Source organism: Oncorhynchus clarkii, chromosome 2 (assembly GCF_045791955.1).
Source record: "Oncorhynchus clarkii lewisi isolate Uvic-CL-2024 chromosome 2, UVic_Ocla_1.0, whole genome shotgun sequence".
Classification (NCBI taxonomy): Eukaryota; Metazoa; Chordata; class Actinopteri; order Salmoniformes; family Salmonidae; genus Oncorhynchus; species Oncorhynchus clarkii.
Window position 1 is genome coordinate 7,196,876 of NC_092148.1, and position 126,226 is coordinate 7,323,101.

The following is a 126,226-nucleotide window of genomic DNA, read 5'->3' on the forward strand; positions in this document are numbered from 1 at the left end:
GGAGAACTAGGTGGAGATATTACTAACACCTAGCTAGGCCGTTAACATCATGTATCACTGGAGCTACATTTTAAGTGTTGCTATGGAGGAGGTCTATGAGAGGTCAACAACACTGATTCATGGTGGATGCTCATTGCTCATGTCATTTATTTTGCCCGTCCCGTGTACCCACTAGGAGATGCCAACCACCAGATGTCCACCCTGGCGGAGGAGCTGGCGAGGAAGACGGACGACGGGTCTCGCCAGCAGGAGGAGATCACACACCTCCTGTCCCAGATCGTAGACCTGCAGAAGAAGTCCAAGTCTGTGAGTGGCCAGGCCAGTAATGACCCAGACTGCCTGCCACGGTCCAGGCCAATGGACACGTTCCAGGTCGCCTTTCTTACAGTCCCGCTCTGCAGATTCTTCTGATGTCACAACGCCTGGAGAAGTAGAACCATATTCATAATATAGACATCTTCAGAAAGGCACAGCTGCAAAGACGCCGACCTGGAACACAACTAGTCTGTTATAGCTGTTGTCAGTGTGTCGATGATGATGTGTGTGAGCTTATAGCCCTAAGGGACTAACAGTCACGTCTGTTCCACAGTATGCAGTGGAAAACCAAGAGCTCACCCAGCATCTAGGGGCTGCCAAAGATGCCCAGCGCCAGCTCACTGCTGAGGTACAGTAAGGCCTCATTAATCAATTACCAAGAGGACAATAAGCACTGCCTAACGAGACCCAATTACCACGCTAGGGATGTTTTCCATTATGCCAGGGGTGTCAAACTCATTCCATGGAGGGCCTAGTGTCTGCTGGTTTTTAGTGTTTCCTTTCAATTCAGACCTAGACAACCAGGTGAGGGGAGTTCCTTACTAATTACTGACCCTAATTCATCAATCAAGTACAAGGGAGGAGTGAAAACATGCAGCCACTCGGCCCTCCATGGAATGAGTCTAGTGGAAGTTGGGTTATATAATTCAATACAATACAATCTCTAACCATATTTAAATAGAATCGTGTTTGGTGTCCCCCTGATGCTTCAACACCATATGATTATCATTTACATTATTTACAACAATTGTGATATTGTCCATATAGTTTTCTGATAATCTCCTTGCTCGTCTTCTCTTGCGCTTTCTTTTCCCTCTCCTCTCCTCTCCTCTCTCTCCCCTCTCTCTCCCCTCTCTCTCTACTCTACTCTACTCTACTCTCACCTCTCTCTCCCCTCGTCTAGCTGAGGGAGTTGGAGGATAAGTATGCAGAGTGTATGGAGATGCTCCATGAGGCCCAGGAAGAGCTGAAGAACCTCCGGAATAAATCACTACCTCTCAGTACACCCCGACGCTTCCACTCCCTGGGCCTGTTCCCTATGGTGAGACACACATACACAGGGGTCAGAGTAATAAATCACTACCTCTCAGTACACCTCAACCCTTCCTGTTCTCTATGGACAGACTAGAGGGAGGGAGCATGAGAGAGGAGGGAGGGAGGGAGCATGAGGAGGGAAGGAGGGAGCATGAGAGAGGAGGGAGGGAGGGAGCATGGGGAGGGAGCATGAGAGAGGAGAGAGGGATAGAGAATGAGAGAGGAGGGGGGGGCATGAGGAGGGAGCATGAGAGAGGAGAGAGGGATAGAGTATGAGAGAGGAGGGGGGGGAGCATGAGGAGGGAGCATGAGAGAGGAGAGAGGGATAGAGTATGAGAGAGGAGGGGGGAGGGAGCATGAGGAGGGAAGGAGTGAGCATGAGGAGGGAAGAACAGATTGAAGCAGAGTGGAATGGAGAGAGGGCTGTAACTGGTATAGAGGGGAAATGGATTTCCTTTCATCAGGTTTTGTTTTCAACCCCATTCCTCAGGTGTCAGATGTTAACAGCATTGTTTATGCCGAGGGGGTGAGTGGACAACTTGTCTATTGCATCTCTGACTGCTTGATGTGTTGCCACTCACCACCAGTGAGGAGCAGGGAGGTAACCCTAATGCCCTGGCCACGACGTAACTCCCCAGCCCCAGAACTGTGATGTAAATGTAATGTAGAGAGAGGTAGACACCTTATCTGTATTAGCATCTAGCTGTAGTGAATGTGGTCTGTGGGGAGAAGGAGATGGCTGGTATTGACCCTGTAGAGAGAAGTAATGTTTTGAGGTGTTTACAGTAGGATTAACAGGCTGGGTTAGTTCCCATGTAACCCTGTTACTTCCGTGTGATGGATCCTGTCTTGTTTTGTTTGTCCAGAATCCATTGGCTGATTTTTGGGGCCCAGAAGATTCTCTAACAAATTAACCCAATTCAGTCACATAGTCTCTCTAGAACATGGGTCTCCAACTCTGTTCCTGGAGAGATACCCTCCTGTAGGTTTTCACTCCAACCCTGTTCCTGGAGAGATACCCTCCTGTAGGTTTTCACTCCAACCCTGTTCCTGGAGAGATACCCTCCAGTAGGTTTTCACTCCAACCCTGTTCCTGGAGAGATACCCTCCTGTAGGTTTTCACTCCAACCCTGTTCCTGGAGAGATACCCTCCTGTAGGTTTTCACTCCAACCCTGTTCCTGGAGAGCTACCCTCCTGTAGGTTTTCACTCCAACCCTGTTCCTGGAGAGATACCCTCCTGTAGGTTTAACTCCGTCAATTTGGCATTAGGGTTTACAATGTCAGTTTGGCATTAGGGTTTACAATGTCAGTTTGGCCTTAGGGTTTACAATGTCAGTTTGGCATTAGGGTTTACAACGTCACTCTGGCATTAGGGTTTACAATGTCAGTTTGGCCTTAGGGTTTACAATGTCAGTTTGGCATTAGGGTTTACAATGTCAGTTTGGCATTAGGGTTTACAACGTTAGTTTGGCATTAGGGTTTACAATGTCAGTTTGGCCTTAGGGTTTACAATGTCAGTTTGGCCTTAGGGTTTACAATGTCAGTTTGGCCTTAGGGTTTACAATGTCACTTTGGCATTAGGGTTTACAATGTCAGTTTGGCCTTAGGGTTTACAATGTCAGTTTGGCATTAGGGTTTATGTCACTTTGGCACAATGTCACTTTGGCATTAGGGTTTATTTACCATGTCACTTTGGCATTAGGGTTTATTTACCATGTCACTTTGGCATTAGGGTTTATTTACCATGTCACTTTGGCATTAGGGTTTATTTATTCACTTTGGCATTAGGGTTTATTTACAATGTCACTTTGGCATTAGGGTTTATTTACAATGTCACTTTGGCATTAGGGTTTATTTACAATGTCACTTTGGCATTAGGGTTTATTTACAACGTCACTTTGGCATTAGGGTTTATTTACAACGTCACTGCCTTATCAGCGTGTTGTCCTAGCGTGTCGTCCTAGCGTGTTGTCCTAGCTTAAACATCTCCCGGACACAAAAAAGTAGCTAGAAATATGGTGATCAGAGGTTATTTTTAATGAGTGCATTACGTGAGTGTTTAGTTTGCATCAACTACCTTCACTTAAACTACTGCAAAGGTTTTGCCTGCCAACTTTTGTTTTGAATCGTGACATTCTGGCATGTCTGCCTTGTGATTTGTTGGGAGAGTTGTCTGTCTGAAGAGGACACCCCCCTTTTCAACGTTACCAAGAGAATCTTTATTAATCACAGTCCCTAGGTCTGGGACTTCAGAGACTAGTCACATAGTACTCATCATCATTACTATTATTATTATTGTCTGTCCTCCCAGGACTCTCTAGCTGCTGAGATTGAGGGCACCATGAGGAAGGGGCTGGCTATGGATGACCCGGAAGTGGAAGAGCAGAAGTAGGCCCTCATTCAATACCAATATCTACTGAAGTACATCTAACCCCATTTTAGAGCTATGCTGATATTGTGTGTGTGTGTGTGTGTCTATGGTATGTGTGTGTAGGTTGCACCCCAAGCGTGTGTTTGAGACTGTGAAAAACATTAACCTGATGCGTCAGCGCTCCTCTCTGGCCCCGTCTCCCATGAACATCCCCGGCTCCAACCGGTCGTCCTGTCTGAACTCTGGCCGCTCCAGCTGCCTGTCCACGCCCCGCTCCAGCCTGTACGGAGGAGATATGGGGAGCATCCTCATAGACAACCACACCAACAGCTTCATACTGGAGACGCCTGACCACAGGTGCTGGAACTGGGACTGAGACATGACTCTACTCGCTGGCTGGCTCTCTTTCACTTTGAATATGAAATATATATATATATTTCATACTCCCGCTCGCTCGCTCTCTCGCTCGCTCTCTCTCTCTCTCTCTCTCTCTCTCTCTCTCTCTCGCGTGTCAACTCTGGAACAACAGGTCAGAGGTCGTCCCATCCATGTAGTTGTCCAGTAAAGTCTATCAGAGTGTAAACAGAGTGTTAAACCAGACGGTTCCCATGGTTTCCTGAATGCATATCTGCTATCATTGTAATTTGAATAGATCAGGGTTAGGGTTACTAAGCACTTTGCTGACTCTACAACAACACCACTGACAGCAATATCCATGGCTTTGCTGTGTAAACCAAGAGGGAAAGGAAGAAGTTTGTCTTTACTAGTTCCCATAGCAACCACGGTACAATAAAGCCAAACAGTAGTTTCTCTTGTAACAACTGATTATGTTGTGGCCCTGCACATAATGCTAGGAAAGTCAAAACGTCTTGTGTTGATGTCAAATGACCATTGGTGATTTTTGTTATTAGTTTTGACAACCGCAAATAACTGACTCTTTTTGTTGATGTCATCAGCCAGTCTTGTTGCTATTCACGTTGTTATGTACAGGACCAGTGTCTCATTGAGTACAGAAAACCAGTTATAGGACCTCTTGTTAGACTTGAATAGGACTAGATTGAATAAATAAATACAATGTACACAGTTTCTCCTGTCCTCAGCAAATGCAGGTTGATGGCCATGACTCATGTTGTCTTCTGCTCTATTCTCTCTCCCCCCCAGTATGGATGACTCCAACAAGAAACCAGGGACCCCTGGAACGCCGGGCTCTCAGGATCTGGAAGCAGCCCTGCGACGTCTCTCCCTGCGGCGGGACAACTACCTGAGCGAGCGGCGGTTCTTCGAGGAGGAGAGGGATCGGAAGCTCCAGGGGCTGGTGGAGAAGGGAGAGGTGGACAACGGCAGTATGACCCCCACAGAGAGCATCATGTCCCTGGGAGGAACCCACCCCTCTTCCATCTGGTCTGGGTACTCCTTCAGCTCCCGCTCCTACCTGCCGGAGAAGCTGCAGATCGTCAAGCCACTGGAAGGTGACTCCTCCCCCACGACCTCTCACCCTGCTGCTGGTTGACACACTGTGGGATTTAATTCACCATGATGAGTGCAGCCTCTCCACACAGTACTCCTTCTACTTCTGACTCACCCAGCCCCCGCTGCTGGTTCCACATCTACAGTTAGAGTTGAGGCTCACACAGTTCACACCGAATGTGGATCTAGCCGATCGTTCAGCATGCTGTGTTTTAGGGACCACCCACTGTCGATGTCTGACTGCCAAAACTCTAAGTGATTCTACATAATAAATATGTTTGCAAACTACGTTCAGAGGTGCCAAGTTCCAGAAACCGTTATTGGTGTGTCTGAGCTTTTACTTCGAGTTAGACCGGCCCACCACTAGCCCTGCCAAACACATTAGTTTAACCTGGTTTAGTTATCATCATGCACAGCAAATCCAGACCTGTTGCTGGTCTTTTTCACAGCATCGTTGAGGCCCTGTGCCTCTCATCCTATGTTTCATCAAGGAGAGATTACATTAAACAGCCATACAGCCTGTTACTCTAATGTCCATGTCAAATCATCTCCAAACATATCAGGCATCCTCAAAAAGCTGTCGAGAGATTTGCTACATATTTGTGTTATCTCCTGAAAGAACCTGAATGCAACTGTTTGAAATACAAGTTGGATACTGTGTTTGAGTCGATAGATGCAGTTATAGATCAGGTATGAAGCACACGTTTAACCAAATAAAATAAGTTCTTCACATTTTTATCTACGTTTTTCTTACATATTTCCCCACGTTAAAATGCGAAATATATTCATTTTCCAAATGTTGTTTTCAACAAGTTTTTCAGCTTTTTTTTTGTCAGATTAAATGGTTGATTGAAAAATCAGCAGAGATCAGAGGGCACTATATAGGGATGTAGGGTGGCATTTGGGATGTAGTCACTGTCAGGTTATACTGTAGTAGGAAACATCTAGTAGAGTATCTAATCTGGGTCTCTAGTGCCGCCTGGTGACAACACCATTAACATGCACAATGAATCAACACTTGTGAGTTCATTACATTATTACACTGCTATTACATTATCATTACACTATAATATACACTACCATTTATTACATTATTACACTATAATAATATACACAGATTAATTGCATTATCATTACACTATAATATACACTATGATTTATTACATTATCATTACACTGGGATTAATTACATTATCATTACACTATAGTATACACTAACATGTATTGCATTATCATTACACTATAATAATATATACTCATATTTATTACATTATCATTACACTATAATAATATATACTCATATTTATTACATTATCATTACACTATAATAATATATACTCATATTTATTACATTATCATTACACTATAATAATATATACTCATATTTATTACATTATCATTACACTATAGTATACACTAACATGTATTGCATTATCATTACACTATAATAATATATACTCATATTTATTACTATCATTACACTATAATAATATATACTCATATTTATTACATTATCATTACACTTTAATAATATATGCGTGTCTAACGTTTGATATTCTCCCTCCCAGGCTCGGCCACCCTGCACCAGTGGCAGCAGCTGGCTCAGCCCAACCTGGGTGGGATCCTGGACACGCGGCCTGGTGTGGTCACTAAGGGCTTCCGTCCTCTGGAACTAGACCTGGAGCACATGTACCTGTTCACTGACTTTGAGGAGGAGGACTTTGAGGTAGTGGAGGAGTCTGACCACCTGTCTGTCTCAGGCTCTACCCCCGGCTGTAGTGGCATCTCCATCCTCAGCCGGCAGGGCCTCCGTACCCGCTCCTCCTCCTGCTCCTCCTCCTGCAGCGGCAGATCCATCAACAACAACCTTCCAGAGGGAGAAGCCAGGGAAGAGGGCGAGACAGGCCCAGGCAGCACATCACTGTCGTCCCCTGCACCTCCAGACAGCGAGAACCAGGGGAACCAGGATCAGGCTGCAGCTGCTGACGGGGTGTCCGGTGAGGGAGCCTGCTAAATGGGTCACACAGGCACCGGACGTCCCAAGCCCTCCCTTCTACCTCAGGATATTGGGGCATTCATTGGCCATAGCCATCCCCTCCTCGCCTGCCCGTCGGTCCCCGATCCCTCCACGCTCATGCACACATCTCCAGACATACCCACCTCGTCCAGACGTGTCCAGACATACCCACCTCGTCCAGACACACGCACCTCGTCCAGACGTGTCCAGACATACCCACCTCGTCCAGACACACCCACCTCATCCAGACGTGTCCAGACATACCCACCTCGTCCAGACACACCCACCTCATCCAGACGTGTCCAGACACACCCACCTCGTCCAGACACACCCACCTCATCCAGACGTGTCCAGACATACCCACCTCGTCCAGACATACCCACCTCGTCCAGACACACCCACCTCATCCAGACGTGTCCAGACATACCCACCTCGTCCAGACATACCCACCTCGTCCAGACACACCCACCTCATCCAGACGTGTCCAGACATACCCACCTCGTCCAGACACACCCACCTCATCCAGACGTGTCCAGACACACCCACCTCGTCCAGACACACCCACCTCATCTAGACGTGTGCTACTATCATACCCCTTTTGAGTATATTGAGTTGAATTTATTTCAGTATTGTGTTTAATCTCCACCTCATATTCACACTGTTCCTAAAATCTCAAGATCCTTCCTTACAAATTCAGATTCATTTGAATCCTCCAGTTCTGATCACCACTTCCATCCACTCAAGTCATTTGTGTCCTATCTGGTGTCAAATCATGTTGTCGTGATTTTGTTCTCATCTTCCATCACAACATTCTTCATCTCAAAGGCATGAAGAACACTCAAAAAGCCAATTATCAGAGATGTCCTATGTTAGTGTAAACCTACATAGTGATGTAGTATATACGTATTACACACACACACACACACACTCCAGATTGAATATGTACAACCTATGGCCAGTGTCCAGGTCTCTGTGGTTTGGTTGTCGTGGTATCATATGACGTGATCTGTTAACAACGTGCTCTCACAGCTGTCCAGTAACTCACATGACACTACTGTCATCCCAAATGGCCCCAATTCCCTATACAATGCACTATTTCAACCATGGCCCATAGTGCTCTGGTTAAAAGTAGTATACTATATAGAGAGTAGGGGATCATTTGGGAAACATGTTCAGTCCATGACCCTGTTTCCTAGGAATTATTATGGAGTGGTGTGAATGTCACCTCATCTCCTGCCTTTGACATTGAGCTGCAGAGTCCACACACGGCTCCAAACAGTCAACACTGCAGAGTCCACACACGGCTCCAAACAGTCAACACTGCAGAGTCCACACACGGCTCCAAACAGTCAACACTGCAGAGTCCACACACGGCTCCAAACAGTCAACACTGCAGAGTCCACACACGGCTCCAAACAGTCAACACACCACTTCTCTCTAGTGCTTTTAGTTCAACCTGCATTGTGTTCCCTATGGAGAATCCCTATGTTCGAGTGGAACACTAATTCATGCCTGGGATATTAGGAATCTTCTGAAATCATTGTCATTCCTTTATCTGCCTATCTAATTGTTTTCAGTGGTTTAAAACGGCTTCTTCAGGCAAAAATACAGCGGTTTCATCTTTGCAATTGATGCAGCTTTAAATCATCCACTCTGTCTTTGAGTGTTTGATTTTAAGTTTTATGTTTAAAAGAATGTTGGTTCCTCTGCCCAGTACTAACCCTCTACTCTCTCCCTCTCTCTCCCTCTCTCTCCCTCTCTCTCCCCCTCTCCCTCTCTCTCCCTCTCTCTCCCTCTCTCTCCCTCTCTCTCCCCCTCTCTCTCTCCCTCCCTCTCCCCCTCCCTCTCCCCCTCCCTCTCCCCCTCCCTCTCCCCCTCCCTCTCTCCCTCTCTCCCTCTCTCTCCCTCTCTCTCCCTCTCTCTCCCTCTCTCTCTCTCCCTCTCTTTCCCTCTCTCTCCCTCTCTCTCCCTCTCTTCCTGTCTACAGCCCACTACCCTGGTAAATGCATGTCCAACACCAGCTCCACCTATACCTTCACCACCTGTCGGATCATGCACCCCTCAGACGAGCTGACCAGAGTCACCCCCAGGTTAGACAACCCTCTTACCCCACACTGGTGGAGTCCCAAATGGCTTCCCTATCCACTGTGGGACCTGGACCAACGTAGTGCACTACAGCATATAGGGAAAAGAGTGCCATTGGAGATGCATGCTGACACTGCAGTGTACCCCTGTAGCCACTAGGTGGCAGTGTCTGTCTGAATCGCTACCACTGCAGACAGTGGAAACCTCCTTGGCTTTCAGCATTGGGCTGAGAATGATAATACAGAGAGGATCATAATAAACCCATATTGCTGAAGGAAATAGTGACTCAGATTAATAATATTAATTAATGTAAAAACTAAGTTAGTCATGATTTCGTTCACTAGTACGTTTTCCTTAGCCCTGGCTGAGCCATGGTGTGTTTAACACATACCCACTGTCTGACAGCTATAATTGCCCCTCCTGAATAAAGATGATTGTATTGAATTGCCCCCATCCCTTCAAGGTCATGTGATGAGGAAGAGGAAGCCGCTCTCTATCATGTTGTTCTGAAGGCTGATTTAGAGCAGCAGGCCCACTGAGCCACGCCCCCTCCCGCCCTGTGGGTGAGACCTGTCGCATGTCACATGACTAGTAGCGTGGCCTCATTGTAGGGGATTTGGGGTCTGACTCCGTAGTGTTGGGGTTGTTCCGGGGAATAACAAAGCCTGCCTCGCTGTCCCCTTCTAACTATTCTGCTTCCTTTGGTCTCTAAACCCTCTAACCCCCCTCCTGTCAACTGTCAATCAAACAAATCTAGAACAGCTCCGCCCCAACGGGCTGAGACTCTCTAATCAATGACGATCAGATGAAAATGTCCTCCATAATATAATGATGGGGCCCTGGCCTTGATTCATACAATACAACTTGATTGTGGTCTGATGATTGATGCTAAAAGCTTGTGGGTGTTCATTGCTTACAGAACTATGTTTGGAACGGTGTTCATAACACTGGTTTGTATAATTACCGGTGTGTTAGCACTGTGTCTCTGATTTCCTTTGGGGGTTTTCCAGGAAATGTTATCTGGGGTTGAAATAGCATGTGTTTGGGGTAACATCCAGATAACCTTGTCAAAGAGTCCCATTGATTTGTCTGTTGGTTTCTGAATGAAATAGTCAGTGAGGTGTTAATATTGTTTTCTATTTGATCTGATATTGATATGGGCAGTGATTGGTTAGTTCATTTACTTTGTACCAGGAAGCTCCATTATATTGTACTAGTCTGCATCAGTGTGTGTGCTAAAAACGGAAACTAACATTGATGATCAATGATGGTCAGACTAAAATCAACCTATTGAATAGCTATTGAGTGGTCTAGGCTCTAGAAGGATCTATTGAGTGGTCTAGGCTTTAGAAGGATCTATTGTGTGGTCTAGGCTCTGGCTGTGTCTGTCATAGCTGAGGAGCATAGCTGACTGTATGGCAGCATGGCTGATGTGTAGCTGACTGTGTGGCGGAATGTATAGCAGTATAGCTGACTGTAAAGCTGACTGTGTAACAGTATAGCTGACTATAAAGCTGACTGTATAACAGTAAAGCTGACTGTAAAGCTGACTGTATAACAGTATAGCTGACTGTATAACAGTATAGCTGACTGTATAACAGTATAGCTGACTATAAAGCTGACTGTATAACAGTATAGCTGACTGTATAACAGTATAGCTGACTGTAAAGCTGACTGTATAACAGTATAGCTGACTGTATAACAGTATAGCTGACTGTAAAGCTGACTATATAAAAGTATAGCTGACTGTAAAGCTGACTGTATGACTGTGTGGCTGACTGTATAGCGCTATGGCTTGCTGTATAGCTGACTGTATAACAGTATAGCTGACTGTGTGGCTGACTGTACAGCAGTGTGGCTGACTGTACAGCAGTGTGGCTGACTGTACAGCAGTGTGGCTGACTGTACAGCAGTATAGCTGACTGTATAGCAGTATAGCTGACTGTGTGGCTGACTATACAGCAGTGTGGCTGACTGTATAGCAGTATAGCTGACTGTATAACAGTATAGCTGACTGTGTGGCTGACTGTATAGCGCTATGGCTGACTGTGTAGCAGTATGGCTGACAGTATAGCGGTATGGCTGACTGCATAGCGGTATGGCTGACTGTGTGTGACGGTCTGTATGTGTCCCTCTCATCTCCCTCTTTCAGCCTTATGTCGGGCCCTACTGCCTCCTGCGTCATGACCAGCAGCAGCAGCGTCAGATCTACCCCCTGCTCAACCCCTTGCACCCCGCGCCGCCTCAGCCTGGCAGCCGAGTCCTTCACCAACCTGAGAGACTCCACCAAGACCATGAGCACTAGTGGAGGTCTGGTGCGGCTCCTCCAGGAGCGAGGCATCTCTGCAGCAGTCTACAACCCTCAGAGCTGGGACCGGGCAGACTGTAGCACCTCCATCCCCACTGGGGGAGTACCGTCGCTTCTACCGCCGCGGCCCCCCGACACCCTACCCTCCACGCCGCCCAACTCCCCAACCCACCGCTCCCTCTGTGCCAAACCCAGCAGCCCCGTGGGCCCCTTCGAACTCAGTCCCAGCGCCCCGCCCTATGACAACTTCCTGGCATCGAAGCCGGCCAGCTCCATCCTGAAGGAGGTGAGGGCAGAGGCCCAGAGCAGTGAGTCAGCAGACAGCGAGTGTCAGACTGACGTCAGCGTCCACAATCTGAAGCTGGTGGACAAGCTGAAGCGCTTCAGCGTGGCTGGGGCCGGCCCCTCTTTATCAGGGGCCACGGGGCCCACCATGCTGGGGCCCCTCAGCGGCCTCCACCGCCCTTCCCACTTCTGCCCTTCTGTGGTGACCAGTCCCATAGGGGGCCTCGGCCCCGCTCTGAACGCGGGCATCCGCCGTAACCGCAGCTACCCGGCCATGGTAGGAGCCGGCATGACTATGAAGGGCCCGGGGCCCCACAGCCCCACAGACATGCTCCTGGCTTCTTCCTCCAAACTCCCCAGACAGACTAGTCTCAATGATGGGTGAATGAATGTTGACTTTTCTCTTCTGTCTGTCACCTGTCAGATGAGTTGGATGTATATATAGCTCCCTGGTCTGTGACAAATCAACTCTGTGCCTGAAAGAGATGCCCTTTCTTTTTACAGTGCATTTTGTATCAATGCTAATTATTGACTTCCTTTCTTTCTCTATTCTGTCTCGTTCTCCTGTCCTCTTTCTCTATTCTGTCTCTCCTCTCCTGTCCTCTTTCTCTATTCTCTCTCCTGTCCTCTTTCTCTATTCTCTCTCCTGTCCTCTCCTGTCCTCTCTTTCTCTATTATGTCTCCCTCTCCTGTCCTCTCGCTCTATTCTGTCTCCCTCTCCTGTCCTCTTTCTCTATTCTGTCTCCCTCTCCTGTCCTCTCGCTCTATTCTCTCTCCTGTCCTCTCTTTCTCTATTCTGTCTCCCTCTCCTGTCCTCTCGCTCTATTCTCTCTCCTGTCCTCTTTCTCTATTGTCTCTCTCTCCTCTCCTGTCCTCTCTTTCTCTATTCTGTCTCCCTCTCCTGTCCTCTCGCTCTATTCTGTCTCTCTCGCCTTTCCTCTCCTCTCCTCTCTTTCTCTGTCCTCTTTTCTCTCTGCTTACAAGCCTCAGTAAATAGTACCATGATGTGTTATTGTTTTATTGTTGATTGGCCCTGCAGATCGGTAGGCTGAAGAAGATGTACTGTAGCACCTGTTATCTGTTTAGGAAACGGAGCGCTTCCAAGCCCAGGTAAACTCATATTAAAAATCTATTTATTTTATTCCCAGGTCTAAACGTATACATGTGGAGATAAAACACTCTCTTCCTGTTAATTAGCTAATGAGTGGCAAGCAGTACCAACGAACGCACCTTAAGTGGTATTTAAGGGTGTTCAGTGGCATCATGACAATATGCACATAACTAAGACCTTTATTGAGGAAATGAAATGTTGGAGGTACAGTATTCATACTACTAGCTAGCACAATACTGGGCAACAACACATGTTATTCACCTCAAAGTTGATCCAAATAAAGAGTGGGAAGGAGCCACACTTGAAGCTAAGAGGGGTGCATGGATGTTTGCCGTGAATGAATAGGCTATGGTTTGAACTTGGATACATTGTAACAGACCAACATGATTTATAGACATTGTGTGCAGTGCGAGTATGTGAGTGTGTGTGTGTGTGTGTGTGTGTATAAAGTTGTTGAAAGATTTACTTATAGGCCTAGATAGTCTAAGAAAGGCTTGAGTCATTTGGTTAAGGTGATAATCAGATATACAGGACATTTCAACCAGAGCCCACTAACTGCTGTCTCCCAATACAAAAGGTGTGTAGAAGAGTTCTCTGGGAGGGACGCGGTTGACTTTTATGAGAGAAACATTATACAAGTTAGATTTTTCTTCTGACTTTCATCTTTCTGGTAACAAGCTTTGGTGACTGAACTGTTAGCTTTAAACTAAAGCCCCTGTACTGTAAATGAAGTTGAGGAACGGAGAGATGGAGGGAATACGTCCTAGTGCCTCATACTTTACATAGTTCCATTGTTGTTGGACTGACTGATATGTCTGCTTCCTCCCTGGTATGAGCAGACAACTGCTTTGTGTTCTGAGGATATCCTCCTGGTACGAGTTTTAACTTGAACTGCAGAGAAGATGAGCTCTCATTACATCTTGGATAGATGCAGTAAATGTGTTGAAATAAAGAAGAAACGCCTATTATTTATCATTAACTTCTGACAAAAGTAGAGAATCGTCCTTGCTGACATTGTGTGTAACTTGAATAGCCTTTGAATGTATTGATTAACAGCAGAAAATATGATGTCCATATGTGTCTGTTGATTTAAATGATGGTTTTACTGCATTTCAACCACAAAGGGAATTATTATTATACTACTTGTACATTGTAAATGGTATGTAATGCAATGAATTTAGCCATGTTAACTATTTTTTAATAAACTAGAATATATATATATATATAAGGGACAAAAATGTTGTTCAGGCCATGAAGTGGTCAGAACACTGGTTTAAAAACAAGGGTTTTGTGTTCCGGAATTTCAAGAGCACCAATTTGCAAAAAAAGGCTATTATCAATAAAACAATTGATATGACCTGCTTGCTTTGATGTCTTTTATTTATCCGTCTATGTAGTGTTGGTTGGAGTTCACTACAGACAAAATAATAACATCATGGTTGGAGCACAAATCACCAGAAATCCTCATGATAATGAAGCGTTTATGAAGACATGTACTTGACAACTGTTGTTTCATGGTGTTTCACCAGACTGGTGCCCACACAGCTTTATGAGGACAATATGGACCGAGCTACAACACGTGTTCACAAGGGAAAGATCTTGGCCTCCGTTTCATGCAATTAGATGACTATTTGAGAATTTCGGTGTTGTTGGAACCAAGTGCATTGTGTTGAGGGTCCATTACTACAGACAGCAGCAGAAATAAACCCACTACTCATTCAGCTGTTCCCCTAAGTGCTCTTTCAGTGCCCTTTTCTCCATGTTCAAGGAAGTCCTCTCTTTTGTTTGTAATTAGTGGGAACATCTGGTATGATCACACATCCACTTGAACAACAAGTTTGATATTCACAGATGGATAAAACGTAGCAGGTAGCCTCATGGTTAAGGCATTGGGTCAGTAACTGAAAGATTGCTGGTTTGAATACCGGAGCCGACAAGGTGAAATAAATCATCTGTCACTGTGCCCTTGAGCAAGGCACTTAACCCTAATTGCTCCAGGGTACAATGGTGATAATGGCCATGATTCCACTCCCTTCAGGTGTTTTATGGAGAGTTGGAATATGCAATTATTTATGTTGATTTTTTTTTGCATTATTATAAGGTTGTTCAATGAAATATGCTGGAGATCTTGTTCTATTCAACATATTCACATTTTCTTAGTGATATTTTTAGTGTCTTACAAACCAATTGATGATCAAATTGACGTTTGATTTGCATTATCATAGACTTCAAAGGAGGTTGTTGATGCCCCAAAAAAATACTCAAGGAACTGAAATGATTCATCCTTTTTGGGATCTGCACAAGTTTTCCGAAATGTTTAGTGGTCCTACATAATCCCCCCTACCTGCCATCTCTCTCTAGGTCTGTCAAATCACTGTCTCCCTGTGGGGTCTCACCATCCCCAGTCCCAACCTTCTAGCATCTCATTGAGCCTAATGTGGACCCAGCAGTTAGCCACTGTCTGTTGTAAATGGGCACCAATACATGTAATTGCCCCAGCAGCAGCAGCCCCAGCCCCAGCAGCAGCAGCAGCAGCCCCAGCCCCAGCAGCCCTAGCAGCAGCAGCAGCCCCAGCCCCAGCAGCAGCAGCCCCAGCAGCAGCCGCAGCCCCAGCAGCAGCAGCCCCAGCCCCAGCCCCAGCCCCCAGCAGCCCCAGCCCCAGCAGCCCCAGCCCCAGCAGCAGCAGCAGCAGCAGCCCCAGCAGCAGCAGCCCCAGCCCCAGCAGCAGCAGCCCCATTCCCAGCAGCCCCAGCCCCAGCAGCCCCAGCCCCAGCCCCAGCCCCAGCAGCAGCAGCCCCAGCAGCAGCAGCCCCAGCCCCAGCAGCAGCAGCCCCAGCCCCAGCAGCCCCAGCCCCAGCAGCAGCAGCCCCAGCAGCAGCCCTAGCAGCAGCAGATGTTTCATGTTTTTCTGTATTTTATTGCCATGCTTTATTATGCAACAGATCCCTCCCTACTCCCACCTCATCCTCCCCTTCTCCTCATCCTCTTCTCCTCCACCTCCCCTCATCCTCCTCTTCTCCTCCACCTCCCCTCATCCTCCTCTTCTACTCCTTCTCCCCTCCTCATCCTCCCATTCTCCTCATCCTCTTCTCCACTTCCCCTCATCCTCCTCCCCTCCTCTGCCTCCCCTCATCCTCCCCTCCTCCACCTCTCCTCATCCTCCCCTTCTCCCCTCCTCTGCCTCCCCTCAGCCCCCCTGATTCTCCCCTTCTCCTCACCCTCCCATTCTCCTCTCCACCTCTGCTCATCCTCCCCTTCTCCCCTCCTCACCCTCCCCTTCTCCCCTCCTCTGCTTCCCCTCATCCTCCTCATCCTCCCCTCCTCCGCCTCCCCTCCTCTGCCTCCTGCCTCCCATCCCACAACGAAAACCTGTCGCAAATAATTAAATCAGCTCATTGAGGGACACCTGTGCTAGCATTAGTGCAGCGCTAGCCAAGCTTTATGCTCACAACAGTGCAATCCAAGCCAAGCCATTGTCTCTCCAATGCACCCAAGTGGTACTCCATCCAATATTTGTTAAGCTGCGTGCTTTGTCTAATGTAAAAACCCAGGCTCTATTTGTCTCCTCTGTGTTCCAGTTTATCTATTTAGTGACTGAGATGTGATATTGCCTCTGTTATTGCCGCTACAATCACACTCTAAGGCTGTGTGTCTGAAAAAGTAGATTTGGAGGACGGCTCGTTAACAAAAACGCTCTTGCTCTTTAATTCAGTCCGAGTGATGTGCTGGGCTGCTGTAGGTACAGTGGGTCCATAAGAAGACAAGTTGCTCAGGGAGGTATCACTTTCAGACCTAAATTCTGTGTGCTGCTAATACACCCACTGTAGTCTCTGACGGTCTAACCTCCCTGTACCTTCTGCATTAAGAGGAGGATCTTGCTGTATGTTGCTGCATCTCTGTGGCTCAGTGATGACTAGAGCTGTGAACAATGTGTGGCAACTGTGGTCCAGCATAATAGGGGAGCAAATATGAGTCAGATGAGCAGTTGTGTAACATTATTTGTAAATGACAAATAGAGCAAGCCATGAGCCCACTAAACACACTAGACTGCATGGCACTTAGGAATACAATGAGCCCAAGGCCTTAGTGTTTGGAAACACTATGGAGAAGGATGTTATATTATGCAGACTTGGTTGATTCTACTACAAAATCTGTCTGGTTAGGTATCTGTGTTTTAAGGACATCGGACTGTGTATAGGGTACATGTAAGAAAAGCATCACACTTTTTTGTTTTCTTCAAAAATCTGTATACGTACTGTATATATATATGTATATATATATATTGCTTCATATCAGTTTTACAAACACATTTACATCAAATACATCATAATAAATATAGCTTTTGGGGACAATGATTTTTTTGTTTTCTGATAATCGAGATGGATTTAGTGGTGGTGCGTCTGTTTCTATGAGGAGTACTCCTCGTACTCCTCTGCACTGCGGCGTCCGAAGTCCATCCAGCCCAGGTAGTCTCTGTCCTTTATCTTGTGGCTGGGACCCGGACCGCTGGCTCTGCTGCTCAGGGACGAGCTCCTCTGCAATGATCCTGGAACCAGGGAATTTGAGGGGTTACTTTTCTCCAGCACAATCCTTCAGCTTTTTACCAAAGAAAGGGTGCTTGTGCATTGTTTGAATCCCAGATTGCCCTTTTAAATACTACATTATATTCTAATGCATATGGATATAAAATATCTGTCTCTGTCTGGCACAGAGACAGATATCATCTATACTGTAACAGGCACTGGAGTCTCCTGTTGGTATAACCTTATTCATTTGATTGTATCATTAGATGAAAGAACATAATATAATTATTCCTAGAAAGCATCCTGTCCTTATGACTGTTTGGGATCAGGGTAACACCACTCCTTCATGTTGGATCATAACATGTTTCTTAACCACTTTCTGTTCCAGGGATCAGGGAAGACCTATTGGATTAAAACAAATGAACACTTGTTAATGACTAAATCAGTGTTGGCTAGCTATCTGATGGAACCATTCAGCAACATCTGCTCAGCATCATCCGCTCAGCATCATCCCAGGGACTGGTGCCGGTCCGTCATTATGAATCCACTGGAGACACTGACTGTTTCATTCTTTGGCATGTACTTCTGTGTGTAAAAGTTAATTATTATGTGTGTAGATGTTCTGGCCCTCTTCAGAGGAGTTAAGGATATCTACAAACTGCACTAACCTACACAATGTTCTGTCCCTCTTCAGAGGAGTTAAGGATATCTACAAACCGCACTAATCTACACAACGTTTGTGGAGTTCCTTTTAAAATGGCAAAATATAGCCATTTATTTGATTGTTTATAAAAGTCAAAAAGTCCAGTTTGAGCAGGGCCAGATGACAGCAGCATGACACAGCCATGACTGGATTGTGACACCCAGAGAGATGAATGATGACAGAGGAGAGAGAGGAAGGATGGAGGGAGGCTTTCTTTCTCTAACAATCTCATATTTCTTCATCTCTCTGTTACGTGATGAAAACCACTGGAGGGAAGGCCTCCTCTGTCTGGATAATTCCCACTATCAACTTTCTCCTCCATCTTGTACTGTGGGACTTCAAATCAAATCAAATTTACTTATATAGCCCTTCGTACATCAGCTGATATCTCAAAGTGCTGTACAGAAACCCAGCCTAAAACCCCAAACAGCAAGCAATGCAGGTGTAGAAGCACGGTGGCTAGGAAAAACTCCCTAGAAAGGCCAAAGCCGGTTTGGAGACTTCTCTTCCTTCTCAGAGGAAAATTGCTTTAACTATAGAGATGGGAAAGCTATCAGAGTGGAGATGTTGCCAATCCAAAACTCATACAAGGTCACTGTCCCAAATGGTACCCTATTCCCTAAATAGTACACTACTTTTGATCAGAGCGCTATGTGCCCTGGTCAAAGTATTGCACTTCATAGAGAATACGGTGACTTAATACATGACTTAATATAATTTGTGACTTAGTTCATGAGTGAGGGATACTAGGATTGTGATAACATACAACCCTAGAATATGATATTTATGAAGAAACCTTTAACATTGGTCTATTTTACTTTAACAAACATTTAACAGATGCCATGGCTTACCTTTCCTGGATATCAATCTTGCCAGTAGTTCACGCAGACTGGTGTGGGGGTCCTCTGCCTCGTCCTCTGCCGGTTTGGAGAAGGGGATGAGCTGGCCACTGGAGGGTGCTGAGCGGGTGTGGCGTGTGTGTTGGGGAGACATAACGCTGCCGAGCTGGGGGGGCTCAGGCTTGTCCTCATCCTGCGAGTCCGACGGGCGCCCCAAACTGCTGCCAGAGAACGCAGCCAGCAGTACACATACACAGATGCCTGCATTCATTGCTGACGGAGGGGGCACAGAGAGAGGGAGGGGGCACAGAGGGAGGGAGGGGGCACAGAGAGAGAGGGAGTAGGCACAGAGAGAGGGAGGGGGCAGAGAGAGAGAGGGAGGTGGCACAGAGAGAGGGAGCGGGCACAGAGAGAGAGATGGACAGAACATCAGAAAAGATTAGCATCAAAAGAGAACATGAATTAACATCTCTGCATAGATCTGTATTACATTTGAGTATTTAAAAAAATACGTTTTACAAGGAATACCATGATATTTTTTCTCGTGACACAACTGAAACCTTTTTGTTGCATTATGCAGCACAGGGGTAGAAGGCAATTAGCAAAAACAATACATTTTGTTAAAACAAAATTAAAGTGCCCTTTCCCACCCAATATGAATTGACCAGTCATATAGACATATATATAGTCATAAGTTGTAGGGAAGTAATACTGATGGATGAGTCTTTCTTGTTGAAATATAATCCTGGAGGAAAGAACCAACACAATTAGGCAGCGATCCATGTTATCGGCTTCTTCAGCTTCCAGTCAGGAGAATTTACTTTTCTACCATAAGAGGCAGAAAAAACAGACTCTTCTCTGTTTAAAGAGCCATTGAAAAGTACTCTCCCGGGTGAAGATGTCTTCATACCACCAATGGACTAGTGAATAATTCATGTAGATTCAACAAACAAGAACTGTCTGGGTTGTATAGAATTAAAACAAATATAGAAGGACAGCATTCCAAAGGAAGGTTTATTCAGGCACAATAATACATCAGATATTGAACAGGAGTCAGGACACACCATCATTTCTCAAACTAGCTACAGTGAATGAATGTCGATACATTAATTCCAGACAGATTTCATATGAAAAACACAATTACGTCCTCACATAATTGACTGGAACCCAGTTGGATTATTGACCTGAACTTAAACCCTGTACTTCAATTGTAGAGAACCCATTGTGCAAGGAATTAGTCCCATGCTCCAAGTGTTCATTAAGCTTCTTTACTGATAACCACAGCGACCTCACAGCAGAAAAATTAGAAAAATAAATAGCCACACAAAGTTCAATTACCTTCAGTCAGTCCACACAGGCTGGGCTCAACAGTCTGATAACAGTAGAGGAGAGGAGTGTACAGTAGAGGGAGTACAGCTGGAACAGACAGCGGGACACTTCTCCTGAAGGTGCAGGACTGACCCTTATATACCCGGAGTGGGAGGGCCGGTCCCTGGAGCGGAGCGTTTGCATCCTGTCGTGTATTTGCTCATCGCTGACGCAGTAACGGGATAGACGCACTCTCCGCCTCCTTCAGAGAGGGACAGGGCACCACCCTGGACCCACTACACTCCCCACGCTCCTCTCTCCTCTCCTCTGATGCTGACGCACTAGGGAACAAGAGGGGGAGAGGGTCAAAGATCATAACAACCACTCCCCACACCCCCCTCCCCCAAAAACAAGGTCGTATTCATTAGGACACTTTTTTTTATATTGGGTGTGTTCAGGTATAATCACTCATAGTTTCAGTCCATTTTCTTCCATTTGGTTCCTAATGAATATGACCCAGAAGTAAGCCCCTCTCCTAGACCCCAGTCAGGAGCCTCGCCACCCCCCACCCCATCAGCCTCCGTCTCCAGACAGTGATAGGCTAATCCTTCTCCCTCATTAGAGAGACTGCTGCCTGATTAATATGGGGATGCACATCTGGCTGTGTGCCTGGGAATGAAACACAAGGCACGATCTCTTAAAGGTCTTTTCAAGTTGTCTAACTGAACGACATGGAGATTATGTTTTTTCAGGATTACGTTCATACCACAGGAGGTTGGTAGCACCTTAATTGGGGAGGAAGTGGTAATGGTTGGAGTGGAATAAGTGGAATGTTTTCAAATACATCAGACACATGATCTCCATGTATTTAATACCGCTGTTCTGGACATTATTATGAGCCACCCTCCCCTCAGCAGCCTCCTGTGATTCATACACTGTATCGTTAGAGAATTAAACATTCTTCTCCCCTCAGCAGCCTCCTGTGATTCATACACTGTATCGTTAGAGAATTAAACAGTCTTCTCCCCTCATCAGCCTCCTGTGATTCATACACTGTATCGTTAGAGAATTAAACAGCCTTCCTTTTGGTTCTCCTCCTGACCCGATACTTGCATCTCAAATATCTATAAACTGAATTACTGTCTTTGTTCAATCAAATCCTTTGTCCAGCTTCTACGATTAGTGGAGGAAACATGCTTCCTGTACTTTGAATTAATATACAGTATTCAGAGTATCTAATATTCCGAGTATCTTTCATTTGACCCAGTGAACACTATTTTATAGGAATGTAGTTTTGTCTTAAACAGTTCTCCCCTCAGCAGCCTCATACATCCAGATAGTGGTTTTAAATATAGGTTCCTTTAATATTTGTATAACTAACACATTACTCATTACTGTTGTAACATTATTTAATTCATTGTTCTTAAGCCCAGTTGACTTTTCTAACGAGGGACATTAGAATTCCACTGTACACCAATTAGCTGTCCCACGGGGATGTGGGATTCAATCTCAGATGAACAGGAATAGTGGTGTATCTACACTCTCTCCTGTGTATTTTAAGCATGGTCCTCTATGTAAATGGGCTATCATTAGCGATCCGTTGCTCTTCAGAATGTCATCGGCAGGTGGTTGTCCTCTTGGAGTGATATGGCTGTTACATGGAACAAGCTGCCACTCAGCTCTGCACGCACAGAGACCGAGAGAGAACAGACCCTTGTTGTTATAACAACAACAACATTAATAAGGAGAAAGACAGCATCTAGAAGAACATCAGTAACATCACCTACACAACTTAAAGAGCTGATATTGTTTTTGTCCCAAATAGCACCCTATTTCCTATATAGTGCACTACTTTTGATCGGGGCCCATAGGAGTCTGGTCAAAAGCAGTGCACTACAGGGCAGGGGTGTTCAACTCTTACCCTACGAGATCTGGAGCCTGCTGGTTTTCTGGTCTACCTGATAATTAATTGCACCCACCTGGTGTCTCAGGTCTATATCAGTCCCTGATTAGAGGGGAACAATGAAAGAGAAAACACAGTGGAACTAGTTTGTGGTCCAGAGTTGAGTTTGAAGGCTTCAGGGAATAGAATGAGATGCACCCAGACTTTCTGATGTGAATCTTTGAAGGCAGGGGGGCCAGGTGGGCTATCACTGGCCAGCAGGGCGTCCCCATACACCCTATCAGATCAGCCTGACAGAGCTAAGCAGGTCACCATGCACCCTATCAGATCAGCCTGACAGAGCTAAGCAGGTCACCATGCACCCTATCAGATCAGCCTGACAGAGCTAAGCAGGTCACCATATACCCTATCAGATCAGCCTGACAGAGCTAAGCAGGTCCCCATATACCCTATCAGATCAGCCTGACAGAGCTAAGCAGGTCACCATATACCCTATCAGATCAGCCTGACAGAGCTAAGCAGGTCCCCATATACCCTATCAGATCAGCCTGACAGAGCTAAGCAGGTCACCATGCACCCTCAGATCAGCCTGACAGAGCTAAGCCAGGGTTGGCTTTATCTGTGCACTAACATCCAATAAAGAGAGGTCTCTCTCTCAATCCAGAGCTTCCAGCCAAACGCCTGGATGGATTAGAGAGAGATACATCTGATCTGATTCCCTTTCAGCAGTGGTGATGGAAACATAGCAGATAGGCAGAGCTCGTGTCCCAACTGACACCCCATATGGCTCTGGTCAAAAGTACTATGTAGGAAATAGGGTGCCACGTGACGCAGCCACAAAAATGTCTTGTCCATGATGACTCCATCCCCTCCTCTCAACACATTCCCTTCATCTCTCCATCCCCTCCTCTCAACACATTCCCTTCATCTCTCCATCCCCTCCTCTCAACACATTCCCTTCATCTCTCATCCTCTCCTCTCAACACATTCCCTTCATCTCTCCATCCCCTCCTCTCAACACATTCCCTTCATCTCTCCATCCCCTCCTCTCAACACATTCCCTTCATCTCTCCATCCTCTCAACACAGTCCCTTCATCTCTCCATCCCCTCCTCTCAACACAGTCCCTTCATCTCTCCATCCCCTCCTCTCAACACATTCCCTTCATCTCTCCATCCCCTCCTCTCAACACATTCCCTTCATCTCTCCATCCTCTCAACACATTCCCTTCATCTCTCCATCCTCTCAACACAGTCCCTTCATCTCTCCATCCTCTCCTCTCAACACATTCCCTTCATCTCTCCATCCACTCCTCTCAACACATTCCCTTCATCTCTCCATCCCCTCCTCTCAACACAGTCCCTTCATCTCTCCATCCTCTCCTCTCAACACATTCCCTTCATCTCTCCATCCTCTCCTCTCAACACAGTCCCTTCATCTCTCCATCCCCTCCTCTCAACACAGTCCCTTCATCTCTCCATCCTCTCCTCTCAACACATTCCCTTCATCTCTCCATCCACTCAACACAGTCCCTTCATCTCTCCATCCCCTCCTCTCAACACAGTCCCTTCATCTCTCCATCCCCTCCTCTCAACACAGTCCCTTCATCTCTCCATCCCCTCCTCTCAACACATTCCCTTCATCTCTCCATCCTCTCCTCTCAACACATTCCCTTCATCTCTCCATCCACTCCTCTCAACACAGTCCCTTCATCTCTCCATCCTCTCCTCTCAACACATTCCCTTCATCTCTCCATCCCCTCCTCTCAACACATTCCCTTCATCTCTCCATCCCCTCCTCTCAACACAGTCCCTTCATCTCTCCATCCTCTCCTCTCAACACATTCCCTTCATCTCTCCATCCACTCCTCTCAACACAGTCCCTTCATCTCTCCATCCTCTCCTCTCAACACAGTCCCTTCATCTCTCCATCCTCTCCTCTCAACACATTCCCTTCATCTCTCCATCCTCTCCTCTCAACACATTCCCTTCATCTCTCCATCCACTCCTCTCAACACATTCCCTTCATCTCTCCATCCTCTCCTCTCAACACATTCCCTTCATCTCTCCATCCACTCCTCTCAACACAGTCCCTTCATCTCTCCATCCTCTCCTCTCAACACAGTCCCTTCATCTCTCCATCCTCTCCTCTCAACACATTCCCTTCATCTCTCCATCCTCTCCTCTCAACACATTCCCTTCATCTCTCCATCCTCTCCTCTCAACACATTCCCTTCATCTCTCCATCCCCTCCTCTCAACACATTCCCTTCATCTCTCCATCCCCTCCTCTCAACACAGTCCCTTCATCTCTCCATCCCCTCCTCTCAACACAGTCCCTTCATCTCTCCATCCCCTCCTCTCAACACATTCCCTTCATCTCTCCATCCTCTCCTCTCAACACATTCCCTTCATCTCTCCATCCCCTCCTCTCAACACAGTCCCTTCATCTCTCCATCCCCTCCTCTCAACACATTCCCTTCATCTCTCCATCCCCTCCTCTCAACACATTCCCTTCATCTCTCCATCCTCTCCTCTCAACACAGTCCCTTCATCTCTCCATCCCCTCCTCTCAACACATTCCCTTCATCTCTCCATCCCCTCCTCTCAACACAGTCCCTTCATCTCTCCATCCTCTCAACACAGTCCCTTCATCTTTCCATCCTCTCCTCTCAACACAGTCCCTTCATCTCTCCATCCCCTCCTCTCAACACATTCCCTTCATCTCTCCATCCCCTCCTCTCAACACATTCCCTTCATCTCTCCATCCCCTCCTCTCAACACATTCCCTTCATCTCTCCATCCTCTCTACACAGTCCCTTCATCTCTCCATCCCCTCCTCTCAACACATTCCCTTCATCTCTCCATCCTCTCCTCTCAACACATTCCCTTCATCTCTCCATCCCCTCCTCTCAACACATTCCCTTCATCTCTCCATCCTCTCAACACATTCCCTTCATCTCTCCATCCTCTCAACACATTCCCTTCATCTCTCCATCCCCTCCTCTCAACACATTCCCTTCATCTCTCCATCCTCTCTACACAGTCCCTTCATCTCTCCATCCCCTCCTCTCAACACATTCCCTTCATCTCTCCATCCTCTCAACACATTCCCTTCATCTCTCCATCCTCTCCTCTCAACACAGTCCCTTCATCTCTCCATCCCCTCCTCTCAACACATTCCCTTCATCTCTCCATCCCCTCCTCTCAACACATTCCCTTCATCTCTCCATCCCCTCCTCTCAACACATTCCCTTCATCTCTCCATCCTCTCCTCTCAACACATTCCCTTCATCTCTCCATCCCCTCCTCTCAACACATTCCCTTCATCTCTCCATCCTCTCAACACAGTCCCTTCATCTCTCCATCCCCTCCTCTCAACACAGTCCCTTCATCTCTCCATCCTCTCAACACAGTCCCTTCATCTCTCCATCCCCTCCTCTCAACACAGTCCCTTCATCTCTCCATCCCCTCCTCTCAACACATTCCCTTCATCTCTCCATCCTCTCCTCCCAACACAGTCCCTTCATCTCTCCATCCTCCCCTCTCAACACATTCCCTTCATCTCTCCATCCCCTCCTCTCAACACATTCCCTTCATCTCTCCATCCCCTCCTCTCAACACATTCCCTTCATCTCTCCATCCTCTCCTCTCAACACAGTCCCTTCATCTCTCCATCCTCTCCTCTCAACACATTCCCTTCATCTCTCCATCCTCTCCTCTCAACACATTCCCTTCATCTCTCCATCCCCTCCTCTCAACACATTCCCTTCATCTCTCCATCCTCTCAACACATTCCCTTCATCTCTCCATCCTCTCCTCTTAACACATTCCCTTCATCTCTCCATCCCCTCCTCTCAACACAGTCCCTTCATCTCTCCATCCTCTCCTCTCAACACATTCCCTTCATCTCTCCATCCCCTCCTCTCAACACAGTCCCTTCATCTCTCCATCCCCTCCTCTCAACACATTCCCTTCATCTCTCCATCCTCTCAACACAGTCCCTTCATCTCTCCACCCCCTCCTCTCAACACATTCCCTTCATCTCTCCATCCCCTCCTCTCAACACATTCCCTTTCATCTCTCCATCCCCTCCTCTCAACACATTCCCTTCATCTCTCCATCCTCTCCTCTCAACACATTCCCTTCATCTCTCCATCCCCTCCTCTCAACACAGTCCCTTCATCATTACCACATCCTCTTGTTTCTTTCTTTGGGAGAAGAAACGCTTGACCCTGTAAGCCGCATCACCTCCCCTTTATATACCCATATGATTTGTCTTAAAACGTCAGGCGGATGAATACTGAGATGAAGTGACATCGGGAACTTGCGTCACAGACCGGAGAGTGTGAGCGACTCTGACAAACTGAATGTCATCCTTGTTGTATTAGCTGTATGTTATAAAGCAGGGGAATGCAAATCAGAACCTGGAGATCCCGGGTACGGTTGGTTTTCTGTTCTACCTAATGATTCATTCCATCCACCAGGTGTCCCAGGTCTAAATCAGTCCTTGACTAGCAAGGGCACATTTAAATCAGCTATGGAACTGGCTCTAGGGTCCAGCATTGAGTTAGTCTGCTATGCATGAATGTTAATTCAGAGTAGCCTACTGCAGCTATTCCTTTCTCCTGTAGTACCTACCTATAACTGACCTTCTAGTATCCATACACTCTACAATATTGTGATGAGACCACAGGACAACAATGGAGCTGCTCTTGAAACACAACAGATAAAGATAGCTTAATCATTGATCAACATGGGGGGCAGAAACAGAAGAGGTGTTTTGATTCAAAGCTTTGTTAAAATGACAAAGACCGAAGTACATTTTAGCAATGATAAATAGTTTTTATCTTTGTTGTATTGTTACGGTATTTCTGTAAACAACAGCTGGGTGAGTTTCTATCAAAATGTGGGTAATAACCAAGTCTTCACAGCACTCCCACCTAAATCCCTCAATAGAGAGGTCTACACTCATGCAGCTCGAGCTGAGAACCTCCACTTCAGTGGCTGACCCTTTAAAAACCTGTACACACATACACGTTTGTTTGTGAAAATACTGCAGTTAATGTGTTTTCCACTGAATCGGCCAGTCTTTCTCTTCATATAGTTATGCATGGACAATGTACTGCATAGAACCAAGGCACAATGGGAGGAAAAAATAATCACATTTGTCACATCTTCTTGGTTCACATTATGCAGATACAGATGAAGATTGCTGATTGCAGTCCAACAGACCTCTACTACAGAGAGCAATTAAGGCTTGGATTTGTCTCTCTAAGTATTTCTAGAGCATCAGTACCAGGCAGTTGTCACGACTTCCACCGAAGTCGGTCCCCTCTCCTGGTTCCATTTGTTTTGTCTTGTCTTCCACACACCTGGTTCCAATTCCATCATTACATGTTGTGTATTTAACCCTCTGTTTCCCCATGTCCTTGTCCAGAATTGTTTATTGTAATGCTTGTGCACGTTAAGCTGGTGTGTGAAAGGTTTTATTCATTTAATACTGTACTTTTTACGGTGGTTTTATTTATTAAACCGCGCCGTTGTAAATCAGTTTTTTGCATCGCCTACGCCTTACTTCTCTGCCGCCAGTACACACCCCATACAGCAGTAAATATATCATTACAGCGTCAATACATGAAAATAAAAATACATCTACATCTAAATAAATAAATACCAATATCTTTCATTTTGTTCTTTTCAGAATTCAAATATCAAGCGAGGGCAGCTTTCATTCTGTAACCGCGATTAAAAACCGTCCCCAACGTGGCTATTGAACAAACCCTCATGCCCCACTGCTCAGCAGGCCAGCAACCCCTCTGAAGCCTAACTACAATAACTGTCCCGTCCTGACCTTAGTTCCTTTTTTATGTCTCTGTTTTAGTTTGGTCAGGGCGTGAGTTGGGGTGGGCAATCTATGTGTTCTATGTTTTTGTATTTCTGTGTTTGGCCTGGTATGGTTCCCAATCAGAGGCAGCTGGTTATCATTGTCTCTGATTGGGAACCATACTTAGGCAGCTTGTTTTCCCACTATGATTTGTGGGTAGTTGTTTTCTGTGTCTGTGTTTTCCATACAGAACTGTTTCGGTTATCATTTATTTCTCTTGTTTTTTTGTATTCTGTGTTCAGTTTATTAAATATATTATGGACACCTACCACGCTGCGCATTGGTCCGATCTCTCATACTCCTCGTCAGTTTATTAAATATATTATGGACACCTACCACGCTGCGCATTGGTCCGATCTCTCATACTCCTCGTCAGTTTATTAAATATATTATGGACACTTACCACGCTGCACATTGGTCCGATCTCTCATACTCCTCGTCAGAGGAAGAAGGTCCGATCTCTCATTGGTCCGATCTCTCATACTCCTCGTCAGAGGAAGAAGGTCCGATCTCTCATTGGTCCGATCTCTCATACTCCTCGTCAGAGGAAGAAGGTCCGATCTCTCATTGGTCCGATCTCTCATACTCCTCGTCAGAGGAAGAAGGTCCGATCTCTCATTGGTCCGATCTCTCATACTCCTCGTCAGAGGAAGAAGGTCCGATCTCTCATTGGTCCGATCTCTCATACTCCTCGTCAGAGGAAGAAGGTCCGATCTCTCATTGGTCCGATCTCTCATACTCCTCGTCAGAGGAAGAAGGTCCGATCTCTCATACTCCTCGTCAGAGGAAGAAGGTCCGATCTCTCATTGGTCCGATCTCTCATACTCCTCGTCAGAGGAAGAAGGTCCGATCTCTCATTGGTCCGATCTCTCATACTCCTCGTCAGAGGAAGAAGGTCCGATCTCTCATTGGTCCGATCTCTCATACTCCTCGTCAGAGGAAGAAGGTCCGATCTCTCATTGGTCCGGTCTCTCATACTCCTCGTCAGAGGAAGAAGGTCCGATCTCTCATACTCCTCGTCAGAGGAAGAAGGTCCGATCTCTCATTGGTCCGATCTCTCATACTCCTCGTCAGAGGAAGAAGGTCCGATCTCTCATTGGTCCGATCTCTCATACTCCTCGTCAGAGGAAGAAGGTCCGATCTCTCATTGGTCCGATCTCTCATACTCCTCGTCAGAGGAAGAAGGTCCGATCTCTCATTGGTCCGATCTCTCATACTCCTCGTCAGAGGAAGAAGAAAACCGTTACAATAACACTGCAGTACAGAGACAAGTCCTTAAAAAACACCCAAACGTTCTCGATCAGGGAGGAAAATGGAGATTCATTAAAATCCTGATGCCAGGCAGGGTACATCTTTTTCAAGTGGGTTCAAACCGCTGGAACTTGAACGTAGCCAATTACCTGGAGTGTGTGACTCAGTATAATAATGAACTTCATATTTGGCAGACATCACAGATACATTTAGCACTCTTTACAAGAGTAATTTGTGTAGCAGGAAACTAGGAGAGCAATCAGTCCCCAAGATACTCAAGAGACGAGAGAAAGGGGTAAGAGGTATGGGGAAAAGGAGATGGCGAGATGAGAGCAACAAGAGGATGTATTTTAGGATGTGGACGTAAAATGGGTGAAAAAAGTTGAAGAGTGAAGCGAGTGATCTTGAGAATAGATTGAGTGTCCAGAAAGAAGTTGTTTCCCCAGTCTTCACACCACTGACCAGACTCATCCCTGCTAGTGGAAATTCTCTGTCCATTTTCAAAACAAACATTTGATTTATTTCCTTTATAGAACTACTTTCCATAAATGATATAAAGCTCATCCAGGAGCGACCCCTCACACTAACTAGCCCACCATTAACACAGACTTTAAGGCTAAATTCCCCAGGGAAATGAATTCACTCAAACACACCAGCAGCATGATGCATCATTTACATTATGAATATTGACTAGTGCATTTCAAAGAGGGAGAAATATGCTCTAATAACATCAGACAAATTAGCCGGTGAGGCCCCTGGTAAAACAAAGAAATGGAATATGTGTGGAAGACCAGAATGTGGTCATTAAGAGACATTGATCATGAATAGGGTTGCAAAGGGAAGGAATAACACTGGAAAAGTTGAAAGTTTACCAGTAAACTACCAAATTATCCGACAGGACTTCCCAACTAACACATGACTTTGTCACAATGTCGCAAGTAAGTTGTGAGGAGGTTGGTCATGACATTACCATGTGGCAATGTTGTGACAACCTGTTTGGTTAGTAGCGATTCCAAATGACATCCTATTCCTTGCATAGTGGACTCCACTCTTAGAAGAAAGGTGCTATCTAGAATCAAAAAGGGTTTTTTCGGCTGTCCCCATAGGAGAACCCTTTGAAGACCTCCTTTCAACAGAGGGTTCTACATGGAACCCAAAGGAATTCTGCCTGGTGTCACGGGATTCTTCAGTTGAAGGAGAGGCGGACCAAAATGCAGCGCGGTAGTTGTCCATGGTTTTTAATTAGAAAACTGAACACAACCAAAACAACAACGTGAAAATCCGAAACCAGTCCCGTGTGGCACAGGCACTAACACAGGAAACAATCACCCACAAAACCCAACACCAAACAGGCTACCTAAATATGGTTCCCAATCAGAGACAATGACTAACACCTGCCTCTGATTGAGAACCATATCAGGCCAAACACAGAAACAGACAAACTAGACACACAACATATAATGCCCACTCAGATCACACCCTGACCAAACAAAACATAGAACATACAAAGCAAACTATGGTCAGGGTGTGACACCTGGAACCAAAAAAGGTTCTACCTGGCACCAAGAAGGGTTCTTCTATGTGGACAGCCGCAGAACCCTTTAGGAACACTATTCCCTACATAGTGCACTACTTTTCCCTGTTCAAACGTCTAGTAAATAAGGAATAGGGTGCCATCTGGGACACAGACATAACGACACAACATGAATTTATCTTGGTGAGAACATGGCAGTCAGTCATTCTACCACTCCCATTCTCCTCAGAAAAGACCTGGCTGATTTCCCCTCCGTTCCAGTTTTTAACTTTGACCAGGACGATGACGCTCCCTCCGACTGGAAACTTTCTCATGCACCACTTATTCCTCTAATCCCCCAGGCTCAGAGTCAGAACAGAAACCTTCAATCACCTAACGGTTTTTATTCTTCAAACAAACAGAAATACAAAAGCTCCACAAAGGAAAAGCTGGAGGAAGAGGAGTCTTATTTTATTGGACTATGAGATATTTGAAGCCGTATCATAACATTGTGAGCAATTATTTAAAAAAATAGGGCAAAGCCTATCAATTTTCATAAGGGAACTCTTAAGAGGTATCTGACTGCAGTTGTGATGTAATTAAAGTTTTTCTGAGGGATTCGGAGATTTCAGGGGCTTTTCTCTGTAAGCCCTATATTATTGAAGGTTACATTATTCTGGCAAAACTTTAAAGAAGAGGCTTATTTGAAAGAATGAACGCACAGAGAGGAAAGGATTGTCAATGATTCCATTATGATGAAGTAATTATTAACACTTTACAGTAAGCTACCGTCTACGAGGGGTTAAATGGGTTTACAAACCAGCGCAGGTTATAAACAACGACAAGACAATATTCCTCAATAACATCCTCCAATGGCCAGAAGGGACACATATATTACATGCCATTGGGCATTTTGTCACTTCCCTCAAACAGGAATAGAACGGCTTGCTACTCTGTGCTTGACTGGAGTACATGCCTATTCTACGTTTAAGATAATTTCTGCACAGCGCGCTTGAACACACACAGCATGCACAGGACAGTGTCTTACATCAGTGTCACAGCTCTTAAAGATCAACCTATTCTTAGTGATCCGTCTGGGCAAATACAGACTGAGACCGTTGTTTTCATTGTGTCTTAACACACAAGGCTTGCTTCCTACAGCCAAAGGCTTGTAATGTGCTGATTCTCCCTCAGCCTGTTCTGCTTCAGGACATATGATAGTCTGACACTTCAGGAGATTGATCATAGAAATCATGCAGCCTGCTGACTTGGGCCGGTGATAGGTAGCCTAAGCTGCTATATGATCGACCACCTCTTACAGGTCGACCACACAGCCCTAAGGAGGCATAACAGAAAGCACCAATTAGGAAACAGTAGATCCATACAAGACTAGGGCCTTCAATGATGGAACCCCACAAAAAACTGCCTTTATACAATAATATTGTCTCTGTGTGTGTGTATCCCACCCAACTAGCTATGATAATACAGCTCTATATGCTGGGACACTGAGGACAACTGTATTGTTTGAACAATTATGCCATCAGAATGGAGCTGCTAATTATTCAGCAGCTGTTAAACGCTTGTGATTCATCCAGCGCTTCATTTGAGCCAGATCCTGTCAGAACTGGATCCTATCGGAACTGGATCCTGCCGGAACTGGATCCTATCGGAACTGGATCCTGTCGGAACTGGATCCTATCGGAACTGGATCCTGCCGGAACTGGATCCTGTCGGAACTGGATCCTGTCGGAACTGGATCCTGCCGGAACAGAATCCTGTCGGAACTGGATCCTGTCGGAACTGGATCCTGCCGGAAGAGAATCCTGTCAGAACTGGATCCTGTCGGAACTGGATCCTGTCGGAACTGGATCCTGTCGGAACTGGATCCTGCCGGAACAGAATCCTGTCGGAACTGGATCCTGCTGGAACAGAATCCTGTCGGAAATGGATCCTGCCGGAACAGAATCCTGTCGGAACTGGATCCTGCTGGAACAGAATCCTGTCGGAAATGGATCCTGCCGGAACAGAATCCTGTCGGAACTGGATCCTGCCGGAACAGAATCCAGCACCTCTCAGTTTTGTACCCTTTTATTTCCGGAACCCATTTGCCAGGATCAGGTACCTCTTGTGGCATGAACCATCATGTTCACTGTTTGCAATGTATAAATCCTAATAATTAGCAATCAGAGCAACTAAATTTGGATTCCTCTGTAATTGTCACGCAACTAAAAAAACGTAACGTGAAAACGTGCCTGATTTTCTAAGAATTGATTCCTGTTGGACCGTCCCGTGTTTATGGTTTGTGCAACATTGTAGTCTATGTAGACCAACACGTGGTCATTGCTGTGGTGAAGAGAGACAGAAGCTGTATCTCTCACAGAACTACAATGAGACTCATGTTTTATGATCTCTCTCCCTCTCTGTGCTGTTATGGACATGAGCCTGCAACATCGTCATTTATTTCCTTATACAATAATAGCTGTGGGAAGTGTGCTGAAGGTGCTGCAGCACATGTCTGTCTGTCCAGAAAGAAATGAAATCATTCCCAATACTACACCAGTAGTAAGCCTAGAATTTAGCCACAGAGGATCAATAGCTAATTAAACAAAAAATAGCCTAACTGTGGATTGTGTGTAGCCCAATCACAAGGCATGCCTGCAGTCGGCAACGTGTGGCAAATCTGTCAGGGAACAGCATGCAGCCAAAACTGGCCTTTCGCAATATTTAAAATACAATTGTGGGAAAACACAGGTTGGAAAGCAAATAGATCCTGCTGAGAATAGAAGACTAATCTGTCTGTGTGTTACCAAGCTACTTCCAAACAGGCCTGTTGAGCGAACAACAAAGTAAAGCAAGAGATAGATGGGGCTCCCGAGTGGTGCAGCGGTCTAAGGCACTGCATCTCAGTGCTTGAGGCATCACTACAGACACCCCGGTTTGAATCAAGGCTGTATCACAACTGGCTGTCATTGGGAGTCCTGTAGGGCGGGGCACAATTGGCCCAGCGTCGTCCGGGTTTGGCCGGTGTAGGCCAGCATTGTAAATAACAATTTGATCTTAACTGACTTGCCTAGTTAAATAAATAAAAATAGGTATGCTTTTGGCCAGTGAGTGAGCTGCACGTCCTTGGGTGAGTCGGTGAAACTGGAAAGCTTTTTTAGAACTATAATTTCCTCCTCATATTGAATAATATGTGTTTCTCCACACTCAGAGGCCTAGGCTATTGATGCATTCAAGACAAGGTAGGTTTTATCGATCTCAGATTCTCAGTTTGTCTGTGTCTCAGTAGCCTGTCATTTTGAACATTTGTGAGGTATTAAAAGAGATTCTGCGAAAGTCTCCAGTCATCTAAAATGATGCAGAATTGCATTTATATAAGGCCACATTTCTGCCGGACTCTAGGCTACAAAGATGTACTCCATGTGTACAACTTCTGCAAGCAGCTCCACACCACTGCTCTAAGCCATGATAATGCATGCTTTATTATAAAGGTTGGGTTTTTTCATGCTTTCTGACACCTCAGAGCCCACAGGTCACCCCCCTCACGGGCTCACCTTCTGTTCCGGCACCTCCCAAATGACAAATGAAGCACCTCATGAATCATACTACCTACTGAAAATGACTGTAGGCTACCATCTATCCTGAATATCTTACAATAAAGTCTGCATGTATAAAGACTGACCCGCCAACCAAACAATTATCAATTATGAATCAAAATGTGAAAAGAACAAGTGTTTTTTTGTTGTTTTTTTATGTGTGTGTGTTTTTATTAAGTATTAAAGCACCCTTATGCAATGGGTGTAGTCGAGAGGATTGATGATTGCACATTTTTTGTAATACTTAATTACATTTTTTTTTCAAATCAAAACACAGTTGATACACACTTCTAATACAGAATTGTCAATATCGTCAGAGAGATAGACGAAACCGCGGAACAGCTCAGATACCAGTACCATTTATCATTGCTCCAGTACTGTAGAGATGTACAGATGTAGGATCTTAATTTGATCCGGTCTCCTCCAGCAGGAAAATAATCCTGCAACAACAGGAAATGTGAATTATTATGTGGATTATATAATTAATGGACATTTTTGTAGCAGTTAGTACATTTTCTGTCTGAAATTTCACAAGTGAAAATTACAAACTTTAGAAGCCTTTTTAAACCTCAAATACACTACACGTTTTAAACGTGCTGCGTTGAAGTTCTCCTGCAACAGGGTGATCAAATTAAGATGCTACATCTTTACAGGTAGCTGCAGGTGATCCGTCACAAGTGTGGTGATGAGAGGACAGTATAAGTGCTAATATCATCCCTACAGCCGACCTCTCTATCACTCATCCTCTACAGCCCCTCTGGCAACATGACACCAATAAAGACTGAAGAGGAGAACTCAATTGCAGGTATACTAGTAACAAGAGGTGTTTATGGCCATATTTGACACCAGGGAAACAGTGATAGCACTCTATTGCCTCAGAGGGTTGTAGCATTGTCGTTATAGACATCTACCCTGTCTATCATTTCCTCTGTCTAATGTGCTGTGGAAGGAGCATTAAAAATGATTAAACAAAGCTTATTAAAGGGATGCTTCACCCATATGTCATGTTGTAATTTGGATGAACTATCCCTTTAACTACTTATGAGCCCATTATTTTCTAGATGTAAAGTGTAAATCGTGCTGCATTCATAATAAATCATGGGTGGTGGGTAACCTAGCAGGCCAGTAACTGTTGGGCCAGTAACTGAAAAGCCGCTGGTTCAAATCCCAGAGCCGGGAAGGAGGAATAATTTGCCGTTCTGCCCTTGAGCAAGGCAGTTAACCCTCAACAACAACTCCTCCCCGGGCGCCGTGGGCGTTGACTAAGGCAACCCGTCGCACTTCTCTGATTCAGAGGGTTAAATGAGGAAGACACATTTCAGTTGAATGCATTCAGTGGTGTCCCTTCCCATTGTGTCCTGGCTCTAATTTGGGAGTCTTGGGGCACAGTCAGATGACAGCCAGGTTGATGAGAATGGCATCACATGATATAAAAAAAAATATTTATTTTACTAGGCAAGTCCGTTAAGAACAAATTCTTATTTACAATGACGGCCTAGGAACAGTGGGTTAACTGCCTTGTTCAGGGGCAGAACGACATATTTTTTTATCTTGTCAGCTCAGGGATTCCATCCACCAACCTTCCGGTTACTGGCCCAATGCTCTAACCACTAGGCTACCTGCTGCCCCATGTGATACATGATATCTATTGGTTGAAGCTGGAAACATTAATGATGAAACAACAACAAAGAAGTTACTTCAAACAACTAACACTGTTTTCCCCCTCAGACATCATTGTGTGATAGAAGAGCACAGTCCCCTCACAGCCGATGCTGTGACAGAGGAGACTTTAGACTGATGGATGATGTCATTGTTGCTGCCATTAATGATCCTCAAACACCCACCTCCACATGATCCACTCACAATCGATACACAATAGAGGCTGTTTGCTTTGACAAAGTCCTCAGTCATTATGAGGCCTTACCTTTTACCTGTGAATCACTAATCAAATAGTGGCTGTAACTTCAGACGAGACAGCTGGATTACAGTAGGGCTGCTGAGGGTAGAACGGCTTAGTGGCTGTAATTTCAGACGAGACAGCTGGATTACAGTAGGGCTGCTGAGGGTAGAACGGTTTAATGGCTGTAACTTCAGGCGAGACAGCTGGATTACAGTAGGGCTGCTGAGGGTAGAACGGTTTAGTGGCTGTAACTTCAGACGAGACAGCTGGATTACAGTAGGGCTGCTGAGGGTAGAAGGGCTAAGTGGCTGTAATTTCAGACGAGACAGCTGGATTACAGTAGGGCTGCTGAGGGTAGAACGGTTTAGTGGCTGTAACTTCAGACGAGACAGCTGGATTACAGTAGGGCTGCTGAGGGTAGAACGGTTTAGTGGCTGTAACTTCAGACGAGACAGCTGGATTACAGTAGGGCTGCTGAGGGTAGAACGGTTTAGTGGCTGTAACTTCAGACGAGACAGCTGGATTACAGTAGGGCTGCTGAGGGTAGAATGTCCTTTGTTATTCTCAAGTTGTCTGATAATTATTTTAAAAAAGAGAGTCCCCAGACTCAAAATAAACAGCAAGATACGTTGGTCGGCCGACCAGGATTGTAATTTCAATACAAGCAGATTGTTGACGTTAAACTAGGCTTTGACATTGATTTGATGTCTTTCAAATATTTTTGCTCAGCGACTGAATATGTGTTCATTTATGACCACTTTGATTCAAGGGGTCTATGTAAAGTCCTCACTTGGTAACATGGGGGGACAAGAACGTGGGAGCCATTCCCAAATCCTCAAAACCCAATTAAATGTTTACAGCAATCAGACTGTGGAGTAAAGTGGATTTGAAGTGGTGTTTGCATCACACTCACAATGGACTTGCTATAGTCCTCTCAAACTGGAGAGTTTGCAGAGGTTGGCTACAGCAGGCTTGTCTGTTGGTGACGTGGTCATTGGCTGGCTAATGTACATGATGTCCACAGTATGAGCCCCGAAGTGGTAGGCAGAGGCAATCAAACAACTCAGAGTTTAGATCTCAGCTCTGCACATAATGTCTGTCTGAGTGAGGATGGCTTGTCTGTGCTCGTCTAGAGTGGTCTGAAATGACTGACGGTCGTACAGACTGGCATAGAGACCCAATCTGTTTCCTCCACAACTCTGCCCCAACCTTGTGCCTTTGCCAGCAAGAGTTGTATGTCATAAACAGACATGTAACAAGTCCGGGATGAGCTATTTCTCTGGCTGGAGACTGCTACTGTCTGCCTAATGCGACAGCTATCGTCTGCCGGAAGACTGCTATTGTCTGCCCGAAGACTGCTATCGTCTGCTTAATGCGGCTGCTATCATCTGCCTAATGCAGCTGCTAGTCTGCCAGGAGACTGCTATCATCTGCCAGGAGACTGCTATCGTCTGCCTAATGCGGCTGCTATCGTCTGCCTAATGCGGCTGCTATCGTCTGCCTAATGCGACTGCTATCATCTGCCTAATGTGACTGCTATCGTCTGCCAGGAGACTGCTATCGTCTTCCCGGAGACTGCTATCGTCTGCCTAATGTAGCTGCTATTGTCTGCCCGGAGACTGTTATTTTCTGCCTAATGCAGCTGCTTTCATCTGCCTAATGCTGCTGGAGCAGCAGCCCTATTGGATGGTGCTTAAGAAAGTTTACCTAGAATCGATGTCCACGCCCCCGCAAAAGTATAATTAGCATATTAACAAAATCCCCATTAAAATCTGTCAATTTAAGCTATAGATATCTGGGGGGCTGTTCAATCCACCACATCCGCTGACTTCGCAGTTCCGCATCTGTGGTGAAAGGTGACAGAGCTAGAGTGGTGTTTGAAAATCGGTCTTCACACAAAATCAACTGTAGTCTCCAAATGGTTTGTAGTCTCCAAAAGCATCTTGGGACTCGTTTGAAGTCGGTTACAGCCGATCTGCTAATCTCTGTCTGTAGCGTCCGAACAGTTTGGGCTACACACTAATATGACCCCTCTGTGGAAAGGAGAGGCTCTCACAAATAAGTACATTTTGGTTGTTTTTCTCTAGGACAGGCCTGTCACCGGCTCCTCTCCTTGTTCGGGCAGCGTTCAGCGATCGACGTCACCGGCTTTCTAGCCATCGCCGCTCCATGTCCATTTGTTTTGTCTTGTTCCATACACACCTGGTTTTCATTCCCTAATCACACTGCATGTATTTAGTCCTCTGTTCCTCTCCATGTCTTTGTGTGTAATTGTTTATTGTTATGTGGATATTGTCAGGCGCCATACTTTTGTTATGTTCCGTGTTTTTGGCAAGTTTATGTTTTTATGTGCTGTCGTTTTTGGACCGGAATTAAAGTGCGCCTGTTTGCTACACTCTGCTCTCCTGCACCTGACTTCGCCTCCCGTACACACCCTTAACAAGGCCTCACAAGACGACTGAAGGTCCCCAGGTACTAGTTGAAAAAATGAGTGGAAGTACAGTAAATATGGAAGGGGAGCGTTGCTGCACAGCTATTTTCAGGTCTCTCCAGAGATGTTAGCTCAGGTTCAAGTCCAGGCTCTGGCTAGGCCACTCAAGGACATTCAGAGACTTGTCCCGAAGCCACTCCTGAGTTGTCTTGGCTGTGTGCTCAGGGTCGTTGTCCTGTTGGAAGGTGAACCTTCGCCACAGTCTGAGGTCCTGAACACTCTGGAGCAGGTTTTCATCAAGGATCTCTCTGTACTTTGCTCTGTTCATCTTTACCTTGATCCTGACCAGTCCCTGCCGCTGAAAAACATCCCCACAGCATGATGCTGCCACCACCATACTTCACCGTAGGGATGGTGTCAGGTTTCCTCCAGACGTGACGCGTGGAATTCAGGTCAAAGAGTTCAATCTTGGTTTCATCAGATCAGATAATCTTGTTTCTCATTGTCTACGAGTCTTTAGGTGCCTTTTGGCAAACTCCAATCTGTTTCACCTGTCTTTGTGATTGTCTCCACCCCAATCCAGGTGTGCCCATCTTCCTCATTATCCCCTGTGTATTTTATACCTGTTCTCTGTTTGCCTGTTGCCAGTTCATCTTGTTTGTTCAAGTCAAACAGCGTTTTGTGTCTCAGCTCCTGCTTTTTCCAGTCTCTTTTCTCGCCCTCCTGGTTTTGACCCTTGCCTGTCCTGACTCCAAGCCCGCCTGCCTGAACACTCAGCCTGCCCCTGACACTGAGCCTGCCTGCCGATCTGTACATTTGCAGTGTTCCAGACTCTGGTGAATGACATTCTCCGCTACATGCTGAACCGGTTCGTCTTGATGACATCCTCGTCTTCTCCCGCTTCCCCCAAGAACAAGTGGTTCATGTCCAGCAGGTTCTTCAGCACCTTCTGGAGAACTAGTTGTTCTTTAAGGTGGAAAAGTGCGAGTTCCATTGATCCACCATTCCCTTTCTAGGCTACATCATCTCTTCTGGGAGAGTCAAGATGGATCCCAAGAAGGTGAAAGCGGTGATGGATTGGCCTCAGCCTACGTCCAAGGTGCAGCTGCAACGCTTCCTGGGGTTCGCCAACTTTTATTGCCGCTTTATCCGGTGTGACAACACCCTGGACTCCCCCCTGTCTGCCCTCACCTCTACCAAGGATCCGTTCACATGGTCCATGGCCGTGGACCGGGCATTCGGCACCTTAAAAAAAGCTTCACCGCGGCTCCAATCCTGGTTCATCCGGACCCTTCCTATCAATTTGTGGTGGAGGCCGATGCTTCGGATGTTGGAGTGGGGGCTGTTCTGTCCCAACATTCTGCCCTGGACCATAAGCTGCATCCCTGCACCTTCTTCTCCTTCCACCTCGCCACCACGGAGAGGAATTACGATGTGGGAAATCAGGAGCTGGGCCCGGGGTCCAAGAACGTCAAGCCGGATGCCCTATCTCACCGCTATAACCTCACGGCTACCACCACTGAGCCTGAGACCATTCTTCCCACCTCGTGCCTGGCGATGGCACTCAGCAGGGGTAATGGGAAACAGGTCCGGGAGGCGCAGCGGTCCCAGCCGAACCCTGGGGGGCAGATAACCGTGGGGGCAGATAACCGGATGTTCGTGCCTGACGCTGCCTGCTCCCCGGTCCTGGAGTGGGCTGCCTATGGACATGGTCTCCGACCGTGGCCCTCAGTTCTCGTCCCAGTTCTGGAAGGCGTTCTGCACCATCATTGGGTCGTCGGCCAGCCTGTCCTCCTGGTTCCACCCCCAGTCTAAAGGCCAGTCGGAGCGAGCCAACCAGGACCTCGAGACCACCCTGCACTGCCTGGTTGCCGCCAACCCCACCACCTGGAGCCAGCAACTTGTGTGGGTGGAATACGCCCGCAACACCCTTCCCTTCATCATTTGAGTGTTTACAGGGGTATCAGCCCCCACTCTTCCCTGAACAGGAAGAGGAGGTCGGCATACCTTCTGCCCAGATGTTTGTCCGCCACTGTTGTCGTCCTTGGAAGAGAGGCCGGTCGGCCCTCCTCATGACCACCTCCAGGTATCGACAACAAGCGGATCGCCATCAGACTCCAGCTCCCCAGTATCGTCTTAGGCAGAAGGTATGGCTATCCATCTGGGATCTATCCCTCCGGGTCGAATCCCGCAAACTCCCCCCCCCCCCCCCCAGTTTATCGGCCCGTTCTCCATCTCCAAGATCATTAGCCCCTCTGCTGTTCACCTTCTGTTGCCCGTACCCTTCGTATACATCCCACCTTTCATGTGTCCAGAGTCAAACCCATATCTGACAGCCCTTTGTTTCCCATTTCCAGGCCCACTCCTCTCCCCAGTCTCATCGACAACCAACCGGCTTACACAGTGAGACGTCTCCTGAAGGTTAGACCTCGGGGCAGGAGGTTCCAGTACCTGGTTGACTGGGAGGGTTGTGGCCCAGAGGAGAGGTGCTGGGTCCCCACCAGGGACATCCTGGACCCAGTCCTCATCGCAGATTTTCAGCACCGACACCCCGGTCAACCAGGTATGCTGTTACAGTCACACCCTGATCTGTTTCACCTGTCTTTGTGATTGTCTCCACCCCCTCCAGGTGCAGCACATCTTCCTCATTATCCCCTGTGTATTTATACCTGTGTTCGGTTTGTCTGTTGCCAGTTTGTCTAGTTTGTTCAAGTCAACCAGCGTTTTGTGTCTCAGCTCCTGCTTTTTCCAGTCTCTCTTTTCTCGCCCTCCTGGTTTTGACCCTTGCCTGTCCTGACCCCGAGCCCGCCTGGCTGACCACTCGGCCTGCCCCTGCCCCTGACCCGGAGCCTGTCTGCCGACCTGTACCTTTGCTCCCCTCCGGATTATCGACCTCTGCCTTACCCTGACCCTGAGCCTGCTTGCCGCCCGGTACCGTTGTCCCACCTCTGGTTTACTGACCCCTGCCTACCCTGACCCTGAGCCTGCTTGCCGCCCGGTACCGTTGTCCCACCTCTGGTTTACTGACCCCTGCCTACCCTGACCCGGAGCCTGCCTGCCGCCCGGTACCTTCGCCCCACCTCTGGTTTACTGACCCCTGCCTGCCTTGACCTGTCTATTGCCTGCCCCTGTTGGAATATTAAACTATTGTTTATTCGACGTTGTCTGCATCTGGGTCTTAATTTGGTCCTGATTGGTGGTGTCCCGATTGGTGGAGTGCTGCAGAGATAGTTCTCGTTCTGGAAGATTCTCCACAGAGGAACTCTGGAGCTCTGTTCTTTGTCGCCTCCCTGACCAAGGCCCTTCTCCCCCGAATGCTCAGCTTGGCCGGGTTGCCAGCTCTAGGAAGAGTCTTGGTGGTTCCAAACTTCTTCGATTTAAGAATGATGGCGGCCACTGTGTTCTTGCTGATCTTCAATCCTGCAGACATTTTTTGGTAACTTTCCTCAGATCTGTACCTCAGCACAATCCTGTCTCGGAGCTCTACGGACAATTCCTTTGACCCCATGTCTTGTTTTTTGTATTATTTTTTATTTAACCTTTATTTAACTAGGCAAGCCAGTTAAGAACTAATTTTGCTCTGACATGCATTGTCAACTTTGGGACCTTATACAGACAGGTGTGTGCCTTTCCAAATCATGTCCAATCAATTGAATTTACCACAAGTTGACTCCAATCAAGTTGTAGAAACATCTCAAGGATGATCAATGGAAACAGGAAGCACCTGAGCTCAATGTCGCGTTTCATAGCAAAGGGTCTGAATATTCTTCTTTACAAAGACAGCCTACCCCGGCCAAACCCTAACGACGCTGGGCCAATTTGCGCCGCCCTATGGGACTCCCAATCCTGGCCCGTTGTGCTACAGCCTGGAATCTATCTAGGGTCTGTAGTGATGCTTCTAGCACTGAGATGTGCAATATGTCCTCATGGCATAACGTCTAGACAGATATTTGACATAAAGGTATATCTCTCAGAAATACACTCATCTAATAGGGTGTTAGAACATGCTAAATATTAACATAATGATCAAGCCATAGGTCTCAATGTAGCCTACAGCTACCCCTACAAATCCCCCTTATCCATAGGCCAATTAGGTTGACAAATACTGTACCTCCCTCATATGTACAGCTCCATATCTCCCCTGTGATTGGTGTACAGCTTGGAACCGATTCACTCAATCGCTACGAATCATTGCCTTGGTGAAGTTAAGTACAGACCAGAGCAGACCAGAGCAGCGCAGACCAGAGCAGACCAGAGCACAGGGTGTGAAATGTAAACGTGTGTGTGTGTGTGTGTGTGTGTGTGTGTGTGTGTGTGTGTGTGTGTGTGTGTGTGTGTGTGTGTGTGTGTGTGTGTGTTAATCATCTCCCTGATCAGCGCTGAACAGAGGAGACGTTTGGTTTGTCTTGAAATGCCTGCATGGCTAACAGGGAGAGATTGAGTCTCTGTTTCAATTTCTAGTTTCTAGTCTCAGCCAGTTAACAGACACAGACACAGATGCTTCGTCCATGTGGATTTGGTTGTCCAGAGCCACTGTCAGTGGCAGTGCTGCAGACTAGATGCTGTGTGTGTCAAATGGCACCCGATTCACTTTATAGTACACTACTTCTGATTAGGGCCCCAAGGGAGACTCCTGACTGGGCCCTTCTGGCTCAGATAAGGATTGTACAGTATGTAGGGAATAGGGTGTCATTTGGTATGCACAAGGAGGCTCTGTTGATATGGATGGCCTCTGACTAAACAGACAATGCTCTGTGGATGCAGATGGCCACTGTCAGTGGTGTGGACTTGATAGGCAGAGGCAGGGCATTATTAACAGAGGACGAGAAGTGACATTGTCCTGCCATTGGCCTTCGCTGTCTCTCCTGCTGAGTGTTGTGGACGAGTCTGGCTCAGTCTGCATGAGCCTGGATGAGTGTCAGTCTGCCATGACTTACATAGCACAGGAGGTTGGCGCCACCTTAATTGTGGAGGACAGACTAGTGGTAATGGCTGGAGCGGAATGAGTGGAACGCTATCAAATACACCAACATGTGGTTTCCATGTGTTTGATGCCATTCCATTCACTCTGTTCCAGACATTATTATGAGCCGTCCTCCCCTCAGCAGCCTCCTGTGCTGCATAGTCAACATTGCAACGCTGGCAAAATATTAGAGCCGATACTATTTAAACTTTCTTGCTTTATCAATGTTTTATAAACCCTTTAAATAACTCTACACAAAGGAAATCTGTCTATGAAAGGACCACCTACATGAAATGGTTAGGAGAATGTCTTCTGAGCACACCTGCTCTGCTAAAAGCAGTTGAGTGATTGTGATGACATCACGCTCTGTGACTGAGGCAAGTCAGTTGTGTGATGCACAAAGCACAAACCATCACTGGTTATGTGCAGAAACTGTTTTTGGTTCAAACAGCAGAGGACATCGTTGAACTGCAGAACTCAGTAGGAAATTCAATTAGAAATACATACAATACAATATATTGGTCACTGAAGTTTCATAACACAGAAATGAATGGCGTTTTGAGAGCTTTGCATCTAAACTAATGAAGAAGGCAAACCACTTAGCCTGGAGTCTGAGCGATATTCAGGCAGTGTGAATTCCACGCAACAAAACACTTCAAGTCAATGACTGTTGTCTGACATTATGGTGCAATAACAGTGGCCATTACACAGGACAGCTTAGAAACAACAAACAGCTGGTCATTACACAGGACAACTTAGAAACAACAAACAGCTGGTCATTACACAGGACAGCTTAGAAACAACAAACAGCTGGTCATTACACAGGACAACTTAGAAACAACAAACAGCTGGTCATTACTTGATAAAAGAAAAGAGCATTTACATTTTTACATACAAATTAAACACAGTGTAATAGTGGAATGCAATGTGTGCATGGCTGGTCAAATGTAGCTGGCATTTAAAAATACTGTAATCATGAATATGAACTACAAACAACCATTTATTTTTATTGTTTAGCTGAGAGGACATTCTTATCAACGGTGACCATAATTAATAAATATTGCCATCACGCTAATGATCACACTCACACATTGTATCGATCCAAGCATGAGGGTATTGGCGAAGCTTCCATGTCATTATCATCTTAATTACTTCCTGGAACAATAAATAACTGCATTCTGGTAATATCGGGAGAACAATGTAATCAATCACATTTCCACTGACGTTGAACGTACAGGATCATTCTGTGCTTAAAAAGTCATCATTTTGTCTGATGGTTACCATGTCTACATGATGCTGTCTGTATCTAAGAACAGAAAGATACTGTATGATATGAACCGCATATGAACCGACCCATATAGATGCTTTACAGATGTTCATACTATCAACAAACTGTCTGTTGATAAGCAACTGCTTTGCTAGGGTCAGCGTTAGGGTTAGGGTTAGGGTCAGCGTTAGGGTTAGGGTTAGGGTCAGCGTTAGGGTCAGCGTTAGGGTTAGGGCTAGGGTCAGCGTTAGGGTTAGGGTCAGCGTTAGGGTTAGGGTCAGCGTTAGGGTTAGGGTTAGGGTCAGCGTTAGGGTCAGCGTTAGGGTTAGGGTCAGCGTTAGGGTTAGGGTTAGGGTTAGGGTCAGCGTTAGGGTTAGGGTTAGGGTCAGCGTTAGGGTTAGGGTTAGGGTCAGCGTTAGGGTCAGCGTTAGGGTTAGGGTTAGGGTCAGCGTTAGGGTCAGCGTTACGGTCAGCATTAGGGTCAGCGTTAGGGTCAGCATTAGGGTTAGGGTTAGGTATAGAATAAAGGTTAAGGTTATGGGTTATGGATAGTTAGTTGAAATGTTGTTGACAGTGATTGAACATCTACAAACCATCTACTAGAGACTATCCCAATAAAGTGTTTCCTATGAATGTGCACCTCAGGCCTTGTCCACGTTTTACATCTGTAAGGGTGTTTAACTGGCGACAGAGAAGACAGACGCAGGAGAGAAATAAGTGTTTCCTATGAATGTGCACCTCGGGCCTTGTCCACGTTTTACATCTGTAAGGGTGTTTAACTGGCGACAGAGAAGACAGACGCAGGAGAGAAATAACTGTTTCCAACAGCACAGTTTATTTACAAAAACCCACCGGAAAACATAATAATAAAAATCAATGGGCAACATAACCCGACGCACACCAGTACAGACGTACACATACACTTACAATAAACAATCACCAACAAGGACATGAGGGAAACAGAGGGTTAAATACACAACATGTAATTGATGGGATTGGAACCAGGTGTGATGGAAGACAAGACAAAACCAATGGAAAATGAAAAATGGATCAGCGATGGGTGAGAAGGTCGGTGACGTCGACCACCGAACACCACCCGAACAAGGAGAGGGAACAACTTCGACGGAAGACAACATCCTGTCTAACAACTTCGACGGAAGACAACATCCTGTCTAGCTCAATATGTTGTGTGCTCTCTAAATGAACTGTACATTAATTGTACCTATTATTTAATTCAGGCCATATGAGTGAAATTGTTAAGAAACATGAACAGCTATAATCCTTATCACTGTGATATAATTACTATTAAAGTACAATACAACACACCATACAATACACAATACAGTACACAATACAATACACAATACAGTACACAATACAATACTCAACACAGTACACAATACAATACACAATACAGTACACAATACAATACACAATGCGATACAATACAATACACAATAACGTACTAAATACACACTACAATACTCAATACAATACACAACACATTACGGCAGGTAGCCTAAAGGTTAGAGCGTTGGGTCAGTAACCCAGAGGTTGCTAGATCAAATCCCAGAGCTGACAAGGTAAAAAATCTGTTGTTTTGCCCTTGAACTGTTCCCTGGTAGGCTGTCATTGTAAATAAGAATTTGTTCTTAACTGACTTGCCTAGTTAAATAAAGGTAAAAAGTACAATAGAGACATGTCTTTTTACATACAACACATGTAGTAGGTATTCTTTTCTCACTCTCGTGTCTAAAGCCTTCGTCTCGTGTCAGCTTGAGCAACTAAAGAACACATTTAACCTTACGACACACTGGATTTTATTGTGGATGACACTTTGACATTTGTAAACCACAGTAGAAATGGCGAGCCTGATCCTCAACGACAGATTTTCCACACTTTAGGCTCACACATTATTATTTTATTATTTAACCAGGCAAGTCAGTTAAGAACAAATTCTTATTTACAATGACAGCCTAAGAACAGTGGGTTAACTGCCTTGTTCAGGAGCAGAACGACAGATTTTTACCTTGTCAGCTCAGGGATTTAATCAAGCAACCTTTCGGTTACTAGTCCAAAGCTCTAACCACTGGGCTACCTGCCGCCACGCGTGGCTGGATTACCTCCACTGTTTTTGTTAGAACGTTTGAGTCACTCAGATAGCATAAGAACACGGCATGAGCGATGGAAACATTTGTAGTTTTGCAGAAAATGTGTTTGAAAAGGGCTAAATAACAGCCTGTTAAATAGCATTCTCTTATTGTGAGTGTCACATTTGTTTAGCACTATCTTGCTTGGAAGCTCGGATATACATATTTTAGAGAAAAGTTATCGATGCTTCAGAGCACAAGTCCAGCACTTGTACCTCTAGCTCTATGTAATCTGATGTGTGAAACACTAAAACACTCAGCCAAGAATATAGAGAGGAGAGAGAGAGAGAGAGAGAGGGAGAGGGGGGGAGAGGTGCCTCAGGCCAGGCGTGTGTTGCCTGTAGATTTCTAATGTCTGCTGATGTCACGCATCTCATTATGGCACCCTTGAACTCGAAGAATGGTAAAGTGCCATCCTGCGCCTGTCTGTCTTCATCCGTGTAATGTTTGTAACACAATCGTTCCACTTACATCCTGTATGAATAATACCATTTCAAATTACGGTTCACACGAATGTTATTGTCAATAATAGTGCCAAAACTCATCACACATCACACACTGGCTTCAGGACACAATTAAAGAAGCCCTGGATCCAGCTAATCTTTGTCAGCGGTCAATTAAATCATCATCTCTAGCCAAAAGCTACGTCAAAAACTGACCTCATTCAAGTCACGCAGATGAAAAGGCACAGAATTCAAATGTCACATTTTTGAATGAGTGTTAATCATTGTTGTTGTGTAAATTTGGATCACAAGCTGTCTCGAGCTATCTGGTTGGCTCCCGAGCTGTCTGGTTGGCTCCCGAGCTGTCTGGTTGGCTCCCGAGCTGTCTGGTTGGATCCCGAGCTGTCTGGTTGGATCTCGAGCTATCTGGTTGGCTCCCGAGCTGTCTGGTTGGATCTCGAGCTGTCTGGTTGGCTCCCGAGCTGTCTGGTTGGATCTCGAGCTGTCTGGTTGGATCCCGAGCTGTCTGGTTGGATCCCGAGCTGTCTGGTTGAATCCCGAGCTGTCTGGTTGGATCCCGAGCTGTCTGGTTGGATCTCGAGCTATCTGGTTGGCTCCCGAGCTGTCTGGTTGGATCTCGAGCTATCTGGTTGGCTCCCGAGCTGTCTAGTTGGATCTCGAGCTGTCTGGTTGGATCCCGAGCTGTCTGGTTGGCTCCCGAGATGTCTGGTTGGATCCCGAGCTGTCTGGTTGGATCTCGAGCTGTTTGGTTGGATCCCGAGCTGTCTGGTTTGCTCCCGAGCTGTCTGGTTGGATCCCGAGCTGTCTGGTTGGCTCCCGAGCTGTCTGGTTGGATCCCGAGCTGTCTGGTTGAATCCCGACCTGTCTGGTTGGATCCCGAGCTGTCTGGTTGAATCCCGAGCTGTCTGGTTGGATCCCAAGCTGTCTGGTTGGACCCGAGCTGTCTGGTTGGATCCCAAGCTGTCTGGTTGAATCCCAAGTTGTCTAGTTGAATCCTGAGTTGTCTGGTTGGGTCTCAAGTTGTCTGGTTTAATCCCAAGTTGTCTGCTTGTGTCAGTCATGTAATAGGGAGAAATTAATCCATGAAGATGTTGTGTATCTCAGATCAGTTTGAATTTTCTGGTAGATTTAAGAGACATTGACACATTGTTTTCCGGTTTCTGATACGGCTCCTTCACCGCCCCTGTGTCTCCTCCATTCTATTTGCTTCAGTGACATTCTCATTGGTGATCAAATAGTTATAAAACCATTGCAGGGACAGCTTAGTCATAAACTTGATTTATGAAACTACCTTCAATCATAGATTAGTCAAAATAGAATCATTAATGATTGCCACCTGATTTCTGTCAACAAATCTGTGTTGAATCAAGTATATTTTCCACCACTATGTACATACAGCTTTACGTCCCAAATGGAACCCAATTCCCTACATAGCGCACTATTTTTTTTACTGGGGTTCTGAACAAATGTAGTGCATTATGTAGGGAATAGGGTGCCATTTGGGACGGGTCCCAAGTATATTTCCATAATATTCACCAGAACAGGTGCTCTCTAAGGGTATTTTATCATCAGTATTATAGTTTATTATCAGTGTTATAGTTTATCATCAGTGTTATAGTTTATCATCAGTGTTATAGTTTATCATCAGTGTTATAGTTTATCATCAGTGTTATAGTTTATCATCAGTGTTATAGTTTATCATCAGTGTTATAGTTTATCATCAGTGTTATAGTTTATCATCAGTATTATAGTTTATCATCAGTGTTATAGTTTATCATCAGTGTTATAGTTTATCATCAGTGTTATAGTTTATCATCAGTGTTATAGTTTATCATCAGTGTTATAGTTTATCATCAGTATTATAGTTTATCATCAGTGTTATAGTTTATCATCAGTGTTATAGTTTATCATCAGTGTTATAGTTTATCATCAGTGTTATAGTTTATCATCAGTGTTATAGTTTATCATCAGTGTTATAGTTTATCATCAGTGTTATAGTTTATCATCAGTGTTATAGTTTATCATCAGTGTTATAGTTTATCATCAGTATTATAGTTTATCATCAGTGTTATAGTTTATCATCAGTGTTATAGTTTATCATCAGTGTTATAGTTTATCATCAGTGTTATAGTTTATCATCAGTGTTATAGTTTATCATCAGTGTTATAGTTTATCATCAGTATTATAGTTTATCATCAGTGTTATAGTTTATCATCAGTGTTATAGTTTATCATCAGTGTTATAGTTTATCATCAGTGTTATAGTTTATCATCAGTGTTATAGTTTATCATCAGTGTTATAGTTTATCATCAGTGTTATAGTTTATCATCAGTGTTATAGTTTATCATCAGTGTTATAGTTTATCATCAGTGTTATAGTTTATCATCAGTATTATAGTTTATCATCAGTGTTATAGTTTATCATCAGTGTTATAGTTTATCATCAGTGTTATAGTTTATCATCAGTATTATAGTTTATCATCAGTGTTATAGTTTATCATCAGTGTTATAGTTTATCATCAGTGTTATAGTTTATCATCAGTATTATAGTTTATTATCAGTGTTATAGTTTATCATCAGTGTTATAGTTTATCATCAGTATTATAGTTTATTATCAGTGTTATAGTTTGTCATCAGTGTTATAGTTTGTCATGAGTGTTATAGTTTTATTGTCATGAGTGTTTCAGTTTTGATATAATATTTTGTGAGTAGTGTACGGTTTACTACAATAGTACATAATTTATAAATCCTAACTATGGTTGAAGTATCCCTCAAAAATCAAGCTGTACCTTTTAAATGTTCTCATACATGTCCGTCATTGTCTTTACGTGCCCCCCGTTGCAAAAAATACAACAGGTCCTAACTTAGGTCAAACACCACTTACAGTCATTCATCTCTTTAGACCCAGGTATATATCTTAGTAGCACATGGTGTGTGTCCTGTCTTCTCTAAGATGTAGTAGTGAAACAAACATTCTGAGCCAGAGCTAGAGGTATTTATGTTACAAAAATGCTTGGGTCTCACAGGGTGATCATCTTAAAAAGTAATCTTCTTATAGAACTGGGAAAAGGAGGGTAAATATGATGAATATGAATGAAATAATGAGTATTCAACAACTAAGTTGACCCATTCTAACCCATTCTGCCACAAGATTGCTTAGAGCAGCAGAGAGCAAGGCAGTGAGTGAGTTTTGTTGCTTTGCTTTAAGTCTATGAGGCTATACTGGGGGTGCCAATTAGTATAATATGTGACGGAAAAGTTATTTACAGCTTTTTTATGCCTTGTCCTGAGCAGACATGATCTCTAGCTGATCTCTTTGTTCATATGTCTTTATGTAATTCAGGAAACGGCATAAACATAGCTCATTTTAAAGATGATAATATAGAATTATCTTTAGGCCTCAGTCAAAACACTGACAAAGGTGCATTTGGAATGGTAATTCTTTGTTTACATTTGCTCAAGTTAATATGACAAATCAGAACATATTCTGTGTGGTAAAAATGTTTGTCTCTCAACAAGCAATTATTGTCTAACTGTTAACAAATAATTAGTGTTTGTAGAACAAGCCTTAATTAACCATGTTTAATTATCACCTAAATCCGTCTTATTTTGTGCATATCTTCATTAGGAATATTGCTCATGAAATTGGTTTTGTAATGAATGTAACAATATCTGGAATTATTAGCAGCTTCAGATTCAAAATCAATCTGAATTCTCACGTTGATGAAAACCTGCCTAGAGAGGCAACCTACGGATGAGTCCAACAATTAGAACTGGTCCTTTCCCTGTCTAATTATAACCTGGGTTTACATTCATACCCACACAAACAAGGTGCAGTGATGACAATGTGTAATGTCAGTGCTGTGATGTCAGTGTGTAATGTCAGTACAGCATCTGTATAGTGTCTGGAGCAGGCAACATTCCCTTTGGGCATATTGCTCATTGCATGGCACCACTCTGCAATGCAAACAGAAATGGACTCCTCCACTTCTCCACTTCTGCTGCCTGCTGTGCAGTGTAACTCCCTCATACACTCTCAGTCAGGGTAACAGAATGCAGAGCGATGGGGAGGGGGGATATCAAAGGAACCAGAACATTCAAGGCTCCTCTTTGATGGTTATTCCGAGCGTATACGTCTGTCAATACTCCAGGGGCCCCGTGGCACAGGTTGCTTATTAGTGGCTCTGGGCTCCCAAAGTTCAATAAAACATCAGCTGCTAGGGAGGACCCTACAGGCCCCTACAGATGGTCAGTCCCCTGGCACTGCCTCTGGTCAAAACACACTCATCAGGCATTCATCCTCTCCCCCCTCTCTCTCTCTCTCTCTCTCTCTCTCTTCCTTTTTCATTTTTTTCTCTCTCTTTTTCTCTCTCTCTCCCTCCTGCCTCGAGGCACAGTTGGAAGATGTCAGTGAAATCGGGTGACTGTGGAGTTCAAAGCAATTTGAGGCATTTCTATTCAGTCCTCCGAGGATAAACTCAATCTCTCAGAACAGTGGAGCATCTTCAATGCCTCAAGGGCTTCGCTCCCCCATAAAATGGCACCTTCAATTTTCCCCCTCTCTTTACTTGAGTAATACAGTTGGAGAAGTGGAGAAACACCTTCAACAGCATCAGGTACATCGTAAGTCTACTTTTTAGTCAACTGTCTTGAGTCTTTTGTTGATGTGTGGGATACTTTCCCATTGCTGTCTCTTACCTGTAACATGCAATAGAGCAGAGTGCTTGACTTGGACGGAAATAGGTACCGGTTAAAAAACAAAACCATTTTTTGATTGTTGGAGATAAAAGACTGTGAAAACACCAGGAAATCAGCTCCAAGTAATTTCCCATGGTTGGACATAAAAGACTGTGAAAACACCAGGAAATCAGCTCCAAGTAATTTCCCATGGTTGGAGATAAAAGACTGTGAAAACACCAGGAAATCAGCTCCAAGAAATTTCCCATGGTTGGAGATAAAAGACTGTGAAAACACCAGGAAATCAGCTCCAAGTAATTTCCCATGGTTGGAGATAAAAGACTGTGAAAACACCAGGAAATCAGCTCCAAGTAATTTCCCATGGTTGGAGATAAAAGACTGTGAAAACACCAGGAAATCAGCTCCAAGTAATTTCCCATGGTTGGAGATAAAAGACTGTGAAAACACCAGGAAATCAGCTCCAAGTAATTTCCCATGGTTGGAGATAAAAGACTGTGAAAACACCAGGAAATACATATATATGTTCCATGGTTGGAGATAAAAGACTGTGAAAACACCAGGAAATATATATATATGTTCCATGGTTGGAGATAAAAGACTGTGAAAACACCAGGAAATATATATATATGTTCCATGGTAGGAGATAAAAGACTGTGAAAACACCAGGAAATATATATATATGTTCCATGGTTGGAGATAAAAGACTGTGAAAACACCAGGAAATATATATATATGTTCCATGGTTGGAGATAAAAGACTGTGAAAACACCAGGAAATATATATATATGTTCCATGGTAGGAGATAAAAGACTGTGAAAACACCAGGAAATATATATATATGTTCCATGGTTGGAGATAAAAGACTGTGAAAACACCAGGAAATATATATATATGTTCCATGGTTGGAGATAAAAGACTGTGAAAACACCAGGAAATACATATATATGTTCCATGGTTGGACATAAAAGACTGTGAAAACACCAGGAAATCAGCTCCAAGTAATTTCCCATGGTTGGAGATAAAAGACTGTAAAAACACCAGGAAATATATAAAAATGTTCCATGGTTGGAGATAAAAGACTGTAAAAACACCAGGAAATCAGCTCCAAGTAATTTTCATTTTGACATCTGTTTCCAAGTATTCCCACACATAGTAGAGAGACGTGATTATATACAAATATAAACAAGGTTTTAAATTATGTTTAGTTTAATATTATATCTGTTTGTGCTTCTTACAGTCTACAAATGATTAGTAATTATGTTCCGGCCCCCTGACCATCCGCTCAGCCTGCGGCTGAATCTAGTTGATGATCCCTGCAGTAAAGCAACCTCCCTCAATGTTTTTCCCCATAATGCCCTTTTTCCTTTGCCGTGAACAAAGGTGAGTGGTGACTTTACTTGATGTATTAGCAGGTTGTTTTCCAATTTAAACTCAGACTGGTGGTTATTATATTATTACAAATCCTCAGTGTAGCTCTGTACTCACCTCTACCCCTTGTTGAAGGTGGCAGGGCCCACCTATTGCTGGTAAACAAGCAACTTTATCAAATAATGTACAAAAAACTCTATTTTTCACTCAAAGGAATTATATTCCCTTACAACTTTGGCTATGGTGAATACTTACTATGAAGAACTAGGACACCGTGTGTTTGCAACACCTTATCTCTACAGTATTACCTACTGTATGACCTGTCCTCAAATCTCCACAACCTAATTCAGAACATGAAGAGCTTGTAGAAGAGGAGCCATACGTGCCTATCGCTCAATGAATCCCTGAGAATATTCCTCTGTAGGTTTGTGCTTCTTTCTCTTATTGGCTCAGCAGGTCACTACAGTGTGTGTTGTTAAAGTTGGACAGCCCTGGAAAGTAGATGTGGACACCCTAATGACAATACAGTCAACAGGGCTAAAAACAGCCTCTATCAAACAGCAACTGTCTGTGTCTGCAGGAGAAGCACAGACCGATATGATTGGACAAAGCAGATACATCACTTTCCCTTGTTCTAAGCCGGCATGCGTTTTAATGGAACACTTTATCCTAATGGCCAAGGCTGTGCACAGGTTCTCTCCGGGGTAGGATGTGTGTCTGTGCAGTCCAAAGGGCCTCTGGGTCCAATAAAAGCTTCACCTCCTTTCCGTAATGACTTCCTTGTCTATTGCAAATTACAGTCATTCCATGTAATTGCTTAGATTGTAAATTACAACAAGAAGCGTTCACTTCTTGCAGGCCAAGCTTGGCCAGAGTATCTTTATTGAAATATGTCAATGTGTTATTTGCGCTCGTTAATCTAATATCCTGATAGTCACACATTGTTCAAGTCTGAAGCAGGATGTACCGTGACAAGGGTAGGTGTCACGGCCATCGTTCAAGGAAGACCAAGGTGCAGTGTGGTGAGCGTACATTTTCTTTTATTTTGTAAAATGTCGTCAACAGAACAAGAAATAACAAAAACGACCTTGAAGCTTACAAGGGCTATAGTGCCCCTAACAAAGACAACTTCCCACAAAGACAAAAGGGAAAAGGCTACCTAAGTATGATTCCCAATCAGAGACAACGATAGACAGCTGTCCCTGATTGAGAACCATACCCAGCCAAAACATAGACATACAAAAACATAGAAAACTGAACATAGAATGCCCACCCAAATCACACCCTGACCAAACCAAAGAGACATAAAAAGGCTCTTTAAGGTCAGGGCGTGATAGTACCAAAACCTGAACCTATAGAGGGTCCGGGTGGGCATCTATCCGCGGTGGCGCCTCTGGTGCGGGACGTAGACCCCGCTCCACCTCTAGCTCACCCCACTTTGGTGGCGCCTCTGGTGCGGGGACCCTCGTCGCCTACCCCGGACTGGGGACCCTCGTTGCGGGCCCCTGACTGGGAACCCTCGTTGCTGGCCCCGGCCTGGGGACCCTCGCTGCGGGCTCCGGACTGGGGACCCTCGCTGCGGGCTCCGGACACTCGCTGCGGGCTCCGGACTGGGGATCCTCGCTGGAGGCTCCGGACTGGGGACCCTCCCTGGAGGCTCCGGATTGGAGGCCGTCGTTGGAGGCTTCGTGCCATGGATCATCACAGGAGGCTTCGTGCCATGGATCATCACAGGAGGCTTCGTGCCATGGATCATCACAGGAGGCTTCGTGCCATGGATCATCACAGGAGGCTTCGTGCCATGGATCATCACAGGAGGCTTCGTGCCATGGATCATCACTGGAGGCTTCGTGCCATGGATCATCACTGGAGGCTTTGTGCCATGGATCATCACTGTAGGCTTTGTGCCATGGATCATCACTGTAGGCTTTGTGCCATGGATCATCACTGGAGTGAGGAGACGTATGGGCAGCCTGGTGCGTGGAGCTGCCACAGGGCTCACCAGGCTGGGGAGACATACAGGAGGCCTGGTTCTGGGAGCAGGCACAGGACTCACCAGGCTGGGGAGACATACTGGAGGCTTGGTTCTTGGCGGTAAGCACGAGTAGTTTGCTCAGGTCTCCAACCTGACTCGGCCAATCTCCCCGTGTGCTCCCCCCCAAAAAAATTGGGGGGCTGCCTCTCGTGCCTGCGTCATTGCCGTGACTCCTGGTATCGTTGTCGTTCCTCCCTTGCTACTTCTCTGCCTGTTTCCATGGCAGGGTCTTGTCCCCTGCCTTAACCTGCTCCCATGTCCAAGATGTCCTCCACTCTCTTCTCCCGGGCCCAGGATCCATGCTCCTACTGGCCACGCTGCTTGGTCTTTTGGTGGTGGAAAGTTCTGTCACAGCCGTTGTTCAAGGAAGACCAAGGTGCAGCGTGGTGAGCGTAAATGTTCTTTTATTTAGTCAAATGTCGCCAACAAAACAAGAAATAACAAAAACTACCGTGACGCTTGCAAGGGCTATAGTGCCCCTAACAAAGACAACTTCCCACAAAGACAAAAGGGAAAAAGGCTACCTAAGTATGATTCCCAATCAGAGACAACAATAGACAGCTGTCCCTGATTGAGAACCATACCCGGCCAAAACATAGAAATACAAAAACAAAGAAAACAGAACATAGAATGCCCATCCAAATCACACCCTGACCAAACCAAATAGAGACATAAAAAGGCTCTCTAAGGTCAGGGCGTGACAGTAGGACAATGTTACCTGACACAAGTTTGTACTGTACACCTGAGCATCCATGATTGAACCCCCAGAGCTGTCCTGGGTCTTTATTGATTCTAACACTGGGGATATCCTGAATTGTATGGGGTATGGGGCGGCAGGTAGCCTAGCGATTAAGAGCTTTGGGCCAGTAACCGAAAGGTCGCTGGTTGGTCAAATCCCAGAGCCGACTAGGTGAAAAATCTGCCGATGTGTCCGTGAGCAAGGCACTTAACCCTAATTGCTCCTGTAAGTAGCTCTGGATAAGAGTGTCTGCTAAATGACTAAGTAAGTTACTGTCTTTAGGAGACCACTTCCATAGTGCAGTTCAACCCTCCATCTTTGCCATAATTAGAGGGGGCTTTCCTTAGCTTGGCATCCAAGCTGATTTCACTATATTTTAGTGTTGTTTCAAGTCAAATAATGTTGAGGACAGTGTTGAGTCTGGTTTAACCAGGCTAGTTGTCACTAACTTGCCACATATCAATGGTGCTGTAGCATCCACAATGACTTGTCTCAGAGTTGTGATGATAGTCTCTGGGGAGCTATCATTAAGGCACTGTCTGATTCCCGTCACTAACACAGAGAGGCTGCTGCCTACATACAGACTTCAAATAATTGGCCAACTTAATAAATGGATCACTAGTCACTTTAATAATGCCACTTTAATAATGTTTACATATCTGGCATTACTCATCTCATATCATCTCATATATCGTATTTTATACCATCTATTGCACTTTCCCTATGCTGCTCTGTCAGTGCTCATCCATATATTTACATGTATATATTCTTATTTCATTCCTTACTTAGATGTGTGTGTATTAGGTAGTTGTTGTGGAATTGTTAGATTACATGTTAGATATTGCTGCACTTTCGGGACTAGAAGCACAAGCATTTTGCTACAGGCGCAATAACATTTTCTAACCATGTGTATGTGACCAATAAAATTGGATATGATTTTGATTGTGCACCCCAAGCAGTTACCTAGGATCCTCTGCTCCAAATCACAGTGGAATCGACTACCAGACCAACAGAGCCACTTTATCTCAAGAACTGACGTAAACGCATTAAATAATAATGTCCTCGTTTTCTTGTTAAAAATGGTATTGGTGTAATGATGACTCACTTAGCCAGAATGTCTAAATTTCCCCTGTGCCCAAATACATAAAATAGTCATCCTTTCCCATTCTCCACAGTCAATCACAATTCCACCTGAACCTGAGTAGTTTATCTCTCTGTCTCAGCGTCATCATTTCCTTCAAGTCAGAAGTTCAGGAGAAGTGTGGCAGTTTTAGGAGATACTGCCCTGTTATATTCTCCTTTGACTGTCCTCATACCTTTCTTTAGTTTCCTTTTTAAGAATTTATACAATATTGTCTGACATTTTAATGAAAATTGTTTTGTGAGGGATTGTGAGTGAAAACATATAGCCACCACCTTTGAAAAAGTAGACAGTATGTGTCAAATATGTGTCAGATATTGGTAAAAAAAATTGCCTCAGTCCGTAGCACAGCTTGATCATATTGTTATGTTACATCTTCCATTGACCTTTTCACAATTATATCCAATACTGTGTGACATCTATACCTGACAGAGAGTCTGAGTTAACTTTGACATTTCACTGAAAAGTATTCTTCAGGATTGAGAGGGAAAACATATTGTGAATTAGAACCCTTACCCTTTCACCTTCCCCCAGCATCGTGGTTAGAGCACTGGGCCAGTAACTGAAAGGTTACAAGTTCAAATCCCTGAGATGACAAGGTAAAAATCTGTCGTTCTGCCCCTGAACAAGGCAGTTAGCTCACTGTTCCTAGGCTGTCATTGAAAATAAGAATATGTTCTTAATAACTAACTTTCCTAGTTAAATAAAGGGTTAAAAAAAAGTTTGATAAACAATAAAAAACAACTCTATCTGTGAGTTTAACCATATACTACATTGCAGAGCTGAGCTGCATATGAATCTAACCAATCCCCATACACCGTCTGCTGGCCCTCTCTCATGAGTAACGGGGAGCTATTGTATAGTGAGAACAGGATGAGACCCTCATGGGTTAGAATACTCCAGGAACAAGGAATACAGGAATGTCCCACTGGTAATATACATACAAACACAGCCATCAGTGTGCTGAGACTGTATAATTAGGATCTCAATGATTCTAAACAGTTGTTCTACAGAGTAATATTACAAATGTTCCATATTGTTATCACTCACTTTCAAACTAATTTGTTGATGGAAAAAAAATGTCCTAAAATGTTTATGCTTGAATCAAGATAGTTATTATTTGGTACACATCTTAAACTTTGAAATACAGAACCAGTCAAAGGTTTGGACACACTCATTCAAGGGTTTTTCTTTATTTGTAATATTTTCTACATTGTAGAATAATAGTGAAGACATCAAAACTATGACATAACACACATGGAATCATGTAGTAACCAAAAAAGTGTTAAACAAATAAAAAAATATGTTCGATTTTAGATTCTTCAAAGTAGCCACCCTTTGCCTTGATGACAGGTTTGCACACTTTCGGTATTCTCTCAACCAGCTTCACCTGGAATGCTTTTCCAATAGTCTTGAAGGAGTTCCCACATATGCTGAGCACTTGTTGGCTGCTTTTCTTCACTCTGCGATCCAACTCATCCCAAACCAGGACAGGTCATCTGATGCAGCACTCCATCACTCTCCTTCTTGGTCAAATAGCCCTTACACAGCCTGGAGGAGAGGACCAAGCATGCCCCCATTCTCATCGACGGGGCTGCAGTGGAGCAGGTTGAGAGCTTCAAGTTCCTTGGTGTCCACATCACCAACAAACTAACATGGTCCAAGCACACCAAGACAGTTGTGAAAAGTGAAGCGACAAAACCTATTCCCCCTCAGGAGACTGAAAAGATTTGTCATGGGTCCTCAGATCCTCAAAAGGTTCTACAGCTGCACCATAGAGAGCATCCTGACTGGTTGCATCACTGCCTGGTATGGTAACTGCTCGGCCTCCCGCCGCACGACACTACAGAGGGTAGTGTGAACGTCCTGCCATCCAGGACCTCTATACCAGGCAGTGTCAGAGGAAGGCCGGAAAATTGTCAAAGACTCCAGCCACCCTAGTCATAGACTGTTCTCTCTGCTACCGCACGGCAAGCAGTACTGGAGCGCTAAGTCTAGGTCCAAGAGGTTTCTAAACAGCTTCTACCCAAATCAAATCAAATTTATTTATATAGCCCTTCGTACATCAGCTGATATCTCAAAGTGCTGTACAGAAACCCAGCCTAAAACCCCAAACAGCAAGCAATGCAGGTGTAGAAGCACGGCGCCAACCCAGACAGGATGACCACATCAGTGAATCAACCCACTCAGGTGACGCACCCCCTCCAGGGACGGTATGAGAGAGCCCCAAGCCATAACACTCCTGAACATCTAATCAAATGGCTACCCAGAGTATTTGCATTGCCCCCCCTCCCCCTCTTCCACACCGCTTCTACTCTCTGTTGTTATCATGTATGCATAGTCACTTTAACAACTCTACCTACATGTACATACTACCTCAACTAACCGGTGCCCCTACACATTGACTCTGTACCAGTACGTATATAGTCTCGCTATTGTTATTTTAGTGCTGCTCTTTAATTTCTTGTTACTTTTCCTTATTATTCTAATCCGTATTTGTTTTAAACTGCATTGTTGGTTAGGGGCTCGTAAGTAAGCATTTCACTGTTGTATTCGGCGCATGAGACTAATAACATTTGATTTGATTTGATGTGTGTTGGGTCATTATATTGTTGAAAAACAAATTATTGTCCCACTAAGCGGAAATCATATGGGATGGCGTATCGCTGCAGAATGCTGTGGTAGCCATGCTGGTTAAGCGTGCCTTAAATTCTAAATAAATCACTGACGGTGTCACCAGTAAAGTACCCCTACACCATCACACCTCTTCCTCCATGCTTCACAGTGGGAATCACACATACAGAGATCATCCGTTCACCTACTCTGCGTCTCACAAATGTTGGACTCATCAGACCAAAGGACAGATTTCCACCGGTCTAATGTCCATTGCTCGTGTTTCTTGGCCCAAGCAAGTCTCTTATTATTATTTGTGACCTTTAGTAGTGGTTTCTTTGCAGCAGTTCAACATGAAGGCCTGATTCACACAGTCTCCTCTGAACGGTTGATATTGAGATGTGTCTTTTACTTGAACTCAGTGAAGCATTTATTTGGGCTGCAATTTCTGAGGCTGGTAACTCTAATGAACTTATCCTGTGCAGCAGAGCTAACTCTGGGTCTTCGTTTCCTGTGGCGATCCTCATGAGAGCCAGTTTCATCATAGCGCTTGATGGTTTTTGCGACTGCACTTGAAGAAACTTTCTACGTTCTTGACATTTTCTGGCTTGACTGACCTTCACGTGTTAATGTAGTGATGGACTGTTGTTTCCCTTTGCATATTTCAGCTGTTCTTGCCAAGTCTCTCCTTCGAGTCTTCACTATTGAGAGCAGGAACTGCCACTGGGTTTCAAACATCTTTCAGCATCTTCTATTTCTTTTTGACTTTGCCAAATAACCGATCTTACTCTGGGTCCTTTATTCAAAGAACCACAGACTGTGTGGAATTGCCTGAGTGAAATACAATTAAAAAGCCATTAGTGTTTTTTTATTAACTTCCTTTTTGATGAGACAGAGAGAGATGGAGAGAGATTCTGTAACGATGCTTAATTGATTTTCATTATTAGCCTGCAGTACACAATTGGTTTACTTTGTTAGTTATATTGTCCTCACTGGAGCTTCACGACAGTATAGTGCAGCCCTTTTATAGTGAGATAACATCATTTTGTAAACAACATTTCACCGGTGTCAAATATGCATGATTTTGAAGGGAAGCAATGCAACAATCAGGCCTACTTTATATTTTATTTTTGTTTCTCTGACTTTCTTACTTACCAGTCTGCGGGGCATCATCATGTATCAATAATGATAATTTACTGCCACCGTGTGGAGATAAGTTAGGTGTGCGAGTTATTGAAAACTGATGCAAAATATTTTATTAGCTTTGGTTTTTATTAAGTTGTGCAGATCATGTATGTCTTCTGATAACCCGGTAATGCAAATGAATACGCAGGATTATTTTATTTTACAGTGAGAGTGACCACATTATTTGATGTATGGGATGGGGACCAGGCTTTGAGTAATGCACTTTTCTTGCATTTTCCCTCCATACCGGTAGATGGTACTATTTTTCTGTGTTGACAGGCATCTGTGTCACCAGCTGCCCTTCTTTCAGATTTGTTTACTTCACCGTCATTTCAATGGCGGAACACTGAAAAAAAGCATTTGAGAGCGGTCAGATTTCGGATATATTGTTCTAGTTACGAACGAGCTGAGTACTTACATTTATCATCTTGGCTAGCTAACATAGTAAACGAATCGTTTTGTCCCAATATTTATCTTAGTAAACCTTCTGGCTGGGGCATTTCCATCAATTAAAGCACGAGATCCCCGAAATGGCAGATAACAACACAGGTGGGAGAGTGACTAGCTTGCTAGCTAATATGTGTTAACTAAAGTGGTATGCTAACGCGGTTATTTCTATCTTGCTAACTGTATGGATAGCTAGCTAGTACAAACACTAGTTTTAATCATCCACCAGCATTTACATGGGCTTTACATTTAACCAACCATCGGTTGTTTGCTAGCTGATATTAGCAAACGCCAGTGTTGCTAGCTAGCTATCCTTCCAGTGTCCTTGCGCTGGCTGCGTTGGTAGCTAACTAGCTATGAATTTATATTGACTAACTAAACATGCCAATAAACAACTATTTAGTTAGCTAGCTAGTTAGTTGTTAATTGTGTCACGTGTGCCAACATTTGCACACTCGACTACCTATTCACTAGCTTGCTAGTTCCCAAACTTGTCATGTCAACAATCTTGACTAGCGTGTCATGAATGCTAACTGTCAACACACGCCCACCAGAATTTGGACCTAGCTAGCTTACGTTAACTAACTTGGTTTAACATTATGTTATGGCTTGGCAGCAAACCGTTGGCATTATTAGCTAGCTAAATGGGCTGTATATATATATATTTTTTTTTTTTATTCAAGTCAAGCATGATAACACTTCTTCCTCTGGGATTTCAGACCAAGAAAAAGCAATAGCTGCAAATGCGTTGGAAGCGTTTACGGTAACGTTTATTTACCATCAACAGTTTGCTGCAAATTGTGCAATCCCATGGAGTTGGCCAACTTGGCTACAACTCCATCTATCAAACCTATCTGATTTATGTTTGTTTACATTTTACATTTACATATATGTGTTTACATTGTTGATGTTTACATTTGTTGATGTTTACATTTGTTGATGCAACTATTCACAAGTTTTTTTGTTACATTTGTTGATTTTAATTTGTTTACTCACAGGCTGGAAACTATGAGGAATCTTTGAAACACCTTGGAAAGCTGCAAGAGTTGAACAAGGAGGACTACAAGATTGCTTTGAATAAAGCAATAGCTGAATTCTACAAGAGCGGCCAAACCACCACATGCACCCTGAAGCAGACTCTTATTGCAATGAAAAACCAGGTGACTATCGTTGAAACCTTTTATCCAGTCTCTCAATGACACGCCAAATAAATGTTAAACATATTCTAGTATTGTTGATTCCTGTTTTAAATGTCTTGATTCTTGATGAATATATTCACAGATGCACACAATAGTTCATTAATTTGGCTAATACTTAACATTCATGCATCTTTTTTGTCTATCAAGGTTCACACTTCAATGGAGGATATTGATGGTTTGGATGATGTAGAAAACAGTCTGCTCTACTACAATCAAGCTATCATTCACTACCACATGAGACAGTACTCCGAAGCTATTGCTATTGGAGAGCGGCTGTACCAGTTTCTGGAGCCGTTTGGTAGGTTTTGGTGTTTTTAGATGGACAGTCGTATTTGTCAAACTATAAGCTCTTGTCAGAGAACACAAACATTGAAATGTATTGCATGACTACACAGTACACACACTCACACGCACACACTTAGTCACAGCAACTGGCAATGTTCCTGATGAATCGGCCTTTGCAGCCCAACAGTTTAGCTTGATGGTGTTATTTGTCCTAGAAGAGAAGTTTGCTCTGGCGGTCTGCTTCTTGCTGGTGGATCTGTACCTGCTAACGTACCAGCCAGAGAAGGCCCTCCATCTCCTTGCTGTGCTGGAGAAACTGTCTGTACAGGGAAATAACAAGAACGGCAAAGGGGAGGTACGTGTCCCTCTAAAGAGGGGTGTGCTAGCATGCACCATTCTCGGGTGTCATGTTTCTGACTTTGACCCATGATGTTCTGATGTTTGTTACTGTGCTCATGTATGTTGAATGTTATTTTCCACCTCATGGAGAAAGGACTGTTCTTCCTAAGCAGATATGTTATTATTAGTGGCAAGTGTAAGGTTCTTGTGTTGACGGCAAAGATGTGCTGCTGCGTGTGTACTCACATTGAGGTTGTCTGTCATGTCCAGGTAATATTTCAGGCACAGTGCAAGTTCTACATTCACAGGGACCCGGTAGTGGAGGCAGCAGACTTCATTCAGGATAATCTCAGGGAGCTTACTGGAGGACAGGTTACTAAAATATACTTCAGGCGCTTACACACTGACACAACATTGATCAACAAACACAGAATTGAATAGGTGTGATTTGGCGGTTGGAGCGTTGGTCAATGTTGGGTCAGTGTAAAGGTGTCTTTAGAACCAAACACAACACACACCTACTTTGGGTGTCCACATCATTTTTGTCTGCCCAAAAAAATATCTTACTGAGGTTATGCAGTTACGCTAGTTACATCTGAGTGCAGGCTATTTTACCAATGGTTTTAAACTTCACTTACTATGAGAAGACATTTGAAGTCTATATTTTCTTAATGCAATGTGGTTATTTTCAAACGTTGGTGTCTATCTTGATATTGCAGAGTGTCAACAGCGCCAACAAAGATGGTCGGAACCAGAAGGCAGAGTTCATTGGCATGATCGAAGCGGCAAAATCCAAAATGCACCAGGTACGTTTAACACCAGTCCTTTTCCTGAGGTGGAGGAAATGAAGACGAAAAAAGCAGCTTTTGAATTGCTGCTTTTGTTTCACACTTGTCGTTCTTCCCGTCCACAGTACAAAGTGCGAGCGTACATTCAGATGAAGTCATCAAAGGCCTGCAAAAGGGAGATCAAGTCTGTGATGAACACAGCAGGGAATGTGAGTCATGATGTTTGTGTTGCTAAACACATTACTAAACTAGCCTGGTTCCAGGTCTGTTTGTGCTGTCTTACCAACTCCTATGGTCAATGGCGTGACAATGACCATAGGAGTTGGAAAGATGGCACGAAATGATCTGGAACCAGGTTATTAAACTGGCTTACTAAACCTGCTCTCTCCCAAACATCCCCTTCCTACCTTTCCCTGCTTCGGTCGAATGCACTGATTGTAAGTCGTTTTGGATGAGAGCATCTGCTAAATGACTAGAATGTCAATGTTTCCATGCCAACCTGTGTTTCCTTCCTCTCCCACTAGTCTGCTTCCTCACTCTTCCTCAAGAGTAACTTTGAGTACCTGAGAGGAAACTACCGCAAAGCAGTGAAGCTCTTAAACAGCTCCAACATCGCAGAGCACCCTGGGGCCATCAAAACAGGTACGTTTAGACCCCTGTTTACCTGGTTATACATCCAACATAGTTGTTGGACCGTGCTGGAAAAGACAATGTAAAAGTATATATCTGATTCAGGACTATATGGATCAGGTTGTCTAGATGGTGTGAAAAGGGTTTAGGACTGTCCTGTTAGCGACAGAGCACAATTGAGTATTACCTATATCAGGTGTTCCCAAACTGGGGTACACACAATGCCGTCGGGGGTACGCCAAATAAATGTGATTCACATTAAAAAAAATAATAAAAAATGTAAACTGCTTTTATTTTTTCCAATGGGTCTATACATTTGGGTGAGGGTATTTTTCTGCTCTTGAGTAGCCTAGTTTCAATGACAGAAATACAATGAAACCATCTAGTGTTCAGTGAAATAACAACACAATGTCAAATACAGGTAGCCTAGTTAAATAATGAACATCCAATCACAGTTACTTTCTCGCGGGAAACCTTCACTCCTGCCAGACATTTAGAAACGAAACATGACAATTTGAAAAATAAGCCACAGGAGTTTTTCGAGCGAGAATAAAGACTACTTTCGAGTAGTAAGACATGTATAATAGCAACAGATACCATTAATAAGAAGGGCTAGAAGTGTCTTATATGGTGAGCTACCGAGTGGCTAGGACAGCCAAGCCCCATACTATTGTGGAGGACTTAATTCTTCCTACGGCCACGGATATATCTGGGACAATGCTGGGGGAAAAGGCCCCCAAAACTATACAGACAATGTCATCATCAAACAACACTGTTTCACAGCGCATCAGTGACATGGCAGGAGATTGTTTTGAAACAATTACTGCTTCACATACAAGCCAGTGAATTCTATGCGTTACATCTCGCTGAGTCAACAGACATGGCGGGCCTGGCACAGCTCCTGGTATATGTCTGTAACAGCTGGATAAGTCAACAGACATGGTGGGCCTGGTATATGTCTGTAACAGCTGGATAAGTCAACAGACATGGCGGGCCTGGCACAGCTCCTGGTATATGTCTGTAACAGCTGGATAAGTCAACAGACATGGTGGGCCTGGTATATGTCTGTAACAGCTGGATAAGTCAACAGACGTGGCGGGCCTGGCACAGCTCCTGGTATATGTCTGTTACAGCTGGATGAGTCAACAGACGTGGCGGGCCTGGCACAGCTCCTGGTATATGTCTGTTACAGCTGGATGAGTCAACAGACATGGCGGGCCTGGCACAGCTCCTGGTATATGTCTGTAACAGCTGGATAAGTCAACAGACATATCGGGCCTGGCACAGCTCCTGGTATATGTCTGTAACAGCTGGATGAGTCAACAGACATGGCGGGCCTGGCACAGCTCCTGGTATATGTCTGTTACAGCTGGATGAGTTAACAGACATGGCGGGCCTGGCACAGCTCCTGGTATATGTCTGTAACAGCTGGATGAGTCAACAGACGTGGTGGGCCTGGCACAGCTCCTGGTATATGTCTGTTACAGCTGGATGAGTCAACAGACATGGCGGGCCTGGCACAGCTCCTGGTATATGTCTGTAACAGCTGGATAAGTCAACAGACATGGCGGGCCTGGCACAGCTCCTGGTATATGTCTGTAACAGCTGGATGAGTCAACAGACATGTCTGTTACGTTTATGGGGGTCAATTAAGGAAGACATCCCCTTCTACAAACCACTGCAAACCAGGACAACATGAGGATATTTTTAAAGTACTGGACTGCTTTGTGACATCAAATGGACTTTGGTGGTCAAGATGTGTTGGTATCTGTACTGATGGTGCAAAAGCCATGACAGGGAGACATAGTGGAGTGCAAGCATTTGCTAACGCGCACTGCAGCATGCAAGCAGTCTTGGGTACACTGCAGCATCCACCGAGAGGCGAGCATGCACTGAGAGGCGCCACTTGCACCGAGAGGCTACACTGCAGCATCCACCGAGAGGCTCTTGGGTACACTGCAGCATGCACCGAGAGGCTCTTGGGTACACTGCAGCACTGCAGCATGCACCGAGAGGCTCTTGTGTACACTGCAGCATGCACCGAGAGGCTCTTGGGTACACTGCAGCATGCACCGAGAGGCTCTTGGGTACACTGCAGCATGCACCGAGAGGCTCTTGGGTACACTGCAGCATGCACTGAGAGGCTCTTGCTGCCATAGGAATGCCTGACAGCTTGAAAGACGTTTTGGACATTACAGTGAAAATGTTTAACTTTGTTAAAGAAAGGCCCCTGAACTCTCGTGTATTTTCTGCATTATGAAATTATATGGGCAGGGACCATGTAACGCTTTTACAACATACAGCTGGTTATCAAGGGGCAAAGTATTGGCATGTTTTTTTTAAATTGAGAGACCAGCTTAAAGTTATCTTTACTGAGGGACTCTCATCAACTAAATTCAATGTGTGAGACAAAATTGAGGCTATGATTAAGAAGTTGGAGCTCTTCTCTGTCTGCATTAACAAGGTCTTAACACAGGTCTTTCAATCATTGTATGATTTTTTTGTTGTTGTGTGCAAATGAACTCAAGCTTATAGGCAATGTCTAATGTGATATAGCGAAGCACCTGAGTGAGTTGGGTGCGCAATTACACAGGTACTTTCCTAAGATGGATGACACAAACAATTGGATTTGTTATCCCTTTCATGCCCTGCCTCTAGTCCACTTACCATATCTGAGCAAGAGAGACTAATCAAAATTGCAACAAGCAGTTCTGTGAAAATGTAATTTAATCAGAAGCCACTGCCAGATTTCTGGATTGGGCTGCACTCAGAGTATCCTGCCTTGGCAAATCACACTGTTAAGACACTGATGCCCTTTGCAACCACGTACCTATGTGAGAGTGGATTCTCAGCCCTCATGAAAACTAAATACAGGCACAGACTGTGTGTGGAAAATGATTTAAGACTGAGACTCTCTCCAATACAACCCAACATTGCAGAGTTATGTGCATCCTTTCAAGCACACCCTTCTCATTAACTTGTGGTGAGTTTTTCACAATTCTCGATTAACAAATGAAGTTTATATGTAAGAAAGCTAAATTATTGATTTGATTTGGTTTTGGTCCTATAAGAGCTCTTTGTCACTTCCCACGAGCCGCGTTGTGACGACAACTCACACTCATTCTCTGTTTAATAAATGTATCGTATAGTGTGTGTGTGGCAGGCTTACAATGATGGCAAAAAAACACCATTTGAGAGTGTGCTGACCCTGGTGCTAGAGGGGGGTACGCAGCTGGAGATTGAACGTTTGAAGGGGTACGGGACTATAAAAAGTTTGGGAACCACTTCCCTATATGAATGTGAACTTCCGCTAAATGTTCTGTCTTGTTTGTTTCTACCATCAGGTGAATGTGTGCGCTGTATGTTCTGGAACAACCTGGGTTGCATACACTTTGCCATGGGGAAACACAACCTAGGTATATTCTACTTCAAAAAGGCCCTGCAGGAGAACGACCACACGTGTGCACAGCTGGGGGACGGTGGGGCGACGGGGAACGGGCAATGTGAGTCAACAAACTGGGTTTAACGCCATTCAAAGCCACAGGACAGTTTCTCAGACACAGATTAAGACTAGTCTTGGACTTAATAGTATGTTAAATGCAGATTCTGACATCAAAATGGTATCTTAGTGCAGGACTAGTTTAATCTGTGTCTGGGAAACTGGTCCTACATGTTTCTCCTGTCATTGTACGCCGACTAGCTCTGTTGTCTCTCTGTCCTTCCAGCTAAGCAGTTCTCGGGCATCCCCATGTGTGCGCTGCTAGCCAACAAGCGTTATGAGCTGCTGTATAACTGTGGGATCCAGCTGCTGCACATCGGCCGGCCCCTGGCGGCCTTCGACTGTCTGATGGATGCTGTGCAGGTGTACCACTCTAACCCTGGCCTCTGGTTACGGTTGGCTGAGTGCTGCATTGCTGCCAACAAGGGTGTGAGTTGTGATTTTTTTAAACACACTCACAAACACACGCACACTTGTTTTCGTACAGTGAAATAAAACTTAACAACATTCAAATTTAGCATTTTCTTATTTTTCCAGAGCTTAGAACAAGACAACAAGGGTCTTCCGAGTAAAAAGGGTATCGTTCAGGCCATCGTTGGGCAGGGCTACCATCGCAAGATCATCCTGGCATCACAGTCCACCCAGAACACAATCTACAGGTCAGTTTTCCTCTCCCTATGGACCTAACCAGTGCTGTCCAGGAGATGGCGCTAAAACATTTGTTTACGTGGTAGTGATTGCTGAAATTAGAGGGTACTCTGAGACAACTCAAGATGTTGATCATTACTATATCTCCATAAACCTCTTGGTTTACTCTTTCCTCTCCTAAATGTGGGTGTGTGTAGTGATGGGCAGTCTGCAGCCATTCCGGTGGCCAGTATGGAGTTTGCAGCGATCTGTCTGAGGAACGGCCTGGTCCTCCTCCCTGATCACCAGCAGCAGGAGAACAAGGCAGAGAACGGCTCCAAGACAACCAGCCAGTCAGGCAGCACAGAGAGCGGCTCAGAGAACAGCGACGCCTGCAGGTCAGTGTCTCATCTCACCCTGAGATTGGCTTGGTGCTAAAACATGCCTTGTCAAATCTATTTTTGTAGAGCACTGTGGTTAAGATTATAGACTATTAACAAGGATTCAGCTCTCCATGTCCTCTTATAGAAGAAGAAATTTACAGGAAGTATCTTTCTTTCCATTTCCCCGACGTCCTTATCGTTGGTTTGACAGTGGGAAAGGTCAAGAAGGAGACAAGTTCCTTTCTGCAGCACCGTCTTCACCTCTGAGGAAACAGGAGGTTGAAAACCTCAGGTAAGAGAGACCTCTCTACCCAGACCTTTCTCCCCTTCCTGTCTCCCCCAGTCAGTTAATAATCCTTTCTCCCCTTCCTGTCTCCCCCAGTCAGCAAATAATCCTTTCTCCCCTTCCTGTCTCCCCCAGTCAGTTAATAATCCTTTCTCCCCTTCCTGTCTCCCCCAGTCAGTTAATAATCCTTTCTCCCCTTCCTGTCTCCCCCAGTCAGTTAATAATCCTTTCTCCCCTTCCTGTCTCCCCCAGTCAGTTAATAATCCTTTCTCCCCTTCCTGTCTCCCCCAGTCAGTTAATAATCCTTTCTCCCCTTCCTGTCTCCCCCAGTCAGTTAATAATCCTTTCTCCCCTTCCTGTCTCCCTCAGTCAGTTAATAATCCTTTCTCCCCTTCCTGTCTCCCCCAGTCAGTTAATAATCCTTTCTCCCCTTCTTTCTTTTTTCCATTCTCTCCCTGGTCCTCCTGTCTCTGTTGCCCTGGTCCTCCTGGGTCTCTGTTGCCCTGGTCAGTTAATAATCCTGTTGCCCTGGTCCTCCTGGGTCTCTGTCTGCCCTGGTCCTCCTGGGTCTCTGTTGCCCTGGTCCTCCTGGGTCTCTGTTGCCCTGGTCCTCCTGGGTCTCTGTTGCCCTGGTCCTCCTGGGTCTCTGTTGCCCTGGTCCTCCTGGGTCTCTGTTGCCCTGGTCCTCCTGGGTCTCTGTTGCCCTGGTCCTCCTGGGTCTCTGTTGCCCTGGTCCTCCTGGGTCTCTGTTGCCCTGGTCCTCCTGGGTCTCTGTTGCCCTGGTCCTCCTGGGTCTCTGTTGCCCTGGTCCTCCTGGGTCTCTGTTGCCCTGGTCCTCCTGGGTCTCTGTTGCCCTGGTCCTCCTGGGTCTCTGTTGCCCTGGTCCTCCTGGGTCTCTGTTGCCCTGGTCCTCCTGGGTCTCTGTTGCCCTGGTCCTCCTGGTTCTCTTTTGCCCTGGTCCTCCTGGGTCTCTGTTGCCCTGGTCCTCCTGGGTCTATGTTCTCTGGACTAATTGGACAAAGCTTCCACTTTTCATTAGGAGGGGGTAGAGTTGGGGAGGGGTTAGGGAGGATGTGCTGAATGAAGGGCTGACCCCACAGGGAAAGTTTACGAGCAGCCCCATCAACTACTTGGGTTTATTTCCTGGAATCCCTGAGTGTTCTGTTGCCAACCAGTGAGAGGCCTGGGAGGGACACGACCACTACAGTCCAGACTCTCCCTGCCTGCACTTCTCTTTAACCAAGAAAAATAATTGAAAGAACTGAATTTATTGTTTAATTAGTATTCATTTCAATATAGAATTAATTTCCCCCACATCTGAATGTTATGCAACGCACTATGTTTCTCAGTGCAGGATTGGTGTGATCTGTTGTTGTCCTGCCTGTGCTGACTGGGTCCTCCTATATGGTGTTGTCTCTCTAGGTGTTCCCTCCTGGCCTGCAGTGCCTACGTGGCCCTGGTGTTAGGAGACAACCTGATGGCCCTGAACCATGCAGAGAAGCTCCTTCACCAGACCAAGCTGTCTGGATCACTCAAGTAAGACCTCTATCCATCCGTCTCTCTCTATCCATCTGTCTCTCTATCTCTGTCCCCACTCAGATAAACTCTTACACCAGATGGACTTCATTCCTCTATCCCCTTTTCCCTTAGCCTTTCATCCTCACTCCCCCTTTCCCCTCAACACCTCTTTCTGTTTCTTCCTCTCCCCCCTCCTTCCCGCTACCCATGCACCTCATGTTATCACTTCATTAACCTCCATATGACTTACCCCCCCCTCCCCCAAAGCTTACAGCACTTAACATGACTCACCGTCTGGTAATGGTAATGTGGCCCTAGCAGACCTCTTGACTCTTCAGACTACTTAATGACTTCATGACCACAGACTTCCCGTCAGTCCCTCCTCCTTCCTTGGATTGCACTGCTGTCCTCCTCACCACAGAATGTGGAGGGTTAATGACAGAGTAGGGGGGTACCCTGCTGTGCTCACTGCAGAATGTGGAGGGTTAATTTCAGATTTGGGTGCGGTCATTTTGCTGTCCTCACCACAGAATGTGGAGGGTTAATGACAGACTAGGGGGAGTATCCTGCTGTCCTCCTCACCACAGAATGTGGAGGGTTAATGACAGACTAGGGGGGTATCCTGCTGTCCTCCTCACCACAGAATGTGGAGGGTTAATGACAGACTAGGGGGGTATCCTGCTGTCCTCCTCACCACAGAATGTGGAGGGTTAATGACAGACTAGGGGGAGTATCCTGCTGTCCTCCTCACCACAGAATGTGGAGGGTTAATGACAGACTAGGGGGGTATCCTGCTGTCCTCCTCACCACAGAATGTGGAGGGTTAATGACAGACTAGGGGGAGTATCCTGCTGTCCTCCTCACCACAGAATGTGGAGGGTTAATGACAGACTAGGGGGGTATCCTGCTGTCCTCCTCACCACAGAATGTGGAGGGTTAATGACAGACTAGGGGGAGTATCCTGCTGTCCTCCTCACCACAGAATGTGGAGGGTTAATGACAGACTAGGGGGAGTATCCTGCTGTCCTCCTCACCACAGAATGTGGAGGGTTAATGACAGACTAGGGGGAGTATCCTGCTGTCCTCCTCACCACAGAATGTGGAGGGTTAATGACAGACTAGGGGGAGTATCCTGCTGTCCTCCTCACCACAGAATGTGGAGGGTTAATGACAGACTTGGGGGAGTATCCTGCTGTCCTCCTCACCACAGAATGTGGAGGGTTAATGACAGACTAGGAGGAGTATCCTGCTGTCCTCCTCACCACAGAATGTGGAGGGTTAATGACAGACTAGGGGGAGTATCCTGCTGTCCTCCTCACCACAGAATGTGGAGGGTTAATGACAGACTAGGGGGAGTATCCTGCTGTCCTCCTCACCACAGAATGTGGAGGGTTAATGACAGACTAGGGGGAGTATCCTGCTGTCCTCCTCACCACAGAATGTGGAGGGTTAATGACAGACTTGGGGGAGTATCCTGCTGTCCTCCTCACCACAGAATGTGGAGGGTTAATGACAGACTAGGAGGAGTATCCTGCTGTCCTCCTCACCACAGAATGTGGAGGGTTAATGACAGACTAGGGGGGTATCCTGCTGTCCTCCTCACCACAGAATGTGGAGGGTTAATGTATTTCTTCTAAAATAAGTAAATAAACTTTTGGTCACCACACCATGTACATCCATAACCTATGGTGAGATCTGAAAACACCAGTAGGTGGAGGGCACCCCTCAAACATGAAAGAAATAGAGCAGATTGCTGCTGAAAGGGGGCCAAATTGTCAGTAGAAAGGTGCAGCAAGTTCATTGAAGTGTTTGTCTGCCGTTATCTTGGCTAAAGGCTGTGCAAGTTACAGTCCGGGGTGCCAGTCATTTTGTCCATGTCGTTGGTCTTTATTTTCTAAATGTATCTTGGCTCAAGTTTACAGAACTAAAATGGGTTCTGCAATGTTGAAAATCCAATAAAAACGTGATGTCAAATGGATTTGAGAATAAGGGAATTATTTAAGGAAAGTGCAGGGGTGCCAATGTATTAGGTCGTACCTGTACATACTGTAAAACTCAGTATCAAATAGCCACCAGTCCCATTTAATAGCCAGGCAACAGGAGACATTTCAGCAAATTAACTGTTTACGTGATTACCATTAATCGTTTGAGGTTTAATGTTTGATTTGTGACATAAAAAAATCAATTATGGCAATCATCCGTTTTTATCGGCAGTAAGAAAGCGCTAATAACTGCTAGCTAACTGGCCAACACAAAAACACACAACTTTAGGAGTACAGAAAATTGTCCGACCACCCTCTAGTGGAAAAAGTAAGAACTGCTGAAAATGCACAGTCATAAAGGAGACTAGTACATTTTTATAGAGGCATACTAAGACAAAATAAACCTGACCGTGTAGGAAATTGATTAAAATAATTCTGGATTTAAACAATTAACAATGCAAAAGCTGTGCGCATTAAGGACAAAGAATCCGGCTCAAATAGAAGCCTGTCTCTAAGAAGAGTGATTTAACGCCCGGGCTGTTAATTGAAGTTTTACTGTATATCGCCTTTTTTGACAGTATATACGATTAGCTATGTTCACATCCCCATGAACAAGCCCCAGTACTAGTGAGTCAATGGTGCATCTGATTCTGTCTGACGGTGCATCCTCTGTCTCAGGTTCCTGGGACACCTGTATGCTGCAGAGGCCCTTATATCCCTGGACCGGATCTCAGAGGCCATCGGTCACCTCAACCCAGAGAACGTCACTGATGTCTCCATGGGGGTGTTGTCCAGCGAGCAGGACCAAGGTTAGTCCTCACACCCACCTCTCTAGCTCCAATCGATGGCTCTGCTGGAAAATACAGCACCCCAACCAGTATTCTGCCCTAACTGAAATGACCTATCCATTTTACCACATGATGGTTTGATGGTCTGAGTTACATGATGACTGGATCACTGTTTGATAGTGTTTGTGTTCACAGGGCCAGATAAAGGGGATCTGGAGCCTGTCGAGTCATGTGAGTGTATATATATATACACACACACACACACACTTATCACCTAACACACTCCCTGCAGTCTCAGTAGAGACTCCCCATCTGTGTGTGAGGTGACATGCAGTGATCATGTGTTGACAGGGTGTGTTGTGTGTTGGTACAGCAGGGAAGCAGACTCCTCTGTGTTACCCCAGCACAGTGAGCTCAGCCCGGGCCATAATGCTGTTCAACCTGGGCAGTGCCTATTGTCTGAGGAGTGAGTACGAGAAGGCCCGCAAGTGCCTGCATCAGGTACGGTTCATACTCGCAGGCACACGCCCACACACACACAGCTACAGTACATACTTATCTCTTGAAACCATTCAGATGTGTTATTATCCCAAACATGACTGTGTTTAGATGTCTGTGAACCTGTTCCTCTCTCCCAGGCCGCCTCCATGGTGAACACCAAGGAGATTCCTCCTGAAGCCATCTTACTGGCTGTCTACCTGGAGCTGCAGAACGGTGAGTCATCTCTCTGGGTTCTCATTCCCACCTGCAAAGTTGTGATGTGGGGCCCTCAGGTTTCCCAATCTGGCCCTTATGATAGTTGTCTTTTATAGATTCTTATTGACTATTGTTTTCTAGCATAGTATGAGGCAAGGGGGAGGGGCTCCAAGGAAGTGTTGAGACTGATGTCAAACTCTTGACATTCCAGTTCTAGAATTCTCCAGGTAGAATGCCGAAGGCCACACTCTGGCACAAAGGCAGTGATGACAGATTACTGCTGTCAGTCAACCTCTATCCAGTGTAGAAAGGTCAGGGGTCAGGACCTTATGACCTTACTAAGAGCTGTGTATGATCTCACCGTTTCCCTCTGCCTCTCTTTATGTTTCTCTCCCCCACCCCCTCTCCTCTCTCAGGGAACACACAGCTCGCCCTGCAGATCATCAAACGTAACCAGCTCCTCCCGTCAGTGCTCCAGGCGCCCTCTCCAGACACACGAAAGAAGCCTGTTCCCTCCTCTTTCCAGCCTGTCCAACCACCCATCCAGATGCCCTCACCCTTCACAACAGTCCAGCGCAAATGAGCCCTCAACCCTTGTTCCCCTAACCCTCCTTGCCCCATTGCACAGCAACACGCACCTGTCCACCTCTCATCACTTCACCTCAGTGTATTATTTATTTAAGGCAAGCTGACCCCAACTCAGTGCCGGTGTAGGGTGAAGTTGTCCCTAGATGCTGATCTTGACTCAGCTTTGTATTTCCTCCCACTAATGGTTAACATTGGTGGAGAGGAAGCTGATCCTAGATCTGTACCTAGGGGAAATTGAACTCCTCAGCGCCCAGACGGAGCCCCTCCAGGTCAGGTCCTGGTATGAAATGCAGAGGTCTTCTGTCGGGTGGACGAAGGGTGCGTTCACGGCCCAAATTACACCTTATCCCCTATGTAAGTGCACTCCTTTTGACCAGAGCCCTATGGGGCCCTAATAAAAGTAGTGCCCTATATAAGGAACTGGGTACCATTTGGGATGGAGCCTTTATTCAGTGGCTATCACCTGCAGTGTCTTTGGGGCAGATCTGACATGATTTCTCTGTTCTCTGAGAGTTTTAACTTTCCATTTGTGACAGCAACATCCGTTATGATATATACTGACCGACTTTTGCTTGGGGCAAATTAAATACCTGTATAAAAAAATAAATTTTATTTACAGAAGTAAGCTGACTTGCATTTTATATGGCTGCTGGGTCGGTAATAGTTTTCAGACCCTTGAGGGAGAAGGTGGAGCTGTGCTGCTGTCATGTCAGAGGAGGAATATGCTTTGTGTGGGGGAGGGGTTAAGAGGCTGTCTGTCCTTTTAGAGGAGGGCACAAGGACCACACACACTAAAACCTGGTTTTGGTACATAGTACAACTCGATTGACCAGGGCCCATCGGGTTTGGAATAGCGTGCCATTAAACACACTCCAACTTGATATTTTCCTGTTTAAACAATGTATAAATACAGGTCATGTACACATGTAACAGTAAAGTTTTAGACAAACGCAAATTTCAAGGAGTTGGTCTGATGGTGCCCTCCGTCATCAGCCTCCCCCTTACTTGAACAAGAGAGGAAGGCCCCCTCCCCCCACATGGGCCATGACATGAGGAGACCTGGACCACCCATTGTAAATCAGGTGATGAGATAAAGGAGACTGTGGTGTTACTCTCTAAAGCCTCCCCTTCCCTGCTGCCAGACTGAGCCATGAGGAGACCTGGACCACCCATTGTAATGTACCTTAAGTAAATCAGGTGATGAGATAAAGGAGACTGGGGTGTTACTCTCTAAAGCCTCCCCTTCCCTGCTGCCAGACTGAGCCATGAGAATACTCCTCACTAATAAACATGGCTTTGCCTGGTCACCTCTTGGTACGTGGACACACCACTTCTCTGTTATTCTAGTGCCTGAATAACAGTGGACTCAGAGACGGATCAGGAAATGGATGCTGGATACAAGAATCCCCAAACTGCATAGGAAATGTTAAGTCCATATAGACGAGAAGCAGACGGCAGGTTAACAGCGGTCGCCTAACATCCTTCAGAATGCTTCTTGAGTCCCAAATGGCACCCTAGTCCCTATATAATGCACAACTTTTGATAGGACTCTAGTCAAAAGTAGTGCCCTCTATAGGGCAGGGGTGTCACTCATTCCATGGATGGCCTAGTCTAGTGTCTGCAGGTTTTTGGTTTTTCCTTTCAATTAAGACCTAGACAACCCAGGTTCTATGCGTCTAGTTGGTAGAGCATGGCACTAGCAACACCTGGGTTGTGGGATCGATTCCCGTGAGGGACCAGTACTGCAAGTCTCTCAGGATAAGAGCGTCTGCTAAAACAGACAACCAGGTGACCTAAATTCCTCAATCAAGTACAAGGAAGAAGTGAAAACAAACAGCCCTCCGTGGAATGAGTTTAACACCTGTGCTCTAGGGAACAGGGTGGTATTTAGGGCTCACAAACACTTCCAACCAGTCAATAGAGGGTATAGGGAAGGAAGGTGTATTGGAAGAACTCTTTTAGAGTCCCCTATTCTCACTGCTATCCCTTTCAAACACTCATAAGTGGAGTCCATATGGAGCAGCCTTCCATTTCACTTCAAATGAAACGGCACAATATTTAGGCTCGACTCCAGGTTATATAAACCCCACAAAAGGGTCAAACGACCTCAACATTTTTCATACAGTGAATTATTTTGGGTTGAACACAATTCCAGAGTAAATGGCCTAAAGTATCAAATTATTAATATACCCCGTTCACCATGCACCATGCTCAAATGGCCTGACTGGGACCAAGGATCAGAGACATCTGACAGTATAATGTATATTTTACAACAGCATAGAATTGTCACAATACAGAATATTTTTTCCCACATACTATGAGAGACATCCCATTAAAAATGATACATTGGAAAAGTAAAACAAATCTGTTTGAGTCAGTATTTTTTTCCACCAAAAATGATCTGATTAAGCATTTTAAAGTTGGAACTAATGTAATTTTAAAAACATTTTTTTCATCAGAATAGGTCAAAGCTGCTTATTGAGAGTTTTTCAAAACGTGGAACACTAGCATTATACCTACCGGAGTTTGACTTTAATATGATCATGTAGTCAATTTGTCTAAGACCATGTTCTTATGAACTGATAGGCTTCGGTTGTTTATCTCTATGAGAGGAAAAGTACTAATGCTGGAATCCTCCCATACTGCTCAACCAGATACCTTACTGTGGAGGATGGAACACAGAGCATTTCTAATAGCTTGGATAGACTGAGGCTCGATTTAATCTGCACCGAAGAAGTTCAGCGCTATAGCGCAATTAAAATGTAAAAAGGTCATTTCTGATTTGAGTCGACATTGCATTCACGGTTAACGCTGCCAGTCTCCACGAAATGTGGGAACATTGCCTTTAATTTCTCTATAGTGCTGAATTTCCACCATATGGATCAAATGGAGCCCAAAGTATACTTCCGGCTAGGGTTGCAAATAAACTTTCCCCCAATTCCCAGAAATCCCGTTTAGAAGATTCCCTCCCTCTTTATCCACTCCTGATTCCGGGAATCCTCCAACCTGGAATTCTTGAAAACCTGTAAAGTTACCAGAATTTTGCAACCTGACAAAAAACTAACAGCCGATACAGAAACAGGTAAATAACAAAGTTCAAAGGTTACCTTTAAGCTCTTGGTAGTTTTCTTGATTATTTGTGATACTTCCAACTGTGGAAGTAGACAGAGTACATGTTGAATGTCCTCTACTAGTATAGTGTTATGTACTGCTTCAGCAGTAGCTAATGGGGGTCCTAATAACATACTGAAATATTTAAGGCAAATGTATTTCTGTTTGAACTCTGTTGTTGTTTGACATCATGATGAGGTAACTTGATTGGGCCCAGTAAGGCTATTCATAAAATAGATACAATCTTATAGTCAAAGGAAGCCATCCTCCTCAACCTAACATACTACAACCCTAAAATAATTAAAAAGCAGTGACAAATCTTTTCCACAATTACTTTTTGAATCACGCATTAAAATATACAAGTCTTTTCTTCTAAGTGTCAAGACCTTGAGGTCTTTTAAGAAACATTCACTACAAACTTCAGTTCAAACTATAGGAACAATATAGGAACCAACAATGTACTGAAAATACATCAGATCAATGTGGATTTGAAGCAGCATTGTCCTCGGTTTAATCTACTTGATCCAACTGTTCATAACTTCTCTAAGCCTTCCCTTTCCATTCTTTAGTGTAACAACAGCACACTATAAGACCACACATCTAACTGCAATTCAGAGGTTTGAAAAATGCAACCATGCCAACGAGGTATTAACAGTTCAGCAATGAGGTAATGGGCGTAGCTCAGTAATACTGAGGTATGCCTATATCTTTCTGTATAATGAGGTATATATGGGGTGGCAGGTTGCCTACTGATTAGAGCGTTGGGCCAGTAACCAAAAGGTTGCTGGGTCGAATCCCTGAGCTGACAAGGTAAAACTCTGCCATATATATATATATATTTAACCATCATTGGTTTTTATATTCCAGGGGTCACACCAGCAAGGACAAAATTAAATACTGAAAAACTAAATGACAATGATGGTGTGCCATTTTTATAAGAGTTATATTTATTACCTCAAATAGTCCATTTATACCGTTTGTTTTTGTCACAATGCCTTTCCTGCTGGTCACAAATGGCCCAGAAACAGTCATTTATCTCCTGTATAACAAAAGGCACAAGCTACAACACTGGAACAGTGTCAATGTGAATAATTCACTAAAACACCTGGAAACTCAACATCTAAAAAGTGGCCATTTTGGTTCAATCATTAAGAGGGTGTAACCGAGTAAGCCGTGTCTGGAGCCCAACGTCTCACTGGTCCCCCTGTACACCCAGCTGTGATTATTAAGGTAAAAGAGATGAGGTGTGTCTGGCGAGCTGCATGCCTTCCAGCTCTTCTGGGGGTTAGAGCAGCTGGAGACCTACAGCTATGGTGCCTCACCAACTCACAGAGGAGGGCAGTGTGCCAAATGGCAACATAGTCCCTATTTAGTGCACTACTATTGACCAGGGCTCATAAAGCTCTGGTCAAAAGTAGTGCACTATATAGGGATTAGTGTGCCATTTGGAAAAGAACCGAGCTCTCCTCGTAAACCAGCACTTGTGACAATGTGGCTCAACAGACAGGAAATACTGTCCCATTAGACACAGTCAGAGACACAGAGGGAGGAGAGTGGGACTTTAACAGTTCAAGCTATAAGCACAATATTAATAGCTATGAACAGCTAGTTTATAACACAGGGCAGGCTACAGGTGAAAAAAAATGAATTCAATTTTAAACATTTGCATTTTTACTGGTTCTTGATGTTCTGTAGTTAATAGCCACTGTGGAACCATGAATGACCTGGTTTGGTTATGTTCTCTCAGACAGAGGTACATACAATAGAGAGGAACTGCTGTGCTGACTGATATTACAACGTCTAATGTGACCAACAGACTCACTGCCATCACAGTTCAGAGCAGGGTGAATGTGGGTGTGGGAGCAGCAGCTGATGGAATTCTATTTATGTGGAGCCTTTTGCTTTGGTTACTCAGCCATCTGTAGGCTACATGAGTGGGTCATCAGGCAACTGACAAGCAGCTAGGGGTTACTACAGAGAATATCTATTGAAAATACTATGGAGGCAATGGAGATCAACATCAATGCTGTCACTTTTAATTTACTGGTCAGTTTTACTTTTAAAAATTATTTTATTTGCCACCAGGATAAAACAATATTCTCGCGGTTTCCCATGATTGACGCATTCTATTTTGAAGGAAAAAAAGCCAAACGGATGACTTTCTTTGAGGGAACATAGTCGAGGCCCAGAGGCAACGATAGACTTTTCAAACAACAGTCACAAAGAAAGGAACGTGGTAGCGTCATTAGGGTGCCAATCTAAACCACCAAACATGTGCAGAAAGGTTGTCCTTCAAAAAATATCAGAATGAAACTTCACTACTCTTAGACCCCTCTACTCTTACGAAAGTTAGTCTACACAGATTTCAGTGATTTCTAAATGGATATCAGTAAATAGATTTAGACTTGGGTTCAGACATGGTTGAGATTAAATCCAAGTTAACCCACACCAATGTGTCTAATCTTCACTATGTTGTGGCCGAATGCACTAGTTGCCTTAGGATATGTTAATCCTGACATGTATTAATTAATCTAACAACAATGATGATTGCCAGTAGTTTCAAGTCACAATTCTTAATAGATGCCCAGAAAATAACAATTCTGATGATTCACCCAATTCAAGATGGTCAATTCCTTGTTAAATGTTTTTTCCCTTAAAGCTGAAATCACACGACTGACTGAACTGACAATGGTCACTGATATCAAATATTCAACCTGCCTATAGCAAACTGGCAGCAGCCATTTTGTGGAGAGAATCCATTTTACAGGACGAGTCTCAGATTACAACCTATTCGCTATTTAGTGCACCAGTGCCCTATGGGCCCTGGTCAAAAGTAGTGCACTATTTAGGGAATAGGGTGCCATTTGGGACTCATCATACTATTGACCTGAGGACACTGGAGTTCTGAGGTACTATGTGGTTGTGACACGAGGTAAAAAAAGGTTTTACAGAGGTATGGAGGCATATTTAAAAACAAAATGGAGAAATAACAGTAGCTGAGTTTATAAAAAATGTCTGACTTCACGTTTCCACATGTATGTAACACAGGAAATACATTGTTCTCAGCAACATTCTGGGATTTCACACACTTTGTCAACAGTAACAATTATAGAAAATGTGTGAGCCCTTTCTGTGCAAATATCAACCAAATGTTGCTTCATGTTAACTATACTTTTCTCTTGCATTGAGGTAGTTACTTTATCAAAACTCCACTGGCACAATCTCTGCATCAAATAATAAAGGAGTACATTCATACACAGCTACATGAGGTAGGTATGATGCAGTGGAAACATTTCAAGAATGCAAGAAATTCCCTGAGAAAATCAGAGATTTTGACGCACACATCAGGAACAAAGACAACTATCGAGCCAGATACTGTCACTGAAGGCCTACTATGGGGTTCAAAATGTCAGCTTATGACAATAACCCCTTGTTGGCATTGGTTCATGTACTGCTTTGATTTGCTCTTTCAAAATAGAGGTAAAGCTGAGAGAAAAGGTCAAGTTTCAATATTACCGTCTCCATTTGCTGACAAAGACTTTTACATCTGCTGGGTGTGTTTCAAAATCTCCTCTTCAATGTTTCTTTCTTTGCAAACCAGCAGACAAACTGCCTAGCCTAGAACATAATGATTCGGTTGTTTCCAAAGTCCACGGCAACAATCCTTCCGTCAGGAGTAACAGCTATACCCGATGGGCGATCCATCTGTCCAAAGCTGCTACCCTGAGTCCCCAACTTGCATAAGAAATTACCGTTGGTTTGAAACACCTGGATCCGGTGGTTCCGGGAGTCAGCCACCACGATGCGGTCCTCCTGGTCCACTGCTACGCCCTGCGGCCGCAGGAACTGACCGTTACCAGTTCCCTCTGATCCCAGGAAGCGGGCTGACTGGCAGTCCGACCGGATGATCAGCAGACGGTGGTTGTTGAAGTCTGTCACCACCAGGTGGTCCTCCTGAGTGAAGGCCACGCCTCTGGGGGAGTCCAAGTGTTTCCATAGAGCCCCCTCAAAGCCGTACTTGTTGAGGAAGGTGCCGTCCTGCCTGAAGAGCTGGATGCGGTGGTTCCGGGTGTCTGAGACGAGGATCTTTCCCTCCGAGCTGACCGCCACGTCCCAGGGGTAGCTGAACTGACCGGTCTTGGTTCCCTTCTCCCCGAACTTGAGGAGGAACCGGCCTTCAAAGGTGAAGATCTGGATGCGGTGATTATCCTTGTCGGCGACGATGATTCTCCTCTGGCTGTCGCAGGCCACCCCAGCTGGTCGGTCCAACTGGCCTGGTCTGGAGCCCAGCGTACCAAACTTGTGGTGGAAGGAACCGCACGGCTTGAAGATCTGCACCCTGTTGTTGCTTCGGTCAGCTACGATTATGTAGCCCTCTTTGTCCACACACACCCCCCAGGGGCGACACAGCTGCCCATCTCCGTCCCCCTCCCTGCCGAACGAGGCCACCGGCAAGGGGATACCTCCATAGCTACGGCCAGACTTGACCAGCACTTTAAAGGGGCTGCCTTCGATGTGCTGGTTGCAGATAAGGACTGACACCAGATGTTCTCCTTCTACCATGGGCAGGTAGCTGACCGTGTACAACCCGTTCTGATGGTCAGTCACCTCAGCGTTTAGCAGGTTACCATCGGACGCCACCACCACAGCTGACACACTGTCCCCACCAGACAGCCTGAGCTCTCCATCATGATCATACCCCACCACAGTGAAGGAAGCCTGCTTACCCTGCAAGACCCGACAAAGCCCCTCTCCCTGGGCCTTGGTGAGGGGGGCGAAGGCCCCGGAGCTGACCAGACCTAGGGACTGGATGGCGAGGAGCAAAGTCTGGTCGGGGGTGGTGAACAGGATGCGATCATCATCCTGCGGCAGTAACAGCTCCCTGAGGGCCTTCAGCTCTGTGATCTGGAGGAGCATGCTCTCTCTGGCCAGCAGCAGGTCCAGACTACTGCCCTTCTCTAGAACCTGGGTTACTGTAGAGATGGTGCTGTCCAGCTTGGTCAGGTTCTGGTGCAGCTTCTCTAACTGGAGATAGAGGGACTTGGCTTTCACCTGACGGATATTCTCAACCTTTAGAGAGGGCAAAAGGAGGGAGAGGGGAAAGGGACAGAAGGGAGAAAGAAAATATAGTTACACCTGTCAGGTTTTGTAACATTGCTGGAATGTGTAAATGTACTGTAGGTCCTACAGTATGATACTACTTAGCAGAAAACCAACTTACTTTCCACAGTAGTTCACACTCTCGTTCTTCCAGGGCCTTCTTATAACGCTGTGTGATGGCTTTGACCTCTGACTGGACCACCATGGCCTTCAGTTCCACCTGCTCAGCAACGGCCTGTGCTTTCTCAATGCTCAGCTGCAGGTAAATCATTAAGAAACTGCTTTAGTGGGGACAAAATGCAGCATGACCTTTGAATGGTACATTGACACATTATTCACAGGTTAAGTCCTGACAGTTTAAAACCTCTTTAGGCTAGGGGGCAGTATTTTGATGTTTGGATGAAAAACGTGCCCAAAGTAAACTGCCTATTTCTCAGGCCCAGAAGCTAGAATATGCATATAATTGGCAGATTAGGATAGAAAACTCTAAATTTTCCAAAAAGGTCAAAATATTGTCTGTGAGTATAACAGAACTGATATAGCAGGCGAAAATCTGAGGAAAATCCATCCAGGAAGTGTTTTTCTGAAACTACTCTTTTCCATTGCAAGCCTATCCTCCATTTAAGACCTTTAAATAGTGAAACATTGTTCCTTATCAGATGCAGGAGGTCAGTGTTTCTCAACCTTTTTGCACCAGGGACCAGCAAGCTACTGGTTATCATGAGACTATGGTGTAAACGGCTCTCCTCTCCTCCCCTCCATATCAGTGGAGGAATTGATGAGTGGCCTCTCAAAGTCTTTTCAGTATGAGGCCAGCTGGTTGAGTGAATTAAATACCTCAGACTGGCTCCAGTACCACTGCTGGAGAGAGGTTGTTGACCCCAGGCCAACACAGCAGCTGTTTTCCAGACAGTAGTGGGTCCTCATCATGAAGTCACCCTATAGAGGCACCTCTGGTGGATATAGGGGTTGGAACTAAAGCTCAGAGCGTTAAGTTAAGACTGTGTTAAGATCTGCTAGCAAAATGCTTAATCAGCAGACAGGCCTTTAACTGTAGGGAGAGTGAATACAAGCATGACTAAGTCTCTTGGGATAAAAGTGTCTGCTAAATGGCCTTGATATAAAGTGTGACTGACTAGGACAAAAAGGTTAAATTAACTTCTCACTAGGTGGGAGCTGACAACCGTCCATAACCTGATCCGTCCCGGCAGGACTGAGCTCAACCAATGGAATGAGGGGTACTACCAGGGTGGTGGTGTCAGAGAGAAAGCACCAATGACGTCATCTATAGGGGTAACAAATCCTGGTTCAGAGGTTAAGGGGGTGGCAGAACGGGCAGAAAAAGGCGGCAAATGAGATTATGGTGTTTTAATGTAACCCTTTAGGCCAAAGGTCTTCTACCTTTCAGGACAGAGTTCTACAGCTCGGGCTTTGTGCCATTCAAGCCCATGAACATTATGTGTGTCCCAAATTGTAGTGCACTATTTTTGACCAGGGCCCATAGGGAGCAGGGTGCCATTTGGGACACAGCCCACGAGATCTCTTCATAGGAGATAATGGATTATCAGGCTGGTCCTTGTCATAGTACAGCCTCTTCACAGGAGCTAAAAACACTCAACCTAGATTGAGTTAGCAGCATTTGGTGAATTAGGTCTTCAAGTTAAGTGAGCCTCAAAACACCAACTGAGCGTTACAGAACTGAAGGGGGTAGGGTGAGGTGTGTTATTCTATTGTGTTTTGAGAAAGGGGAGGGGCATACATATTTCATTGGCATGTGAGTGAGTTGGTTTGGGGGATATGGGAGAGGGGGGGGGGGGGGGGGGGGGGTGTATGGGGACAGGGTGGGGGAAGGAAGCGTCTTCCTAGAATTCCTCTCCATTGTGTCCATCCTCCCAAAGCCATCCCATTCCCAACACCCTTCACTCTCTATTCACAGCTGGAGGACAACCCACCTCCCAGCCAGCCGACTAGTCACTCTCTATTCACAGCTGGAGGACAACCCACCTCCCAGCCAGCCGACTAGTCACTCTCTATTCACAGCTGGAGGACAACCCACCTCCCAGCCAGCCAACTAAGAAGGAGTGGCCTAATGTTCTGAGTGGTTGTCTGCATCCCAGGTGACACCCTATTCCCTTCACAGGGCAGACACCCTATTCCCTTCACGGGGCTGACACCCTATTCCCTTCACAGGGCTGACACCCTATTCCCTTCATAGGGCTGACACTCTATTCCCTTCATAGGGCTGACACCCCATTCCCTTCATAGGGCTGACACCCCATTCCCTTCATAGGGCTGACACCCCATTCCTTTCATAGGACTGACACCCCATTCCCTTCATAGGGCTCTGGTCAAAAGTAGAACGCTATGTAGGGAACATGGTGTCATTTGGGACGCAGACATAGTATTAGAGGGGCTATAAATGGGCACTATGGCCTCTCTCGCCCGCTCTCCCTCCCTCTCTCCCACTCCCATTCTCCGGGCCATGTGAGGCTGGAGTGATAGAGGACACTAATGATCCATTCTGCTCCTGATGCCATCAAGACTCTGAATACAAACTGTCAGAGCTGACTAGTGGTCGTCACACACACACACCAACGTAGAGTCCCCGCTATATATCCCCCTATAGATCTACGTAGAGTCCCCGCTGTATATCCCCCTATAGATCTACGTAGAGTCCCCGCTGTATATCCCCTTATAGATCTACGTAGAGTCCCCGCTATATATCCCCCTATAGATCTACGTAGAGTCCCCCCTATATATCCCCCTATAGATCTACGTAGAGTCCCCCCTATAGATCTACGTAGAGTCCCCGCTGTATATCCCCCTATAGATCTACGTAGAGTCCCCGCTGTATATCCCCCTATAGATCTATGTAGAGTCCCCCCTATAGATCTACGTAGAGTCCCCGCTGTATATCCCCCTATAGATCTACGTAGAGTCCCCGCTGTATATCCCCCTATAGATCTACGTAGAGTCCCCCCTATAGATCTACGTAGAGTCCCCGCTGTATATCCCCCTATAGATCTATGTAGAGTCCCCACCACCTACAGCATGCCTGCATCACATTACCCACCTAAAGCATGCCTGCCCTGCATCCCAGTACCCACCTGTACAGCGTGCCTGCCCTGCATCCCAGTACCCACCTGTACAGCGTGCCTGCCCTGCATCCCAGTACCCACCTGTACAGCGTGCCTGCCCTGCATCCCAGTACCCACCTGTACAGCGTGCCTGCCCTGCATCCCAGTACCCACCTGTACAGCGTGCCTGCCCTGCATCCCAGTACCCACCTGTACAGCGTGCCTGCCCTGCATCCCAGTACCCACCTGTACAGCGTGCCTGCCCCGCTGGGCGTCTGCCAGCAGCTGGATGGTGAGGGTCCTGGAGTCCTGCAGGGAATCCTGGAGGTAGAGGAGGCTGTGGCCCGAGTGACAACCCACACTGGCCTCCCTACAGACAGGCACGGAGCACGGAGCACAAAAGAAATGCAGAACCTGCAGAGGGACAGGCACAGAAGCAGACAGTCAGCAACAGAACCTGCAGAGGGACAGGCACAGAAGCAGACAGTCAGCAACAGAACCTGCAGAGGGACAGGCACAGAAGCAGACAGTCAGCAACAGAACCTGCAGAGGGACAGGCACAGAAGCAGACAGTCAGCAACAGAACCTGCAGAGGGACAGGCACAGAAGCAGACAGTCAGCAACAGAACCTGCAGAGGGACAGGCACAGAAGCAGACAGTCAGCAACAGAACCTGCAGAGGGACAGGCACAGAAGCAGACAGTCAGCAACAGAACCTGCAGAGGGACAGGCACAGAAGCAGACAGTCAGCAACAGAACCTGCAGAGGGACAGGCACAGAAGCAGACAGTCAGCAACAGAACCTGCAGAGGGACAGGCACAGAAGCAGACAGTCAGCAACAGAACCTGCAGAGGGACAGGCACAGAAGCAGACAGTCAGCAACAGAACATCTATCCTCTCAAGCATACAGCAACAACCAACCGCAGCCAGTTCTATTGTTACATTCTGTACAGTATCTAACATGTTGACTCGGGTCCTGACGATTTAATAATAGTAACAATGACATTAAGCTGTGGCTCTGCCTCGATCTGCACAACGATGTACTGTACGGCATCACATACTCAGTGTTTTGGACACAGTCCTGTCTAAAGCAGAGTAGTGAAAGAAGAAACTGCAGAAAGAATGGAAGAGAGGAAGCATCAGCAACAGAACCTGCAGAGGGACAGGCACAGAAGCAGACAGTCAGCAACAGAACCTGCAGAGGGACAGGCACAGAAGCAGACAGTCAGCAACAGAACCTGCAGAGGGACAGGCACAGAAGCAGACAGTCAGCAACAGAACCTGCAGAGGGACAGGCACAGAAGCAGACAGTCCAGACATCCAAAAGTACTCATGACATTTAGAATGCTTAGCAGGAAAGGGAAATGGTCCAATTCACGCACTTATCAAGAGAACATCCCTGGTCATCCCTACTGCCTGATCTGATGGACTCACTAAACACACATGCTTTGTTTGTAAATTATGTCTGAGTATTGGAGTGTGCCCCTGGCTATCCGTAAATACATTTTAAAAAACACGAAAATCATGCCGTCTGGTTCTTAATATAAGGAATTTGAAATTATTTACACTTTTACTTTTGATACTTAAGTATATTAAAACAAAATACTTTGGCTTTCTCACATAGTATTTTACTGGGTGACTTTCACCTGAGTCATTTTCTATTAAGATGTCATACTTGAGTAAAGGTGACTGGCTACTTTTCCCATCACAGCAGGAGTGAAAGGGCAGAGCGTACAGGATAGGATGGAGAAAGCAGGGTGAGTGATGCAGGCCAATCACTACATTGTATAGAGAAAGGAGGCCAATAAACAATTACATTGGTCTGTTGCCAAGAACATCAATATTTACAATACAGAGCCCCTAAAGATGTTTATCTTAGATGTGTTCCTATGTATTACCACTAAAATGTATGTATGTGTGGCATGTATCCAGAAATCCATTCAAGCACCGTATTGAAGTACTTAGCTAGTACATGTCTCTATAGCAACAGTCATAATATCATTTGGTGCTGGTTTGGGGACATACTCTGACGATACTAAGGTTTAATGCAGAGGTGAAGTTGTCAGAGAGTTTTCACAATGAGAGTTCATTTAGACTGGATGCTCTAGAGTTAGTTCTGGAGATTCAGTACGAGAGTGTGTGTGTTTAGTCCACTCAGCACCACAAAGCCCTTAAATTAAATGATGGATCACTCAGCATGGGTCGGGGTACATAGCTCACCCATTGGCCCCTTCCCTCTTCCCAGTGAGCCATTTGAAAATGTCAACGGATCTATCCGACAGTAATCACTGAGGCGGATTCGTCTCAATGAAATGACCAAATGAAGGAGTTCAGAGGTGCTTTCTGCTCCCCACAACAAAGGCCAACCATCAGCGCTGACTAACACCTCTAACACAGCCCTCAACACCACGTTTAGGACTTTGGTAAGGTTTTTTTCAGCTGTTTGGCCACACATTTTTTCATGCTGCACCAAACATAAAAATGTCTAAATGAATGACGGGTATCTTGGGTTATCTTCAATTAATTGGGACTATTTTGATGAAGTTTATACAGGCTACGGGGTCTCAAATCAACAAACGGTAATATTGACGCTTTTTTCACGTTTTTCAAGCGAAGGTCTTTTAAAGGAGTTTGCGAGTACACTCATTGGGTTTGGGCTAGCAGCCAGCCCAACTGAAGTATGCTGATGTCTTTAGCCCCCAGATCAGAGCAGCAGAGGAGAGGAGAAAGATGGCAGCCAAAATAATACGTTTGTTATTCAAAACGGTTATTACGGTGACCGCAGTCATTTGGCTGGCCAATTACAGTCATCCAAAATTCCGTGACCGTTACAGTCCTAGTGTTGTGTTATCGTACCAGAGGTTGTGATCCTGTATCTATCAGCATCACAGAGGGAGGGGGAGGAATAGAGGGGCCTTTAAACACCAAACTGCCAACAGAAGTGGCCAAAGTCAGGATGCACTTGGACTTCTGTGGAACAGGAGAGCTGTTATCACGTCCATGTTATTTCATGTGTCTGAAGTGAAAAAAGGGGACAATGGAACCATTCCCTGGGATGGTGGACTTCATAACACATCCAAATCAGAAAACATCTGGAATTATGATTCATCAGAATCTCAGACAGTACATTCAACTAAGTTGTTGCTTCCTCGCTAGCCTGTAGATCTACTGGAAATGTAACGAGGGACAGAATAATGCAACGTCCCAGAATTCCCACACAGGGGTGATGTAAAACACACAGGGGTGATGTAAAACACACAGGGGTGATGTACACACAGGGAACATGGAGCATGCAGATCAACACAACCCGAGGGTGCCCTGTCCGTGCTAATTAGGTTTCCCAGAAGTCACACGCGCACAGCGCTACAAACACACACACACAGCCAGACTGAAAACAGTGTGCAAGACCACCATATCAAGACAAATAGGGTGACAATATCAGCTGAGAGAGAGAGAGAGACAGAGAGCACCATGACTGAGTGCGTACCGCTCTGTCCAGCAGTGCGCAATCACACTGCCCTAACCCATCTGGACAAGAGGTATACCCATTTAAGGACTGCAGCTCAGCATTTAACACCATCGTACCCTCCAAACTCGTCATTAAGCTCAAGACCTTGGGTTTCGACCCCGCCCTGTGCAACTGGGTCCTGGACTTCCTGACGGGCTGCATCCAGGTGGTGAGAGTATGAAACATCTCCACCCCGCTGATCCTCAACACTGGGGCACCACAAGGGTGCGTTCTCAGCCCTCTCCTGTCCTCCCTGTTCACCCATGACTGCGTGGCCATGCACGCCTCCAACTCAATCATCAAGTTTGCAGAGGACACTACAGTGGTAGGCTTGATTACCAACAACGACGAGACGGCCTACAGGGAGGAGGTGAGGGCCCTCGGAGTGTGGTGTCAGGAAAATGACCTCACACTCAATGTCAACAAAACAAAGGAGATGACTGTGGACTTCAGGAAACAGCAGAGGGAGCAGCCCCCTATCCACAACAACGGAACAGTAGTGGAAAAGGTGTTAAGTTTTAAGTTCCTCGGCATACACATCACGGACAAACTAAAATGGTCCATCCACACAGACAGCATCGTGAAGAAGGCGCAGCAGCGCCTCTTCAACCTCAGGAGGCTGAAGAAATTCAGCTCGTCACCAAAAACACTCAAACTTCTACAGATGCACAATTGAGAGCATCCTGTCGGGCTGTATCACCGCCTGGTACGGCAACTGCTCCGCCCACAACCGTAAGGCTCTCCAGAGGGTAGTGAGGTCTGCACAACGCATCACTGGGGGCAAACTACCTGCCCTCCAGGACACCTACACCACCCGATGTCACAGGAAGGCCAAAAAGATCATCAAGGACAACAACCACCCGAGCCACTGCCTGTTCACCCCGCTATCATCCAGAAGGCGAGGTCAGTACAGGTGCATCAAAGCAGGGACTGAGAGACTGAAAAACAGCTTCTATCTCAAGGCCATCAGACTGTTAAACAGCCACCACTAACATTGAGTGGCTGCTGCCAACATACTGACTCAAATCTCTAGCCACTTTAATAATGAAAAATTGGATGTAATAAATGTATCACTAGTCACTTTAAACAATGCCACTTTATATAATGTTTACATACCCTACATTACTCATCTCATATGTATATACTGTACTCTATACCACCTACTGCATCTTGTCTATGCCGTTCGGCCATCGCTCATCCATATATTTTTATGTACATATTCTTACTCATTCCTTTACACTTGTGTGTGTATAAGGTAGTTGTGAAATTGTTAGATTACTTGTTAGATATTACTGCATGGTCGGAACTAGAAGCACAAGCATTTCGCTACACTCGCAATAACATCTGCTGACCATGTGCATGTGACAAATAAAACTGGATTTGATTTGTTTGTTGGTTTGGGTGTTCTTCCAGTAACATGCAGGACTTGATCTCTATGGCTCAGCCTCTACAATAGAACACTACAAGCAATACACCAAGTTGTTCTGTGTGTAGATGACCTCCAGTTCTGATATACTAGGGTTGCTAAATTCCTGTAACTTTACCGAAACTCACAGGTTTTTCTACATTCCTGTTTGGAGCGTTCCTATATTTCCTGCTTATTCCCTCCCGATTCCAGTGATCTTCCAACCAGGATTTCTGGAAAAGTTTTTGGGGAAGTTCCCAGCATTTCAGAACCCTAATAAAGAACTGTGCCTCCTTATGGACTGACCATGAGCCAGAACACATGAGACGTTTCGGAGCCCCTCGCTGTCTAGGAATAGGGCTTCCATCCCATCCCAGAGAAAGAGCTGCTTTGATGCCATGCCAGACATTTCTTGTATATAAAATTATGAAAGCGCTTCCATGTGAGCTGTGCGTGTGTGGGGGGGGGGGGGGGGACGACTAACTTACACCCCCCCCACACACACACCCATATGAGCCCCCTGGTTAATGGTAGAGTGAAGGAACTACACAACTAAAGGGAAGTGTCATTGACACATCTCTCTTTGACAAGCTCTAGCTCTACACTGATCGATGTGTCCAACACCCATTCTGTTTCCTACAATGGTGATATTCCATCTGTACTAAAATGTACACTCAGCAGAAGAAGAAACGTGACCCACACTGAGTGAATCACCCTTCTACTTCCCACTGTTCATCAGAAACACAATCTGCAGACCGTTCCAACTGCTTTCTTTATGTCCCTGGACTGGACTGACTGCTCCATCTGTCTTCTTCATACAACAGCATTAAATGTTCAGACATATGTTCCACTGACTCGCCAGCCGTGCTGCCTGCTTTATGGCAACACAGAGTCAACGTTCCAAATGGGACCCTATTCCCTTCATAGTGCACTACTTTACCTTAGGGGGCAGGTCAAAAGTAGTGCACTATCTAGGGCATAGGGTGCCATTAGGGACGTATAAACAGAGTTATTTTGGCTAGACATTGTTTTGATATTCCCAATGAGAAGGCTGGGCCCCATCGTTAATGCAATATCTGATGTCTGCCGCCTTGTAGGACCAGCAGGGAAACCAAACGTCCACTCTGTCTCTTCAACACAGAGATTTACAGTCACGGGGAGAAAAGACGTACAATTCCTTTCATTAAAAGACCTGTCCTGCCAATGCAATGGTTGTGCAGGTGTAGCCTACAGTAGAACTTTAACGTGTATTAAAGATTTGATCTAGAACTAATCAATATGGACAACATCTGCAATGTTCATCCACCTTCAGAACCAGCTGAACTAGCAGGAATAGAGCTACATTAGAGAGAGAACTTTCCATGGGAATAAAACAACAGATCTCCAGTTCTTCTGTCTGGCTTCTAATTCTGTTACATAAGAGGTCTATTAGTAATACTGCCAGTCAGGCCTCCCTCCTCAGCCCTAATGAAGACCGTTCCACATTCCTGATGAAGGTCTGGTCCTACCATAGGAGGAAAGGAACCCCTCTCTCTCTGGTTAGGTCCTAAGCTGGGCCGGGGATAAACTGGGGCAGGGCCAGGGCAGTTTTCAATAGTTTTCAATATCAAAGCACCGGGAGGGGCTCCCTCTCTCACATGAAATGGGTTAAAACTGAAAAGGAGAGGCACAGGGAGGAAGAGGAAGAAGAACTGAAGCAGAATAATAAAATAGTGACTGAGGTTGGTTCACAGAGGAGATCCCCAGCTAGACAGAATTACAAACCAGACAAGATTCCTCACGAGTTCACTGCACTGGTAGGAGCGATGGTAGCCAATCACAGGCGGCAGCTGGCACCTTAATTGGGGAGGACAGGCTCATAGTAATGGCTAGAAAGGAATACATGGAATGGTATAAACCACATCAGACCCATGGTTTCCTTGTGTTCGACACTCTTCCATTCTAGCCATTATTATGAGCCGTTCTCCCCTCAGCAGCCCCCTGTGTAGTCAATGAGAGACGGACCCCCCCCCCCCCCAGTTAACTGTCTAATGTACTGTGGAATCATTGACTGAATGTTCATAGCTGTCAGTGTAGTCAATGAGAGACGGGCCTCCCCCCTCAGTTAACTGTCTAATGTACTGTGGAATCATTGACTGAATGTTCATAGCTGTCAATGTAGTCAATGAGAGACGGGCCTCCCCCCAGTTAACTGTCTAATGTACTGTGGAATCATTGACTGAATGTTCATAGCTGTCAGTGTAGTCAATGAGAGACGGGCCTCCCCCCCAGTTAACTGTCTAATGTACTGTGGAATCATTGACTGAATGTTCATAGCTGTCAGTGTTGTCAATAACGGCAACAGTGGCTTTTCAATTGGCTTTTATTTCAGTGACTGAGACAATATCTGAAAACACATGAACCTATAGCCTGTAGCAGTGTCTCATCAGATCGTCGTGACATTAGATGAGTTACAGACAGAGACTAAACTGGTTAGTGACTGAGACAATATCTGAAAACACATGAACCTATAGCCTGTAGCAGTGTCTCATCAGGTCGTCCTGACATTAGATGAGAGTTACAGACAGACTAAACTGGTTAGTGACAGGATGGGAGTGTCATCACGCAAAAGACTTCTCTTCTAACCACTAACCTCTTATTGTCCTGTTGATTAGAGGATGAGTTAGATGCATTCCTCTAAAATGTCATTAAGCTGCACAGCAAACTAGGTTGGCTATCCAAATGACTTAAGGCCTAAACATACCAGCAACTTTCAAATTTCCTCATTATAGAATAATCAAGTCTTCCTATCCTAATGTAATCTACAAAAAGTTTTGGGTTAGGTGAGTCTTTACTGAACGTTCTACACCGTCACCACATGGCAACCAGTGTGGCCACGCCCTCGTAACCCCTGACCCCAAGCCTGAGGGAGAAAACAGACAACAGCAACAATGCAGTGACGGGCTTCCGTCCCTTCCACCTTGTGACCTTCTGTTGGAATCAAAGTCAACACAGAGAGAGAGAGAGACAGAGAGAGACAGAGAGAGAGAGAGAGAGAGAGAGACAGAGAGAGAGAGAGACAGAAGGAGAGAGAGAGACAGAGAAGGAGAGAGAGAGAGACAGAAGGACAGAGAGAGACAGAGAGAGACACAGAGACAGAGAGAGACACAGAGACAGAGAGACAGAGAGACACAGAGAGAGACAGAGAGAGAGAGAGACACAGAGAGACAGAGAGAGACACAGAGAGAGAGAGACAGAGAGAGAGAGACACACACAGAGAGAGAGAGAGAGAGAGACACACACACAGAGAGAGAGAGAGAGAGAGAGAGAGACACAGAGAGAGAGAGACACAGAGAGAGAAAGAGAGACAGAGAGAGAGAGACAGACAGAGAGACAGACAGAGAGAGACAGAGAGACAGAGAGAGACACAGAGAGAGACACAGAGAGAGACACAGAGAGAGACACAGAGACAGAGAGAGAGAGAGAGACAGAGAGAGAGACAGAGACAGAGACAGAGACAGAGAGAGAGACAGAGAGAGAGAGAGACAGAGAGAGAGACAGAGACAGAGACAGAGAGAGACAGAGACAGAGACAGAGAGAGAGACAGACAGAGAGAGACAGAGACAGAGAGAGAGCACAACATTCTCTCAGCTTAAACATTGAATGGATATGGACCTCCTACTAGTTCTGACCAAAGGCCATTCACAACTAGCAAAGGGAAACTGTTTTTTAGACAATAAGTTACATAAGGTATCGTAGTGAGTTGAGTTTCTAGTCAAACGTCTGGCAGGAAAAATAAATACAAATCTAACCAAAACTATGTCCACACTATGGCCCTGGTCAAAAGTAGTGCACACTATGTCTGAGGTGGCTAACTTTAACCTAACCTACTTGTTGTCATGGCTATTCAGATGCTGGATTTCTTTGGCTTTGCCCCACTACAAGGCAGGAATGATCAACCATCTCACTGAGCTGGTGTTACAGTGTTCTCTGTAACATTCAACGTTCTCACCAGAGACTGTAGAGAGAATTAGTAGACAAGAGGGTGAATGGGTAGAACAAACAGAAAGTGTGTCTGTGGGGGTGTGGGAATACAGAGAGAATGTGTGTGTAGTCCCATCCTCAACATGTCTCCCAGATGACTGCTCTGCTGAAGGCTAACGTCACGACATTCCGACTGGCCTTCCACTGAGTAAAGGCTTCCTGTATGTTTCTCTAATTGGGAGCAGGCACTCCTACACCACACTGTCTGCACCGGAGTCAGGACAGGAGTGTATTGTCTCACGTCTGCACTGGCTCCTGGCAACTGTGTCAGAATGGCACCTAGTAGTGACGTCAGAATGACACCTAGTAGTGACGTCAGAATGACACCTAGTAGTGACGTCAGAATGACGCCTAGTAGTGACGTCAGAATGACGCCTAGTGATGTCAGAATGACGCCTACTGACGTTAGAATGGCACCTAGTGACGTTAGACAATGGACAGGAGTGAGGGACTGCACTGCTGCTTAGTCCAAGTACACCCCAGCAGAGACACTGCTCCAACTACTCTCCAAATGTACATTTATATCATATATTATTTATCCATGACTTTGGTATTATGAGACTGAGAAATTGGTGTTATGAGACTGTAATATTGCTATGGAATGTCAAGCCCAAATGGTAGATCCCATTTGAGTTTGTCCAATAACACCCAAACCCACGTTAGGCTTTGAAGAGGTGTCCAATAACACCCAAACCCACATTAGGCTTTGAAGATGTGTCCAATAACACCCAAACCCACATTAGGCTTTGAAGAGGTGTCCAATAACACCCAAACCCACATTAGGCTTTGAAGATGTGTCCAATAACACCCAAACCCACATTAGGCTTTGAAGAGGTGTCCAATAACACCCAAACCCACATTAGGCTTTGAAGAGGTGTCCAATAACACCCAAACCCACATTAGGCTTTGAAGAGGTGTCCAATAACACCCAAACCCACGTTAGGCTTTGAAGATGTGTCCAATAACACCCAAACCCACATTAGGCTTTGAAGAGGTGGTGGGTCAGACCGAGGATATGGGAGGATGGGGGCTATGTCATGATGGTATTAAACAACATTACTGCTGTTAGATGGAGAAACTTACCGCATTGTCATGCTCTCTGTCCTGAAAGACAGGCAGCAGAGAGTAGCTCGACTGGAAGGAGGACCGGCTCAGAGTGGCAGTAGTTGTGTTGTTAGAGTTGTTGGTTCGGTTCCCCAGGTGTTGGTGAAACAGACTCTCCACTAGTCTATCAATGAAATGGTCTTTGGTAAGCCGGACCCTCTGGTGTGCCCATACACAGTTGTTACAAAGGTACTCCTGGCAGTCTCGGCAGTGAGAGGTAGCGGGATTGCCCTCGTTGCAAGAGCAGCACAGGGGCTCTCTGCTGTGTCTGTGAGACAAGTTGTTGCCCCTGCTGCTAACAGTATTGTTGATTTGCTCCTCAGACAAATTTACCACGGCATCCAACATGTTGTTAAATAAAAAGTTTGAGGAGGGCAAGGCATCTACTCCTGATACGGGCATTAGAACCTTTAGGTCACAAGTCGGGCACCGGAGTTTCAAGGGGTCTTCGGGGTTCCGCTGGCCCTCCAGACACTGCCTGCAGAAGGCATGGAGGCATGGGAGGACGTGGAGCCTTCTGGAGGATGAGGTAGATGAGCTAGTTGAGGTATGAGACGAGGACGAGGAGGTAGAAGAGTTGGAGGAGAGTGGAGCAGAGGAGCAGCACAGTTGTTTGCATAGGGGGCATGTCGTCAAGTCGGAGTCAGGGAATGAAGCCATTTGCACGACTGCTTTGGAATAGGGGTATTTAAACCGGCATTTAGACATAGCCTACGGTTGCCTTTGTAAATAGATGCAATGACGATAGACTAGATTAAATGGTTCTATTAAATGTTGCTCCTATTGTGCAAAATTGGTATCCACTCACTGACACCAAATAAAATGTGTAACTGATTAAATAGGTCTGCCGGTGAAGGACGTGCGTTTGAAGGAAATTGGAATGGCAGTCAACGTCAATGAAAGCTCTTTGGAATAGAAACAACTTCGGGTCTTCCTTATTTGCATACATAATTCACATTTTACGTGTTTTGCGTATTGAAATGTGAGAGTAATTATAACTTAATATTACAGAGTTGTATGTTCTTGTTTACGTCAATGCTGCGGGGAATAAACCAATATTGTGGCAAACATGAAATCGGCTGCGTGTCCCCCACCCGAATTCTCCCCAAGCACAGAGAAGGGCCACTGCCGGTTTTCGTTATCAATTCCTCTGTTAATTTACGCACAAACGTGTTAACAGTAAGTGTCCGCCCAATTATTCTAATCCACCATCACAACTCTTTCAAATGTAACCAACCATGCGCATCAAACAGAGACTGTTGAAGGCAATTAAATAATGAATCCATTTGATGTAATAAGTTAGCTCGATACTTGCGCGCATAAGATCAAATAGCCAAACAGTTGCTGAACAGTCTCCCAAAAAGGATTTGTTACTCTATGATACCTTCTCTGAACGAAATGCTCTCTGTGATGCATTCGTTGTGCTTCATAAAAGGCTGCACTTTCTTGAGATCAAATGTCCAGCGTTTTCCCCTGGCTTTCCTTGACCATCCGCCAGCGCAGAATGAATCCATTCGTTCCGTGCAATGAAGCGTTCCATGGAATTGTGTTCATTTGCGCTTGTGCACGCGTTTTACGCATGTTGTACTGAACTAACATATCAAGAGGTACAACGACGGTTTTACTATATATGTGTATTATGTGCCATGTTAACTGCAGGACGTGAGTTTCTCGAAAATGCCCTGAATGTCTCTAATCCTACAGCCGTGAGCATACTTCCGTTTCATCACACGGAAGGGGACTTTGTTGGACAGCGGGGCTGGGCAGTTACATACTAGCGTCTCCCTATTCATGCCATTTTAACAGTAACATTTTAATTGGAAATGTTACAATATAGTATGCAATATGTCGTGGCGTAGACCTCAAACAGCAGTTGTGCAAAAACAAGGGATCTATTTCAATATTTTAATTTCCTGGAAAAAATTATAGACTGGCTTTAATTTCATTTGACACTTTTGAGACGATTCCATGGTACCAGGCAAACTAAATCAAACTTTCTCTCTGGCTTGTGTATTTAAAACAACTAAAAACGCAATAATTTGTATTTAAACTGCAGTAAGTAGCCTAATGCTAACGTTTTATTTAAACAACTCTAATGCCCACTTTGAATGTGAACAAATAAATGACTGATCATGATCGTATCCATTCACCCTGTCTCAGACGGACAAGCAATGCTTACTCATGCATGCCTCTGTGAAGGCCATGCCATTGATGTTGTGCTTTGGGTTCAGTCTCCAGGAATATCTCACACACACAGACAGTGGCCAGGACAGGAGAACCTCAGTGAGGTTTATCCTTTACATGTTGGCAGTCCAAAATAAGCAGTGGGATGCCAGCCTGGGTGACAGAGCTCTGACCCCATTATCCAGTCCTGGATAAGGAGCTGGCCCCGCCCAATCCTGCTCAGAGGAAAAACCCAAGAGGCTACTAGACCTGGGGCACTATGGAAAGAAAGAGTCAAGAAGCGTCAGTGTTGGAAATGGCCAAAGACAACTTGGTTGTCCGTCTAACCAGACGAGATCTGAACCCGAGTCTCCAACGGGAGGAACCAACCAACCAATCTTAACCATTAGACTAAGACGACAGTTCCACAGCACTTGTGTTGATGGCCGGGGTAGGCACGGCGTCGACTTCTAACATGCATGTCTCCCTTCCCTGAGTCATATTAAACTTGGGAAATGAAATCTGTGAAAGACTCGGAGACATAAAACATGGGAATCACATGAACACCAGTAATACTCTACCAAGCCCCAATCAATATCTGAATGTCAAATCAAAAGTCACGGGTGGATAAACATGCTACCTTTCCTGTTATTTAGGTTGCTGGGAAAATAACTTGAATGTCCCTGGCTACTTCAAAGTAGATCATATTTCTGGTTCTGAACTGAATGTTATGATCATAATGCCAGGATGTATTTTCTGGTTACTAAAGGAAGCGAGATGACGCTGGGAAAGAGAGTAGAGTGATCAGAAACATTCAGTTCAGAACCAGAAATATGATCTACTTTGAAGTAGCCAGGGACATTCAAGTTATTGTCCCAGCAACCTAAATAACAGGAAAGGTAGCATGTTTGTCTTCCCATTACTTTTGATTTGACATTCAAGATATTGATGGCCCTTGTTATTTTACAGAATAATGGCCAACTTTATTGCACTTGATTAAAACCTTTACCACAGTCACAAGAGGGCCAAACCTCGTCATGATCAAATGGGGTAATTGATATTGAAAGCCCCCCCTCCCAGGTCTGTGAAAACGCATCAGAGCAGGAGCAGTATGGTAATAACAGTGCGTTAGAGCTAGCCTGGTTGTTGTCTCTGTTCAGTAATAACATTAGATTCCTTGCCACTCTTGTCATTTGCCAAAGACGAGTGGGAAGGAGTGGAATGTTAGTTCTAAAGACTGGTACCCAGACTACGTTAGATCAGGGGACGTATGGTAACAACAGTGGGAGTTCAGGTATAAATCATTAAAGGCTTTCCTGTTTCAAAACAGTCTGATTTAGCATCATGACCTCTATGGCTTTATGGCAACACTCAAACTCAGAGGGGCTTCCTCTCTAACTAGGAGGAAGTGGCCGATCAGGATCAGCTTGCCATAAACCAACCAAACCCATATCCTGCACAATGAAGAGGCAGGATGACTAACACAAGCACTGCTAGAAGGCCAACCCCATGCTAGGCAGGACACAACCTCCCCTATCTATGAATGTCTCCTAAAAAGCTAAGAATTACTCTGCTAATATCCATCCCACCTTGCCCCAGGGTCCATCCCAAATGGCACCCTATTCCCTAGTGCACTACTTTTTACGGGCCCTGAATCTAGGAGCTGGACAGTCAGACCGACAGGCAGACAGGTGATGGTGGATTTAGGATCTGTTGTTTCTTTGAAGAGGCTGTTCTGACCACTGATTTAAATAAACACATTATCTATCTATATAGTTCTGGCTCAGTATACAGAGGAGGGAGGGACTTCATATCGTCTAATTCAACACACATTTATCACTCTGGGAGAGTGAGAGAGACATCCACATGTTCATGTAGAGTTTATGAATGGGTGTGTTTGGATAAAATTGGCTTTTGACAACCGTTCAGCACAGAGCTGATTAGGGATGGAGTCAGTCAGCTCTGCAACAAGTTACAACACACTTTGTGAAGGACAATGGCAAACAAACAAGAATGTTGAAAATAGTGTTAATCCCAATAGTCATGGACATTTTACATTCGTCATTTAGCATCTCTAAATTATATTATATTAAATCAATTATCCATCTTTTAGCAGGTCTTTATTCTGTGGTATTGGTTGTGTTAAAGTTAAGAGGTAAAAACAAATATATATTAATCATTATTGTTCCCGGCTGTCTCGACAGTATTCTAGCTAGTCAGGTAACTGATGCAGTTAGTATTACTTGATCTTGCAGTATGAAGTCTTCATTCCATTTGACTGTCCCATCACACGAGAGCTGCATCAATGTGGTGGGATCCACTTCCAGTACTTTAGCTCTTCTTCTAATAGCTGGTGCCCATTTCAGTCAAGATCAACCTACAGTAGACCACTAACCAGAGGCTCTATGTATCAAACATCTGATCTAGAATCAGGTCTCCCCTGTCCATGTAATGTTTTTTTTTTTTTATTGTGATCTAAAAGGCCAAACTGATCCTAAATCCACACTCCTACTCTGAGAAACACCAGAATATCAAATCTCACTCCGAAATGTATATTTCATTACAAAAACCAATGAACCCCATACTGAGTTTAGTGAGAGAGCACACCATCTAGTGTAGAGTTTAAACACTGCAACAGTATATGACGTCTCCCGTTCCGGTCATCGTATGAGACGGATCGTAATACCGAGCCATTTCTTTCCTTAGCTCTTCTTTTGTGATAGCAAAGTGTGTTTCTGTACAGTTTAAAGTCAAGTGTAATAGATTTGAATAAGTGTAATAGTTGTCTTCGTAGATCGTCTCGGAAATAATACTCCACTAAATGTTCATTAAAATAACACAATCAATCTAAAGTGCCACTGAACTACATTAACAAACATGTTGTTTTCCCTCATACACCCCTAATGAAAATACTGATACTATTCCTCTGTGTTGGTTTATTCACACGCACACCTTCCTGAACACTGACTGACTTCAAGATACTAGGCCTTCTGGTTGGTTAATACAAACTAACTCTATTGTACCAGCCTGCTCTGACCAAACCTATTCACACTACTAAACCAAGCTGAGCTGGTCTGGTTACCCATCCTATCCACCATAGTTACTGGAAGATGCTGGAAAGGACATTATGAAAAGAACGTATGCACGCCAGCACAGTACTGGGCCTGGCTTCTCGATAGCGATGGAATTTAGGCTTACGAGTGTTTTAACGATGCATCTTTCCTACAATGGCAGAATATGTAACGCCACGCAGACAGAACGTTCGCTAAGTGTGTCGATACTGACAAGATTGAAAGAAATCGGATCAGCTTTCTTCATTAATATCTTACCTTAAAATTATAATTATTCCACAATACTGACGACGGATCAGCTAGTGCGGCTGCAAATACTGAGGCCACTTATTGTAATGCTTACCCTATAATACATGCACTAAATCAAGATTTGACACATCATGAAATATATAAAGGCAGAAATTACAGATGGTAACCAAATAGATAAATAAAACGAATGGAAATATAGGCCTATGTAGACTGTACTGTAGGTAGGTAGGCTATTTATATCTGAATGCAGTCATATCGGTTTTCATTTTAAGCATCATTTTGTCTTTTGGTTGTTTCTAACGATTGCAAAGGCATTGGCAACTCTATATTTGCAGTCAACATCGTTATGAAGTTATCGGTGGTCACAGAGAGACAGAGAAGCATCTTGAGTCTATGTTTAGTGGAAGGGAAAAATAACACTAGCTGTTCTAGGAGTGATCTGAGGCAGGTGGTAAATAACAAGCGTTTTCAAGTGCAACTTTAGTAAGGATGGCTTTGGAAAACAGTTCAGAGATTTAACAATGCTCCTACGAAGGTTCTAACTATGAACTCAGCCTTAAGATGCCTTTGGGAAACCGGGCCCTGGTTCAGCACAATAGTGTGAAAAGAGTATGTCTGTTTATCTGTCCTCTCCAGTAGAAGGATAACGTGATTGACCTTGTGAGAGTCGGTGGGTTTGTTTCTCTGTGTGGCAGCTGCAGTGTAGCGTGGTGGTAGACATGGTGAGCATAGCATTGAGCCTGGTTCAACCAGGCGTGCTGCAGCATGTCCCCTGTCCCCTCAGCCCTGCCAGTCCCAGGGGATGCACAAGTCCCCGTCCTGCATGACAGAGTAGAAGTGGGAGACCTCCACCCGGAGGCCCTCCATGAGGGGGAAGCGTTCCTCCAGCAACCGCCTGCAGCAGGGGATCATCTGGTTGTGTCTGACACTGGGCTCCTTGGACAGATTCCTCAGGGCCAGAGCCTCCAGGCAGTGGAGCAGTACCTCCTCCTCCTCCTTCTGCAGCCTGGGGGACGGACACAGGTCAGGGTCACACACAGAGCACGCCTAGCCACACACAGACCGAGGGATAATCAATACAACAACGTACACAGACATGTAGGAAGTAGGGCAGGAACACAAGGTTGACAGACACTCACTGGTTCCTGTGTTTGATTCGTTGTCGGGCCTCCCAGGCCATGCTCTGGAGGAAAGTCTGTAGTCTGCTGGGCTCACAGGTGGCTGGGATGACGAAGTGACCCATCTCATGCAGGCTGGGGCTGAAGCGGTCACTGGGACAAAACACCACAGGTACATCATCAGTGGTCAGGGAATCTCTCACATGCCTCTACACCAGGTTCCCCTCTAGGCAGCCCGCTGGTGATTTAATTTGGCCCTTCAAGTTCTCTGAGCAAAATAAATCAATAATAAAAACGTTTTTGGAATTGTTGTTGGACATCAAATACTAAAATCACACAAAAAAAATCTCAAAGTGATTTTATTTAAAGAAATCTCTTCAAGTATTCCCACACATAAATAGCAAGGCTTATGTGATCCTATCCCAATGTAATCAAGGTTTGAAATTATTCTGCTTTTGTCAAATACTATATCTGTTTGGGATCCAAATGATTTATAACTATGTTCCGGCCCCCCGGCCATCAGGAAAAGTCGTCCCACAGCTAAATGTATACTGAACAAAAATGTAAACGCAACATGCAAAGTGTTGGCGCCATGTTTCAGGAGATGACATAAGATTCCAGAAAATGTTCCATATGAACAAAAAGCTTATTTCTCTAAAATGTTGTGCACACATTTGTTTGTTTACATCCCTGTTAGTGAGCATTTCTCTTTTGCCAAGACAATCCATCCACCTGACAGGTGTGGCATATCAAGAAACTGATTAAACAGCATGATCATTACACAAGTGCACCTTGTGCTGGGGACAATCAAATGTGCAGTTTTGTCACAACACAATGCCACAGATGTCTCAAGTTTTGAGGGAGCATGCAATTGGCATGCTGACTGCAGGAATGTCCACCAGAGGTGTTGCAAGATAATTTAATGTTCATTTCTCTACCATAAACCGCTAATGTCATTTTAGAGAATTTAGCAGTATGTCCAACTGGCCTCACAACCGCAGACCACGTGTAACCACACCAGCCGAGGACCTCCACATCCGGCATCTTCACATGCACCATCCACCTGGACAGCTGATGAAACTGTGGAGTATTTTTGTCTGTAATAAAGCCCTTTTGCGGGGAAAAACTAATTCTGATTGGCTGGGCCTGGTACTCCAGTGGGTGGGCCTGGCTCCCTAGTGAGTGGGCCTATGCCCTCCCAGGCCCACCCATGACTGTGCCCCTGCCCAGTCATGTGAAATCCATAGATTAGGGCCTAATACATTTATTTCAATTGACTGATTTCCTGATATGAATTCAGTAAAACCATTGAAATGTTTGCATTTTGCGTTTATATATTTTTGTTCAGTGTAATTCTACAGACTGGTATTACAGTAGCATCAAAATCACACCCTTGAACAGGAATGTGCTGCATTAACAGAGTATTTTGGCCCACTGGTAGACAGTCGGGTACATGGTCTGTGGTGTGGGTGGATAGGGAAGAGTCTCTTACTTCTCCAGGGTCATGGCCAGACCTTGCAGGCTCCTGGGATGCAGGGCTAGGCGTCGGGCCAGTAGTCTCTTATGGAAGGTGTTGAGGATGCTGCAGTGTTCCTCTATAGGCTGTACAGGTCCCAGTCTCTCTATGTTAATTACCTGAATACCTCCCAACACATGGCTGATCCTCTCCTTCAGCCACTCTGTCTGCTGGAGCAGGCTACGGTAGCTGGGGAGACTCACAAACAGCTAGGACACATGTACACACGCACACACAAACAAACACAGAACATGAGCAACAGGAGAATAAAAAAGACTGGTCACTTTTCCAGCTGAAATGTAACATGTGCCATACTTTTGTCCATTGGTGATGAACATCCATTGTTCCCAGCATCACATGACCCGAGGCATTCATCCCTGATTGGTCAGTGAATATTATAGTGTGTCCTAAAAGAAAATAAGGAATGCATAAAGTAATTTACCATACATCATTTTAATTCACTCATCATTCTCTGTCAGTCAGGACATCTTTCAAAATGTCAACAGAATAGAACAATTCAAGCCCACTCTTAGGACAAAGACCCTTATTGACTCTCTTCCAGGTGTGTATACCTCGCAGGTTGAGCACAGCCTCAGGGTTCTGCTGGGAGAGACGGCTCAGACTCTGGAGCTGACAGCATCTGTGAGTCACTCCCCAGCTGCGCTGCCACCTGCAGGAGGGAGGAGGTATTGTCCTCAGATCAGGTGTTCAAGTGAGAGCAGAGATCCCCAGTCATGTTGTAACAACAGGAGGCTCAAAGTCTCCAGAACATTGATAATACGTTACTTTGGAATGACATTGACCACCTTCTGTTGTACCGCAGGCCAGTAGAACCCAGTCAAACAGTAACTCACTCAAACATGCACCCTATGAAGCTGAAGGGTCTATGCACTTTACTTCATAGGACCAGCACTGTGCATCAGAGTCATGTATTCGGAGCATGTGACATTTCGATTTTTACTATGCATCTCTGCACCATTTTCTATCTGCATGGGAGTTGGTGCACTTAATGAAACTCACCAATGGTTTCTTCTTCTATTAGAATGGAACAGCTGTTGTTCAGAGTGTTGATGATTACCTAATATCTTCCAAGGCAAATTTCTGACACAATTCCTTCTTGAGTCTCTTCAGCTCCTCCCGTCGAGGGACACTGGCGTTCTGCTTCTTCTTAGCCTCCTTCTCATGGTTTCTCAGCCACAAGCTGCAGCAGAGAGACAACTCTTCAGACAGACCAATGGCTCGCTTGTAGAGCATGTCACTTCTCTCAAGGCATGAGTGGAATGAGCCAACCAGAGGAACGCAAGTACACAGGCAGTGACAAAGACAGCAAGATCATTTGTTTCTATTTAAACCCGTCTTCGGAATGCATCTGTGAATTTGAGCTGACAGTTAAAAAGTGATCAAGCTAAAGCAATGCTAATGTCTATGTCATTCTACATACATAAGAAGTTACCGTTTGCTTTGGCTAGGTAGTCACTATACAGTACCTTAGTGTGGGCTCTACTTTCTTGGCCTGCTTCAGCTCCTGCTCTGGGTCTCTGAAGCCAGTGAAGCTGTAGTAGCTTTTGTCCCATTTGATGGGCCTGTAGAAAGGGTTCCCATGCCCAGCCACTGGCTGCTGGCTCTTGGGTGACTCTGAGCTGGCCTTCAGTCCCTTCATGTGCTCTGTGGACAGACTGCAGGACTTCAACACATCCATTACGGTGGTCAGGACATCCTTGGTCTGCAGAGTGAAGCTGACCGAACGGAACCCTGGGAAATGTGGTCAAATGTATTACAAACATAGTCAGTCACAAAAAAACATCTATATTGCAAATGGCAGCATGTTCTCTATATAGTGCACTATGTTTAACCAGGGTGCATAGGGTGCCATTTGGAATGCATCCATGCATAATACTCACTCTCTCAGAGGAAACGGTATGAAAAAAACAAATGATCAAGAAACACCAATACTGTATAGTCTACATTTTAAGCAGGATAAAAGGACATTACCAGGAGGAAGGACGTCCTTCTGAATGTCTTCCTTCTCCTTTATTTCCCTGACATAAAAGGTGAGCTTTGTTGGTTGGACTGAGCGGGAAGGTTCTTGAAGGTTTTCCAAATAACCATTGAGTCTCTTGAGGGAATTTTCATTCACTTCCTGAAGAGAATTACACAAAGACCGTTTTGATTGGCAATTCCACGATAACAGAATGATTCTGAGGCTCATATTTTTCACTTTAAAAATGTCAAACAAAAAACAATGAATGCAAAGTTAAACAAACCATACAACTCTATGCACAAGGACTACTTTTAACAAATACCACTGAACATTTTACAAAAACACATTTACTTGAATAATAGTGCAGATGCAAAGTTTGGTAACAGAAGGACGGTTTATGCTGCATCTACACCGTTCTTCAGGTAAATGTGTTTTTGTAAAATGTTGAATGGAAATTGTTAAGTCGCCGTGGAATTGCCCTACGACACAATTCTATGATACATGGACATTATTGCTCTTTTGAACTACGACAGGACATAATCATTCACCCTTTCCCTGGGATGCTGGCCAAAGAAGTCTGGGTGCACTGCAAAGTAGAAAGGTCTCAGTGCATTGATAGCATCTGCCCCTGAAAGAGCTCTCTGATGGACCAAATGTGCTGCGACATGTCTGTTCCCCACTCTGAAAAACAACATGGACCAGAGAGGGAGGATAAAGGGTTGTCACTATGATCACTATGAAGTCCAAAGGGAGCCTGCTGTGCATTACATCAGGGTCTCCCAAACTCAGCCCCCCCAGTGCACGTTTTGGTTTCTGCCCTAGCACTACACAGCTGATTAAAATGGTAAAATCTTGATGATGAGTTGGTTATTTGAATCAGCTGTTTAATGCCTGGGCAAAAACCAAAACATGCACCCAGGGGGGGCCCCAGGACCAAGTTTTGGAAACTATGCATTACATCACTAACAACAGTGGTCCTTTTCACAAAATCAATTCTGTGTGCAGGTGATGATGTAAGTATGATAATGTAAGTACTATAGTGGGTTATTTACCTCATGGCACTTCGCAGGAGCGAGGCCACAGACATAGCTGTAGCTAGCTCTAGCTGGACACCATCAAATCAATGACTTGTGACATCCACAGGTGTTGATTCTCTCCTGTTGACAAAATAGGTTACAGATTATGAGCTGACTGACTGGTCCAAACTGACAAATCTTAATAAAGATTGTTGTAGCATTTATACTACAGCAGTAGCTAGCCAGCTAAGCCTTGGTTTGTGGGTGCAAACTCAAGATAGGTCTTATTTACAGTATCTTTGGCATTCACAGGACTAGCCTAAGGCAAGGCCAAGGGGACACATTGGAGAACACTCCAAACAACAACGCTATCAAATCGTCTGGCTTGCAAGTTCTTTCAGTTTATTCCAGCACAAAACTGAGTAATACATTGTATGACTTGTTATAACTAACAGATAATCACAACAACAAACAGGTTCAGCTAGTTTACCCACCTAGCTAGCTTCCTTGCAAGCTAGCTGTCAGCTGAAAATAAGCAACCACATTCAGACTGTACCAGCCACATGTCAATAAGTGTTTGGCTCAGAATTTATCAAAATTAACGAATACAGATTACCTTCTAAAGACTGCATTGCTGAATTGGTAGTATGGCAGGGATTTTTTTACATAGATTTTGAGTCCAACGTCAGCCAGTGGTCCATGCACAGCAATCAGACAGACAAAAGCAATCGCACTACTATACTAAAGCATCGATAGCTCTGATATGGACGTTTAATGACCTCTGCTGGTGACTTCTGCTGGTTAGAAAGCTACAATTATTATCTCGCGGATCATTGCACCTCTTCTAAACGCAGTCCAAATTCAGTTTTTTCTGTATTTTGTATGATATTGTACAACAACAGCAGATGAAACTAACACCGTAAAAGAGTGATAAAATGTGATCAGTGTTATTTCCTGATGGTTGCTGGTTGAAAATACAATCTTCACAGGACCTTTTAATCAGCAGGTTTTGCATGGGTGAAGTTTTAGCTTTCCATGGTGACATCTTCAGGTGGTAAATTAGTTAATAGACCAATAACAAAGACAGTTCCAAACCTCTGTCAATAACAGCTAATTTTCGGGTTTTCCCCTTCCCACTCAGACCACTAAGTCCTAGCAAAATATTGCTTGAGAAACATTGGTTTCTTTTTGACCATTTTAATGGAAATCTATTACATCAAGGTTAATACCCAGACATGATTTGATAATGATATAAAAACGGCTGTATTGGATCTTTAACCAACGTCAGATTCTGATGGATCATAGATGTTCATTTTCTTCACCCACAAAATGATTTTAAGACGCCTTCCTTACTGCCTTTCTTTGGCTTGTTTCTCAAACGTCACATTTTCCGTCCAGTCCAGGTTGTCCATCTGCAGCAAACCCTTTTTGTGCTTCATCATACCTGGGAATTACAGGAGGCTGCTGGGGGGAGGACAGCTCATAATAATGGCCAGAACGGAGCAAATGGAATGGCATCGAACACCTGGAAACCATGAGTTTGATACCATTCCAGTGATTCCACTCCAGTCCTTACCAATGGTGGAAAAAGTACTCAATTGTCATACTTAAGCAAACGTAAACATACCTTAATAGAAAATAGAAAATGACTCAAGTAAAATTCACCCAGTAAAATACTACTTGAGAAAATACTAAAAATATTTGTTTTTAAATATACTTAAGTAAATGGAATTGCTAAAATGTACTTAAGTATCAAAAGTAAAAGTATAACTCATTCCAACTTAATTATATTAAGCAAACCAGATGTTTATTTTTATTTTCTATTGACAGATAGCCAGGGGCACACTCCAACACTCCAACACTCAGACATCATTTACAAATGAAGCATTTGTGTTTAGTGAGTCCGCTAGATCAGAGGCAGTATTGATGACCAGGGATGTTCACTTGATAAGTGTGTGAATAGGACCATTTTCCTGTCAAAATGTAATGAGTACTTTTGGGTGCTAAGAAAAATTATGGAGTAAAAAGTACCTTATTTTCTTTAGGAATGTAGTGAAGTAAAGGTAAAAGTTGTCAAATATACAAATAGTAAAGTAAAGTACAGATACCCCCAAAAAACTACTTAAGTAGTACTTTAAAGTATTTTTACTTAAGTACTTTACACCACTGGTCCTTACCACAAGCCCTTTCTCCCCAATTAAGGTGCCACCAACCTCCTGTGCTGTGAATATCAATGGATTACATTTGTGGTCAAGTGCTTGTAAAATAAATCTATTTGGTTTGCTAAGTATTATAGTGTATTAAGACATTAGCAAAAATATATTTTGATATACCCAAATGCAACAATATAAAATGTAATGTTCAAAATAGAATCTATTTTACATTTCAACATACATTTTTATACAGTATTAAATTGCATAAAATATATTCTAAGAGTAGCGTGTTTTCTACCTCATTACACATTTGACAATACAGTGTATCCTTCATAGAGATACATTTCTCAAATCAGGCCATAGGATGCATACCTCCTACATTAGTAATGTGTAATTCACCACAACACACTATGTACAGGGTGTTTCCACATGTACCAAACACATACACTACCGATCAAAAGTTTTAGAACACCTACTCATTCAAGGGTTTTCTTAATCTTTGCTATTTTCTACAATGTAGAATAATTGTGAAGACATCAACACTATGAAATAACACATATGGAATCATAGTAAACAAAAAAGTGTTAAACATATCAAAATATATTTGAGATTTGAGATTCTTCTAATAGACACCCTTTGCCTTGCTGACAGCTCCCACACGCTTGGCATTTTCTCAACCAGATTCATGAGGTCGTCACCTGGAATGCAGGTGCGCCTTTTTAAAAGATAATTTGTGGAATTTCTTTCCTTCCTAATTCGTTTAAGCCAATCAGTTGTGTTGTGACAAGGTAGTGGGGGGGTATACAGAAGATAGTTCTATTTGGTAAAATACCAAGTCCATGTTATGGCAAGAACAGCTCAAATAAGCAAAGAGAAACAACAGTCCATCGTTACTTTAAATCATGAAGGTCAGTCAATATGGAACATTTCAAAAACTTTAAAAGTTTCTTCAAGTGCAGTCGCAAAAACCATTAAGTGCTATGATGAAACTGGCTCTCATGAGGAACACCATAGGAACGGAAGACCCAGAGTTACCTCTGCTGCAGAAGATAAGTTTATTAGAGTTACTAGCCTCAGAAATTGCAGCCCAAATAAATGCTTCACAGAGTTAAAGTAACAGACACGTCTCAACATCAACTGTTCAGAGGAGACTGCAAATTTTTCATTTTACCTTTATTTAACCAGGCAAGTCAGTTAAGAACAAATTCTTATTTTCAATGACGGCCTAGGAACAGTGGGTGCCTGTTCAGGGGCAGAACGACAGATTAGTACCTTGTCAGCTCGGGGGTTTGAACTTGCAACCTTCCGGTTCCTAGTCCAACTCTCTAACCACTAGGCTACCCTGCCGAATCAGGCCTTCATGGTCGAATTGCTGCAAAGAAACCACTGCTAATGGACACCAATAGCAAGAAGAGACTTGCTTGGGCCAAGAAACACAAGCAATGGACATTAGACCGGAGGAAATTTGTCCTTTGGTCTGGAGTCCAAATTTGAGATTTTTGGTTCCAACCACCGTGTCTTTGTGAGATGCGGTGTGTGTGAACGGATGTGTATTTCCCACCGTAAAGCATGGAGGAGGAGGTGTTATGGTGTGGGGGTACTTTGCTGGTGATACTGTCTGTGATTTATTTAGAATTCAAGGCACACTTAGCCAGCATGGCTACCAAAGCATTCTGCAGCGATACGCCATCTCATCTGGTTTGGGTTTAGTGGGATTATAATTTGTTTTTCAACAGGACAATGACCCAACACACCTACAGGCAGTTTAAGGGCTGACCTGACTTCCACAATCCCCCAACCTCAACCAAATTGAGATGGTTTGGGATGAGTCGGTCCGCAGAAAAAAGGAAAAGCAGCCAAGTGCTCAGCATATGTGGGAACTCCTTCAAGACTGTTGGAAAAGCATTCCAGGTGTTGCTGGTTGAGAGAATGCCAAGAGTGTGCAAAGCCATCATCAACGCAAAGAGTGGCAATTTGAAGAATCTCAAATATAAAATATATTTGGATTTGTTTAACACTTCTTTGGTTACTACATGATACCATGTGTTATTTCATAGTTTTGATGTCTTCACTATTATTCTATAATGTAGAAAATAGTAAAATTAAGAAAAACCCTTGAATGAGTAGGTGTTCTAAAACTTTTGACCGGTAGTGGACATGCTTGCAGATCTTTGGGGGAGAAATTTGGAAATTCTACTGCACGGGAACTTCAACTCTATATTTATTTTAGGATGAAATTGGTTTATGAATTATACGATTAATTTCCAATGTACCGTACAGTCTGAATGCAAATAATTTGACACAATAAAATACTCAAATCATTTGCAAAGATAATCATATAAATGACAAGATACATAACTGTAGTTGTTCACATGCATCCTACTTTATTATTGGAATAATGATGCAAAAACGAATTCACAATTGTACTTAAACACTTTCACTCACAAACTACCACCACACAATGAAAACATACAATTCGTTAAGTAACGAATAACAAATAAAGAGTCCTTTGATGAGTTTTAATAAAAGTATATAATATAAAGTGAAATAAAAGCAGCACCGAGGGATGCCAACAAAGCGTACTGATACTAAGACTGAGACTAACATCAAAATCCATTTTCTATTTAATCCCAGACAAAGGAATACACCCAGCCTTTCATTTGTCATGCTTTTACATAAACCGGAACACATTTCATTTTGATTGATTATTCATTTCATGCTATTCCCATCAGCACTGTCCTCTCTCTAGTTGTACTATGCTCTGATAGTTCACTGATGTTGAATCCTAGTCCTAGTGTGCAGACACACAGAAGCTGTCATAGGGCAAGTCAATACAATACAACTCTACTTTAATCACAATTGAGAATTAAACAATGGTGGTTATGTTTCGGGCCCATGCTCAAATGCTCCTCTTATGCCCCAGACACACAGTGGAATATTTAGTTTATTTTTAATGAACTTTGACTAGTCTGTTTTTGAAAGACACATCCTCCACTAGTCTCGGCATGCATTTTGATCTGTCCTCCTGAGATCTGCTGCTGTGCCTTGCTGCCTGTGAGGGAGAGGGCTGGGCTCCGGGGCTTCGGTGCTGCGGACAGTGCTGTTGCTGTGCCTTGCTGCCTGTGAGGGAGAGGGCTGGGCTCCGGGGCTTCGGTGCTGCGGACAGTGCTGTTGCTGTGCCTTGCTGCCTGTGAGGGAGAGGGCTGGGCTCCGGGGCTTCGGTGCTGCGGACAGTGCTGTTGCTGTGCCTTGCTGCCGGTGAGGGAGAGGGCTGGGCTCCGGGGCTTCGGTGCTGCGGACAGTGCTGTTGCTGTGCCTTGCTGCCGGTGAGGGAGAGGGCTGGGCTTCGGTGCTGCGGACAATGCTGCTGCTGTGCCTTGCTGCCGGTGAGGGAGAGGGCTGGGCTCCGGGGCTTCGGTGCTGTGGACAGTGGGGTGTGACCCTGGTGTTGGGAAGAAGCCGTGTCTGGCACTATAGCGGCCTGATTCACAACACCAGCTGTCCCGCCCCACCAGAAGTCAGAGCTGGCTAGAGCTGTTCCTCCTGAGGCCCTCCTGAGGCCCTGCATCCTCCTGGGTGGATCCTACAGCTCTCAGGGGCTGATCCAGGGGGAATCTGGAATTCAGATATAAACAACAGCATCATTATTCATTCATTGCATTAGTATTACAGTCATTATAACAGTAAACACTCATTCCTATTCAGTGCCATTCAGTTTATTTATTTATTTCACCTTTATTTAACCAGGTAGGCTAGTTGAGAACAAGTTCTCATTTACAACTGCGACCTGGCCAAGATAAAGTAAAGCAGTGCGATAAAAACAACACAGAGTTACACATAAACAAATGTATAGTTAATATCACAATATAAAAAATATATGTACAGTGTGTGCAAATGTAGTAAGATTAGGGAGGTAAGGCAATAAATAGGCCATAGTAGCAAAATAATGACAATAAAGTTTAGGTTAGAATGTATCACCACTTTAATAAACTGCTAACATGGCTACAAATGCAATGTCTAAACAATAAATACTTATCAAAATCTAGAGTGTAGTATTGGGTGTGAGTAGGTTCAGGTACATTAGGGGCATCCTTCAGATGTGGCAGATACTGTACCAACATGCAGAGTGGAGCAGAGTTTTCTACTTTAGAATCTGGAAGTGTATTAAGGTCTTGGCAGAGATAGATGGGGCAGAGAATAACTGAGGACCACAGCTGTAGTTCTCTATCCACCTCTGTTTACACTGGGTTTGGGATGGGGTGGACAAGTAAAATGATTGAGAGGGAGAGGTTTCACATAATGTGTCCATTTATTTAGAGTGAAGTTTACAAATCCAACTAGAGACATTTGACTCAATTAAAGAGGCACTCCTGCTATTTTGGAACTTTTCCTGTTGGAAAACAATATCCCACATATAAATACAGTAATACACACACACAAATGTTTTTTGGAGCAAAACGTTGTTTTTTCGACACAACTGAAAACTTCAAGGAGTTAGTTTGATGGTGCCCTCTGATGTCATCGGCCTCCCCCTTGTGTTTTGTGTGGGGGAACAATAGAGGAGTAATAGAGAACAGATGAGAAAGCCCCCCCCCACTTGTGCCATGTCATAATACCTGGACCACATATTGAGATGTACCTTTTGTTAAGTTAATCAGGTGATAAATGAGGGTAAAAGGAGACTGGAGTGCCACTTTAACAATGAGGGAGGTTATGCTACACAGGAAATGAGAGTGAGAGACATCATCCAACAACGCAGCAGACCCATTACAGAGAGATTTGGATAAACTTTTTTGTCTGTGCTAATTTAATGATTCCCAGAGGAAGGTCTGACTAACTGGCCTGGTTGTTATGAGGAGACAGAGATGGAGAGATGGAGAGATGGAGAGAGAGAGAGAGAGAGAGAGAGAGAGAGAGAGAGAGAGAGAGAGAGAGAGAGAGAGAGAGAAAGAGAGCGTACTGGAGAGAGACAGAGACACGGAGACAGAGAGAGACGGGAGCGTACTGGAGAGAGAGAGAGAGAGAGAGAGAGAGAGAGAGAGAGAGAGACAGAGAGACGGAGACAGATAGAGACGGGAGCGTACTGGAGAGAGAGAGAGAGAGACAGAGACACGGAGACAGAGAGAGACGGGAGCGTACTGGAGAGAGAGAGAGAGAGAGAGAGAGAGAGAGAGAGAGAGAGAGAGAGAGAGGAGAGAGAGAGACGGAGAGACGGAGAGACGGAGAGAGAGAGAGAGAGAGAGAGACAGAGACAGAGACAGAGAGACGGAGACAGAGAGAGACGGGAGCGTACTGGAGAGAGAGAGAGAGAGAGAGAGACAGAGACAGAGAGACGGAGACAGAGAGAGACGGGGCGTACTGGAGAGAGAGAGAGAGAGAGAGAGAGAGAGAGACGGGGGCGTACTGGAGAGAGAGAGAGAGAGAGAGAGAGAGAGAGAGAGAGAGAGAGAGAAGAGAGACGGAGAGACGGAGAGACGGAGACAGAGAGAGAGAGAGAGAGAGAGAGAGAGAGAGAGAGAGAGACAGAGAGACGGAGACAGAGAGAGACGGGAGCGTACTGGAGAGAGAAAACATCTTGTGAATCATAGCTCCACCATCTCAGCCAACTGTGTTAAAGGAGCTAAGCCTCCGCAGCCTGTCTGGCACCACGCTGTGTGACAGAGGTCAGAAAGAGGACAGAGGTTCTGAGGATATACTTAACTGGAACTTCTAGGGTGGAGCCAGAGCAGTAAAACAATGGCTCTTATTGGCTGCTGCCTCAGTGACTGTGGATAAAGACTGAGGCTATGTCCCAAATGGCACCCTATGTAGTAGTTCTCATACGGCTCTGGTCAAAAGTAGTGTGATATATAGGGCTTAGGGTGCCGTTTGGGATGCAGCTTGGGCAGATCGAGGGGACATCTTAAAAGGGAAAAGTGACCACAGTGATTAATCTCTTCTTGGTAGACAGGCACAAACTATCAACAGATACATTCCATGTTCCTCCTCAATGGATGCCATTTTGTGGAAACATGGTTGACATATTAATATGAAACTCACTCTAAAAGCCATCAAAATACACTTCAAGTTGTAAGTGAGAAGAGCATATTAACGGTGTCACAGAGAGAGATATATATATATATATATATATATATATATATATATATATATATATATATATATATATATATATACCGGTAGGTAGCTGCATTTGAAGCTGACACGGTTTGGGGGCCAAACACCTTTACCACTGTTAGCTGTAATGCGACTCTATTAATCTGCAGTTTGTCCTCTCTCCTGGACATATTCCATCACTGGAGGGTCAAGTCCAGCTAATTCCTCCACAGTTGAACATGCCACACAGCATAATATCCCAGCAATACCTTTCTGCCCAATCCTGTTCTATCCGCTCTGTTGCCCTTTCTGGTTAATCTAATTGCGACAAAGCCCACATAAGGGCTTTTGTGCCAAGAACTTCTTTATGGTTTAAAATTAAACGGCTTGGGCGCCCAGTTTTTGGACGGCAGCCAGTGTCCTTCAGACAAAGAATGTCACTGTGCTTAATAGGCAGAAAAGCTCTCCCCTGTCCCGAAAAAAAATCAGCCACCACACGCCCCAGTACTGCGCATGTCTGTTCCCACTACTTTCTGTCAGGGCAACAATGAGAGCAGTTACATCTGAACTGCACCATACTGTGAGAGGTCCTTTTGAACAGGCCTGTTAACAGACACACTTCCATTTCTGTACAGACAAGTTAAAGACAGATAATCCTTGTAAAAAAGCTTTTTTTTGGGGGGGGGGGGGGGGGGGAGTACTTAATGACCGGATTTAGATTTTCTCAAGTTCTGGAAATTGCCAGAATTGACCATAGTTTCTAGTAGCTCTGGTCCAGAGCGTTAAGTCCAACTTGCTGAAGGCTCAACATCAGAAAGCTGCACTTAATGCCCTGGACCAGAGCTAAGGTTCCAGCTGAGAACAAAGGAGAGTACTTATTCCAGTTATTCTCATATAAAATATGATAATTTCCCAAACAGCCAAGCCAAGCATCATTTCACACACAAGGGGCCACCAGACACAAGCTATGTCACTATTTCTGACACCTCCACATTGTCTGAACAAATCTATTTCCTTTTCATCAGATCTCTATGTAATCTACATTCAGTGATGTCATGTTCTTAGTGCTGTGCTTTATTCCATTCTGTGGAATCCATGATTGGATTCCATTCTGGGGGAGTCCCTTCGGCACAGCAACATGCCTCCTTGACATTTCCGTCGGATAGTTCCAGAATCATTTTGCGTATCCCCCATTCATTACAATATTTGCTTAGCAGAAATCCTTGAAATGATGAATCTACCTCTCACTGTTCCAATGTGGTCGTATGCACCTGCATTCCCCTTGGAGAAATTCAGGATCAATACATTCTCAAGTCGAAGATGCTTATCCCACTCACAAGCTAAGAAAAGTGTCTTACAGAACCCATGATATACTGTAATGTGGCACAGTACCAGTACAAGTGTCCATGTGTAACGGCTAAACCGGCTAAAAAAAAAGAGAAATAAAAATAATGCCAATTCAAGCAAAAGAAATAGGAGACCTTCCTTGGAGTGAAGACCATTTGACAAGCAATTAAGGACTTGTTCGTTGTCTTGCTTGGGCTATTTCCTAAACGCAAGCATTAGTTAGCATTAATAGCTTCTCACGGTAATTAAAACGCCCTTCTAAATGATCCTGGTGCCCGACCAGACAGTGCAGTATGTCCCCTGTGTCTCCAGACAAGCCCAGCCTACCCCACCCATCCTGCCACCTCGGGCCACATTTCCCTCCCTCTGGCCTGACTTTGTGCTGATGGACGAGCCCATCCCTCACGGTCCTCCCAGACAGCTGTGCTTAGCCTGCAGAATGGAGAGAGAGACTTTGGGACTTAGCTTACTGGATGAAAGCAAGCATTTGTTTCCTAATGGAACCTTCAGCCCTCCCGGAAGATGAATTATATTCTGTACACCCAGAAATAAGACGTTGGCATCATCATCGTCTTGGTAACTGATCACTTTCTGAGGGTATGACATCCCTGGCTAATTCAGTTTTTTTTGTTTTAGCACAGACTGGCTGATGTGTGATACAGTGTTCAGGTAATAGGGGACATGTCGATGGTATTGTATCTAATTATATTTGCAAATCTGTAAGATTGCACAGTTAGTATCGAATTCTATGAATGTGGAAATTCCCCTCACTGATAATATCACCTGTATTATGGGAAATGCATCATCCTAATCAATCTGAAATGGCTTTCCCTTTCCTATGCATTTTCATTTCCAAATACTAAGAGAAAAAGCACAAACAAATTCAACAGAAACTTGCTTTGGCATGCTAGACGGAAGGGGAAATATCGACTGCAATTTCTGAAAAGACGGACAGACAGGTCTTATCGTGGATGCAGCAGCTGTCAGGAACAGCCCAGGTGACAGAAAGGCATCATCTCATCAGCCTTCCCACAGCCTGTCAATCCTGCAGAATGGACTGATTGACATATCCCTTATATACACCACTACAGCAACCTTCCCACAGCCTGTCAATCCTGCACAATGGACTGATTGACATATCCCTTATATACACCACTACAGCAACCTTCCCACAGCCTGTCAATCCTGCAGAATAGACTGATTGACATATCCCTTATATACAACACTACAGCAACCTTCCCACAGCCTGTCAATCCTGCAGAATAGACTGATTGACATATCCCTTACTGTATATACGGCAACCTTCCTTTAAGCCTACCTTAAAACAACACTATTTCAGTATGAGAGTATATTTCTTTCCTTCCTCAACTCGACATCGGAGAGATGAACATTTGCTTTCATGCTTCACTCCTAAACTGAAAAGGAAGTTAAATGAGAGAGAGAGAGAGAGAGAGAGAGAGAGAGAGAGAGAAGAAGGAAGGAGATGTAATGAGAGTGTTTACAGGAGGTTCCTGTCCATCAGTGAAAGGCAGTCTGCTCATTAAGCTATAGGGAGAACAGAGAAGGCAGTCTGCTCATTAAGCTATAGGGAGAACAGAGAAGGCAGTCTGCTCATTAAGCTATAGGGAGAACAGAGAAGGCAGTCTGCTCATTAAACTATAGGGAGAACAGAGAAGGCAGTCTGCTCATTAATCTATAGGGAGAACAGAGAAGGCAGTCCGCTCATTAAACTATAGGAAGAACAGAGAAGGCAGTCTGCTCATTAATCTATAGGGAGAACAGAGAAGGCAGTCCGCTCATTAAACTATAGGGAGAACAGAGAAGGCAGTATGCTCATTAATATATAGGGAGAACAGAGAAGGCAGTCTGCTCATTAATCTATAGGAAGAACAGAGAAGGCAGTCTGCTCATTAATCTATAGGGAGAACAGAGAAGGCAGTCTGCTCATTAAACTATAGGGAGAACAGAGAAGGCAGTCTGCTCATTAATCTATAGGGAGAACAGAGAAGGCAGTCTGCTCATTAATCTATAGGAAGAACAGAGAAGGCAGTCTGCTCATTCATCTATAGGTAGAACAGAGAAGGCAGTATGCTCATTCATCTATAGTGAGAACAGAGAAGGCAGTCTGCTCATTCATCTATAGTGAGAACAGAGAAGGCAGTCTGCTCATTCATCTATAGTGAGAACAGAGAAGGCAGTCTGCTCATTCATCTATAGTGAGAACAGAGAAGGCAGTCTGCTCATTCATCTATAGTGAGAAGTGTGTGTGATGATCGAGCCACTGGTCTGGATCTTTCTGCATGGATTCATGAGTTTCTCTGTGGGACACACACACTTCTGATGATATTGTGGTTCCCAGATTGCCACAAAACACATGGCTAACAGTGACAGACAGTCCTTTCTGGAGCTCTGTCCTCCATCCCCCCATGTCCCTCATTCCTCTCTGACACAACATTATGGACCGATTTGATACATATCTAATATACTCCATTGGCATCTGTAACATGCCAGGCAACATCCCAACAGGCAGTAGCGTTGAACAGTAAAAGGAGCCTTCTTTGTGCTACAGCTGCAGAGGGTGTTGGATGTATGTACACGGCTGCCTGATACTCAACTGTGATGGTATTTCATTGAGTGTTTGGCAGGCGTGGCACTGCAGCATTGCTGAAGGAAACAGCTGTTCTCCACAGACAGACAGGCAGACAGAATAACAGACAGACAGAATAACAGACAGACAGAATAACAGACAGACAGACAGACATACCCTTGAGCCACCATGGCTTTATAGGAGTAGAGGTAACAGGCCAGTTCATGTGGTTAATAGATGGTAGTAGTGGAAGACAGGCCAGTTCCTGTGGTTAATAGATGGTAGTAGTGGTAAACAGTGGAAGACAGGCCAGTTCCTGTGGTTAATAGATGGTAGTAGTGGTAAACAGTGGAAGACAGGCCAGTTCCTGTGGTTAATAGATGGTAGTAGTGGTAAACAGTGGAAGACAGGCCAGTTCCTGTGGTTAATAGATGGTAGTAGTGGTAAACAGTGGAAGACAGGTCAGTTCATGTGGTTAATATATGGTAAACAGTGGAAGACAGGTCAGTTCCTGTGGTTAATATATGGTAAACAGTGGAAGACAGGTCAGTTCATGTGGTTAATATATGGTAAACAGTGGAAGACAGGTCAGTTCCTGTGGTTAATAGATGGTAGTAGTGGTAAACAGTGGAAGACAGGCCAGTTCCTGTGGTTAATAGATGGTAGTAGTGGTAAACAGTGGAAGACAGGTCAGTTCCTGTGGTTAATAGATGGTAGTAGTGGTAAACAGTGGAAGACAGGCCAGTTCCTGTGGTTAATAGATGGTAGTAGTGGTAAACAGTGGAAGACAGGCCAGTTCATGTGGTTAATATATGGTAGTAGTGGTAAACAGTGGAAGGCAGGCCAGTTCCTGTGGTTAATAGATGATAGTAGTGGTAAACAGTGGAAGACAGGTCAGTTCCTGTGGTTAATAGATGATAGTAGTGGTAAACAGTGGAAGACAGGCCAGTTCCTGTGGTTAATAGATGGTAGTAGTGGTAAACAGTGGAAGACAGGTCAGTTTCTGTGGTTAATAGATGGTAGTAGTGGTAAACAGTGGAAGACAGGTCAGTTCCTGTGGTTAATAGATGGTAGTAGTGTTAAACAGTGGAAGGCAGGCCAGTTCCTGTGGTTAATAGATGGTAGTAGTGGTAAACATTGGAAGACAAGGCCAGTTCATGTGGTTAATATACATATGCTAGTAGGGGTCAACTGTGTGTCTAGACACACTAAAGCACTAGGCCACTACATGCCAATGATTGAATTAGGACACACTGCTAATAGTATTCAGGGAGGTTGAATGTGACTTAAATGTTATGTCTGCGTCCCACAAGACACCACATTCCCACTATAAAGCTACGGTCTGCACTGAACTCAAAAACAGCATAATTCCTTATCAAATAACCAGCAAGTAAAAGACATTGATCAGAGCCTGTACTATTGACCTTAGGAGGACAGATACTGTATATGTTAATACCTGGTGCCTTGACTAAAACAGGAATGATGAATGTCATTACAGGATATCAAGAGAGAGTAAATGAACATGTGACTTCTCTCTTCCTCCCCGCAGCTAGCTGTGCTAAATATTTCTCTGTGCATCTGTCCTAAATTGAGAGGTGATTTATAAAATGGAGAGCCGGCGGTAATGCATTACTAATACCATTAAAGCATTGCATTTCTTAATTCCTTTCACGGGAACTTGGTACCCTTCTGCTGTCTGAAAAGCAGCTCCTTTTTCCTCCCTTCTAAAATAATTGAATCCAACGCGACCACCTTCAGGCTAAACTGTGAAAGTAGTTAGAGTCATTTCTTGGTCACATTATCATCATGATCAGATCTGTAATGAAGCAGAATAATGCCCTTTGCCTTATTGGGGAATGTGAGGATGTGCTCTTGTTATATTTGCCACAGTATCAGAACAACACAAGGGAGAGGAATTAACATCTACTAATTAGACCGTTATAACAAAATATTATCGTTGTGGACCCCAGGAAGAGTAGCTACTTCTTCTGCAAAAGCTAACGGGGATCCAAATAAACAAATAAATAAACAAATGTCAATTATATTGAACATCTTCAATGTTTTACATAAAAGGGTCGGCACTTTTCACATGACATAAATTAATGTGCAACACAATGACATAAAATCCCATTTCGTACAGGTACCTATGGAATAAATGGAAATGGACAGCATATTGCACATTTAATTATTTCAGTCAGAACTTATGTATTATGGGAAATCAATATGAATCTAGAATAACTACAGCACAAAATCAAAGAATGACTATATGGTGTATGTATGAACTCCACAAAGATACACTGTCCCATGTAGACACATGTCAGGGTTTAACTGTATTTGATAACCAATTATGCCTTTGGTAGATCTAGTTAAAAATATCTATGTGGATTCTGGACATGATACAATGCTTTTCCCCAGGGCTATAAAGGGCTGTTTGGTTTATTTCACCAGTTAAACTTGAATATAGGAGCGCTGCCAACCCGCTGAGGGAATTAAGCAGAGTGAAATGCAGAGTGGTGCTGCTGAATGGGCAGATTGGCAGGCCTACCCTTCTACTCTACTCTAACAAGTCCACACAATGAACACACGACCAGCCCCATTACCCGCCGAGCTACAGTGGAGAGACAGGGAGGCAGGGGCTGAAGATGAAAGACATTTTCATAAGCCCATCCGCAGTCTATTATTGGCCACTTGTAATTGATCCCTATACTGGTCAAGCCTTCTCACAATAGTGATGTTGAACATAGACCTACTAATGTCTACTCATAATGTGGTGAAGTTGTTATAATGAAATATGTTTCTGTAGGATATGATCTTGAATATTGTTTCTCCCCTTTGACAGAAGTATAACTTTGTCTGTGGGAAAAAGTACAAAATGGATACATCTATCTACATGTTAATGGTATAGGATACATCTATCTACATGCTAATGGTACAGGATACATCTATGTACATGTTAATGGTATAGGATACATCTATCTACATGTTAATGGTATAGGATACATCTATCTACATGCTAATGGTACAGGATCATTCTATGTACATTTTAACGGTATAGGATACATCTATCTACATGCTAATGGTACAGGATACATCTATCTACATTTTAACGGTACAGGATACATCTATCTACATTTTAATGGTACAGGATCATTCTATCTACATGTTAATGGTATAGGATACATCTATCTACATGCTAATAGTACAGGATACATCTATCTACATTTTAATGGTACAGGATCATTCTATCTACATTTTAATGGTAAAGGATCATTCTATCTACATTTTAATGGTACAGGATCATTCTATCTACATTTTAATGGTACAGGATCATTCTATCTACATTTTAATGGTACAGGATCATTATATCTACATTTTAATGGTACAGGATCATTCTATGTACATTTTAACGGTATAGGATCATTCTATGTACATGTTAATGGTACAGGATACATCTATCTACATTTTAATGGTACAGGATACATCTGTCTACATTTTAATGGTATAGGATCATTCTATCTACATTTTAATGGTACAGGATACATCTATCTACATTTTAATGGTACAGGATACATCTATCTACATTTTAGTATTTTGAATTTGACTACCAATGAGTTGTAGCTGTAGTACACTTCACCAGCACAGTGTTGTTTGGGAGAGAGGATATTTCATTTCCAAGGTATTTTTTATATTGGTTGTTGTGTCGGTCATCAGTCGTGTTAAGCGACTCCAGTTTAAAAAGGAAAGGCTGAAATAAATGCAGTACATAACAGTGGAAGGGAAATGGTCTTGACTTGATTGGCATCAAATGATTGTAGCGTTTGATCTTCTTCTCACATACATCACAGTAAAAACCAAAGGGTTGGTTCACTGGTACGCAGCAATCAATCTGGTTCATTACATGGATTCAAGTAGGTTTGTCTTTAAAAAATATATATATATATTTTGCTGTGAAATGAAGTAGCTCTTTTTAGCAAGTTTTATAACAAAATGTCTTGAATTGAAATGATTACTATAGTGATGAAAGATTCATAACGATAATACACACTTCCTGCAACAATATCTTTGAATACATTCGTGTGAAAAAAGGATCTATTCTGTAACCTTTTATTTAGCCGCTACATTTTGCTTAAATTCCAAACCCATAGACACAATAAATTACTACCATACATTTCATGAAGCAGAAGGCATAGAGGGTAATTTACTGTAGGATTGACTTGCCATTTGTTCTCATAAGTAGTGAAAGAAGTCACCTTACTTTTAATGCAAATTCATACAGATCCCTACTGGCCATAGACATATCATTCTATAGTGAGAACAGCAGAGATGTTAGAAAGATGACAAACCTATGACGCTACGTCAGTCCTCCTGGCTTTGAGAGAGACATCAGGACAGCACACCATTCAGTGGTGATGAAAGCCCTGCAGCCTGTAAAAAGAAGAAGACAGATATTTTTGTCATGTGCATAAACATCTCGGTTCTGTTGTGTGAAGGCATCACTGTGATATAAAGTACATAGAACCATTTAACAAACACACATGCACTCATGTACAAGTACACGGACGGACGGACGGACAGACGGACGGACGGACTGAAAAACCTGAATATATTAATTGTACTCAACATCTTATGTATCAGTATCAATAAAACTGAGACCTACAAAACAGTCAATACTGATCTAACATATCTAGTAGCATTGTTCTAAAGCAGCAGTCTACCCTTCCTCTCTTTATAGACAGTGGAGGGAGGTGAGGACACAGTGAGGACTCTCAATGCCTATCCTCTCCCAGGCAGGCAGGCAGGCAGGCAGGAAGGCAGGCAGCCAGGCAGGCAGGCAGGCAGGCACTCTACGCTGCCTGTTGATAATAGGGTCATTAATCATGCGTTCACAGACTACTCTCTATCAGACGTAAGTCCTATGATTATGGCCATTGATTGGGGTGAAATAGTCCTCTGCTGCTGCTACTGCTGCTGCTTGGACCAATCTAGTCCAGGCTTGTTGGGGCGTGATTGTTTATTAGTTGACTCATTGATTAAAGAATGAAAGCTAACAAAATGGAGTTTGAATGATTTCACTCTCATTAATATGTGTAGTAGATGATCGACGCTGTGGTTCAGTAGGTCCATAGGACATATAGTATAGTATAGTAGTATATCGAGTATAGTATAGTATTGTGCAGTACAGTGTAGTATAGTGTAGTATAGTATAGTGTAGTATAGTGTAGTGTAGTATAGTGTAGCATAGTATAGTGTGGTATAGTATGGATGGGGCATAGTGTGACATAGTTTAGTATAGTGTAGCATAGTGTGATATAGTTTAGTATAGTGTAGTGTAGTATAGCATGGTTTTCCAAACTGGGTACTGGGGCCCCCTTGGGTGCACATTTTGGTTTTTGCCCAGGCATTACAAAGCTGATTCAAATAACAAACTCATCAGCTTGGATTATTTGAATCAGCTGTGTAGTGCTAGGGGGGAAACTAAATGTGCACCCCCAGGGAGGGCTCCGGGACAGGGTATTATGGGAAACCCTGTAGTATAGTATAGTATAGTATAGTATAGTATAGTCAACACGGCTCAATTCCCCCAAGGAGTAATATGTTTTATCATTTTAAATGTTTCACACATTTACAAGGGAGGTTCATTCTCCCCTTTCTACTCTCATTTCCCCCTTTCTACTAGATTATGTTAATAACAAGTTAATAATCAGATAGGGAATTGCTACATATGTACAATACAATGTATCACATATAAAGTACAGGTATTAGATAAATATTAATTGTTGAACTTGGATTCAATAAGGAAAGATAAACAAGGTGTATTGAAGGAATTATAGACACAATTCACAAACTGTATTCACCTCATTATTCAATGAAATATGGGCGGGTCTGACTTCCGGTTAAGCACTTTGGGCCAATAGTTTGCCGCTAGCTAGCTATCGCTTCTCACAACTTTCCAGACATGGATTCACACAAAACAGGCATTACTCTCAGTAGCAGCGACTTATTTATACAGTCCTATGTAATGACAGTTAGACAAATCCTAAATAGTGTCTGTTTCCCTTCACCTGATTAAATGTGACAGTAA

General features: G+C 44.6%; 4 protein-coding genes and 1 pseudogene across 17 annotated transcripts in view; 2 read left to right on the top strand and 3 right to left on the bottom strand.

Annotated features, from left to right (window-relative positions):
• Window positions 1-14,352, top strand: part of LOC139420082 (trafficking kinesin-binding protein 1-like) — a 95,400-nt gene extending 81,048 nt beyond the window's left edge. For 4 of the 12 annotated variants that reach the window (XM_071169832.1, XM_071169883.1, XM_071169831.1 and 1 more), the window contains 10 exons: window positions 176-306; window positions 590-664; window positions 1,220-1,357; window positions 1,841-1,876; window positions 3,663-3,739; window positions 3,846-4,079; window positions 4,884-5,191; window positions 6,758-7,186; window positions 9,194-9,296; window positions 11,444-12,364. In XM_071169832.1, the coding sequence (XP_071025933.1) occupies window positions 176-306; window positions 590-664; window positions 1,220-1,357; window positions 1,841-1,876; window positions 3,663-3,739; window positions 3,846-4,079; window positions 4,884-5,191; window positions 6,758-7,186; window positions 9,194-9,296; window positions 11,444-12,269 (2,357 nt within the window). In that variant the 3' untranslated portion in view covers window positions 12,270-12,364. Of the gene's footprint in view, window positions 1-175; window positions 307-589; window positions 665-1,219; window positions 1,358-1,840; window positions 1,877-3,662; window positions 3,740-3,845; window positions 4,080-4,883; window positions 5,192-6,757; window positions 7,187-9,193; window positions 9,297-9,754; window positions 9,855-11,443 lie in introns of all 12 variants that reach the window. The other 8 variants (XM_071169848.1, XM_071169839.1, XM_071169894.1 and 5 more) reach the window with 7 other exon arrangements.
• A 2,929-nt stretch (window positions 14,353-17,281) lies between these two features.
• On the bottom strand, window positions 17,282-20,483 carry LOC139379026 (cholecystokinin-like). Its single transcript, XM_071121751.1, has 3 exons — window positions 20,399-20,483; window positions 19,073-19,333; window positions 17,282-17,541 (listed from the first exon to the last, which is right to left on the bottom strand). Exons 2-3 carry the CDS (start codon window positions 19,329-19,331, stop codon window positions 17,402-17,404), a joined length of 399 nt encoding a protein of 132 aa, XP_070977852.1. The 5' UTR covers window positions 19,332-19,333; window positions 20,399-20,483; the 3' UTR covers window positions 17,282-17,401.
• Window positions 20,484-61,782: 41,299 nt separating this feature from the next.
• LOC139420142 (CCR4-NOT transcription complex subunit 10-like) lies at window positions 61,783-76,148 on the top strand. 2 transcript variants are annotated; one of them, XM_071169935.1, is made up of 19 exons: window positions 61,783-62,017; window positions 62,635-62,678; window positions 62,914-63,075; window positions 63,262-63,412; window positions 63,618-63,754; window positions 64,458-64,544; window positions 64,652-64,735; window positions 65,051-65,168; window positions 68,501-68,659; window positions 68,882-69,084; window positions 69,193-69,314; window positions 69,501-69,680; window positions 69,877-69,957; window positions 71,374-71,487; window positions 74,130-74,260; window positions 74,435-74,470; window positions 74,613-74,740; window positions 74,878-74,953; window positions 75,352-76,148. In XM_071169935.1, the coding sequence occupies exons 1-19, from the start codon at window positions 61,999-62,001 to the stop codon at window positions 75,516-75,518; spliced, it is 2,199 nt and encodes a 732-aa protein (XP_071026036.1). In that variant the 5' UTR covers window positions 61,783-61,998; the 3' UTR covers window positions 75,519-76,148. The 2 variants fall into 2 exon arrangements, with proteins under 2 accessions (XP_071026036.1, XP_071026026.1); XM_071169925.1 differs by having other exon boundaries at window positions 61,799-62,017; window positions 63,615-63,754.
• Window positions 76,149-82,252: 6,104 nt separating this feature from the next.
• Window positions 82,253-102,463, bottom strand: LOC139420156 (E3 ubiquitin-protein ligase TRIM71-like; annotated as a pseudogene).
• Window positions 101,565-108,729, bottom strand: LOC139420167 (T-cell activation inhibitor, mitochondrial-like). Of its 2 annotated transcripts, none has more exons than XM_071169952.1 (11): window positions 108,581-108,729; window positions 108,001-108,105; window positions 107,497-107,629; window positions 106,960-107,107; window positions 106,455-106,719; window positions 106,046-106,168; window positions 105,540-105,637; window positions 105,283-105,374; window positions 104,944-105,176; window positions 103,473-103,604; window positions 101,565-103,339 (listed from the first exon to the last, which is right to left on the bottom strand). In XM_071169952.1, exons 2-11 carry the CDS (start codon window positions 108,033-108,035, stop codon window positions 103,114-103,116), a joined length of 1,485 nt encoding a protein of 494 aa, XP_071026053.1. In that variant the 5' UTR covers window positions 108,036-108,105; window positions 108,581-108,729; the 3' UTR covers window positions 101,565-103,113. The 2 variants fall into 2 exon arrangements, with proteins under 2 accessions (XP_071026053.1, XP_071026061.1); XM_071169960.1 differs by lacking the exon at window positions 108,581-108,729 and adding an exon at window positions 108,459-108,493.
• Between the last annotated feature and the right edge of the window lie 17,497 nt (window positions 108,730-126,226).

Bases quoted from the DNA above. Each gene is read 5' to 3' on its own strand.
- LOC139379026 (XM_071121751.1), bottom strand. From the start codon at position 19,331: ATGAATGCAGGCATCTGTGTATGTGTACTGCTGGCTGCGTTCTCTGGC. The intron at 17,542-19,072 runs GTAAGCCATGGC...CCCTGGTTCCAG, and splicing joins AAGATTGATATCCAGGAAAG to GATCATTGCAGAGGAGCTCG.
- LOC139420142 (XM_071169925.1), top strand. The intron at 63,076-63,261 runs GTGACTATCGTT...TTGTCTATCAAG, and splicing joins TTATTGCAATGAAAAACCAG to GTTCACACTTCAATGGAGGA. The intron at 74,261-74,434 runs GTTAGTCCTCAC...TTGTGTTCACAG, and splicing joins GTCCAGCGAGCAGGACCAAG to GGCCAGATAAAGGGGATCTG.
- LOC139420167 (XM_071169952.1), bottom strand. From the start codon at position 108,035: ATGTCTGTGGCCTCGCTCCTGCGAAGTGCCATGAG. The intron at 107,630-108,000 runs GTAAATAACCCA...GTTGTTTTTCAG, and splicing joins CTCCTGCGAAGTGCCATGAG to AGTGGGGAACAGACATGTCG. The intron at 106,720-106,959 runs GTAATGTCCTTT...CACATTTCCCAG, and splicing joins GAAGGACGTCCTTCCTCCTG to GGTTCCGTTCGGTCAGCTTC.